We start from the raw sequence: 144179 nt of genomic DNA on the forward strand, positions 1-144179 counted from the left end.
AACTGTTGGGCCTTGCCTACCACAGCATGTATAGCGTTCTACTGCGAAGGCAGCAGTCACTGCCAAAAGGATGTGGGAGTACCTAACAGTCATGTTACTCTATCTGCTACAAGCCACTAAAGAGTCTGCGGAGACAGGGCTCAAAACCACGACTGTGTTCCTCTGGTTACCATTCATCAGGTGACTCTCACTGGCTCTTAATGAACTCTTAGTCTATGAAACAAACAAAGGCACTTCACCCCATGTTTGCCTGGCCACCTGCTGTTACACAGCTGATGTTGTTGAGCCATGGCACTCCATCGTGCTGCTCAGCAGTTTATGAGCAGACTCCTTCATACAGACTTGAATTATGCCTTACAAAACTATTTCTGTCTGCTCAGGTGCAGGTCAACACCGGGGGTTTCTTAAGCACCATAATGACATCTAGGTTACATGACTACTTTTCCCATCTCTCCAGCCAACAGAGTTGTCCTGGTAAAATACACTGTTGTGTGGGCCCAGTGTGAAACAAGCATTTGGGTGGAAAATTTCAGCTGATATTTGACAGCCATAAGCGTCTGTAAACACAACCTTTATACTGGAAAATGTCAGGCATCCTCGCAATTGCCCATGCCATCACCTCTGCATTTAATCTAAGCAGAGTGAATATAAACGTCAATGAACTTGGCCTCACTGCATCCCTATGAAATACCTTACAGTTTTTCAAAGGGAAAAGCACCTTCAGAGGGTTGCTCAGCCTTACTGGGAGGAAGCCTGGACAGAAACCAGCATGATCGGGCCACACTCTTCCTACAGAAACTTGCTTTAGAGTGGTATAGTAAAAAACAGTAAAGAAAATTCAAAATCGATTCCCCTTGCATAAGGTTTAGTAGTGGAAGAGCTTGCTCATGCTTGTATTGCCTGTTGTGGGCTCTCACACGGGACAACACCAGTCCCGCTCCTACCCAGGCTGGGGCCTGACCGGCTGCCCGCTGCGGCAGGCGCTGCCCCTGCCGTCACCTGGGAGGTGGTAGGGCGGCGAGGGGCGGCGGGGTGGTCCCTGCTGCTCCCGAGCCCGGCGGGGGCCGGTGGGGTCGGGCGAGGCGCTGACAGACCGTGATCCCGCCAAGCAAGTGTGCCGCGCCTGCTCGCCCTGCCCGCCCGCCTGCCTCCGGTTACAGCCCTGGCAGGGGACCGCGATTCCCGGCGTCGCTTTCCAGGGTTATTTTTGTCCGGGGCCGCCGCTCGCCGCTGGCAGCGGGCTGGCAAGACCCGGCCCTTCTCGCGGGCGGCGAGGCGCCGCCGGGGGCCCCGCGGGGCGGTGCAGAGGCGGCGCGCACCCCGCACCCACCCGGCTCCGCCGCGGCGCCGGGGGCCCGTCGGCGGGCCCGCCTCCGGCAGCGAGCCCGGCCCCACGCCGGGACACTCCTGTCCGCTCTCCGCAGCTTGCGTGAGGGGCCGCCGCTGCCGAGCGGGGCCACAGCGGGCGGGTGGAGCGCCGCCATGGAGCGGACCCCCATCCCCGTGCTCACCGTGCAGACGGCGCCCTACGAGGACCAGCGGCCGACGGGCGGCGGGGGGCTGCGGCGGCCCACGGCACTCTTCGAGAGCCAGCGCAACTACCTGCCCAACTTCGTGCAGAGCCTCCTCTCCTCTGTCGACCTCCGCGACCGCCAGGGCTGCACCATGGTGGTGGGCAGCGACGGCAGGTACTTCAGCAGGACGGCCATCGAGATCGTCGTCCAGATGGCCGCGGCCAACGGGGTAAGCTGGCCGCTCGCCCTCCCGCCGTCCCCTCGGGGCCGCCTGCTTCTGCCAGCACGGGCTCCTGCTCGCTGTGGGGAAGCGCGGAGCCGTCCAGCGGGAACGGGGCACGGGGGTTTAGTGTCATAACCCGGGCAGCGCTGAGTACACAGATCAGACCGGTGCCACCTTCGGGCGTGGAGCACCCGGTGTGTCTCTGTGCATCACCCGGGCAGGCTGCTGCAGGCTGCCGCGCACGCCGTCCCGGGTTGGTTTAGACTGAGGCAGGAGCGGGAGTTGAAACCAAGGTTGGCTGTGCAGAATCAAATGCAGCAGAATTAAAAATGCGGGAGGCGAAGGAATCAGATGTAGATATCTACTGCTCAGGATCTTTTAAAAGTGCTCAGGGAAAACGGTATTATTGAAGCAAGAGGAATTCAGCAATTTGGCTGCATCTTAAGAGCAAATTATGAAATGCAAGAAGACAACCGTGGCAAATACCTCTGCAATCAAACGGGTTATAGCTTTTCTTGTGCAGTATTGAAAATAGGAAAGAGCTCAGGAAGAAAAGGGGTGTCTTCTGGTAAATGCATGCACATTCAGGTGTCAGTGTGTATATACAGAAAGGTGGAAATGCCGAATGGTGCAGACTTTAAGTCTCTCCTTCAAAGCAGAGTTGAAGCTGCTGTGTCTCGTGATGGCTAAATTGATTCTTCAGATCTGGTGATAGAAGTGATACATACATACATACGTACATATACATACATATATATATTTTTTTTGGTAGTGAATTTACTTTTTCTTAATTGTTTTGAAAAGCTTAATTCTTTAAATGCAGGCCTGTTTTATAACCAGGAGATCTTTCAACTTTGAAATGAATCTCTGTATGTGTCTAAATTTCCCCTGTTTATTTATTGTCACCTACAAGCTGTAAGGATTAGCCAGCCTGGTATCAATAATAAGTATTTTAAACTTATTTCTAAAGCATGTTTTCACTGGTACAGTCAAGCAGACACTGGGTGATACCTGAGATTTCGGAGAGGCTGGCTGTATTACATACTGGATAGTTTTTGCAAACTTGCTGCTCACAGGGGTTTGGTATAGTCTGGGGCTTACATGGCCTTGGGTGTGAGGAGGGCTGCTGGGGGGCACACCTGTGAAGGTGGGGACACTGGCCAGGGCAGCGTGGTGGTGGTGGTTTGTCCACAGCGGCGGGGAGAGGGCATGCAGGGAGCGAGTGCAAAGCAGGGGAACCTGGCTGGTGTGAGGGGTATTGTGAGGGGCGTGGGGTGGGTCTGGAGGAGTGCTGTTCCCTACCCTGTGTAGCTCAGTCAAGCTGGTGGAATTGTACCTGTTGACCAGGTGGGATAAAGTGCAGCAACAGCTAATGCGAGGCCCTGCATCGAGAGCTGTCCTGCTGAGGCTGAGGTCCTTGCCTGCCCTTGCAACACCGGTAGGAGCTATGAAGTAGGTTACAGCCACAAGGTGACCACAAGGACTGAGGTGCTGAAGAGGACAAGAAGTTTAGGGTCTAGGAGATTGTCAGCCAGATTACGCTGTATTCCAGACTCCTTTCTGATTAATTTTTCCTGTCACCTTGCCTCCTTAACTGCTGCTTGTTCTGTTCCCTATTTTCATCTGTTTCAGGTCTTAGCAGATCCGTAGTAGTGCTGTCGTAGTGCTTCCACTTTCTTAAGTTGCTGCAAGTTTCTTGGAAACAGTTTCTTTTTTGTGTTTTTTGAAGCTGTGACCCAAGCTTTTCTGCTCACAGTTCCCACAAATATCTGAATTCAATCATAATACTCTTACAAGTGTCAGAGTTCTCACAATTTCAGCAGGCCAGCTGGGGGGTGTGCTGTTGACACTGAAGAGGCTTCCCACTTCCATATGCTAGTGATTCATCCTCTCTTTACCATCCTTACCCTGCCCACTCTCACCCCTCTTTCAATCAAGCACACTGTAAATGCAGAAGCCTCATATTTACTCAGTGAATACTGTTTGTATGTTTTATTCTTTGGCTGTTAAAATACATCTGCTGGGAAAATACCTAAACCTGCGTGAAGGCATTGTTTAGTGCTGTGCTATGTAAGTGGAGGGAAAGGAGAGGAATACTCCTGGTGGCAAAGATCTCTCCGTTTGGATGAGGTTAATGTCATTAGAAGACATGTAGCCAGTATCACAAGGAAAGAAGTGAGCTGGTGTAGACAGGATTGAGTGAAACGTGTGGAAGCTTTGAAGCTGCATTCAAAACCTTTAGCCACCCCAGAGTGTCAGGAGCGGGATAGCCACATACTGCTGATAAACTGAACTTGAATCTCCTTCCTGGAAAACACATACCAGGTGTTATGGTTAATTGTGCCTGCTGAGTACAAAAATAAAAGGGATTTTCTATTATCAACTGTAAATGTATTGCCCTTTAGAGTTGCTAGGTTCCCCTTGTTCTAATTTGGTGACTCACCCCACATTCCCCCTGTGTTAACAGCCTAGCACAGTTGGCATAGGCCCCGGTACAAGGAATGAGATGAGGTCCCCTGCCCAGTCAGCTGCCGGTGCTTGGGCTGCCTTCTTCTCACCTTCAGTCCTTCAGGCTTGTGCCCTCCAGTTTGCGGTTGCAGGTACACACCCCACAGCTGTAGCCTTTATTGGCTTCCTCTGATGGCAACACCTATGGGTTGGTCCATGATAAGCAACCATAACCAGCCCATGCTCCACCACATCTTTCTGTTCAGAGCTGGAGGAGGCTAACCAGGGTCACCCTCCAATGGATCACACCGCTGGGGCTGCAGCAAGCACATTTGGGTAAGTGATTGCCTGTCACGGGAGGATGCAGGAGCATGAAGAATGTCAGACAGAGGTCCTGTCCTGGTTGCAACAAGCAAAGTGGGGTGTTAGGAGGGTATCTGAGGCTGTGTTTCCCTTTTCACCTGAGTCCTGTCACGAGTAGTGTGACCTTAATGTCTGGAAGAACTGGGTAAAAGGTTCCATGTTTATAACACAGTTATGCTACAAATTAAATGCAAGTATTCATTAGACCCATCAACTGGTTGTGGTGTCTCATTCTTTGATACAAAGTTTAAGATAGATTTAAATGAGAAGCTGCTGTGTTTGTGTCTCGGTGGTGGATAGGAAGATGCTGATCGTATTCTGAATATTGAAAAGTCAAAGCAACATACTAGAGAGATCACGGAGTATTGCTAGTAATGCTGTAAAAGCCTGAGATGGCAAAGAGTTTTCCAGTTGTCTTCTTTATAATACCATGTTAGTTTTATTTCCATGTTCTTCCATGCAAATCTTGCCCTCCTTACCTGGACCTGTATGATACATCTGTTTATTTCTACACTGAGTGTGGCACTCAGTCGTCTTTGGGTTACAGCAGCAAAAGATGGGAAGTCACAGCCCCGTGCTGTCCAGGATATATCTGCTTGCTTCACGTTCTTTCAAGTTTAATTGACTGAGGCATGTGAGAGATTACTGGGGAAAATAATTAAAAAAAACATTAAGTGACTCAATGATAATCAACTAAATTGTCTGAAAATGCACAGCTGCAAGTGGCAATATTGCATAAAAATGTCCTTGTAAAGCAGTGAGGTTGACTATTCCTCCAGCTGTAACAGTTTGTTGGGGATCGTAGTCTTTGTTTCTGCTTGTAGCTGCTAAAAGCAGAGTGATAAAATAGAACATGGCGTAGGGGCACAGTATTAGAAGAGACATTACATGCCTGTGATCTCTTAGCCTTGCAAGTTTTTGAATTCCAAAGATAATCTTTCCATGCTATGAAGCTGTCCAAGATTTTCAGAAGGGTATTACTGGAACTTTAATTGTGAGACAGTACATGGACAGGATTTCATTGCTTGCTAGAAGTCTGTAAATCTGAGTGTCCCTTACTTACAATTAATTAAATGTCAGTTTAGTATTTGCTTTAGAGACAAAATGAACAGCTTCTGGGTCAAGGGAGGATGAGGTTGTGCATTCTTTCCACAGAAATAAAGAGAGCAGAGAAAGATGGGTAATGTGTGTACATTTCTAAGGTCTGCATAGCCCTCAGGGAGTTCTGTAAAAGCACTGACGACCTTCACATAAGGTGAAGCTCTTTGCAGTGGTCACTGCATGTGTATCATGCAAGTAATTTCACTTTCAGCATCCTTAATATGCTAAATATTGCACTATTGCTATAGCATGGAAATTAGTATAATAACCAATATTTCTAAGTAGTATAGAAATAATAGCCTTGTGAAAAATGCAGAACGCAAAGCATGTTACTGCTGTTCATATAATATTGGCACTGAAAAAAATGGGAGACTGGTTCATGCAACACATGTTGAACAGGAAAAAAAAGAAAATGTGAAGAGGTAGTGCCAGGTAATTTGTGGTTCTGAATAATAGAAGTATTCTTGCTTTAAAAGAACATTTAGGTGTTCATGGGGGCAAAAATCTAAACCTTACTAGTTTAGATTAAGAAGTACAGAGAACATGAGCTCATGATAAGCCTGTATGCAAGTATAAGGTGTTTATACTTGAGTACTTCTAGACAGATTCAGTGGTGGTTTTTTTTACGCATTTTGCAAAATGTAATTCCTGTCATCTTCCTTTTGTTTACCCATATACAATACTGTTTTAAGAGCTGGCACCCATTTCTGACAGCTGTATTTGAAAGATTGAGTCACTGCTCTAGCTTTCTGCATGCTTCATAGTTTAAAAAAGGGAGAGACCATATTCAAAACATATATTTTCAGTAGTTATTTTCATCATGCTTTTGTTTCCATAATAAAGGTACGTGAGTACTGTTGTATAGGCTGAAAGAGAGTTTGTTAAAAGTCCATTTCCTAACATTCTGTTTTTTTTCTAGTGCTTCAGAACAATTGGCAGTAGTGGTTAAATCATAGCATAAATACAACAGTCTTAAGAGCCATGATATGAATAGGAAACAGAATTGTTTAATACACTGATTTCAACAGAAATCAGTTTCAGCTGTGTGATATTTGTGTTAACTGTACATATGCTCCACTCTCACCGACTGATCATGTCAGTGGAAGCACTGCTTTAAACAGACATGTGAATTTTGTGGAACAGAAAACGTGGATTTTGCTGATTTATCTTTTTCTCTCCTGAAAAGAATATTGTTTTCCCTGGAAAATGTTTTCATTATAATAGAACAAGATTATTTGTTTCTTAACCTTTTCTTTTTCTCCTTTCATTTTCTTTCATTTCTATAAGAATTGCTCTAATCTGGGAGAAAAAAAGACTGTGAATCATGAAATGTTTTCCCATTAGTAACAAGAGCAAGTCAAACGAACCTTGAAAGATTTTCCATGAACTGTACTTCCAATTTTTATTGCTTTCCTGGTGTCTAGTAATACGTAGGCTTCAAAATTGTCTGCAAAAGCTGTGAAAAGTGAACAAGGTGGACAAACACTCATCATCATATCTTGAGACAGAAATCTCAGCTAATGGAGTCTGTTGTTCTGTGCATTATTTTTAATTTGAAAGCAAAAAAGCAGATCTTGTAATTCTGAGTGAAGGAGAAATGTCTAACCTTAGTTCGTACTTTGTGAGGGTTAGCAAGAAAGTAACTTGTGCTTACTTTAGAAACTGATAATTTCAGTGTAGAAATATTTATTAAAATAGTTTTCAAACCCAGGCTAAATAAATTATCTATTAATCCTTTGCTTTTCTGAAATTATTTGAAACTTTTAAATAGCTGGACCCAGAAGAATTAGTCTATATATGAAGAAACAGCTTTTTATAGAAAGCTGGCAGGTAGCAAGACCTCCTGAACTGTTGCTTTGCCACACACACAGTAGATCTATCAAATCTTTCTCAAACTAGACGAGGAAATCTGAGGTTGAGTTCCCAGTCTGCTTTTAGATGAGTGAGAAGGATTCAGTATTCTGCACCACCACCCTAAACTATTAATAGTGTGTGTGTGTGTTTGTTGGTTTTGTTGTTTTTTTTTAAGTGAAGATATAAATCCCCCTCCCCCCACAACTTTGTCAGTATCCTTTTAAGCTCCATGTGCAGCTGCCTCAGTTCTGATCCGTGACACTAACTTCCCCTTCTCCCCTCTTTAATTTGTATCTGCCTGTATCCTAGAATCTGTAACTCTTCTGTATTTCTTTGTAAATACATTTCTGTCTGGAACCTAGATTTTTTTATGTTGAGGTGAAACTGTAGTATCTGTGTAGAGGATGAAGGCAAGGTTTTGAAATTGGAACCTTGCAGCATAATGCCAAATGCATTGAGCCAGTGTTTAATAACGTCACCTGAAAACATTTGTTCCCTTTAAGAATGGTGGGAACTTCACCTGCTCAGCTGTGACCTGGGGAAACACCCTTTTCATCTGGAGTGGCCAAGCAGTCACTGATGGCTGAAGGAAGAGCAGTACTTTCCTTAGGGAAGGACATCCAAGGGTGTCTTGGTAACAGAGATGTGACTTACAGAGACTACAGGTTCTAGTATGTAGTGAAATTTATGATTGGACTGAAAAGGCTGCTCCATGAAAGGCGACTTGTTTGATGTTCTCTTTTATGCTAGTTAAAGCCCTGCAAACTGTATCCGCACGGTCAGGCCTAAACTATATTGATATGTGAGGGGATTTGCTGTTTTGTGGGGATACGTGAAAGGGTTTCATAGCAAGATCATAGCCCAGTGCTATGCCTGGGAGCTTTGCAAATCACTGCCATGGCTGTGCTCTTGCTTTACCTTATGCTAGTATACTATACTACACTAGTATACTATATATATACGCTATACTATACATATACATACTATACTAGTATACTATGCTAGTATACTATACTATGCTGTTTACTGTGACTATGCAAGTCACAGTCCACTGGAATGAAATGTGCCAGGATACAACATTTTTTTGTCAGTGCTCCAGATTAGCATGCAGCCAACTCATGTATGTGTATTTCTCTGCAAAAGAATAACTTCCATACTAGGACTTTACAGTCTCTATCCTATTCATGTATGCCTATGTATGTATGTGTCTGTGTTTACTTACTAGTTTTCAAGAGTCTAGTACCATTCACAGTACTTTGACTTCCTTTTCCACCTAGATTGGCAGATTGGTTATTGGACAGAACGGTATTTTATCCACACCTGCTGTTTCATGTATCATCCGAAAGATCAAAGCAGCTGGTGGAATTATTTTAACAGCTAGCCACAGTCCTGGGGGACCCGGAGGAGAGTTTGGAGTCAAGTTCGAGGTTGCCAATGGAGGTAGGGCTGTTTGGTTTTTAATTACACATTGTAACATTGAATCTTGGTATGGTGATGTTGTGGTTTAAACAAGGACAGATGAAAATATGCTGACAAGGGTAACTGCTGACTTCAGCTGTGTGTTTTTCTTTTGTTCTGGTAAAACAATGAAGAATGCATATAAATTCTTATTTTTATTTTCAGTAATAGGAGTGTATTTTTTTACATAGGTCTGTACAATAAGAATTCAATGTTCATTGAAATCCTCGTGGTAGCTGTAAGATTTCTATAAACAAGAAGTTCACCATCCCATTTTTATAGCATTTCTTGTAGTGTGCCAAGTTATTTTAACAGTCTGATACTTTATAGATGCCTCTGAGGGAGCTCTGTTGCTCATATTTCTGTGTTGCTTTTGTTGGCATTTACTTTAAAGCTTATGATTTCAGAAGTGCTGTAAGCAGTATAAGTCATTGTCTTGTATGGAAGAAAGCATTTCTTGGATTTACCCAGGAAATAACTGCTCTTATTGAGGGAGAAGGTTGTTCCATTTTAGCTATTGCAATTACACTGTTGAATAATGGGAGTTTTATATATAGCTAATGTCTTGTTTTCCAAAACTGGCGAACTAACACATGTAGATATGTTATACATTAAGCATGTTTTATGTTACAGATCTGTGTACACCCATAAAACATCTTGTATGCTTCATACATACATAGAGTGGTTTCCATCTGAAAAAACTGAAAGTGCTTCTAAAATAATGCTTCCTTCCCCATTTCGAAGTTGGGAGAACTTGAGAAGGGGATGTTCTCTTGTGTTTCTTGTTTAATTGAAAAACATGCATGGTTAAACCAGTGTGATTTTATAAACTGGATAGGCTTGAATCCCAGAGAGATTAAAGGGACTGTGTAAGGTCAGACAGTGGGAAAGCCAGGGTCACAACACTGTCATACCAGAGCCAAACTGTTAGATGCATTAGCACTCTATAAACTTTAAAATACCATATACACCTAGAATGTGATTAATGGTTAGCAGTTGGTGGGGCGTTCTTTTTAGTGGGCTTTACCTTTTTAAAGAACATTCAAACAGGCTATTGAGCTTTAAATATGAAACACTCCTCAAGCACAGGTTACAACGTTCAGTTACGTGTGACGATCAGGAGGGATGTAATGAAAGTTTGGTTTAAGTTGCAGCTGAGAAAATGAAAGCTCATTATTAGGCAAGGTTTTTGAGAGAATGGCTAGGCATCCTGACAAGCTCCTAGGGAGGGGCTTTTTTGCTGTTCTCAGTCTATTTTGCAGATCTAGTCCAGGCAGAAGTGGTTTGTTTCTGTAGATGTAGGAGATAATGCGGAGCAATGCTGTGGGATCTCTTTAGCTGGCAATATTATTACATCCATCTATCAAGAATGATCTGGAACTAATGAGATCCACCACTTTCATGGGTTTGGATTAGAAGAGTAAGAAGTCATTTTCTAAGCCAAATGAAGAGTTGAGTGAGCTGTGGACCATCTGGTACAATGTATCTGAGATGGAACACACTAATAGACGTAGCAAAACTGCGTTGATTATAGTAGCGCTATAGAGGAGTGGGAAGTTGACATTGGAAAGACACACAGAGGCTTTGGAATAGGGGAGAGATCGTGTAAGAGGTAAACATATATTTCATTAAGTCATTGGAGGAAAGCTGCAATAGAACACCACTGTCAAAATGCTAAGACTTTTAAAAGTGATAATTATATCTAATGAAATAACATGAAACACAAAGCTGTCTCACCTTCACAAGTGTGCATATGGCTTTTGCAGGAAGACCTGTGAAACACCAGAAACTGCTGCTGAGGACAGGTTTTCCTTTAATATGTATGTTGAGATTCCATGTAGAATAAAAAATGGTAGTCTTTGAGCAGTAAACCCAAAGAAGGATGACTGTGGGGTTTTTGGTTCCCTCACTGCCCTGCTCTGGATAGTTAAATACTCTTTGTGAATCAAAATGTTCCGAGTAACACACTGTATTTCCATATTACATTTTTTCCAACAAATGTTTTAAAGCTGTGTTACACTGAAAGAATAGACCTTATTTTCCGTAGTTCTTTGTCTGGGTTTATTCCTGAAATATATTTCAGAATGTATTTCTGCAATACATTCAGAAAACTGTTTATTATAGCACTCACTTTTTGTGTAGGGAACCTTCGTTTAATAAAAATGACCCACAACATTTTTTGCTTCTTTTACAGGACCTGCTCCAGATACAGTTTCGGATAAAATCTATCAGATCAGCAAAACCTTGGAGGAATATGCCATTTGTCCTGATCTCAGAGTTGATTTATCACGCCTAGGAAGACAAGAATTTGATCTGGAGAACAAATTCAAACCTTTCCGAGGTATCAACACATGCTGTTATGCATGCTATATCCATTGATTCTGATGCAGAATGATAATGGGTAATTATTTAAACATAACTCTACTTCCTCAAGATGCCTGACTACAGGTTATCAAAATATTAGGTACATAGGTAAGTGTTGCGTTTGTTTTGCACATAAAGAAGCTGAGTTACAGACTTATAAGTGCGTGAGTCCTCATCATTTAGCCAGTTCCCACCGTTCTTTTGCCATTCATTTTTGCCAAATATTTGTGCTTAGGCTTGCTAGTAGTTAAACACCAAACACAAACTTTTTTGGACTAGGACTGGTTTGCTCATGGAAGTCTAATTAACAAAAGTGTTTGCAAGAGTCTCAGTTTATTCATTCTTTGCTCACACTTTCTGAAAAGTTGTGAGATGTGTAAGGCAATGTACTTCTAATGACTCCTAGTGTAAAGGAAGTGCTTAAACACGTTTCATTTTAAAGATGTGGATACTTTTATGCCTACACTTGGGTTGAAGTGAGCCAGTTTTTTAACACAGCCATTTTTTTCTGAAGGAGTCAAAAGCAAAGGAAGGGGTCCAGACAGTATTTCACATACTATAAAACTCCATGTGGTCTCAAGAACTCTTCCTCATTCCTGATATCCTGGAATTAAGGCTAGTTTCTTTTCCACCAAAACTTTATATTTTGAGATGAAGTACATTCTAATAAATAACGTTTTTGATTAAAAAAACCTTAAATTATGATTTTTTTTCCTAATTATTATTGTTATTGCAAATAACATGATCGGCTTTTTAGGCAAACAAAAAGGAAAGAAAATTCAGCTTCAGCACCACTCTGAAACTGTATGATTGCCACAGTTTAAAATTTTGCTTTTTCAACTTTTCAATCTCGGCAAATTATATTTTTCTAAATGAAATTGGAGTACCCCCTCTGCCTTAAAGGTAGTATGAAAACAGATTTAAAACAATTGCAATTTGTGTGAATGTTTTTCAAGGAAAAATCATTTCCCAATCATCTCTTCCCAGAATACATCATCCTGGCACAGTAGAGCTGCCAGGGATCCCTACTGAAGCAATGTGATTGGCTTATAAGTACATGAATAATTATACTTTATACAGCTCTGAATGCAGAACGGAAGTGCAGAAAGAATGAAAATAATTCTGATGTATTTAAAACTTCTACTTTTTCAGTTGTATGAACTAAAAATCAGTTTTTCAGTTGTATGAATCAAGGCTACAGTGGTATTGAAGCAACTGAGAGTAAACCAGTTGGGTTTGGCAGGACCTAAAATAAGTTTCAGACTTTAATCCCACATGCAGCATATCTTAACACGGGTGAGCAGCTTTACTGAAGTTGAGGCATTTGTTCATACGTGGAAAGCTTATAGCCTACTTAAACATCATTGGGAGCAAGGCATGGAAGATATATAGTCGTGTAATTTTAGTGAATCCTTGGCACTTCCAGCATATACCATAGAATTAACTGATTTCCAAATAGGTTTTGCAGGTTGCTTTTTAGCCTTGAGAACCAATGTTTGTTTGTCCAGTCAAGTGTATCATTGCGATCTATTCTAAGTGTTCTTCTCAGGCTCAAAACATGCCTGTGTCATTTTCATGTTATCCTGAAGAAGAGTATTAGCATGAGGTCAGTGTTTCTGAGCAAAACTGGCTGATTTTCTAAGTTACAATTTAACTTGTAACTGTAATATTTCAAGATACTTGTTTAACCAGATAAAAAGACATTTGTATAACATATGCTTTTTAATTTAATCAGGAAAAGTAATACATTCCAAGGTGACTGAGGAGCATGGCTTGTAACATTTGTAACATTATGACAGACTCACTTTCATTTTAATGCAAGGTTTTACATTCAAGAGAACTGAAAAGATTGTAGCTCTCTGCTTTTATGATTTTAAAATTCATATTATCAAGACCTTAGCAAAAAACAGATGTTGTATCTGAGCCTAAATTTTCTAAAGCAGTGACATATAAAATGCAGACGTATAATGGCAGATTGACAACAAACTGGAGACAGATATTCCTGCTGCCAGCACTGTAAAGAATAGGCTGTATGCTCCTCCTGATGGATTGGTGCAGATACATACTGCTGTCAGGTGGAAGAATAGAACATACGGCTTCAACTTTGCATAGACATCTTTCATCCTTTGAGAATACATTTTTTTTTTTAGCTTGAAAAGATGTTCAGTGACTTAATGAATGACAAATGGAATTTACTTTGATATACTGTATTCTCGTGAATGTTTTCAGTGAAATAGGAAGTGTCAACTTACATTATCGCTGCATTCCTTTAGCAGGCAAAACTGTTGATCTTTGCAAGGCTTAAAGTTTGATGGTAGTCACACTGAAACCAGTCTTTGACTTTGCCTCTATGGGCTCCATGTTACGTGAAGGTCGCATGCTCTGATTTTAATTGAGTTGCGTGGCTGGTAGAAGCGTGCTGAGAGAGATATTTTCCCATGTGCAAACTGTACTGATTTTTTCCTGTCTAATTTTTCTAGTGGAAATTGTGGATTCTGTGGATATCTACCTCAGTCTCCTTCGAAATATCTTTGACTTCAGTGCTATCAGAAATTTGCTGACCGGACCCAACCAGATCAAAATAAGGATTGATGCCATGAATGGAGGTATGAAGTTAAGCTGTTATCAGGACAAAATTGTAGGTACATTGCAATAGCTTTCCAATAAAGACTGTACACCACAATAGTTGCTCAATAAAAGTACAGGGTATAGTGGTCAGAGTTTTTAAGGTTAAGAATAGTAAGAAAGGATTTGAATATATGCTAGTAACAAGAGCAAATTTAACAACTGGTTAGGTCCCTTATTAGGCAAAGAGGTTTATCTTTCTTGGTAAAGAAGTGAAGGCCTATGGGTAACAGTGAATAACCACTGGAGCAATCTATCAAAGATAGCTGGGGGGTGTCCTTTGTTGTAGCATCACATCTAAAGGCTTTCTGGATGAGATATAGTGAACTCTAAAGAGGACCACATGTACGTGGACAAACTGTCTTCCAAAGTTGGTTTTAGCTCTGCATCTCTGGAATATGCTTTTATGCCTGTAAGTGTTGATAGTTTAACACTGACTTAGAAAAGAGTGATATGTCAGGAGTGTATTTTTGGTAAGAACCTGAATTATTTTTTACAGTAATTTTACAGAATTAGCAGCTACATTTTCTTGAACATGTTTGTTGTCTAGTTTTACCTCACATTATAGTTGCTCCAGTTAGCAAGATTTTGGAGTAAGGTAGGAGAAAGAGAGAACACCAGGGTGTGATTCCTTTTTACTCTGAGTGACCTGTTCACACCTGCCTCAGGGATGGAGAGAACTCAGTCAGTCGTTAACAGTCCCATCAGCCACCAAATGCAATACTAGTTATGCTATATAACAGCATGAGCTGGGGTTTTGGTTGCCCATATCTTTAACAAAATAAAGTTGTTTTGAAGTTAGTCTTGAGGAAGTTTTTATTTATTGTCTACATGGTAGTAACTGAAATGTGGCGAAATTCTTTGGTGGACAAACCTGTTGCAATTTTAACATGAATTGGAATGCTGAGGTAAGTATATTTCCCATTTGTATTTCCTTACTGTTTACTTTCCTTGCTATTACGTGTTAAATTGTTGTTTGCATTCCAGGGCACATAGAGTAGCATCTTATTTTTATTCTAGTGAGAAAAACCCTCTATGTATGATAACTTCTTTACTTAGTGATGGGTGAATAAAACTTGCGTCTTTCACCATGCAGTGATTACTTTTGCACTTCCACTAGTGGGGAACCAGTTTCTCAATGCTGAATTGCCAATTGATGTTTACTGGGGGGACAGTCACACACTCCTCTGTGAAATGGTAGTTTGGGTTTTGTTGCTAGGACAGATGTATAGAATTGCTCCAAGTACATTTTGTATCAAGTCTCCATGGTGCTGTGAAAACTTTGAGAGTCAAGCATAGGCTTTTGTGACTGCATGGCAGATTTCTGATTTTGCAGTTATGGGACCTTATGTGAGAAAAATCCTGTGTGATGAATTGGGAGCCCCTGCAAATTCTGCCATAAACTGTACTCCTTTGGAGGACTTTGGTGGACAGCCTCCTGATCCCAATTTAACATATGCAACTGCCTTGCTAGAGGCTATGAGAGGTGGCGAGTATGGATTTGGAGCTGCTTTTGATGCTGATGGAGTAAGTATTTTGAGCTGTCTGGAGGTTTCACTGTAGCTGTTTTGTCTGGGGTCAGATATGGGACATGTAGGTATAATTTATTTGCTTTTCAGTAAGCCCTTGAAGCTGAAAATGGTATTACTTTCAGGTACAGATAATAGCATTTGCAACCCATAAATCAGACACATATGTTGTCATTTGTCTCTGCAGATGACTGCAAATCAAGCAGGATTTGAATGATGAATGATAATTCTTTAAATATTAGGCTGGTTTTATCTTGCATTGTTGTAACATTTTTATTTCTTGGTTAGGAAGACACAGGATATATAGGTAATACAGACTTGTCACAGTAAGTAATAACTAAGTTAAGTTCTTTTTGGTTGACATTATAAATTGAGGGATTTTTTAGCTAAATAAAGCACTGAATCATAATCACCGTTTGGTTTAGAGGTTTTTTATGTTTTATTATCAGCATTATAAATAGCAAAGTCTTACAGAAATAACTTTTTGTCCTGACATGGTGGGAGAAAGATGAAAAGGTTCTGAAGAACAGAAGTGTTTTCTGTTGTCAGTAAACACAAAACACCCTCCTACTTCCTATATAGTGCGTGTCATTGGCAAAAACATTCTCCTACGTAAGCATTCCCTGGCAGGAGCAGACCTACTGAAATGTCACGTAGGAGGCTGAAGCTAGGGACTGCTCTGGGAGCTTTGATTTGCAAGGCTGGAGGGAGTGGTGGTGTGACAGTGAGATTATAAACCTGCCAGGATGATGCCAGTAAATTAACCTGCTTGAAGAGGGATGTGAGTAACCCAAAGACTGTTCTTTATTCCCCTGCCTACAGTGGGTCTAATAAAAGAAATTACCACTCTCCAAAACATGGAATGTAAGATGCTTATTTGAATTTGTTTTCTTCTCCAGGACCGCTACATGATCCTTGGCCAAAATGGTTTCTTTGTTAATGCGTCAGATTCATTGGCTATAATTGCTGCCCATCTGTCTTGCATTCCATACTTTTGTCATATGGGTGTCCGAGGATTTGGCAGGAGCATGCCTACCAGCACAGCCCTGGACAAGTAAGATGAAATACTTATTTGTATCACCTTGGTCATTATCTTAGATATCTCTCTGTTTTGTACTATGTAGCAGTTCCAAAATTGTGAAGTCTTTTGATAAGAGTTTCCAATTTTCACATTCTTTATGTGCTTTATTGTTTTAACAAGTTCTGACCATATTTTGGTCTTACCTAAACTAATTTTACCAATGTTTACTTGGATGAAAATAGGTTCGTACAGCCTGGAAAAGAAATAAATAGAATAAATCTTTCTGAGCCTTCAAATACTTGACTTGAAATTCCTTTTCCAAATAACTTTACTCTTTTTCTTAGTAAGTAATTGTTTACAGCCGGATGTAGCAGCTCTTGAAATTCATGGAAGTTTTAAACAGATAAGGTACTAATTCAGTACTAAACAAGCTTTAAAAAAACTAAACAAGCTTTAAAAAAAACAAGCCAACAGCAAAACAAAAACAAACAACCCTCTCTCCCCTCCCCCCACCCCTTATTTTAAACCAATTGAAATATGTCATCTATTATGATACAAAATGTCCCACAAGAGACTGCAGGCAGTCATGAAATCCATTCCCAGTTTCAGGGCAGGTTAAGAGTATGCCTAAAGCTATTTCTGACAAGTCTAATCTGCTCTTAGAAGATTTGCTGGATATACATCTTGTGTTAGCAGATGAATTTTGAGCAAGTCTGATCCAGGCCTCCATTTTCTCAGAAGATTGGCATAAGAGGATTAAGCTGAGTATTATTGTTGTACATATTCTGTGTGGAAGAACATTCACTGTGTCGGTTGTATCCAAGTGTTGGTCTGGTTTCATAGCTTAACTAATACAAGAATGACCTATTGTCCTGTTCAGTGTGTTTAATCAGGAAACGGTAATTTCAAAGCGAAATGTAGCTTGTATGAAAAGGATTATTGCTCTTGGAAAACCAAGGGTATTAGGGTGCTTCCCTAATTGGGAAATTTCTGAAAGTTACTAAATTCAGAGGTAGCAGCTTCCTTTAATACTTGACAGAGTCTTCAGAGAACTATTACTTACTTGTAGGTAGATGGTCTAGTTTAAGATTAGGCCTGGGTTTCCAGTAGTTTATTTATTCTGTTCCGAGATCCAAAATCTAATTGTTTAAGTGAGAGCTATCATTATATTGAAATACTATATAAAAAAATAGAGGCTAATTCTTGGATATAAACCCTAAGATATCTGTATTCCTGTATGACTTGAAGAAACCATGACATTAAATATATTTGTCTGTCTTTTTTCTTAAAGTTCAGTAAGTATTTCTGAATGTATGAATGTTTTCCAGTAACGCTGTGACTGTTTGAATTATGTTCTTGACAATGTTTGCTTGACCGTCTGAAGCATAGATCACCTCATGGTGATGACTGCCTTATTTAGTTCTGTGGAGCTAAGTCTGATGATTAAATAAAACTGAGCAATTGATAATGATGGAAGGATATAAATATTTTCCCAGCCATTCTTACAAATATTTATTGTTATGAACTTTGCAGAGTGTATCCAGGACACTTGAATTTTTTTTTTTCTTCTATTTCATAGTTGTATTTTTTTTTTCCTGAAGATTTAAAAGTTACATGTTTTCAAAGTTGGTCACTGTTGTGACTCATTTACACACACAGCAGTCCAAAATATCTGAATTACGCTTTTCTGTAAAAATGCCATAATGTTGTCCAGTGATTTTCAGGCTTTTGTGGCCAAAATCATATAATCTGCTTAATTTATAAGTGCCAGTGCTGAACTCACTCATTGAAGAGCCCAGCTTAGTTCTGAAATCACAGTTAGTAGTTCTTAAGCAAGTCACTTTTAATCATCGAATAATAGAATGGTTTGGGTTGGGAAGGACCTTAGAGATCGTCTAGTTCCAACCCCCTGCCATGGGCAGGGACACCTTCCACTAGAGCAGGTTGCTAAAAACCCAGTCCAACCTGGCCTTGGACACTGTCAGGGATGGGGCAGCCACAGCTTCTCTGGGCAACCTGTGCCAGCACCTCACTACCCTCTCAGTGAAGAATTTTTATCTTGTATCTAATCTAAATCTAGCCTTTTTCAGTTAAACCCACTCCCCCTTGTCCTGTCACTACATATGTATCAAAGCTAGAGGCTGCATGGAGACCTCATAACAGCCTTCCAGTATCTGAAGGGAGCCTCTAAGGATGCTGGGGAGGGACTTTTCATTAGAGACTGTAGTGGTAGGACAGGGGGTAGCGAGTTAAAACTTAAACAAGGGAAGTTTAGATTGGATATAAGGAGGAAGTTCTTTACTGTAAGGGTGGTGAGGCACTGGAATGGGTTGCCCAAGGAAGCTGTCACTGCTCCATCCCTGGTGGTGTTCAAGACTAAATTGGACAGAGCCCTGGGTGACATGGTTTAGTGTGAGGTGTCCCTTGCCAGGACAGAGGGGTTGGAACTGTATGATCTTAAGATCCTTTACAACCAAAACCAGTCTGTGGGTCTCTAGATTTCTTGTAGGCCCCTTTAGGTACCAGGAAGCTGCTGTAAGGCCTCCCCTGAGCCTTCTCTTCTCCAGGCTGAACAAGCCCAACTCTCTCAGCCTGTCTCCAAAGCAGAGGTGCTCCAGCCCTCTGATCATCTTCATGGCCTCCTCTGTACTCACTCGAACAGGTCCATGTCCCTCTCATGTTGGGGACCCCATAGCTGGATGCAGAACTGCAGGTGGGGTCTCACCAGCACAAAGTAGAGGGGCAGGATCACCTCCCTCAAACTCCTGGTCGCGCTCCTTTTGATGCAGCCCAGCATACGGTTGTTTTCTGGGTGTGAGCACACACTGTGGGGTCATGTTGAGCTTTCTGTCAACAAACACCCCCAAAGTGCTTCTCAGGGCTGCTCTCAACCCATTCTCCTCCCAGCCTGTAGCTGTTCTTGGGATTGCCCTGACTCAGGTGCTGTTGAGTGACAATATTCCTGTCCTGGGTTCAGCAGTAGCAGTCATTTTTCTCCTTCTTAGTAGCTGGTGCAGCGCTGTATTTTTGACTTTCGGCCTGGGAACAGCACTGATAACACCGATGTTTTTAGTTACTGCTCAAATGTTTAGTCTGATCAAGGACTTCTTCAGTCTCATGCTCTGCCACGGAGGAGGGGAAGCCGGGAGGAAGCAGAGACAGGACACCTGACCCAAACTAGCCAAAGAGGTATTCCGTACCACAGCACGTCATGCCTGGGATGTAACTGGGAGTTACTCAGAAGGGCTGGTTCACTGCTCGATCGGGCTACGTGTCGACGGGTGGTATTGTATTCTCTTCCTTTGTTATTTCCCTTATCATTATTATCATTGGTGGTAACAGCAGTGGTTTGTGTTATACCTTAGTTACTGGACTGTTCTTATCTTAACCCGTGGGAGTTACATTCTTCCGATTCTCCTCCCTGTCCCTATGGGAGCCGGGGGGGGCAGGGGGGAAAGAAGCTGGGGGAGTGAGCGAGAGGGCTGTGTGGTTCTGATTTACAGCCTGGGCTTAAACCACAACAATTCCTTATTTCTGTATTTTGTTGTTCTAACACTAGAACTAGAGAAATCCTGTTAAAATAAAGATGACTGAAAAAGACATATTAACATTTGTAATAGGATAGCAAAAATAGTGCCTAGGAAAAGAAACTTAGGTCCTAAAGACTAATGTCTCCGGAGGTCATGGGCCTCTCTCCTGAAGTCTGTGTTAGAGAGCAAATGAAAAACACCTCTTCTTATGGTCAGTCTATATTGTGTGGCCACAGTTTAGCCTGAATCATTGAACTAGAGCTTTTCCTTAGCTGTATAAATAAACTCATACATAGTATTTGAGAGAAAGGATTTAAAAAATGTTATGCTTTTTCCTTTGAGTGCATGATGATGTGTTGTTTAACAGCTCTTCAAAGAGCATTACTGAACTTAAACAGGGGGAAACAATAATCCATAGGACTCTAAATGTTGCTTAGGAATACAGCACTAACAAACAGAGCAGTGGATTACAAGCAAATTTACTCGAGATCTTTAACATTTACATGTGTTTGCTTGAAGTGGCTGGTGGAATATACTAACTAGTATGTACAGTAGGGAGAGGTAACACTTGACAGGAAACATCTGCTTTAATATGCTCCAACATCAACAGGATTGTGGCAGTATGTCTCAAGATTTAAATTCTTTAGTGATATGTACTTTTTGGTTGGTGTTCTTTTTCTTTAGGGGAATGTGAAGCTATGTACCCTGTTCAACAAACTATTCTTTTTTTCATATCATTGTATTGTGATTTATCTGATGTCTGCATAACAGGAAGGGAAATGAAATACTGAGATGTTATCTAATGGTCTACAAAATGAGAATCACAAGGGTGAGCAGAATTTATTTCTGTAGGAATTATGAAGCTGAGTGGGTGTGGAAAACAGTAGTCAAGTTTGTATGGGAAGAGAGTTGTTGAGAGAATACCATGGTATCTAGCGTTATCTGGTACCTTGTTTATGTGGCCAGGTCATTTCAATAGCATGCAGGTGCTTTGATTATCTTCATCTTGAGAAAAATCTAAGCACCTTACCCTGCAGCACTCTGCCAATTTATGTCTGGTAGCCTATCTTTTCGTGCAACTTCAACATATGAGTGTTCTGTCTCTGATAGTCCATTTACTATATGGTCAGCTAGACTCAGGTTTTAGGGAAGACTCCAGGGGCAGTGACTCTTCTGACTTATTTAAAGAAATGTCTTCATGCAGAAGGCCAGAGATGTGATGAGCTCTAAACAAGCTGCCTTGAGTGCAGGAAAGAGACTGAACCTTGGAGCAAGCAACTGTTAAAATCATAGTGCTAGTTATATTGGTGTCCATTTTGTTTGAAGCACAGCAAGAAGCTTTGCTTAAATTATAGAACCATAGAATCATTTAGGTTGGAAAAGACCCCCGAGATCATTGAATACAACTACTTCTCCTAGTCTTCCTGTTCTTCCACCTGTTCATTCTGCTACTGCTTTTCCCCCTTTTTCTCCTCTTTTTCTTCCAGCTTTTATTTCTTCTATTCTTTTCCTAAACACTTCCTCCTGAATTTGTTCATCTTCATTCTTTTCATCTATCACCTTCCTGTGTTCTTCCCTCTCTTCCTCTTTTCTAATCTCTTACTGATCCAGTTCCTCCTCCTTTTCTTCAAACTCTTCCTCTTCCTCTTGCCTCCAGATGCCTTCTCATCTTGCTTGCCTCCTGTTGGCTTCTCTTGCTGTCTTCTCCTTTCTTTTCCTTCGTGTTGTCTTGTCCTCCCCTTTTGCTTCCCATTTTCTGCTATCTCACCCTTCTCCCCTGTTGCCCCCTTCCAGTTCCTTCCTTTTGCCTCCTCTTCAGCTTCCCGTCCCTTCCTATTGCTTGCTCTTTTTTACTTTCTATGTGCCTCTGTATGCTTGTTTCTTTAATGCAGGAGCCTCAAATATTATAAGCATCAATGAATGTCACAAAGACAGGCTGGAAAATATTAATTCAAGCAACTGTCTTCTTACAATTATTTTGTCCAAGGTACCTAACAAAGTTTGCTCAGTTATGGCAAAGGCAAAGGATACAGTTCTGCTTACTCATTATTAGTAGGTGGGTTGCTGTCTCTTAACTGCTTAGAGAGGAGCAACACTGCTCCAGTTTTTACTTCATTGTAAGAAACAGGAAATAAAGAGTTGGCTGTTTAGTAGAGATTGTCCAGAAGAGGTCCTTTCTTCGTCCTCAGCTTAGGTCAATTTGCTTTTGTCTCTCACTCCTACCTGGAAGAACTAGAGAAGCAAATTAAGGAATTTTTCCAACATAAAAACTTCTCCAAGTTATAAATACATCTTCCTACGTGGAGGATACTGCATTCACTCTGTGACTGTGATTTGTTCAAGTTCTGCCAGTTGTGACCTCAGTGTTCTTATCTTTCTTCAGTAAGATAAGTCAGTCTCACTTTCTCTTATCTGGAATAGGCTTGCTGTGAATTTTTTAAGACACCTCTGTCAAACTGAGTCCCTGTCATGTACAAGCAGTTTTTAAATTAGATAGAGCCTGAAGGACAAGTGCTGTTCTGGAATGCTGCAGAAGGACAACTGCATAAAACCTTCATTAGTGTTATTTAAGATGTCTGAAGCATAATACAAGGTTTTTGAGAACTGTGATGGGAAATTTGGATTTGTAACTTTAAAGATAACATTGCAATACGAAAAATAGCCATGTATGTCCTCCATGTACCTGTATATCTAATGAAAAACAGCAGTTTTTTACAGAGAGGTGTACTGAAAGCTCTTTTCATTCAAAAGAGAAGTTGAGTTAGAAACTATGCAGTGCTCTATTTCTAGCTTAACTTTTTGCTGTAGTTGAGGTCAATTTATCTATCAAAGTTAGAGAGCAAGATGTGGTGCTTCGTGGGACATAAATATATCCTGTAAACTTGATTGCTCTTGTTAAGAAACATGTTTAATCATAGTTCTCACAAACAGACTTTTATCCAGGCTTAATATGCCAAATGTGAAAAAATACCTGAGAAAAAGAAACTTTTTCCAAAACATCCTGAGTAGGCCCTGCACTGTGCAATAGATGTTGGGTAACAGGAAGTCTGCAGTTTTCTTAGTGTTGCATCTGTCTTATGTCTCAAAAAGTGCACAGCTATGGATAAACAACAGGAGTTCCTAGAATGTCCTGAAAAAAAAAGCCAAAAAGCATTTTAATTCAATCAATCTGAGGATTCCCACATGGATTAGTGTGTCTGAACATGCTTGTTATCAGTCCAAGAGCAACCTCTCCTATCACAGGATTTTATTTAAATGATTGACCCTCCTGAAGAAGGCTTCCCGCTGATTTTAAAGAAAACTTATGGCACAGAATTTCAAAACAGTGTGTTTAAAATTCTACTTCTTATGTGTATTAGAATATAATCTTTGCTAAATTAGTGTGATTGTTTACAGATCAGGAAAACCGGAAATTCTGGGTGTTTGAAAATCTTTGTAAGCGTCTGACAGAGCCAGGGTCACATTGTTTGAAGATGTTTGAGAGTTGATCTTACTTGAAGTTGTAGTCATTTTCTCTGTTTCTATGAACATTATCATAAAGTTGTGAAGCTGCTTTCTTCCTTAGCCTCCCCAGCCATGTATCACAGCCACACAGAGAGCTTGCCAGTTCTCACTCTTAAAATCCACACAACAGTTTGCAAAAGAGAAAAAGCAGAACTAGTGTAAGGAAGAAAATCTGAATCTAAATGGCATTGTTAGGGAGCTTCTAGTATAAATCATGTCTAACCAACCTGATTGCCTGGGTGATAAAACAATTATCAATAAGGTTAGGGCAGCAGATGTCTTCTACTGCCATTTTAGCAAAGGTTTTGATACTGTGTCCCACTTTATTCTTGTATCCAACACAAGACTTAATGATTTAGATGAGTGGACAACTAGGTAGGTAAAAATCTATTTTGGTGATCAGGCTCAAGGGCTGTTGATTAATGAGCTGGTAAAGGAGTATTGTAGGGGTCTGGTCTGTGACCTGTCCTCTTTAACATCTTTATCAGTGGTCTGGAGGAGGGGATGGAGGGCACTCTAACTAAGTTTGCAGATGACACTCCCCCAAACTGGGAGGGGTACCAGCTGATGTGCTGGAGGGCAGAGCTGGCAGTCAGGGGAACCTGGACAGCTGGATGGACTTCACAGATACACATGGTGGAAGGACAAGGGACAATGATAATAACTTGAAGCAAGGAAGTTGTTCAGTGTCCAGCTGGATAAAGTCATAAGCAACTTTGACTTACCTCATAGCTGACTCTTCTTTGATGAGGAGCTCGGACTAGAGACTTGCCATGATCACTTCCAGTCTGAATTGTTTTATAATGCTGTGGCCCTAGAAAGAGACCTTTGCTGGGAAGTCCTCGTGCTACCAAGATTAAGACTGCCTGTACTCTTTCAGTTCTGTAGTCACCGTGATTAACTGCAAGTTGCTGTACAGAAAACCTTGAATGTTGCCTTAAATTATTTACTTCATTTTCTTCGAAACCAAGGATTTATCCAACTGGAGAAATTACACTTCTGATACATACCTAAAGCTATTGTTTCTCAATATTGAGACAATTCAAGAGTACTGAAACCCCAGTTTGAATCACAGTCAGTACAGTTTTGTACCGCATGCTGTGGTTATATTCACATCTGTTTTGCATCTTTGTCAATGAGCGTAGGCACAGTGCCTTCTGAACCAGCTGACCTCATTGTAATAAGCCTAAAAAGGCTAATGATTATGGGCCACCTGTACTCCTGAGTTAATGGAGGGTCTTTTCCTTGTGGTTAGTTCATGGGATTATTGAATTTCCTGTAACAGACCACAGGTCTTGCCAGTCATTAGTGATGACATTACTGAGGCTCACTTCAGTAAGTTGCTGTAGAAGGATGTAAGGGTAATACCTTTCCCTTTTCTCCATTTATGACATCCCTTCTATTTTTTTTTGGTATAATTGCATCTTCCTGACATTTTCTGCAGAATAAAAAAACTTATTCCCTCTTGCCTTCACAGACCATTTTTGCTGCTGAAAACTCAGGTTTTGTGAGTAGCAGTGATCATGCAAGACTTGGAGCTAGATCAGAAAATGTCCCTGTTTGAGGGTGGGGAGGTGTGGAAGCTTTGAGTGTTGGTAGTTCCTGGTTCAAGCTTTGTTTTCTTTCCTCATAGTTACAGAGAAACATGTTACAGACCCTTCTGACATTCCATTGTTGCACTAAATAGAAAGTTTTTCCTAAATCCTTAATGGGACAAAGCCTGCTACTGAAATTAATTTGTGTCATTTTGTTCTCAATTGTGTCTTCTATTGGTTGGTGAAATTCCTCTTCCAGGGATAGGCTTGCTTTAAACAGTCTGAGTCTTTTTGTTTGTTTCTGTTCTTTCCATGTGTTAAGAAGGTTGTCCTCGCATCTGCATTACTCAGAAAGCCAGTAGAAAGGCAGGCTGTTAACATGGCATACTACAGCATAGCAGTGACAGCTGTTTTTCTGGATGTATATACTAAAACCCCTGCCTTTGCTTGGAGAGCTTAACTGGTCACAGGCCATAGACTTGGGAGTGGGACAGACACTCCTTATACAGCTGCCTTATACAGTCATCTGCAGTCATAGAATGGACAGTATCTTTCCTAGGACAAGGCATAATCTTTCTGCTACTGAGCCACGGCAGAATTTGGAGGCTAAAATAAGCTTGGAATCTTTAAAGGAGTTACATTTGTTACACCAAAGTTCACTGAAAATGCTAGAAGTCAGCATACTGTATTGCCATCCATTCACTTCGTCCTTTACTGACAAGAAGGAGTTAACTTACTCTATAGGCATATGAATACTGAAATAGTAATGAAAAGTGATTCTTGTGTCTTAGGCCGGAAGGGCATGAATAACCTTGGGGATTACTGCAGTACATCTGGAGAGCATGGCCACATGCTTGCCATATGGTTGGACTTGAACTCTGCAGTCAAACCTCAGGTTCTGTGTGGATCTAGAGTACATGTGTGTGTAATCTGTCACTGTGACAGGCTCCCCAGGGAAGTGGTCACGGCTTCCCATCAGGATTCAAGGACCGCCCGGGTGATGTTCTTAGTCATATGGTTTAGTTTTAGGTAGTCCTGCAGGGAGCAGAGAGTGGGACGCGATGATCCTTATGGGTCCCTTTCAACTTGAGGTATTCTATGATTCTAATTTCACCTCACAGGGACTCTGAGCATTGTGCCAACTGGTTTTATTATGTGAAAGACAAAATTCTTTTGGGGTATGTTACTGCCAAAGCACATCTCTCCCTCATTGTATACTCATAGAACACTTGTGTTTATTAGTTGTCTTTAGCAAAGCAGCTTTTGTCTCTTGCTTTTAGCACAGCCATGTCTAGATAATTTATGTGTCAACAGCTGTTTCTAGTCATTCTATTAGAGTGTGTGTGGAGGGGACAATGAAGTTTTCATAAGGCAGGGAGTCAGAGGGGCTGGGGCTCTGTCCTGAAGATTATACTTCCTTTGAGAGCTGACTTTCAAACATTTATAAAAGTGGGTGCAAGGTTATGCCTTTTGGATTTGAATCTCGAACTGCTGACTAAAGCAACATGAGAACAGCATGTGGTGTGGAACATCATGGTAAGTACACCTGTTAGCATCCCACACACTGAAGAAAACAGTCCCATAATAAGAAAGAGTTAACACAGGCTGCAGCTTGTGCAAGCTTTCCAATACATTTGTAACCAAGAGAAACAGTTGAAAACAACATCAGTTACTGTAATATTTTTTGTTAGAAGCTTTCAAACATGAGTTTGAGGAAATGCACAGTTCAAAAGGCAGTGGTGGCATTTTCATGATCATGCATGTTACGCACAAGATGTGTCTGTGTTATTTGTATTAAAAAGAACAGTAATTTCCCATATATATATAGCTTGTGACTGTAACGCAGAAGTATTTTTTCATCCTAGCTGATTTGGCTGGGAGACCTGTGAGAATTTTCATGGTTTTATCACTCATTTGAGTTTCTGAGAAGTATGGGCTTTGCTGTTCTTGAAACTCATTAGGGTTTTGCTGTTAAAGTATACTACTAAAGTAACATCATGAGGTTGCCAAAATGTTACAGTGTGGACTACGCCACAGCCTGTAAACTTCCATAAAGGATTGTTCTTTTTTGTTTATTTCATTTGGTAGTACAGATCGCAGGTGTGATATGTGTAGGACTACTGCAACACCAGGGAAACCTGTGCTCCGTGTATTTGTTTCCATCACTAACTACCAAGGTTCAGCAATATCATACATGACTATGTCCTTTTATTTAAATATCATAAACATTACTAATCATTATAGGTAGTACAGGTTAAAATTCATCCATAGTCACTGTAATTCATATTGCTTAAGGGATTTTAAGTGCCCTGACCGTTGTTTGCTCCTTGTTCAGGCTTTTTAATTTTCTCCTTTAATTTTTACTGTGTACTTTCCATCTAGGAAAAGTGAAAGACGAATGACACATTTGGCTATTTTCTACATCTAAACACCACAGTACTGTGGCAGAATTTGCTTTTCCCCTGCTTGAGACTGACAGAGCTCTATGGAAGAACTTGCAGATGTCATGCTGAAGGTGCCGCTCCCTATCTCTTTTTCCACAGTAACTCTTGGTGTTCTTCTGATGGGTAGACTCACAGCATTCTGTGATTCTCCTGTAGTATGCTAGGGAGCTTCCTTAACTTAATGCCACTGTGCAGGCATTATAGGTGGTTTGACTGGCCTGCAAAGTATTTCTGTGATTTCAGCGAGGTATCAAAAATGTTTCTGTACACTGAATGCTTGGGTTGTTAGAAAGTTATCTTAGTCATAAATCTATTTGTAAATTGGAGAATTAAGTTCTTTAGCAGCTGCTCCTGACTGGCTGATGGCTCAGTGCTGGGGTAGTATGCTGGATTGTTTGACCTCTGCAGTCATCCAGTGTCATATTTTTCTTGGTATATTTCTACCCCTGTGAAGACTGATTTCTCAGGGAAGGCCAGGCACAATGTGATCATAAGGAGAGCGCTTTTGTGGGCCAGGGAGCATTGGTTGGCAGCCCTTCTGCAGTAGTCCAACCAGCTCTTGGTTCTTGAATCTTCCAGAATCAACACCTACACCCCTCCTAGTTACCCAAATCTTGCCAAAATAGTTCTTCAGAAACATAAGAAATTGTGGTCTGAGATCATGAACCTCTGTGTTCTCAGGAGTGTTCCTGTGAGCTGATAGATCTGTAAGATTACTTCCTTTTGTTCAAATGAATCAGTTCCCCATCAGGTACACCTAAAGCTCTCTTAGCTTATTTTTGTCAAAACTCTGTAGAAGCATGGTTTGTTTTGCTCTTTCTCCCATCATTTAGAAATGCATAATAGGCCTGATACGTGTTGGTTTTGCCAATTACAGATTTTTACTGACATTATTACCAGTCTATGAGCTGCGTGCTTCCTATCCATTTAAAATTGGTTTGTTGTTTTTTTTTTTTTTGGTTGCTTTGCAGACATTGTCTTTGTGGTGCATATCACGGAGCCTGCATAACCACAGAGTGAATTTAGGTTCTTGTACCTCACTAAAAGGAAGTATTAGTATAATGTCCTGCTAAGTTTATCGTAATAGTATGTAACTACAGCTTAAACTAACCTATCAGACCCTTGCTTTTCTATCATTATAGACACCATCACATGCAGAATGAATCAAGATCCACATGTCATATGTTTTCAGAGCACTTTGTTATTTGTACCAGATAAGTATATTCTTTGTTTCACTAGAAAGAGTTGTGGAAAGCCTGGCAGTGTCTTTTTGGAAATTCTTCAAACAGATCATTCAGCACATTAAAATTTGTTACTAATGAATGGATGAGAGTCTTGGCAATGCTTTAACATGCCTGAAAGTATTTCCATACCTGAGATAAAATGGGCAAAGTGTCTACTGAGTTCCTCCTGGCTGTTGCTCATGCCCCAATTTAAGGAGAGCTGTTTTACATGCTTCTTACTTAACCAGCTATCTTTAGGATCTTTTAAACATCACTATATGCTTGAGAGATAGCTGGGAAGTCACCATAAGTGACTTGAATACATATGGGCAGAGAATCATAAAAGAAAAATAGCTTTCTAACATTCAGTAACTGTTCGCTCTAGGTTTTCTTCTCCAATGTGGATCTGACAAACTGGCCTCCCTCCCACAAGCTTTGGAGTTCATCTCAGCTACAATTCATTGATTTGTCATCATCTATTTGATGAGCCTTGAGTACAAGGTTAAATAAAGTCATATAAGGGACAGAATTTTCCTACTGGTGCTTCTGGTTAAAGGCAAAGGAGGGGTCTGCAAGAGCTAGGCAGGAGGAATACATGCTATCTATAGTCTCAGCTTAAACATTTCATCAGTTCACTAAAGAATCATTTGGCTTCCTTATGCTGTGTGTCCGCGGCATCCTGGTTTTCTATATAGATGTACACAATGAGGAGAAACCACAAGCAAGAGTATGAACATACCCATTTTTGCACACTGAAATTACTTCTTCCCTCCCTTTGAAACAATAAACCTTTCATCTTATCTTTATTTACACAGACCTATCCACCTTGGCATCATTTTTTGTCTCTTCCTAAGGGCACTATTTCTGCTTGCAAGGTACTAGATTTGTTAGCAGATTTCTTGGAAACGGGTCTTAGAGTACACATAACCAGTCTTGCTTCATAATAGGGGTGCTTAATATAATAAAGCAAAATAGTTGACTTTTGCTTCTTGGCACCAGGTCAGAAAAAACTCAAGCACACTTAACTTTTGGGCTCATGAGAACCCCAGAGATTTGACTGGAAATATGAAAGCCTTTGTAAAAGTTTATTTAAAAAAAAAAAAAATGTTGTATGTAGAAAAAAGAAATTTAACACAAATTTTTCCATGTTTTTTCCTAGTTTTTCCATGACTTTGATGTTTTCTCTTTTCCCCCATTTTATTATGCACTATCCTCATTACTTTTTGGCAGTGATCCCTTGTGTAAAACACTTGTCCTGTAAAGGAGAAATAGAAGTTGTGCTGTGACTGAGTCAGCATCCCTTAGCATGAACCTCCTAGGTTGCTTCTCTTCATAAATCTCAGCGTGGGTGGCATGCTGGAGCAGGGCTGAAAAGACATAAGAAGACATGGAAGTGGAAGGGGTCGGAGGAACACAACTCAGAAGACTGGTTTGCATGTCCACAGACAGTGCTGTAGTTTGAAATTGTATAAAGCTTGTGAACATTCTGAACACTGCTCCAGCTAAGGAAAATACAGCGCAATAACACAGTAAAGCCTGAACCATGGCTATTTCACTCGGTACAGTGTTTTTCATAGAAGCATGGATAAGCCCACGTGTCTACATGGTGCAGTGCACAGCGATGCAGAGATATTATCTACAGTCCCACTGCCTGTGTGTTGGCAAAGCACCAAACCTGGCTTGTGAAGGAGACCAACTATGGGGAGCACAGGGCCACACTGATGGGACCAGACTGCTTCCTGCTTAACAGATAGCTTCTTTGGTGTGAGGTTGTAGATGCCTGAACCATGCTCAGTTGCACAGTATTGATGCATGCTTTATTGTCATTTGCACCTTCATAGCTGTGGAAGGTTGTTGAGCATCCAGCAGGACTTACCCTAGTCCTCTCCTCACACAAAACTTTGGGCTATGAATTTTGTGGAGCTGCACCTGAGAAGTCCTGCAGATTTGTTCCTGGTCTCTTATTGTTTCTTTTTATCCCATCATGTCAGTGTTTTTCCTCACACACAGCAGAAAAGGACACTAGTATAAATACTGTACTTAGAATAAAACCTTGCTCTTTGCAAACTCAGTCCAGGTACAAGCATTCAGTTTGTCAATCTAGGTTAGTTTTAAACAGTGAATTAATTCTGATTTGTGTCATTCAATGGAAGAGGAAAAAAAAAAAAAAGGGACATCATGGCCATGTGAGGAGTTCAAAAGGGTAAAATTATTAATAGTTTAGAAACAGAATTTTACATGCAACTAATTCCTAGTAGAAAGAGCTGAGAATAATTTCTAGCAGTTAGTAGTGAATTCATGTAAGACCTGGTTCCTCTGCCAGTAATAAAAGCACAATGTTTCTTATGGAATTAAAGGTTTCTCATAATGATTAAATTAATTTTTAAAAAAGATGGGAAGAATTACTTTTCTCTTGAGCTACTAATGTACTTTATTACAGGTGAATTCCTACACTGGAAGCAATTTCAAGACAGTACTTATTAATACCCCTACTCATAGCAAACACCAAGTCAGTGTTTCTTCAATTTAATTACTTTATTATTGTGCAAAAGTCTAGCTTCTAGCTGTTGTGCCCATTTCTGATTCTTTTCTGAACATATGCTCTATGCTAAACTCTGTCAAAGTGCTGAGATTTTAGGGGATTTTCTTTTCTTTTTGTGGTGACTGCAAATAATTTTGTGTTTTATAGTCTGAGCCACAGCACTTTTCATGCTGACAGCACTGTCCATATCATGATAGTCTGGCTGAGCAGAACCAGATGTTGTAGGCTCAATGGCTGGTTTCCTGCGTGAAGCAGAGGCTTCTGATAAAGTCCAGTTTTTCATAGCAGGAATTCTTTAATGCTGTATTTCCTTGGAAAGAAAGAAAATTCGTAGTTTCCATGTGCACAAACTTCAATTAAATTGAATTAAGCACTTAGCTCTTCAGAGAGTTTTTTCTCTCAAGGAATCTCATTGCTAGGACTCTGTGTTATCATCCAGAATTCAGACAGGAACTTACAAGCCAAAGCTGTAGTCAAGGCCTTAAAACCTAAGCCTGTGTATGAGGTCACTTCCAGTGCAAATTCTTAAAAGTAATTCAACTTCTTTAATGCCTCAAATTGGGGATGGTAACAATCTGACTGTGATAATACATATGTAACTTGTATGCTATTGATAGTTTTAACATTGGCAGTAATTTTATATCTTGGTCACTATGATGGTAACTTACTTGAAGCACCTGCAAATATGGGGTGAAGAATTCCAGCTTTGCATTGCCATCCACTTGGTGTATTTGTTAAATGTGCATTTACTGTTGCTGTTAGCTGGTGAGTTCTGCATCAGTGGCAGTTCAGTCCCCAGTAAATTAGGGAACTAGACTAAAGCACAGTATCCATAAAAAAGTATCCGTGCACCTCCTTCCCATAGCGGACAGGATTATCACATTAGTTTTGAAGGCAAAGGCAGATTCAGCAAGAAGCTGTGCTGGCTATTTTTACTTTGACCACTTACTCCCTGAAGAGCAACGAAGAGGCAGAGGCATTCTGCAGCCCTTTCTCAGAGATCCGAAGCAGAATGAGCAGCTGTTGGCCTAGTTACAAGTGCATTTCAGTTCTGTAGTGCTCCCATGGCTCCATAGCTGGCAATGAAGTTAGGCATGTGAATTTACTTTTTTACACCCTGGGACTGAATCAGAAAGTTGCCTGTTGGGACTAGGTCAAAAATTACCTTGCCATTATTTTGTAGTGTCTCAAGTACTTTAAAAGCTACTGTCTTTTTGGTATGGTGCACAAGATGCTGGTAACATTTGACCGAGGTATTACAGAGTCTGTGTGACAGAAAACTTAATGGTATGAAGGATTGAGATGTATGTTCACACCATGACCTATAGGTGGCAGCGAGGAGTGTAAATAACTGCAGGGGCACAGTGTGTCCGTGTTAGAGTTCCCTGGTAAGTGTTTGCACCATCCTTGTGATTGTGTAGCCTTTTCGAGCCTGCTCCACCAGGAGACAGAAAAAGTCGAGTGAACTTGAATGACCCAAAGGGAGATACTAAATTTGGTTTAGAAAGTTAAAGGCCAGGTGCTGATCTTCCACACAACAGTTCATGTCCTTGGAGTGTTGTGGTTGCTCTGAACATTAATGTGTTCCGTGTAGCTCAAATAATATGTATAGTTGCTGTGTGTTGCAAGGCATGAGCAAGGTAGGTTGTGTTTATAGAACCTGAACTTTCTGCTGGGGTAATTTTCAAGTTTTGCTGTTGAAATGTTTCAAACATGGGGAAAGGCTGATGTGAGATTGAGAGACAGAAGAGAATATTGGAACTTGGCACCTGGCACCACAGTGACATAGTGTTAATGCAGAGGAGGCTCCATTGATTGAAAGGGAATGAAAATTGTGCTGATTAGAATTGAACAAGGAGATGATTTCTGCAGTTATTAGAATCTATAACTGTCCTCAGAACTATAGTCAGACAAAAAAAAAAATCCACCTGAAGTTATCAGTTCTCAAGACAAAAACTGCCCCTGAACAGCAGACCTTGATTCATTGTACTTTTACTTCTACACTTGCAGAAGGATTTTAGAGTTAAAAACTGGGGAGGAAGGAAAATAAATTTTTTTTTGTTTGTTTTAGGTTTTTTGCAGCTTAAAGTGTCTTCAAATGTTTTTTTTTGTGTATTGATTTCTGTTACTATGGTATTTCTCAGTGAGATGTAGCATACTAGAAAACAGAAAGACAAGGAGCTTGCCTAACTGTTCTTTTTTTGTGCCTCGTGCTCCTGATAGCCTGTCTGCCAGCCGTGGCAGTTTACATCTTATCTTACTGATTTGTCTTGTTATCTGTGCTGTGTATGAGGCGTTAGCATTCCACTGCTTTTTGGTTAATAAATTGAAGACTGGGAAGAAGAAACACTGTTAATACTTGACCATATAAGGGGGGTGACTCTTGTTTTAGTTCTGCTGCTCATACAATATGCAGTTGAAACCTTTTAAGGGAAGGCGGTGCAGACAGAGTGAAAACATCCAGGAGCAGAACATCCATTTCACATAATGGTGCCAGCGCTGGTGCTGTCATTGCTACTGCTGTGAATTTCTCACAGGTTGTTGGAGCTGCATAGTTAAAAAGGAGAGACTTACAGGTGGGACGGAAGAAAAAAGTTAAAACCATTTAGTTCGTGGCTCCTGCAACTTGAGAAACCGTGAGAATGAAGAGGGAACTGTCCAAAGGTGAGCTGAATTAGACTTCCGAAGTTGAGAAATGGAGTAGCAAAGATGTCTTCAACATCAACAAGAAGAGACCACACACAGCAAGAACAAGTTGAAACATCATACAGTGTGAATGGAATAGTGACTTTGTGACTTAAAAGGCATTGAATATTGTGTCTAAATTTTCAATAAAGTTTTTAAAATAATTTCTTTGCAAATAGATTTGATTGATGTAGAGGGAATGAGATAACTGTAAATTACTGGATGGAAAAGAAACTATGGAAGCATGATAGGAGTTCAATCCTAGATCTCATCTTGCTGCTGCAAAAGAATGAACCCATGGAATCTTAGAACTGGTTGCAGGTATGCTGAAGTAGTCTGTCAAGGTGAAGACTGTACAATATGGTTGGGGAATGGCAAAGGCAAGATTTCTAATAAAGGGATGGAAAATGGATGTAGGCAATCATAAATCAGTTATTTTGATCTCAGAAGTGTTCAGAGTGTTATATCCTTCAGGCCTTATGCACCTTTTTAAGTGGAGACCCAGTGTGAAACGGTTTTTCTTTAGCTAGTAACTCTGAAAGTTCAGGTTGATCTCTTGTGAAATGCTGGTACCACACACTGTCCTTCAGTGGCCCACATGTCTGTCCCACAGATTGCTTCAGTTCCTGTTTGTTAGGGTCTGAAAATGCATATCCTTTTGCAGAATCAGGCTCTCTGCGGTCTAAATTACAGCACCTTGTCTACCTCAGAACTGGCTCCACAGAGAGGAGTAGGATTATTAAAAAGGTGTATATTGGAACACTATCCTGTGTTTTGAAGTGGGCTCACTCAGGTGTCTGTGCATCTTTCACACGTGCAGCTGACACCTACAAGTGGTAGAAGATTGGAGACAGGGGCATGCGATAGCCACTTCTTAGTGATTCTTTCATTAATACCTCTTTCTTCCTCCAGTTTAAGACTCCAGGCTGAATGTGATGCTGCAGTTGACCCTAGCCAGCATTTCACCTACAGTGCAAAATTCCAGCCGATCTTTTACAACGGTTCATGAGACCTGTCAAAGAAAGTCCTTCCCCCAGTGTTGTGACCTTTATCTTTGTGGCAAACAGGCGTCATGACTGTGGCAGGGTAATGTTGTTTGATTGACTGGTCTATGCTCAGAAGTTATAAAAGTTTCACTAGGCACAAGAAAGTCAATTTGCCACAGGCCATTTGTTACATCTGACTGATGTGTATTCATCAGGACGTTTTGTGGCATTGTAGAGATTAGGTTGGAGCAAGCTTCCCTCTTTAATTAATGTAAGTCAGGATAATTCTGCTGAAGTGAGTGATGTTTTGCTAGTGCAAAACCACATTGACCTGGAGATACCTTCAAGGACCATTTTGCTTTATTATCCCATGTATGAAAAACAGTGTGTTGTCTTCTCTGAAAAGTGAAAAGAAAGCTACACTAGGATATTCCTTTAACCTTTTTAAAATAAAAGAACATTCTGGTTTTTCCCCCAGTGGAAAGTTATCTTTTTTACACAGTTTAAGCAGGGTAATATTTTTACTGTAATTCCAAGGAAAATTATCTGGGCTTTTAAGGTGCTGTATCCTCTTGTTTCTTAGTTAGGTGACATGCATATGGCTATGACGTACAAGGAAGAAGATCTGTGATATTCAGATGTGTAGCTGTGCTTAGTAGTAGTACAGCTGCCTGGTGCAGAACAGATAAGTTTTCCACATTAGTCTCTTAAAGCTTTCAAGATCAATTTTAGAATTACCTGATAATTTCTTTTTCCTGTCAGGAAATTTTCAAAAACCCTAATCTTCACAGTGAAGATTTTTGTTATGTTCATTCTTACCTTTGTTATGAACTGGCCAGCTCATGCTTTGATAAGACTTACAGATTTCAAGAACTGGCTTAACAATTCTGTGATGGTATTAAATAATTACGCTTTCTAGTTAAGAGATAGCTCAAACAGCTTGTCATGGCTTCATTGTATGTGTTGTAATGTTTTAATAAAAATTGGTTGGTCAGTACAGGTAGCGTGGGATTAGCTCTTCAAAATAAGAAAAAAACAAACGTGAAATTGTACAGTAGGAGGGTAAACTTAAGTATATAACATTACAAGAATTTGTCTTCCTATTGTGACTCACTAATACCTCCCAATTTAAAAACAGCTGCTCTTGCTTTTTTTAAATTTACTATATATAGTTTTAAATGTGTGTAATTGCAAAAAGTACAGTCCACTCTTCTTTGATTTTTTTCTTTTTTTTCTTCCTAAAGTGGTATTTTGGCATACTGGGAACAGAAATACTCTTAGCTCTGGTATGGACAGAATAACTAAGGTGATTGTCCTTCAGTTTAGGTCCAAGCGTAAATACTCCATTTCCCAGTCTGGCAAGAGCTTATTAGTGCTACACACAGACAGAAGAAACTTCATTGTGTAATCTCATTGATGTAGTGAGCACTTACGCTGAAAGAAGGCAAGCAAGAATAGTATTTGAAGTCAATCCCATTAAACGTCTGAGGTGACAAGAACCAGAATGTCCATGGTTTTGTTGTATTCCTTCTATGTAGTTCATACTCAGGGAACATATAAACACAGGTATATCAACTATGTGGTTAAACATAAATAGAATGCCTTTACTTCAAACAGACTAGCAAAATGAACGTATCATGTGGCTTCTTTTTTTTTTTTTTTTTTTGCAATTTTTATTTTGAATTTCCCTGGAAGTATGTTCCATTCACCAAGTTGGGCCTTTTGACAGCTAATACCTCCACCTAGAGAACTCAGAGACTGAGGTATTGCCCTTACAGGAACACTGCTGCATCAGTGTCTTGATGATGACAAGGAGTAACTGGTTAAAACTTAAACAGGGGAAGTTTAGATTGGATGTAAGGAAGAAATTCTTTACTGTAAGGGTGGTGAGGCACTGGAATGGGTTTCCCAGGGAGGTTGTGAATGCTTTAATCCTTGGCAGTGTTCAAGGGCGGGTTGGACAGAGCCTTGGGTGGCATGGTTTAGTGTGAGGTGTCCCTGCCCATGGCAGGGGGGTTGGAACTAGATGATCTTAAGGTCCTTTCCAACCCAAACTATTCTATGATTCTATGATTCTATGATGTGGTTTTTACATATATGTATATACACACACATATAAAAATATAAATATATATAAATATATATATAAGACATATAAAATTTACTTTGATGAGACCTCTGCAAGATACAGACTGTTTGCAGCACCAGTTCCAAAACTCACTTTCTGAGAGAAGTAGTATCATGTCTGCACAAAAGGTCTCATATAGATAACACAATCTTTATGGTAACATTTTTACTGCTCCAAATGTAGGAACACCAGTGTAAACATACAGAGAGAAAAGAAACTTAAAGAGCTGTATATATATATAGACTTGTTTGAACTGTCCTGTGAAGATACATTGCTAAACCCGTCATAGGTTGTAATTAATGAATCTGTGATTTGTTAGGGATAATAACCTTTACCGTGACCCACCAAGCAATTGTTCTGGCAGAATTACAAGTTCCAGAAACCCTGATCCCGAGCATTTAGTTGCCTAGCAAAATAAAATATTTCCTTAGCAACTTTCAAGCTTGTCACAAAGTCATATGCTGCATTGGGTAGTGCTGGAAATCTTCAGTGGTACATAGAAACTAATTTCCAAATTTTGGTCCACGAGGGATGCTACCCTTTTGTCTCAGATTTTTTAAAAATCCGGCTACTTGGTGTAGCAGTGGCTGAAAGCTCTGATTTTGTCATTTTGTCTACAAGAAAGCAGATTGGTGAATGTAAAGTGAAAAAAAAAAGTTTCATAAATGAAGTTTGTGGGTTGTTTTTTACTGAAAACCTGTTGTTTAGAAAGATGTGAATGTAGAAGCATTAAAAGTCCCTCGCCCTTCCTGCATTTAATTTCTATTTTCCCTGGCTTTGAAGACCTAGTAATTTGCCAGTTACAGATTATTAGTTTCCTTCCTCTGAGGGTATTTTCCTGTAGTTTGCATTGTTATTTCTTTGATCTGTTGCAGCACATAATCTCTCTTACCCTGCAGCTTTGAGAATTTTTTCTTAAAGAGAAGGCATCTTCTTGTGGGAACCCCTGTCATGTTTCTGGGGGTAATCATTTGCCTTAATGTCTATAGGCTGCTGAAAGGCACATTCTGAATTTTTTGATACTTCCAGTGATGATTCTTTATTTCAGTAAAATGGCAATTAAAATTGAGTATGATTATTTTTCAGTTTTCTCCTATTTACTCTGTTAAAGTCTTAAGAATCAAGAACAAAACAAAAAAAATTGCAAGGAACAATCTGTCATATTTCACTGTAAACTTTGTATATATTTATATGTCTATGTTTATTTGTTTGAAAAGCTTAGTTTAATGTAGGCCTGTGCCAACAGAATTAATACCTATATTTATAGTTTCTAGAGCTAGCCTAGTGCATAGAAATCTTTGGAAACCATGACAGACCCTGAAAGCATTTGGTGCTGGTCACAATAGATCTCTCCAAGGCTGTTTGTCTGCAGACCAGAGGAATACAGGAAAGTGAAAGGGAAAGGATTTCCTTCTCCAAAACCAGTACCAGGATATAGGAACATTTCTGCAAGCAGATATATTCCTGCTGTGTTGTTAGGCTATCTCAAGAGAATTGGTTTTGCTCTCCCAGCATGTTAGCCATTGTTTTCTGGTTGATTGTTTTCTACTTTTTGGCAGTAGGGTTGTGTTCCCAGCCTGTAGTTACTGTCACTCAGAGATTAAGTCCTTTTATGTTCTTGACTTTTGCAGAGCCAGGCAGAAACCTGTTCAGCTGTGCACTGCATAACCTCCCTTATGCAGCAACATTTCTAAGGGCCAGTAATATAGCTACTGCTAGCTAACACTAAGAGGTATACGTTTGCCTCTACCTCTAAACTGGGCTTGGCGGCAGTTAAAATTATGTAAATCATCTCACATCAGGTATTCTTCTGTAGAGGTGGAATTTAGGAAATATTTATTAGTTGTGATTGTTGCAGCAGTCCTAGGTAGACTGTAAGATCCTTTTTACTCAGCCATGTTGCTGGGCTGTATCTCAAGTCTTATTTTTCATATTAAAAATAAACAGCTGGCTCCAAAAATCCTAGGCACACAATGTAAAGAAGCAAATAGAATTAGAAACAAGAACAATGGTAATATTCCTTCTGTGTAAAACCCAACTCAGTAGTGGGTTCCTTCGAGGATTTTCTCTTGTCTTCCTTCTCATTTTTTTAGTCCAAGAAAGGATTTTTACACTATGGTATATAACAGGAATAATTACCAGTTCACAAACTGGGAAAGAAAAAGTACATCTGGCTTATACAGCAGTTTGTTTTGCTTCTTGCAAACACTGACAGGTCAGCCAGCTAGTAGGAGCATGTCATCTAGGTGTGTCAGAGGAGACAGGAAAACTAAGTCCAGACTCAGGTTGTGACTGGGAAAGCATTTTTAGAGGAGGTGTCTCATCTTGGAAGCATTCGTGTCTTGTCTTGCCTTTGAACACATGAACATAAACAAAAGTGTCTTTCAAGCATATCAGTGTTAGCCACCCTGTATTTTGTAAAGGAAGGTACTTCAATATGATGCTTTAACTGTCACTAGGATATTAGTATAACAGAACTGTGTATCTCTAGATAGAACTGTTTCTTGCTCAGTAAGAAGAGAAAGATACTGGTAAAGCCTATTGAGCTGACTATTTTCCAAAATACTAGTTAGTATATAAACTGCCTGGGCTCCTGTTGAAGTCAGGTGTTGAGACAAGGATCAGATGCTGTTGATCTGTTCTGGTTTTTTTTTGGTTTGTTTGGTTTTTTTTTGTTTGTTTATTTTATTTCTAGCCCACCTGTAAGGAGATGAAGCAAGACCTTGATTATTTATCAACTGATCTCTTGACATATTTTAAAAACAGTGTCATCTTAATCGTGTGATGTTTTGTTGTGTATTTTCTAGAGTGGCAAAAGTAATGAAGGTTCCTGTGTATGAGACACCAACAGGATGGAGATATTTTTCCAATCTCATGGACTCTGGACGTTGCTCGCTTTGTGGAGAGGAAAGCTTTGGCACTGGTGAGTAATGCATAATCAAAAACTTCCACAGACTTTTAATGACAATTTTTAATTTTCCTGGGTGCTCAAGTCAAAGCCAAAAGAATCAGCAAAGTAACTGTCCTGTGCTGAAACAGTGAACTGTTAGTTGTTCACAGCTTGACACCTTCTTGCAGGTGCAGTCCAGTATCTTGGGGTATGAAAAATGTGGAGGATCAACATTCAGAATCCATAGGGAATCCTGTCACTGTACAGACAGTTTTTGCAGGTGCCTGGCACTCTTTTGCTTTGAACATAATCCAGAAATGTCACACTAGTTCCACTGTAATAGTCTCTTCGCAGTCTGCAACTTTGTTTGGAGGGATTTTGCCTGTATGGAAAAAACACATGGTGTTTCCTAAGGGGTGCAGTGTACAAAATATGAGGATTGGTATGTCTAATAGTATGTCTAATCAAACTCAGATAAAATAATCATTATAAGAAATTCAATTGCATGTCAGCATCTGTGTTTTCCCTATGCATTTTTTCCTTGCCTGTCCCAAGAACCAAACAATAGAATGCAGAATGAAAGACATATCTGAGCTCTCATGACTGTTTTGAGTCAGTACAGCTCTCAGTACTGACAGGAAACATTAGAGCAAGCAATTGAAGTATGTAGTCTATTTATCCGCACAAGTGTGGTCTTGCTTCATGGGAAAAACTAAATAAATTTCACAGTGTTTCTTCTTTTTTTTTTTTCCCCTGCATTTTAGCACAGAAATTAGTTCTTTGTATTTCTTAGTAGGATTATATTACAAGTATTTTTGAATTTGCACGTATCAGAATAACTTAAACATTTGCCTGGCTAATAGTTTAGTCTATGTTTTAGTGTGAGTTCCATGGAATTCTTTATTTTGATGTAGAGTTCTTTGGCTACAGCTTTTCATAGGAAATAAGTTATCATGCATTGAAACTTGGTTATAAATTTCATTTTGCTTTGGTTGAGTTAAGTCTAGTATTAAGTTTGTTAGTTGAGGTAAGTTGGAACAGAATACTATTTATTTTAAAATGGGAATATCTTTAAGCCATGAACATGACACTTTGTTAGTCTGTCATTACCTGTGAGTATCAGAATGGACTATGAAAGAAGAACCAAAATTGTGTTAGATTTCTTCAGATATCTATCTATATAAAGTAAGAGAATTTAAATTAATAATGAAAGTTTATTTTCTCTTTGTTGTAAATGGGAACCAGTGTCCCATGATTAGCATGCCTTGGCTTAATTATGACTGGCACAGATTTGTATTGCCTTGAATGTGTATTTTAAATATGTATTTTCAAAGGGTGCTCTACAAGGTTACTGAGTGAGTTGTAACTTGGAGAGAGGGACAGGAACATCTTGTATCTTTCAGAATGCCCTGACATTTATTGTGGTGTGTTGTTAGACAGCATCTCCATTTGCCCGTAGGAGGTCTGGAATAGGGAGTTTCCAGCTCTAACGGCTTTTTGCTGCTTTTTCACCAGGCCAGTTCCTGGTGAAATCCCTTCCTTCTAAATATAGAAGCTCCTCCTGCTCATCTAAATGCAGATATTTCCATGAAATTTGGGTGGTCTTGAGACATCAGTATGACCTCCTTAGCTCCCAGATTATTTGGAAAAATCTCCTGCCTTTATTGTCATGCTGAAGAAAGGGAAGTGTGGGTTTTGACTGGAAGGACCTTGTAAAAGGTCGATGGTGAGTTCCCATCGTCTGAAGTACATCTGGGTACCTTAGTCCACAGAGTGCAGCATCACCTGCTGCACGCAGTTTTATCTGTCGAGGTATGTAAAGTGAGGAGGGGTGGCCTCTGTTCGTCACTGCCTCAGGCCCGTTTCAGCTTGGGAAGAAGCAAGAGCGGCTCCTAGACCATACTGCTCTGGTGATATGAGTACAGCTCTTCCAGATGCTTTCTGTCTCAGGGAGAAGGGAGTAATCTTTGGTTGCTTAATAGAAGCCTTGTCTCCTTTGAGAAGACTTGCTATTAAAACTTTATGGTTCAGTTATAAAAAAAGCCAAATATCAAATTTCACATGCATATATTCCCATGCACAGTGAAAAGGCATATTCAGGTCTTGCTAAGCAGGTTGTCCCAAGCATTGGTGAACTTTAGCCCTGCAGATCAGTAATCAAGAGAGGTGGTTTCAGGGGCTGATCTACTGAAACACTGAGAGCATTGTGGTCTGTGTTGGCCTAATTTTATTAGCCTCAGTATTGATTGGGTGGTTACTGAAGTTGGAAAAGAGGGACAAGCGTCTCATAAAGGTCAAACAAAGGCCTCTGGAGTTTATCTGTTCTAGGTAGGTAAGATAATTTCTCTAATTTATCTCTGTTCATGACTTCTTCCCTTTGCTTGTGTCCTTCTGTAGGGCCCTAAAACAATTGCATTTTTTACTATAGCCTCTCTATTGATTTTTTGAGGTCTCCTGAACTCAGACAAGTCTCTGCATTCTTAGTGATCTCTGTTTCTGTCTTAGTCTGGTTCTCCGAGCCTATCATTAATTCTTCAGAGTCCTAATAAATGCTAAGGGTGCTTGAACAACATACTGCTGGCCAGCATGGAGAGCAGCTCTACACCAATACCTGATCTGTGAATCCTGGTACTTTCTGGTCAGATGAGCTTTGTTGCATGCACTCAAGTGCAGAAAGCCTCCTAACCTGCCATTTAAACTAGTGCCATTTAAAGGCTAATCTGAGGCCTCAAGGTTCAATACCATGGCATCCAGATAACTTGAGCACTTGTTTAAACTGGATCCTCAGTGCATGTGTAGTTGCTGTGTAGATGAATCATGACAGTGCCTACAGGGCAGTTATGCAACCATTATGATGCCTAAAGTTTGTTTCTCTTCCTGCCTTAGTTTCCTTATCATCTTTCAATTCAATGCAGCTGTCTATTTGTGTAATGCAGTCCGGTCTGTAGATGACCAATACTTTAGCAATGTGAGCTGGTTTTAGCAATAAATATTTACCTTTTTGCAAATCTTTATGAATGTCCTCAGCTGCATGACACCTCGCAAGTTTCTGCCAGTATTGGGCATTTGAATCAATTTTACAGCTTTACCCTTAATAATATCTATTTAGGGAACTGAAACTTGGCAAGTCTTTATATTTTAGCTGTTCTGTGCAAGAGAAGGGGGCTTTACAGATCCATAGTCTATCATCAAACTAACGAAACAGCACTGCAGACCAATTGCCTGTGTACCCAGGTAATCCAGGCCAGCTGGAATTTCTGAATAATACAGAGCCCTGGTTTTGTAGCATAAGGGATTTTGCTCTAGCAAGTAAATAAATCAAATTTTCTGCTATAAAAGGACAAAAGGTTTTGAAAACATCCCGTACGGCTGTGTTTCCCAGACTTGTTTTCTGGCAGCTGATCTTGGAGCTCAACCAATACTTTAAAAACTTCTTCCATTTTTGTAGCAGTGTGAGGAGCTTGTCAGATGAGGTTAGTAGCTTTCTGATTATATGACTAATGTCCAAGACACAGTTCAGGGAAGGGCGTCAGCAACAGCAGTTAGTTTCTAAATTTCATCAGCAAACTATTAATCAGGATTAGGAGAGTTGTGTGTCTGATTTATCTTTCTGCAGTTTAAGCCACTTCAGTAATTGCTACATATTTCATAACTTGCATGCTTCATCTCCAAATTTCCTGATTCTATTAACATCAGATGCCTTCTCCTGCAAGATTATGTGGAAGAAGGACTAGTGGAGAATATAAAAATGTGCTGCTGCTGAAATGAATGAAAGCCTTATCTATTACAGTAACACAAATCTAAAATAATCTCATTAACTTGAATAAAGGGACAGAGCAGAATGCCTGTAAATCTCCACTTGCCTAAAGTATCATCAAGTTTTAGATTGCTGGATGATAATTTTGTAAGCCTCAAATTGTGTGCAAACAAAATGATTTATCATGAGTTTATATCTTCTTTTCAGTGAGGTTTTTATTTTAAAATCACACTTACAAAATGCAATATGCTAGACAGAGATGACTAATTTAGGTAAAAGCAATTACATTTTCTTAATGCATATGACCCTTAGAGTTCACTATTTCTATCAGATTGGAAATATCAGATACAGAAGAAGTTAGACATATAAAAACCAGCCTGCATGTCCAACATCTTTCCAGTATCAGAAAACCATAATAAGAACATTTTTTGCATGATCTTACTTTGCTTCTCAGGCTACTGCCTTGCAAGACTTTACTTCAAGCCTGTTTAAGCTGAGTACTACTTTGTGGATAGGAACATACTCAGAGTTTTTCCCAGACTATTTATTCTGAGTCTGGCCGTAGCAATTCACTATTACAGTAGTGAATATAACTTTTTGCTACTGTTACATGGAAGGATGTGTGACAATTAACTTAAAAATAAGTTGTTGAAGAAGTTGCAGTTACTATAATTATCCTTACTGATAATGTAATGGAATAATCAGAAAAATATTTGTTGACTCCTGCTCTGTTGTCTCTGTTAGCTCCAGCTCCTTAAACAGAGTCCAGAATTTATTATTACATTGGGTGGTTCAGTTAAACGTATCACTGAGAATTATCCTGAAATTGCTGAGAGCCCTTAGAAAGCTGGAAGGACTATTAATATTGCAGTCTTATGAATACATAGTTTCAAGGCACATTTTACTTGATCCCTCTGCACAAGAGAGTTCTGCCTTTGCAGATCCACAGCAGCAGATGCTGGATCAGCTGGGAGAAAGCAGCCCTCAGGAGAAGGACTTTGGGGGTGTTGGTTGATGAGAAGCTCAGCATGACCCAGCAGTGTGCACTCACAGCTCAGAAACCAGCCATGTGCTGGGCTGCATCAAAAGGAGCGTGACCAGCAGGTCGAAGGAGGTGATCCTGCCCCTCTACCCTGCTCTTGTGAGACCCCACCTGCAGTGCTGCATCCAGCTCTGGGGCCCCAGCACAAGAGGGACGTGGATGTGCTTGAAGGAGTCCAGAGCAGGCCACAAATATGATCTAAGTGCTGGAGCACCTCTGCTCTGGAGAGAGGCTGAGAGAGTTGGGCCTGTTCAGCATGGAGAAAAGGCTTCAGGGTTACCTTCTAACAGTCTTCCAATACCTAAGGGAGGCCTACAAAAAATCTGGAGAGGGACTTTTTACAAAGACATATAGTGACAGGACAAGGGGGGATGGATTTAAACTGAAAGAGGGGAGATTTAGATTGGACATCAGGGAAAAACTCTCTTCTGTGATGGTGCTGAGACACTGGCACAGGTTGCCCAGAGAAGATGTGGCTGCCACATCCCTGGAAGTATTCAAGTGAAATACATCCCTGTGCATGGCAGGGGTGTTGGAACCGGATGATCTTTAAGGTCCCTTCCAACCCAAACCGTTCTATGATTCTATGATTCTGTGATTTATAAAGTGAAGCAGAATGGTGTTAGTGTGAGGCAGCAAAATGAGCTCCTTCCCTCCTGTGTGCGCTGGGCAGTAGAAGTAAGTGAGAGAGAGAGAGGGCAAAGACATCTACAGACGACAGTACCTGAGGTGAAAACAAGAGCTGACTAACAGAGTTGCAGTTAGAGATTTTAATTTTCCAAAAGAAAGACGGGCAATAAACAGAATAATGTATGTGCATGCAGTAACCCAGTTGACCAATGTGCTGCTGGAATAGAAGAGAGTGAATAAACAATTTCTGAGAAATTGCAGTTGTCAGTTTTCCTCCTCCTAAGAATAAGAAACTGAGACACTTGTGGGCACACATGATTATTGTTCTATACTCACATCAGGCTAGTTTTTTTAATCTGTGACTTTTGATTCTGGAACAGTTGTGTTGTTTCCAGCTTTTCTGCGCAGATTTTTGCCTCTGAATTGGTTTCTTCCAATGCTTTCTCTTTCCAGAGAAGCAGCAATCTGTATGTCTTCCTGAAGGACACACAAGGATGCAGCACATGCCAAAGCTGCTAAATGTATCAGAAGAATGATAGGTTTATGCAGTTACCCTCTTCGTACAGGTTTATGAGCTTAAGCCATGCCAGAGCAAGGCTCAGTGCACAACAAAAAGCTTTACAAAAAATTTTCCATCCATGTTTCGCTGCACGATTTTGGTTCAATGAAACATACTCAAAGTGTTTGTTAAAACACATCTCTTCTTTGCTGTTCCGTTCAGACCATCATACAGTTGTCGTGATGTATAGACCATTTTACTGAGTGGATGTTGTGCCTTTCACTTCATAATTTGTTGGCCTGCAGTCTGCAGAGTGTTACACAACAGGAGAATAAACTATCATTTTACACTGGCACAAATTGCTGAGGTGTTTAGCTCAATACCATGTCTCAACACTTGCTGGTGTCTGTTGAGACACTTGAGCTGCTTACATTGCTGGTAATGTCAGCCACAGAGATGACTTCTTAGGTGAAGCTGAATTTTCCAGTGTTAAGGATGAATAGCTGAAAGGAGAAGCAGGTGTGTTAGGAAGGAGAGGAGCAGCCATGGCAGTCCTTATGAGCGAGCATGCTTCTACCAGGTTCCTGCCCAGCCCCAGGGGCTCCCCCAGCCTGCCCAGGACCCTGGGGGTCAGCCCCTGCCCCAGTGATGCTGCAGCAGAGCCAGTCTCCGTCTTCCCATACCCCATCCTGCCTGGCCAGTGGCCCCCCAAGACAGGCCTACCCATGGTCCCACATCCTGGCCCGGCCTCCACCCATCCCCGTCCCGAAGGAGGTGCCCAGTACCCAGGGTGGGGCTGCCCTTGGCCCCCCAGCTGCCCTGCTTCTGGCTGGAGCACTGGGGTGGGCCTGGCTGCTGGACCCTGCCCTGCCACCCCAGGTGGGCACCAGTGTTACCAGTCCCAGGGGCTCCACAGATGCTGTGGTGACCTGGGGACTTTTCCTGCTGCCACCAAAGGAACGATGCTTGGAAGGGACAACTCTATTCTAGGTCTCTCTTTTGGTGACAGTGGCAGAAGCCTGCACCATTATCTGGGAACATAATCTTGGCTAGAGTAAAAATTACCGTGACCATGCTGTCTGCTTTACCTATGAGTAAGCTGACTTGGTTATCCTTAGGACATACTGCTGGTGTTTCTATAAAAGGCACCCTTCAGTTCATTTAACATGTTACCACAGTGAGGGAGTAGAAAAGGTGAAGACGTGATTGTTCAAAGGACTGACTTCCTGTGGAGGGACATTTGTTTTGCTTCCTTATCTGAAGCTATTAAGAAAGCTATGAGAGCTCACAAATAACACTTCCCTTTTTCCTCTGATTAGTTGGCACCCCATGCTTTTACAGTGCCCAGTGCTCTGGACCTGGGAACAGAATGAGCTGTTCCTCTTTCTGCGGCAGCCCTTCGCAGACCATCCCATAGCTGTAGCTGTTGTAGTAGGAGACTGCCCTTGTTGCAGAAAGCTCAGAGATCAAGGCAGATAAAAAGTGGCAGAAAGTCCCTCCAAGAAGAGGGACTGCCAAGTCCGAGGCAGCAGCAGTGACTGGAGGGTGGACATCGAGACTGAACCTTAGGAATCACTGTGGCTCTCTGCATATCTTTTCCTTATATGTCTTTAATTTTCTGTTGACAGTTTTTCACATGATTAACAGCTTCAGTGCATCAATTTTATTATGAGAACTGTGTCTTCTGCCAGTAGCAAAACACAGGTGACTGTAGACCATGCAGGCTATTATGTAAAATCACAGCACTGCAAAGCAGTCTTGCTGCCACAGGATTTTTGTGTTTGAGGAAGAAGGGTATTTCATAAGACAGGTTTTCAAACAAAGACCTTTTAGATTCCTCTAAGTGTCTTCTAGCAGCATGGGCAGTTCAATTACCTGATCAGTAGGTAATTTGTGGAGGAAACAGAACTTCTGAATTACTGCACTTCCTTTGTACTCAGGGTTTTAATAACATGTGACCAGATAGAAAATTGTAAGGTTGCAGCTAACAAACTTTAAAAAAATCTAGTGTTAATATGCCAGAGCAATGACCACATGTTTAATCTCTCTTCAAGTCTTTTAACTCTATTAGCTCATGTAGTCATCATCAGTATCAGAGTGTCAGGTTTCTTGCATTTTACTTTGTGTTAATTCTCATGTGTGCTTCCTCTTGATTTTTTGATAATCTGTTTTAGGTACATATTGCCACAAAAGCTTGTTCAAAATTACCTAAAAACAGAGGGCACTTGCTGAGCTGACCAGCAACCTTTCCATGAAGGTCTTCTGTTAGAGGATACTGATTTTATTGAAACTTTTTGCTGATTAATACATTTCAGTTTTAACAGGAACAGCTTAGCTTCATAGAAATATATCTGGTTAAAATACATTACATGCCTATTGCAGAATAGCCTATTATTCTGAGTTGACATTTTGGCTTTGGGCATGGGAAGTGCAAGTTCAAGTCTGTGCCCCTTTGAATTCAGATAGTAGACCTGACTTCGTGCCTCCCATATCTTAGACTATGTGCTAAATAAATCCTCTGGGGTATTCCAAAATTGTTTCTACTTTCCATTTTTGGATCAATTTCTCTCTTCTTAAATATAAACCTAGTAAGGTATTTATATCTGAGCATGCAAACAGCTTTACCGATGGAAAGTATGGAGAAATGTGGAAAGGAGAAAAATGTGGGTTTTGTTTTGGTTTTTGTTGTGTTTTTGTTTGTTTGTTTTGGGGGGGGTGGGGGGTGGGGGGGGTTGTTGTTTTTGTGTGTGTGTGTGTGTTTTGTGTTGAGGATTTGTTCATGTGTCTGTTCCCTCCCCCCTCCCACCCCCAAAACACTTTTTCAGGCTCTTGTTTTTTCTTCTGATGGGAGATCATCAACCTTCTGGAAATGTTCGTTTTTAATGAAACATCTGCAGAGATAGGAAGATGCTGTGAAACTTGACTCACATAATTCAGAACATTCTGGTTCATGGCCAGGGGTTTTCATATCTAGCCCAGTTCTGAGAAACAGTACTAGAGATGTGAAAACACGCTGTATGTCAGTGAGTGGGAATCATGACTGAAAATGTTTTCCTACTAATGCCATTTCTATTCAAGCACTTGTATGTTTTTTATTTAACTTCAGGAGCATGGACTTTGTCATACATAAATAAATTACATTTCAAACATTAGTTCTGATTTTCCATCTGGAAGGTATCAGAGTTGCTGATACTGTACTACTGATTATTATTATGTGACATAAAAAGTTAAATGAGACATTTTCCCTTACTTTGTTTTCTGATTTGCAGTGATACCAAGTAACACGCTTTATGTATGTCTCTTCAGGGTCTGATCACCTTCGAGAGAAAGATGGGCTATGGGCTGTGCTAGTTTGGCTTTCAATCCTAGCAGCTCGGAAGCAGAGTGTGGAGGAGATTGTTAGGGATCACTGGGCAAAATTTGGCCGACACTACTACTGCAGGTGAGCAAAGTGAGGAAAAGGCACAGGAACTTACACGCTTGATAGGATAATTCTGCTACAACTGTGACTTGTTTAGCTGTGGTTAACTGCATTTAGTTGTGTGTTCGCTGTATGCACAGAATGAAAATCTGATGCAGATTACCACTTTTCTATAGGCAGGTTTTTTCTGATGAGTGTCAGCAGAAGTTATTCACTTACATATACATCACTCTTACCATATGAGTAATAGAATTTTCTGATATCAAATGGCAGAAAGATTTGAAGTATTTACTTGTGGAATCTGTAGACATAGTTTGTTACATGGTGTTGAAAAAAAATCAAAATCTCAGGAAGATTTAATTCTGCATTTGTTTCTGTATGTGCTTCTGTGTGACAGTGGTTTAGTGAGAACTGGAAATATGCCTACTTCTAACTCAGTAGAACTCCTCCAAAGGTCTGAATATTTACTCATTTTTATTAAGTTCTCAAAAGGGTGAATTCTAACTGTCATTTATATCTTATACATCTCCCTTTCTCTCAGAATAGACTTAATCCAGAGGAGTTTACATGTCTGTGGCTGTTCCTCAAACTTGTAATAAAGTTTTCTTTATTTTCCTTGGCTGTTGAGTACTGTACTGATTGTGTCCTTGATCTTGGAGAGCTTCTTGTGTATCAAAGCCATTTTCTATTCTACTTTAGAAACTGTGGATTTTCTAAATTTCTGTTGACTCAGAGTCAGGTGCTCAGTGTAGAGCTATGGTACACATGCGTGATGGTCAGGTTGCACAGGGCGTGCATGTGTAGCTTGTTTAATTTGCAGTCAGTACTTCAATGGTCCACCTCTGATTTTTGAAGCAGTAAATTGCTGATTGTGAGTATATTGAGTTCTCAGTTTTCTCAGCTGTAGGGGACTTACTTCTTGGTTCTATTTTTTTTATTTATGTGCAAGGTTTGATTATGAAGCACTGGAACCCAGAACAGCATATTTCATAATGAGAGACCTGGAAGCTTTAATCACTGACAAATCATTCAGCCATCAGCAGTTTGCTGTGGGTAACAATATTTACAGTGTGGAAAGAACGGACAGCTTTGAGTACGTAGATCCTGTGGATGGCACTGTGACCAAAAGACAGGTATGGCTGTACTGATGGAGTAGCAAAGTTTTGCAACTGTCATTTTCTGTAACAGTGTTGTTTCTAACATTCAGCTGACAAGCCTCGTATTTATAGGATGATGTTTCCTTTGCTTTGATAAATACCATGTTTCCTACTTAAGATTAACTCAGTCTGGGTACGAAAATTCACTTCTGGTTTAGCTTGCACTTGCTGTGCATAACTGGAGGCAGTAGTGCCGCAGAGAGTATAGAAGGGGTGGACTCTCTGTTGACATCAGTGTACATATATGGAGGGTTCCCTTTCCTGAACAATGCAAAATGTCATGTAGAAAGACGGTCTTCTATTTTCTGTCTGAAATCTCTTATTGCTACAAAAGAAATCTCGCTGTTGGTGACCTACAGGGTGTTTAAGGCACAATGTCTGTTGCAGCCAATAGCATGCAGAAGGCTTTAGTAGATTGTACCATATGTAGGCACGTTTGACTTCTCTAACCTAAATGACCAATTCTTCCTTCCAATTGTTCCTTCTGGGCTATGTCCATGATGAGTCAGCTCTCAAGAACTGCAGTTCAGACTGAGCCTTCAGTGTTCTGAAATTCACAATGTGCTCAAAACTAACAATGTATTTTTTTTGCCACGTATAAATATATATCCAAGCATCTTTAGTAAGAGCTAAAACTCATTGTGTTCTGATTTTATGTTGTTTATTTTTATTGTCCTAGTTTCTCTGGTTTGTGAATTACTTGACCTGACCAGACCTTAGCAAGTGATATTACAAGTCATTAAAACTACTGTCATGCCATTCTGGTCAGAGTCTTTATAGTTTCCATTCATCATTGCATCCAGAAAATATAAGCAGCCCACCTGACACTGAACTATTCTCTTAGTGCATATCAGTGCTGAAACAAAATACAAGGATATTGTCATATCCAAGCCCACTGGAAAATTACAGGCATGGCAGACTTGTGGCTCTTTTATAAAACAGCTTTTGAATTTTCAGTGCACCTTTCCTTCCTTAATTTTCATCCAAAGCCCTTGCCCTAAATTGGAATATAATTGCTAATCATATCACCGCTTAACACAAACGGAGAAACATGACTTGGCCTGTTTTGAGGTGGACTCTGAAAGTGAGCCCATAAAACCAGAAACCATGTCTTTTCATAGGGACAAGCACGTATTTTTTGAGTACAGTTCAACCAGTTTGTCTTCCAGCAACACACATTCCTAGCTCCATGTATCTACAGTCTTAGTAGAATTCTCTAAACACAATAAAATAAGAAAGGACATTGATCCATGCAAACGAAACAACAGTTCATTGCTGCCATTTTCCTCAGCTAACTTGCTCTTTATTTAAATGGAGATGCCTCTTTCTAACTCTCATGAGCTTCATGCATGTTTTCCAGATATGTTTTAGGAACCTGTTCAAGGTTTTTCTCCCCAGTAGGTAGCGGGGACAGAGCTTTATATTCAGTGTAGCTGCACTGTATGTCATGAATGAGAAGCTGGCTACATGAAAATTAACCATCAGGTTCAGAAAACAGACACAACAACAACAAAATAGGCAGCAAACAATATACCCAGACTGTAGCTTCCAATTAATTCTGAGTATTGAAATCCATGAATATTGTTTATCATAGTGCAGTAATAAGGCATAAAATTAGATGTTGTGCTCTTCATGAAGACTTTTTAATTTTTGAAGCCCTATAGTGCTAGCCTTTGCGCACATGAGCACGTAACAGTGCTGCTCCTGAGGATCCTCTAAGACAGGAATGGGACCAATTGCATTTTTTGTGTGAAATTTGAATTGGAAGGATGAGAAGTACAAGTTGTCCATTATAGTGGTTAACTTCGAGCCCTTTAATGAAGCATTCTTACATTCTGAGATTCACAGAATAAAGCTCTGGAGCTTTTTCATTAGAAGTTAATTAATATTTTCTGATTCCATTGATAGATTTGGGATGGAAAGGGGTCTGCATGTGTTCTTAGTGGAGTTGTTTTTTTTATTTCAGTTTGAGCAATGGTCAGGAAACAGGCATTGGAAAAGTTGGAAAAAAGTTATTTCAGATAGTATAAAAGTAAAAAATTCTTCTGTTTAGAATATTCCAATTGCGTAGTAGCAATAAGGTATTTCCTGTCAGAGTAATGACTTGGGTCTGATATGCCTAGGAGGACTCTCAAGAGTCCGTAGAGGACCAAATAAAAATTGTGATAATCACAGTATTTTGAGGTGAAAGTATAGCCATTTTATGTGCTCCTAATTTATATATACATTTCTGTGTCTGATATATTGCTGCTAGGTTAGATTTTTCTACTGGTGTTGCTCCCTGGTGTTATATTTCAAAAAATGTGTTTCAAAATCCTAAGGTACTTTGCTTGAAGTTTGCTGCTTGGTCTTGTTCATTCTAACATATTATATGAATTGAATATTATGTATTTAATAATGAAATTGGTAATTAAAAAAATAAACCAAAACAAACTACTGGAAACCAAACCATACTGTACCATACAGTACAATATGCAGTAGGTTTAGTTTTCTGAGTGCTTCGTAAATACATCAGTAGGCTGTTTAACTGAATTGTAATGTGAAAGAGAAATCCCTGTGAAGCTCATCTTCATCACATCAGCTTCCAAGTCAGTGGGTTAACCATGGTACACGATTTTGGTTCAGAGTTTCTGTGATTACCCATTAGCAGGCCCAGTTTGCCTAAAATCATAGAATCATAGAATAGTTAGGGTTGGAAAGGACCTTAAGATCATCTAGTTCCAGCCCCCTGCCATGGGCAGGGACACCTCCCACTAAACTACTAAACAATGTCGCCCAAGGCCCTGTCCAACCTGGCCTTGAATGCCGTCAGGTATGCAGCATTCACAACTTCCCTGGACAACCCATTCCAGTACCTCACCACCCTAACAATAAAGAAATTCTGTTTTAAGAAATAAGTTTTAACCCGTTACTCCTTGTCCTATCACTACAGTCCCTAATGCATAGTCCCCCCCCCCAGTAAATATCTGCAGATGTTCAGAGCTGTACTGAGCCTTTCAATTTGCTTCCTCCTAGGAAAAAAAAAAAAAAAAAGTCTGTTTCCATAAGAAAACAATATTCTTGTTAGTGACAAATAGTGTGTCCTGTTTTATTAAAATTGGAAATTATTCTATCCGGTGGGCTTTTCAGTGTTTTACTCTTCTTTTCTTTACTCGTTTTGTTTGTAAGTTCTGCATATAAAATTTTATGTTTCATGGAGCTAACACCTTTGATACAGCAAATAGCAAATATGTGACTTTAAATTAATGGAACTTAGGTGAAAAAATACTGTCATGACAAACAGTAACTGGGCTGCTTTCAATTTTGACAGCGTGCTTTGACCTTGCTGATGTCAAAAGCTCAAAAGTGTTAAAAAGGGAAGTGTCTATATGTTAGAGTTTTTGCAACAAGCGGGCAAAACCTGTTTGCTTTAGTCTTTGCACAAGATGCTGAGTCACAGGTTATTCTCCAGGCAGTGCTTTCTCATGTTTATTTGGTGACAGTGATTTTTTTTGGCTGGGTTTTTTGACTTTAAAAATGTTTGCAACTCACAGTTTTTAGATCTAGTCGCCAGAAAACAATGAGGAATATAAAAATTTAATAACTCTTATTACTTTCTGTGGTGTTCCTGAGTGAAAAGCTTTGCTAGTGCTTAAATCGCTGTTTCTAAGGAAGAGTTGAAAGTCAGCTTTTTGCTGTATGCTCTCTTAAAAATGAGTTTAATCTCTAAGTGAATATTATGACTTTAAAAGTTGACTTTCACAGTCCAGCTCTAAAGGCCATTGTTTTCCTAGCATATGATTTCTTCCTGGCACATAGGATTGTTTTTTTTTAAGATAATATATTATTATATATTTTAAGGAGTACAGCCACTGTGTCTCTGTAATTCCCTTTTACAGAGTATTTTCAGCTGTATGTCAGGAATTCTAGTCTGAGACAAACATTAACTGTCATCATGCATGTGTAAAAATAAGTACTGTCAGTCATATGTCCCTGAGAAATGCAAAATGAATAAAATAATAAGGTCAGAAATAGTAGAGTGAACTGTCTGAATGCTGGTCATGTGTACGTATACATTACATAAACATCCCAAGTGAAAATAACTGTGACATCAAACTGGTTACAGATTCTTGTGGTTTGATGGAGCATTTTGTGACAAGTTATGGAAGAGTTAGGGGGAGTGTTTGTAAATTCTTTTTATTTTGAAGCCCGTAATTTAATGAGTGGTGGGACTTAAGGTGTGCTAAACCAATTAACAATGCCTTATTGTCATTATTGACAGATAAACATGGAGTGTGTGAAAGGGTATTCAAGTGGTCTTGCTATTCATGTCGTTGTGGGAATTGCTAGGCCGGGCAGGAGCATTTTAAACGGCAGTATAGTCTTTGAAGAGGAAGATACTCACATGGTCTGATGTTCATGCTTTCATTTTGTGCAGCCTCCCTTACTTCTGTCTTAAAGCTGATTGACATTAATGTTCCGTACTTTGACCTGCTGGTCCTGGTTTTGACAACCATTTGAAACAAACTGTACCCAGAACCGAGAAACTCTTCAGTTTATCTTTTTCCATTTCACTGTTACAAAATGTAATGAGCAATCAGCAGTAAGCAACCCCTTTCTCACTGGATCAGATCTTAGCAAACTGCCTGTATAATTGCAGTCATCAAAGATGAAATCCTGATTCCTTGAAATCAGTGGCAAAGCTCCCATCAGCATCAATTGAACCATCTCATTATAGAGTTGGTTTAATAGAAAATAGTAGAAAAGCAGGCTCTACAGCTCAGTCTTCTGAATGTAAACTATTTCTGTTTGTCACTTTTGCTGTACGTGTTGAGTCTACTAGGTAAATTTATTTATCTATGTTGCCAATGCATGTTAAAATTATACTAGCAGCTTAAAAGAAGTTTCATGATATCACCAAAATTAGAGATGGGGAATATCTCTTAGGCCATCTAATCCAACCCTTTGTCCATGTGGGCTATTTTCCTGGTTTATACTGAAGAGTGGGGTTGATAGAAGAATAGGGTGGATTGAAGAATGGGGTCAATTGTGGAATAGGGTTGATTGGAGAATAGGGTTATAAATAAGTAACCTCAAGAACCTTGTGCTTTGTTAGCAACTATAGAGAAAACAAAAATTACTAAGATAAGCTTTGCCAGAACCACCTAGTGGTTACTGATATGACAATGATCCTAAAACAGTGATGAAGAAATAACCACCGGGGGTCCCGAAAGCCCAGTACCGCATCTTTGTATGCGTACAGGAGGCATTGTCTAAGAAGTATGATGTAATGTATGTGATCTAATGAATATGTTTGTTTAAGGACAATATAATCCAGCCTGGTTGATGCCTGAGGGAGACACACTTGGAGGAGCTATCCCCCGTGTCTCCCGGCGCCGCAATAACGAATACCTGTTAGTCAACTTAAAACTTTGTTGCCGAGTTCCTGGAGTTTTCTCCGAATCAATACTTTCTAGTGTTAGTTGACATTACACAGGAAAGATACGGAGTGGATGCAGAAGAGAGCCACAAAAATGATCAGAGGGCTGAAGCACCTCTCTTGTGGGGAAAGGCTGAGAGTTTCAGTTGTTCAGCCTGTACAAGAGAGGACTCCAGGGAGACCTTATTGTGGCCTTTCAATACTTAAAGGGGGGTTGATAAGGAAGATGAGTACAGATTTTGTAGTAGGGTCTGTTGTGATAGGACAAGTGATAATGGTTTTACACTAAAAAAGGGTAGATTCTGACTAGATGCAAGGAAGAAATTTTTTACAATTAGGGTGGTGAAACACTAGAACAGGTTGTCCAGGGAGGTCATAGATGAAATATTCAAGGTCGGGTTGGACTGGGCTTTGAGCAACCTGATCTGGTTGAAGAAAGATGTCCCTTCTCATCAGTAGATGACCTTTAAAGGTCCCCTCCAACCAGAACTATTTTATGATTCTGTGATTACCAAGCAAACAATGCTTTACATGGTGCTGGAGATGTTTTGGCATGCAGCAGAGGAAACAGAGGTTTCTACTTATTAGAATATTGGAGCACTGTGTTGCTAACATCAGTGTCTTCTTCAGCTGCTGATAAAAATGGAAGAAAATAAAGCTTCTCTTTAAATTCTCTTCTGTCATTTTTTCATGGTCCCTTAAACAAAAGTAGCAAGGACTTCAGTTTATGCGCTAGGTGTTTAACAACAGCATGTTTAAAAGAGGAAATAAAGTTCAGTGGCATGTGAGAGGTGGCACCTAGTCTAAGGGTACTTATTACAGAAAGGGAACTAGGCTGCGTGTTGGTGCAGAATTGGCACAGTATTGAAATACTACAACTATTTAACAGTGCAATATAGTCCTTTGGACTTAATGACCTTCCTGAACAGAAAGTCTGTCTACTGTGGATCCAGGTATATTGTCTGTGGTCTTTAGAAGAGTGTGTTCATATATACAGTATAAAAGGGGGGAGGAGGAAAGAAAATGAGAAAAGGGGAGCAAAGAGCAAATTCACAGTGAATACTTTTTTTTTATTCTACACACAGTTAACGTACATTACTTAATGTACTTGAAATTAATTAACACTTCATGTTAAGTTTCCCAAGTTTACTACAAGCTCTTGTTGAAACTCTTTGTAATCTGATATTGATGCATGGTCTTTGAGGGGTAGCAACTGATCCTATCTTTTATATTCACTACTGACAACTGATTTTTGATCCTGAGATTCTGTAGCTGTGTTTTAGTCCACTGAGCCTTGCTTATCTTATGAGAGTTTCTCAGGCCATTAATTTTTTGCTCTGCCATACAGAAAAAAACAAAGCAGCTGAAGAAAAAAAAAACAAAGAAACCCAGCACTAAGAGAGTTCTTGTAATGAGGAGCAGGCAGAAATACACAAGATATTTCTAGACTTTAGAGGGGGGAAAAAGAATGATGAGAGAGTTGTCCAAAGTTACAGGGAAAGAGGAATTGTATCCAAATGACTCTTCCTTTCATTCTTTATTTTAAATAGTGAACTGTGATTTGTAAAGGTACTGCCGCCTTATGTACATGTTGCTCCTTCTTCTCCCATAGGGGCTGCGGATTATTTTTTCAGATGCTTCGAGGCTTATCTTCAGAATGAGTGCTTCCAGCCATGTGAGAGCTACTCTCCGGATCTATGCAGAGAGTTATGAAAAGGATCCTAGCCAACACAATAAGGAGCCACAAGTAATGCAGTAGTATTATGAGTCAATAAGTAATGCACTTCCTTTGTATTAGTAATGGCTACAGGTTTTCTCCTTTAATCAGAAGGAACACTCAGCAACTTGACCCCTGTTTGCTGTGTTTGTGGATGATTTTACTAATCATGTGACTGTGCATGTTTTGAAGCAGGACCAACAGTTTCAATATATGTGTAGTATCTAGCACAACAGGAATGTCAGGGGCTGAGATGCCTGGTGATAAATGCTGAGCAATGATTTTTAATCTAGTAAGAGAAGCCACGCTCATTTATTTTTTTTCACTCATTATTTTGCAAGTGTTGTAGAACAAACCTGAGTTATTGAACAATATAAAAAAAATATTTTTCAAGCAGGTTATCTGGGGATCACTTAATTATTGCACACCAGGGATGCCTCATGATGAAAGTACACTTAGGAAATACGGCTGCCAGAGTCTAAATGATGTAGGGATTCCTTATTAAGGGAAAGACTCGTAGCTGTCTAAAGAATTATCTCATAGCATAACCAGACTCTTTCCTAAGAAGAGTGAATGTTGAGAGCAAGTTGCAGTGTAATCCATCAGATGCCTAAAATAATTCGTAATATAAACCACATTTTGAACTCTCAGATTTTTCCTAGTAAAACAACTTCATGCTGTGATGTACAACGAGAGAACTAAGGATGTTTCATGGGAGAGGTTAAGCAGTTACCTTGTAGTAAATCAAAACCCTATAGTTTGAAGTCCCATGCAGTTGCTTATTCATGCGAGGTGCAAATGCGTAAAAGCTGTCAAACGATGGGTAAAAACCACTGTGCAGCAGTAGCAGGGAGGGCAGGGGAGAATATGTGAGAGAAACAGACACCAAGGTCAGTGAGGAATGGAGGAAGTGATAGAGCAGCATGGTGGGCAACTGGTGGGCAGCCAAGGTCAATGCACCACAGCCATGTAAAGTTTTATTACAGCATGAATTGTTTATCAGTTGGAGTTAAGATGATCATTTCAAATGTGGTTCTTCATGCTATGCAGGCAAGGCATAGATGATAACAAGTCATGGAAAGAGACAGACTAAGAGTTTGTTTTAGAGGTTTGCAGTGGACTTACAGTCCACTAGAAAGTCTAGTCATGTTACCAGCAACACAAGAGTGTGCCTGGGGAGCAGCAAAAATGGGACTGCTGCAAAAGGTGGTAGGAGCACCAAGCAGTTCTTCAGGGAGAGAAGCTAGCTATTGCACAGGTCTGAGGTTCATCCATGCAGCAGAGCTAGAGATGAGTCTGGAGACACGCACTCCGATGGCATAGCTCAGAGAGAGACTAACACCCCTAGGATGGCTTGAAATGGGCTGTGTGAACCCATGGGCAGGGTGCAGTGATGGGGAGTCCTCATGGGAGACTTGGCAGGAACAGTAAGACTTACCACTGCCCTCAGGGCTTTCATAGTCTCATACTCCTAGGGTCAGAAAAATGACTGGAAGGGTTTAGGGTTTTTTTTCTATTTATGTACTAGAACCTGTCAGATTATGACACTTTTGGCTGTTTATCCAGGATATTCACTAGTGAACAGATAATCCCAAGGGCAGAAATGTCATTCATTGCCTTGAAACTTGTTGCAGGGACTTTCCTGCATTTATGCAGTGCAGGCAGATATTTTAACATCCAGACTGACTCAGGAAACACATGACAAACAGCAGTTTCATTTCATTTAATGCAGTAAATTCTTTCTCTGGTTTCTTGTTGTATAGCATTGTACAGTTCCTACTGCTCTTCTTTCCTTGCCCTGGCTGGATACGTTGCCAATGACAGCATTAAGATCTGCAAAGCGATATTGTATCTGACAGGCAGATGGTGGATTTCAAGGCAGTACATAAAACTGACTTCAGGAGATCTTCATGCTAATACAAAAATAACTAAAAATTTGTCAGGAAAGCATTTGATAATCTTCAGTGGAATATGTGGAATAGAGTGAATAGCAAAGAGCAGAAAACAGCATTGAGGGGAGAGGTGGCATAGTTTTCCTGATAATTGTAATTCCTTTATTGTTTAGTTTCCCTTGAGATTCATACTGTCATGTATGCATCTAGACAAGTTGTGATAGATTTGAAGTTTTAAGTGCTTTGTTTCCTCTTTACCTTCAGTAATAGAGGCATAGCCAACATATTCCTAATTGACCAGTTACTCAAAGAACACTGATGTAAAGGGTACGTAAAGCGTATTCCTTATATGTAGTACTTAAGGAAATTATTACATTTGAGATAAATGCTTGTTTTTCTTCAAGTGTAGTTGATGTTTGCAGTTCGGCAGGTAACTACATGTGGCTTCTGTATCATTGCACTCTGCCTGGAACAGCTGATCGTGAAAAAGTGTCTTCTTTTTATATCATAAACCAAGACATAAAATTATTTGATGATTGGCTGCTTAAGTAAATACTTGGTTGCTTCTGCTTATTGGACCACCTCCTTCCAGTACCTTCTTTCCACTGATTATCTAGACAAGTTGAAGATGAATGCTTTGCATTGGTGACAGTTCCAGTCAATACCTGCACTGAAAGGCAAAAATGCCTTTTTGGCTCTTTTCCACAAGAAATATGTTACCCTGACTTGATAGGCAACTCAATTATATTGGAAGTTACATGGCATTTTGTGGAATCATTGTGGTAACTGGCTTGAGTTTGCCTCATGCCAGCATCCTGTTTTTCCACCTTCCTTTCAAACGAAGTCATACCTAAAATTGATAAACCAACTTTTTGGCAGTTTTCAAGTTTTTCTAGTTTGCTTCTGTTGTCTTTCACAGTGTAACTGCTGATAGAGAATTTTCTGCAGATAAGCAGAAATCTAAACCACTCCTTCCAGTATGCATGCTGAGACATGCGTATTGTCCTGAAACACCAGTATGAAATCACGGCACTTTCTGAGTGAAGTGTTAACATATGGTAAAGGTAATATATACATGGTTCTTTTAAACCAACGGTTCAATTGAGGTGGACAGAATTAATCATTCACATTAGAGGTGCTGTATGTCTCTGGATGGCCATAACTCCTTTCCCACAACAGGCTGGATCTGATGATCTTTCAAGATCCCTTTCAACCTGAGCTCCTTCTATGATGAACTCTTGCCCAGAATGAAATTTGGACAAAGATCTATAACAGTGCTCAATATCACTCAGGTTCAAGTAACTGACAGTGCTAGCTGCTGGCCCAACTTTGGTTCAGTACCCAGCAGAAAGCCTAACATACTTCGAAATGTAACTGGGGCTGCTCAGACCTGTGCCTTTTGATTTTGGCCCCAGGGAGTCATGCAAGTGAGCAGTGCTCGAGTAAAGCTCTCTTCATGCTTTGTCGTGCTTCAGTACTGTGTAACTCTCTGTGAGTCTTACAGGAAGAGCTGATTTTCAGGCCTTATTGCCTTTAAGTGCCTTTACAGCATTCTTGTAACCAGACCAAAGTAAGGCTCATAGGGACCTTTTGTTCCAATTTATATGTGTGCTAAACAGTAGCCATTAATGATTATAAGGGTCACCCAAATCTTCTTTTAATAACATCTTTCATACAATTAATTATTAATACTTTCCACCTAGAATTAAGCATAGCCAGCTCCTGATTAATAAAGTAAGAGTCCAAGGTAAAGCAGTAAAATATGCTAATAATTACAAGTCTGAGGTTGCAGGTAAATGTGAATAGCAGAGGATTCTGGCTGTTGAACAATCCGTTGAAGGAAATTGGCTAAAGCAGCTTCATGGTCACCTGAAAGATAAGGAGTGGCAACCTTTTGTCCAGGAGTAATACAGTTCTTTCTGTAAGTCAGTATCAACAGGAGTGAAAATCAAAAGCAAAAAAAAAAAAAAGGGAACCGTCATGCTCTGGGCAAAGTATATTAAAACCAATCCCATGTAAACTTTTTAAAATTATGTAATTTATAGTGGTGATGCAATCTAGTTCTAAAACAAAGTCTTGAAAACAATGTTTTCATGGGTTCAGCAGTAGCAGTCATTTTTCTACTTCTTAGTAGCTGGTGCAGTGCTGTGGTTTTGACTTTCAGCCTGGGAACAGCGCTGATAACACCGATGTTTTTAGTTATTGCTCAAATGTTTACTCTGACCAAGGACTTTGTGAGCCTCATGCTCTGCCCGGGAGGAGGGGAAACCGGGAGGAAGCAGAGACAGGACACCTGACCCAAACTGACCAAAGGGGTATTCCATACCACAGCACGTCATGCCCAGTATATGAAGTGGGGGCAGTTACCCGGAAGGGCGAGATCACTGCTTGGGTAAGGCTGGATATCAGTCGGCAAGTGGTGAGCGGTTGTGTCTCCTCCCTTGTTATTTCCCTTATCATTATTATTATTGATGGCAGCAGCAGTGATTTGTGTTATACCTTAGTTACTGGACTGTTCTTATCTCAACCCATGGGAGTTACACTCTTCCGATTCTCCTCCCCATCCCTCTGGGAGCGGGGGGAGGAGGTGGGGGAGAGGGGGAGTGAGCGAGTGGCTGCATGGTTCTGTGTTGCTGGCTGGGCTTAAACCATGACAAATGTCCAAAGTTTTTCTAAAATGTTCCCCTGGAACAGAAGAGCACTCCATTAATGCTCCTTGTCACTGATCATGCCCCTCATTGCTGCACATTACTGAGAAAGTTACTTTCCGGTTAGCTGGAAGATTTCCTTAAAAAGATGATTTTTTGGGTTTAACTAGTCAAACAGGCATACAAATAGCAATTTCAGGAAGTTCAGTTCATTATAACAAACAACAGTTTTGTCTGAAGCCTTGAATGTTTATGCATTGGCATTTATCTTTTTCTAAAGTTAAGAGAGTTATTAGCTGTGCTAAGTTTAATGCAGGTGGAAAATCTAGAGATACATTCAATGGGCATGGAATATTAAAACAAGGGTTTATTGACCTTTAGGCTCATTTATAGCTTTATTTTATGGATCAACTCATTATTCATTCTTTGCAGACCCTAACACATGCTTAGTATCTTCTTGTCCTTTGTCTAGCCATCTGGATATATTACTGAATTGGGATAAGATTCAAACAGGAAGTTTCATATATGAAGACCAAGAAAGAAATGACCCATTATGCGGAGTTGTTTTGAGTTGTTTGCCCTGGGAACAGTGTAGTGAATAATCTGAATTGTTCTGAATAACTAGCTCTGTTTGCAGAATTTTATTATTCACTATGTGAATTGCAACAGCAGTAAATAAGTGTTGTCACAGACCTACGCAGACTGTATCAGTTACTCTTTAAACAGGCTGCAGTAAATAACAAACGCTGCAGTTACTTTTGCCAAAAGCTAGTGAAATATGTGCTAATTAGCTTCAGAATCATTAGATCAGCAGCAACCAAGGAAAGGTTTTGGGGCAGGAGTTGTTTCTTTGCATTTTTCTCCAAAAAAGCAAGCCAAGTAAAAGAAAAATAATTGGGATGAAAAATGTCTTGATCAAAAGACTGTCATCAAAGACTGAATTTTTGAGACAATTTTTTAATGGCAAGTAACACAGGAAAAAACAAACTGATACTCAGGTCAGTATATGAAAGGATTATGATTTATATATGATTGTGTATATGTGTGTATATATATATATTAAAAATTATTATATAAAGCAGTTGTTTATGATGTGAAGTTTGTCCAAGAGCAGGGCAAACTTCAGAAATCAGTAACCTAGAAGTCCTTGTGTCCAGTACCTTATCCCTAATTTTATTAGGGATAAAATTAAAGGTTTCTGCATGCTTCTGTCATGACACTCTTGCAACCCTAAACATAAGTGTACTTTGCTAGAGAATTATTACCTCTTTTCATCATTGGGTCTTTTAGCATGGCTGTGGTTGACTGTTAAAACGTAGAGTATTGTCCAGAGAAATCATATAAAGTTTTGCTTTTACTATAAAAATTAATAAGATTTTCTTTGAGGCGGACATGGGATACGGAGATTTCCATCTGTTTGATCACACTCAAGTTGCACAGCATATTTATGTGATTCAGGTAATTTAGCTTCTGATTCTGCCAAAAGCCATACAGTTGATAAATTTTACATCAGCTGGAACTGAAAAGGAATGTAAGAAAAATTAATTCATGTGACAGTGATTATAAAATACCTCATGAATCAAGAAAATTAATTAATTTAAACTAATCTTCACTTAAAGCTCATTGGGTATACTAGAAAAGAACTAATGTGTTGGGAACATAGATGTTTCTGTGCGGCACAGCATTTATATTTTCCTCCTGTTTCAGCTCTCATGCCTGCCCTCTGCTGTTGTGAGCTGCAGAACAGCTGGCCTCCTGACCTTTATTGTAATTTGATTTGAGTTAGCAGGCAGACTATGCGCAAGAGTAGAGAGGTCAGTTCCCTTTGGTGACTGTGTTGCTTCATTATAATAAAAGTGCCCAAGTCCATGGGTCCTGATGAAATCCATCGGCGGGTCCTGAAGGAGCTGACGAATGAAGTTGCAAAGCCGCTGGCCATTCTATTTGAGTAATCATGGCAGTCGGGTGAAGTTCCCGATGACTGGAAAAAGGGAAATATAACCCCCATTTTCAAGAAGGGGAAAATGGATGACCCAGGGAATTACAGACCAGTCAGTCTCACCTCTGTGCCTGGCAAAATCTTGGAGCAGATTCTCCTGGAAGGCATGCTAAGGCACATGAAAAACAACAAGGTGCTTGGTGACAGCCAGCATGGCTTCACTAAGGGGAAATCCTGCCTGACCAACTTGGTGGCCTTCTATGATGGGGCTGCAGAACTGATGGACAGGGGTAGAGCAGTTGATGTCATCTACCTGGACTTGTGCAAAGTGTTTGACACTGTCCCACACGACATCCTTGTCTCTGAATTGGAGAGACATCAATTTGATGGATGGACCACTCGGTGGATAAAGAACTGGCTGGATGGCCGCACACAAAGAGTTGTGGTCAATGGCTCAATGTCCGTCTGGAGACCAGTAACGAGTGGTGTCCCTCAGGGATCGGTGTTGGGACCGGTCTTGTTCAACATCTTTGTCAGTGACATGGACAGTGGGATTGAGTGTGCCCTCAGCAAGTTTGCCGATGACACCAAGCTGTGTGGTTCGGTTGATACGCTGGAGGGAAGAAATGCCATCCAGGGGGACCTCAGCACACTTGTGAAGTGGGCTGATGCCAACCTCATGAAGTTTAACCATGCCAACTACAAGGTCCTACACCTGGGTTGGAGCAATCCCAGACACAGCTACAGGTTGGGCAGAGAAGAGATTCAGAGCAGCCCTGTGGAGAAGGATTTGGGGGTATTGGTTGATGAGAAAATGAACATGAGCCGGCTGCAGTGTGCGCTTGCAGCCCAGAAAGCCAACCGTATCCTGGGCTGCATCAAAAGGAGGGTGACCAGCAGGTCGAAGGAGGTGACCCTGCCCCTCTACTCTGCTCTTGTGAGACCTCACCTGGAGTATTGTGTGCAGTTCTGGTGTCCTCAACATAAAAAGGACATGGAACTCTTGGAACAAGTCCAGAGGAGGGCCACGAGGATGATCAGGGGACTGGAGCACCTCCCGTATGAAGACAGGCTGAGAAAGTTGGGGCTGTTCAGCCTGGAGAAGAGAAGGCTGTGTGGAGACCTCATAGCAGCCTTCCAGTATCTGAAGGGGACCTATAGGGATGCTGGGGAGGGATTCTTCATTAGGGACTGTAGTGACAGGACAAGGGGTAACGGGTTAAAACTTAAACAGGGGAAGTTTAGATTGGATATAAGGAGGAAATTCTTTCCTGTTAGGGTGGTGAGGCGCTAGAATGGGTTGCCCAGGGAGGTTGTGAATGCTCCATCCCTGGCAGTGTTCAAGACCAGGTTGGACAAGGCCTTGGGTGATATGATTTAGCGTGAGGTGTCCCTGCCCATGGCAGGGGGGTTGGAACTAGATGATCTTAAGGTCCTTTCCAACCTTTCCATTCTATGATTCTATGATTCTGTAATAAACACCACCAGTGCCGTGGGTGTTACAGAGATGGTCCAGTTTGTTCCATGATGAACGAGGCTATCCAGATTGCATAGAACTTGTAGGATGGGTGCCTGTATCGCAAACCTTTCTAAAGACATCTGGTTTTTGGAATACAAAACCTAGTATTTTTAAATCTTAAAGATCTCTTTAAGATACAGAAGTCTTTCTAGAGTCATGTTAACTATAAATGGTTGCTGGCTGGGATTTATCTTTTGCAGCTAAAATATAAACGCTGTATCTAAGCTCTGTAAATGTAAACTATTCATTGCAGAGATAAAGGAGTTTTTAAAAGGCATACACAGCTGTATTTCCTTGTTATTTTGACCTGCTCTTGCCATTCTGAAGAGAATCCACTTTTGGGTTGTTTTTTTTTTTTTACATCTGAGAGAGGAAGAAAGTGTATTATGAGAGATAAATTGAAGTGTGAGAAGACAGAACTAAACCAGACCTTTCTCTGTTGAGAAGTGTGATTGTAAGCAGCAGAGTATTTAGTAGTAATTGGAATGACTTGGGGAAAGAGCAGCAGCTAAATTGTTTATGTAAATGGGTATCATATAAACTCATTTGATTTTGTGTCATACTCAGAGTGTTGTGTAGAGTTTTGTTTGCTTTTGTTTCTGTTTTCTCCTTGTTTTCTTTAGAGTGCATTTGTTGCTGAAGAAAGCAGGGTCAAGTAAAGCTGGTCAGTAGGGTGGCTTTTTAGATTTGCCTGTACTTTTAAAATTGAATAAGGAAGAGGTTTCTTATAGGAGTGCTGGAGGGACTTCAAAAGCTTTGGTCTTCTTTCAGTTCTCCTTAATCCATTTTGCTGGAGGGGACAAGTGATATGGTCCAGACCTATTAAATTGGCACATTTTAATATTTACTTTTGCAGCATTTGCCCACAGATGTGAATTTGTGCTTCATACATTAATCTTCTGTAAGCATGTTTGACTTTAATGGACTTGTATTCTGCTTCAGTGACTATTCAGTAGATAAGTATCTGCCAATATGGAGGTTTTTGAACAAAACAGCATGTCAGACTGCTCACACTTGTGCATAACCAAGTTGATCATAAACTCATTTGACACCAGTGGCATTCACGGTGTTATTCCTTGACTCTGCTTGCTCAGTTAGTCTCCTCACTCTTGTTTTAACTGTCTGACCATTTGTATATAAAAATCAAACACCTCATACTGTCAGAAACTCTTAGGTGGCTGAAGCAGATTCAAAGGATTGATTATATTAAGCTTATAAAAAAGATTCCTTCAAATTTAAGCTCTCCAGAATTACTGGTTTGTTTGATTTTATTTTTAAACCTGACGGGCTTAAAGTCAGAATGTAGTTCATTTGAAAGAGGCAGCAGTGGGGAACTTCTGAGGTAATTACCTAGTTTAGTAATCAGTACATGTTTCTCTGAAATTAAAGTTTTCACTTAAAACTCTGCTCTATTTATCTTTGCATATCATTTAATTAACTAAGAGAAGATTCAGTTGGCACGTGAAAAAATGTATTTCACTTGGTTTTCATGTACTATCATAATTGCTATATGCACTCACCTATCTGGGCAGTTTTATACATGTGGCCAGTAAATAAATCCGTAGCCTGAAACTTGAGAGTTCATGCTGCTAATAATTGTATTATCTTATTTAATACAATTACAAATATTACTCAGCACATACTTTTGTGATTTCTATTAAGGTAATTGTTACATTACCTTCTGACTCTAAACTTCACAGAAAAAAAATCTCATCTACATCGCTTCCACTCATCAGAATAGAAATAATACTACTTTTTTTGATTTATAGGTTGCTTTGTACAGCAGATTTCACAAGAGCTACACAGTTCTTGTTACATAGACAATTTATCAATGTAGTCTATTTGCTGTTTTTTCTGCATAGCTTAGGTATACTCAATATAACATTTTATAAAGCACATGCTCAGCATGATACTCATTGTATCAAGTATGACAATACAGACACTCTGGCTGTGTTAGTGCTGCTTCTTACTGAATTATTTTTAAATTATTTATCTACAATTAAAGGAGAATTTATAAATCTGTTGATATTTCTGCTTTATCTAATTCAATGTATTTGTTTTCTTTAGGCTGTGCTGAGTCCTCTTATAGCAATCGCACTGAAAATATCTCAGATTCATGAGAGGACAGGTCGAAAGGGACCCACTGTCATCACCTGAAGCCACGGAAGATTGTTAAACCAGGGCCAAAAGCGAAGCAGCAAGGAAGAGACGGGATCTTGCTGAAACATGTTAGCCATTTGTGCCTTGTATGATTATAAGTTTTCTTGGGGATTGAGGTAGGGAGGGAAGAAAAATTCAGTATAATATTAAGCATATTCATCTGCATTGATCTCCAAATACAGTAGTGTATCGATTTTGTTTTACCTTCAATATCTTAATTTCAGATAACAATATAACCAAAGAAAGAGGCCTTAACCTTCAACTGTTCTCAGCAATGTGACAGAGAAGGAAAACTGCTTGATTTTGAATGCTGTGATAAAAGTTGGAGAGATTTCAGTTAGAAAGAGGGGGGAGAAGTCGCAAAGCAAAGACATGCTTGGTAAATATTGTTTGGGATCCTTGTCACCTTCTTGCTGGTTTACAAAGAGGTATACAGAGCATGTCGGAGGCATAAGGGCTGTATACTACACTTTGCAAAGGGTGTATTTCCATACCTGACACCACTCTTCCTCTCCTGTCTCTCCCATTGCTCACACATGCACGCTGGTAGCAGTGTTGTATGCACACTTACACAGGCTCCCAAAGAAGTGGTTATCCCGTATTTTTTTTTACCCCTGCTTTTAAAGCATATCAATGTGACTTACGTATTTAGATTTTCCTGATTTTTTGACTGTGGGTTTTTTTTTCTCTCCGAAGAAAGGCATTTGTGCCATAGAAGCTGATTGTGACCTTCCAGCAATATGTCAGGTGTGGAATCTGGCTGGCTTTTGCATATTCTCCATGTCAGGAGGTGATATTGGTGCTTACTGTGTTAGAGGGGTAATCACTGCAAGTTCAGCAATTTTTCATGAAAGAGTTCTGTAAGTCTTTGGAATACTTATGCGCCACTTACCTCAAAGTGGTAAGTGAAGTGTGTAGTGAAGAGGAAATGAAAACAAATGCTGATGAATTAATAAATAGAGATACTTGTCTGATTCACCATCTGGACACGGTTTGCGTTAGATTCTGCGTAACAGTGGATCATGGAAAAAAAATCTGGGGAGTGCAAGGGGAGAATAGACATCCCGGCATAGATCTGAGAGGGATATTGGGGATATGGACATCAGCATTTTTCTGCTTGTGAAATGATACTTCAGTTCTAGCTACAATACTGTGCTCTGAAGAAGAAAACAAACACTTTATGCATGTGGCTTGTTTGAAAGCTTTGCTTCCTCGGGAACAGTGCGGTCACTTGTATCATTCATCAAAGTGGCAAGGTGCAACTTGCCTCTTTGCAGTGTGTTTCAATTCGTTGTGGTTGTCAAAGTTTAGTGCAATTTATATAATATTTCAGCAAAGGAGAATGTTTTGATTCAACGCTTCTGTCAAAAAATTGCTACGGCACTTAGTACACAATAAAGAGTAATGCTGTATTTCTGTCTTAATACATAATTGTGGACAAGACACTGCACTTTCAAGCATCCTAATAAAAATGCCTTTAATACAATTACATAATGTACTTAATTGACTCTAAACAAATCAGGTACTAATGTTGTCACATAGTATTCTACCTTACCAGTGGTAGTCCCATAAAACAAAGGAGACTTGAAGTTGTTAGTTTCTTATAAAGATTTTTGTGGAGCCCTCCAGGGCATTCTCACACAGTCTGGACATCTACTTTTGATTGTAAGAATATTAATCTTTATAGAAATCTTGTTTAACTAATCTTTCATTTTCCTTATGGATCAACTTCCTCTAGGTGCAGGATAGTAAGCTCTTAACTATTGGATCAGGCGTGGTCGAACATACTCTGGATTATGACACTTAGTTCAAATTACTGGGCCACAGGAAAGAACATTCTGAAAGGCGGTCCAAGAACTTCTAAAATCTTTTACACATTCTCTGACAATGAAATAATTTCTGATCACATGATGAACTAGCTATACTGGAAAGTGTCCTGTTTGCCAAACTTCTGGGACTACGATTTGCACTTTGAAAAGGAAGATACTGAAGCCAGGTGTCTTTCAAGAGGCAGTGGGAAGACTCATGAGGAATAAATCAGGACTGTGACGAAGCATATTGGTGCTTTTATCAGAAAGTCACTAGAGCACCAGCTGCAGTAGATGGCAGTTTGCTTTCATGAAGACAGTCTTTGTGAACAAAGGATATGTTTTAAAATCTCAGTACTGACCTTCGTCCTGGGCTTCAGAAACAACAGTTGTGCCCCTGCACTGAAATGTAAAAAATGGCTGTGTGCAGTTTTGAATAGCTGTCAAACAAAACTAGCCTAACCCCACATCCATTCACCATCCCTTTTTAATGAATGGATATTGGTAATATGTAACAACTGGTATTTTGCACCAGTTGATTGCTTTTCTATACAAGAAGACAAAACTTTGTAAGGCTGAAGTACAGTGTATATCTTTATATCTGGTACATTTGGGGAAGAACCATAGCCATAATCTCATAAAGCGTACAGCTTTTCCTGAGGTCTTTTACTTATTAACATGAGAAATGAATGCTTGGAAAAGAGCAACATAGGTAAGCTTACACAAAGATGCAAGGCCACTAAAACCAGACAATACATCTAGCAAAGTGAAAACCATTACTAATGCTGTTTGTATTAATATCACAGTATCTGGGTGCTATGACAGAAACCGAGACCCTTCTGTGGCTATTGTTGGATTAGCAGTCTCATGAAGTCTGGAAATTGCAAGATTGATGCATTGTTCAGCTATGATTGCACTAACATTTACTTGGACAGTATTTCTGTTTCCCAAAACCTCAGCTTTTTCTGTACCCAGCAATACAAAGATAAACTCCCAGCATGCTAGAGGAAGAGGAAAGAAAGGAATTCAGAAAGACTAGTGAGAGAGAGAATTATCTCAAGGTACATTAGCAGAGGGCTGACCCAGGACAGAGAAAGAGGCAGCAAGTGGTGAAGAGGATTAGGAGAGGGCAAATTGCTGGATTCAGCTGGAAAGAGATAGATTTGATAAAAGAATACTAATAACACAACAATGGGTTTTAGAGAGGGAAACGGGGAAAAAGGAAGTAAAGGGGAGAAGGGAACATAGTCTAAGAATATTCAATATCACCATCATGGCTTACATTTCTGATGTATATGTAGCCATAATGCTAAAGTTGTTGCCTTGGTGTATGTGGGCATCTGGAAACCCTAGTAATTTTTATGTCTCACTCGTTCTGCAACAAAGACACGAAAAGTTTGCCCAGGGAGGTAGTATATGTTCTGTTCCTGGAAACATTCAAGGTCAGCCTGGACAGGCCTCTGAGCAACCTACTCCAGTTGAAGATGTCCCTGCTCATTTCAGGGGGGTTGGACTAGATGACCTTTAAAAGTCCCTTCCAACCCAAACCATGATAGGGTTCTAAGAAAAAACACACCACCTATAGTCAGTGTTGTAGGTCCAAATCTGAATGAACCCCCATCGAATTTTTACTGTCATCTGCAATTATAGATGCCAGTGGCCTGGATGCAAATTTGCCTCAGTGATTTTGTGGAAGAAAGGAAGGAAACCTGTAACAGAAAAAGGTTGAGTCTAAGCCTGACCTCTTTCTAGTACTTGTTCTTTAACCTCAATGCCACTTGTGTCAGAAACAGGACACAGGAGCCCTTTTCCACAGTCTCCAATAAGCTGCAGTGGAAACAAGTGCTTTTAGAGACAGCTCAGAGGACTCAGAGAAGGTTTTTCCTCCTGCAATTGGTAATTCCCTCCTAGGAGCTATGAGCATGACAAGGGTTGTCTCTTCGGTAGCCAGGAAACATAAAACATACTAAGTATATTGTATTGTGTGCTTATACTGAATCATGAACACGTCGTATCGTACAAGCAAAAGCAAGGCATGTTTTAAATACAAAATTTATTCATTAATTCAGTGGTAAAATACTGGCTATTATTACTCCAAAATAAACCAGGTAACTTGGAAGGCATATGATACAAAAATAATCAGTTAAAAAGTATAATTTACAATTTCCAAATAAAAGCTGAGTTAGTAGGTTTCCCAAGTCAGCTAATGTTACAAAACCACAAAGACTTTCAGACAAAACTCCATTTGAGGCACAAGACATTTAAGATTAATTATAGCATGATGCTTTTATCTTGCAGCATAGGAAATTCCTATTGTCAGTGATGTTGACTATTACAAGATACAGCCTGATCATATCTATCTCTATGGAGATTCATTCTGCTTTGAAATACTGAACACATTTATATATATCCCCTCCACCTCCACTCAAACACACAAACAGTCAATGGTTTTCCTGGGCAATTTTAGCCTACGTGGTGCACTGTTTAGGGATCACTGATACATGTCTTCTTCCAGTTTTCTTTGTTTCACAGCTGCAGGACTTTGCCCTGTGCCTGTCTCAAGTGTTTTGACAGGTGCTGCTCTTTCTGAGGTCCCCTGTCTGTCTGCATCCTGTTGGTAACTGTTTTCTTGTGTGGATGGATGAGTATTCGACTCCCCTTCAGCTTTTGGCTTTTGGTCAGCTGTTTGCTGCTGCTGTAGCTGCTGTGCAAGCAATTCATATGGTGGTGGCTGTTCCTGCTCATTGGTTTCACTGATTAACTCTGCGCTGCTTTCACTATACAGAGGTGGAGGGATACTGAAGACTTCTTGCTGTTTTAGTGCAGAGGCAACTGGCAATGGGTTGGTCTGTTTTTCAGGATCTGTGCTGTATTCGTAGGAGGGTGGATAGAAGTCAGGCCTAAGAAAAAGCGAACCAGAAAGAAACACATGGTGAAATGTGATTTATTTCAGAGAGCTAGGTTGGATGCTTTGTCTGTTAGGTTTCCAAAGTTTCAGTGAGTCTTAAACTGTAAATAAAAACCTAAGTAAGTTTAGATCAATGGAATACATTACTATAAAACAGCAGCATAGTTGGAACAATTACTTGTGTCTTTCTACAAAATGTGCTATTAAACCACAGAATTCTAAAAAAAAAAAAACCTTTCCCACAAAGAGCTCCCACCCATGGCATACAAACATTCATGTTTGTGTGTATTTCAACAAGTGACCAAGAAAAGTTTGATTTGAAGAAGAAAGAGATCATTGTCCAAAGTAGGTTAAATTAGTGATTTATAAATTATTACAATAATCATGGTTTTCCAGTTTCAGAATTCATTTTGCATGTTTCTGCTTATCTAACCAAAATTTTCTGGATGCCATTTCTGTAGTGTCTTTAGAGCGCCTGTTGTCAGTATTTCTGATGCAGATTCCACGGCAGCCCAAGAAAAATTATGCATCCAGTCAGCATGTTAAAGACTTTTGTCAGGCCTAGTGCCAATCAGTTTAAGAAACTCTCTTTCTCAAAGTCTCAGTCTTTTGACAAGAGCACTTCGGTAAAAAGCATGTAGAGAGCTGAAGCTCCCTGCATACCTCATTGTTCATAAGTAATATGAGCACCTATCCCACAGCAGCACATCTGGGATTGTCTGCTGAGATGGAGCTAAGGATGCTCCTGCAGAAGCTCCATCAAGTCAGTGTAGCTGCACCTGCTGCCTCCACGCATGGCTTTGGACTACCCTCTGCAGCCTGCTAAGTTTCCTGTAGAACACCTTACCTTATGTCTTGCTCGCACAAACTGCTGTTTGTTCACATTGCTACTTTCTCTAGCAAATCAAATTTCAGACCACGGCTGTCTCCAGAGAAATACGATAAAATGGCTATATATTTTTTATTTAACAAGCACCTTGTATTGCTTCATCCATCTCACAGTATGTTTGCAAAACAGCATACCTTCCTCTCAATTCAGCAGCAGCAGTTTGCAACACATACCTGTCTATGGTGCTGACACGTAGCTCTCTAAGGCTGGGATTTAGTATGAGGATGCTGCTGAGGCCCCTGTATTTCAAGACTTCATGGAAAGTGCTCCAGAAAATGCCGGCCACAAGGAGAAAGAACCCCAAAGCCAACAGGCAATAAAACACCAGTTCATTATTTCCACATCTGCAGGTAGAGGAATTCGTTGAAATGCACAAGACCCCCAGACACATAGTGGAGAAACTGAGTAAGAACACTAAAAGACGAATGAAGGTAAAAGCACCTTTTGGCATCCTTCCCGGCAGACACAGTACTTGGTTTCTGCCTGCTGTTTACTTGCTGGGTCTCTCAGCTGTGTTTCTCATCTTCATGCGTTGGTATTTTATACGCTTCAGAATCAATTGGCCTTTGGACAATTAAGAGAAGCATGACTATCTTTTAAGATACTCATTAACTCTTTGAGGTACTCATAAGCTCTTTGAGATTAGTTTGCAATCTTAAACCTATTTTAAGGAAGGAAACAGAAACATCTTGCACCATCCCTTTGCTTCTGTAAATTTCTGAAGTGCATACTGAGCAGCTGCATTCATTGCATGTAACAATTTGCAATGGTTTACACACTTAGCTGGTTTATGAATGAGACCTATATTTGTTTTGAACAACCCCCTTCTCCAAACCCCCCCAACAAGAAAGGCAGTGTTCATAACTCCCTGTTTAAAGTTGGAAGGGAAAATATACTTCTTTCTTAATCTCGTTTTCATCCACTGAAGTGGATTTTGGTCTCCGTCTGTCCTTAACACATTATTCAACTGCCTTGATGCTTTTAATTGTTCTTTGAAAAAGGATAAATTCTACCTTACAATGTGATACAATCAATGACTTTAGTAAATACAAGAAATCAGCATTGCATAATGTCATAAAAGGTTATAGGCATACAAGACATCTTGTCTCCAGGTTCAATTGTACCCCAATTCCTTTAGCATCATTCTCTTTTCTCTTCCAGCAGTTTGTATTGAGTGATTTTCAAAAAGGTAAGTGCTCAAAGCTATGCAGGAGCACCTATACCCTGTTTCCAGTTTTTCTTACTTCTGGCTTACTTTTGATGTTTCAGATCATACAGATTGCACACACACATAAATACTGAGTTATTCATGACTGGTATCCAAAGTTCAAGGAGTTACTGTAATTTGTATCTTCTGTAGTACTTGTCCTTCTGCTACCACACAGTACTTACTGAAATAATTGTTTTAATGGAAACACATTTTTGTTCCTGTTTTCTGTTTATTGGTCTGTACTCACTCATCTGCATGCTTTGATTTTATAGCTGGAACATGACAGCATCATGTCTGTGGTGATGTAGGCTAAGTTAATAGTCACAGAAAAAGCTAGGCAGGAAGTTACATTATGGCTATGTGAAAACATTTGAGAATTCAGATACATTCTCGTTCTATTCTAGGAAAAGAGATAAAAAGAAATATTAGGAAAAACTGCTAATGAAGAAGTTACAATAATAAAATGACTCTTAGAAGAATCAAAAGCTAATGAGGCTACACCTCACATGGTGAGAAGAACTGGTTTGTATGATAAACTTCAGCTTCAGAAAAACAAATTAATTTCCTATCCCAGCCAGTTCCCTTATAACTACAAAATTCAAGAGAAGCAAGCGAGACCTGTCAGTGGCAGCTGCTGGCTCTGCAGCATTGTGAAGGCAGAATCAGCCCACCACAGGAGGATTGGCCTTGCAGTGCAATTGCAAGGTGCAGTGAACTGGGGACTGCTCAACAGTGACCCCAGCTGTGGATGGAGGGGTGGCCAAGGAATGAGGTGTTGGTCCCTTGTGGTGCTGTGGGACAAGAAGAAATAAAAGACCTTTTTTTATGGGGAGGCTGTATGTCTGCCAATTGTTTCACATTTGCGCATCTTCCTATTTTTGCAAGCTGCAGAAGATCAATGCTCTCTGCATGAGGCCAGTTAAGTCCCTGACAACAGGCTATGGGTATCTTGTCCTTTAAGAAAACACTTGATTTCAAATTACTGAATCTCATGTAGGATGTATTTGAGAAAAAGGAAGACAAACTGAGGAGCTGAAATAGCCCCATAATGCTGTTTAATTTTCAGTATGCCATTATCTTTCCTATTTTCTGTCACTTAAGATTTTCTGTAATGTTGTTCTTGGCCTTTTTCAACTACCCTGACATTTTGCAGCTTGACTGTTTTACTGGCAGTGAGTGTCTTGGACTGCATCAGGCTGGATGAGCAGATTTCCAATTTCTTGTAGAAAACAGGAAGAAAGCTGCTTCTAATGAGGGTCAGGTGGGAAAAGGGAATGGCTAACATGGTGTAAAGGTTGCCGAGTAGAACTGGCTTCAGACCAAGGTCAAAAGGTAGCAGTCCAGATGCACAAAAAAGCAATTCTTAGGAAGTGTGATTGAAAATTAACTTAATGGATGTTCCACTGGGCGATTTGACAACTGCGACTGTTTTGCAATTTGTATGCCACTTGGAAAGGTCATTGCTTACCCTGTATCCTGTTGAAACCTGTAAGGCAGTTTTCTCAGGAACTAGTTGCTGGAGTTATGAAGCTTAAAAAGAAATCAGTGATATCAGACACATTTTAATGAAATTTTTCAAACAAATCCACATTTTTAAAAATGCTAATAAAATGGAAAACATAGAACTCAGAAAATTTAAAAATAGACGAAATAGATATTTTAATGAAAATATGTGGGATATAGCAGTACCAGCTGCATATCATATTATAGCATATGATATATCACATTACGGGTCCCTTGTGCTACTGCCACTAAAAGATCGTATTTCACCAGAAATTTCAAGATTGTATGTTTTGCTCTAGTCTGAAATGTGTTCTTTTTAATGAACTGAAAACCAGCCTTCTTTTTCTCTTCTTTATATTTAGCACCCTAAATGATTCAAAGGGTATTTTACATTCCTGTCAATAATTCAGTGCAGTTTTACCAATGGGTCTCTCTTTAGCAATTCTAGTATTCATTAAAAATTTGTGCTTGATAGCATGTAAAATTATTTTAAGCTCTGCAGACATAGTCTTTTCTCTGTATCATACCTGAATTAATCACAATGGTTTTTGAGAGCCCTGTAGCCTTTGAGAATGCGTAAGAGTAGAAGCAATGCAAGCATCAAAACTGTATTTCACAGGCTAGTTCCCAGCTTATGAATTTTCTGATATCTATGCAAATCTAGATGTGTGAGCACAGCCAAGGACAGTCTTTGTCTTTGGAGACACTTTGGTGTTACGAGGTTTGGATGCTATCTGTGAATGAATGATTGAACTATATAAAGAAAACAGTTCAGTTTATTAAATAAATACTTAAAAGGATGAGGGCTGAAATAGTTTGTAAAGAGTAAGCTATAGCATTTTTACTGAGAAATTTCCCCAATTAGTTGAGAATGGTCTACCCCAGAAGTGGGTAGAACAAATAAGCAATAAATACTTACAATAAGGAAAATATAGATACTCATCTTTAAAATCACTGGGAAATCTGAGTTTTAACAAATAATATTGAGATGAAGCTGAGGGGTTCTCAGCAGATGTGATGGTTTCTGTTCTAATTTCTTATTCTCAGAAAGAGAATGCTAGCTTCCTGTGTCAAAAATATACCACTAGACATCATTCTGTCTGCAAGAATTTATAAAGGAATCATCTACCATTGAAAATAAAAGCATACTGTATTTGTCTTATACTCACATCTTTTAAAATATCACATCTTACATGATATCCAAGAACCTATGAAAGAGCTGAATAGCATATGCATTCCTATCAACTTACAGGTAAAATACTATTTTGTGCAAGAAATCAAAGCAGGACATATAGCTTCTACGCATACTTCCAAACAGGGCTCAGATAAGCATGCAAACATATGACATGCGGCATTGACCATATGAACTGTTCTGCCCTCCTCTAGGAAAGGTGAGAACTACTCTTGGCATTTGTTTGATCTACCTTTAGTTTTTACATTGAGGAAGGCACTGAAGCGCAGTCCTGTTGGCACTGATGCCATGGCATAAGGAGCGAAGTCAGGTCTTCAGGCATGGCTGTAAGACTTCATCAGTTTTGTCAAAAGCAGATTAAAAGTGAACTTTGAAGGAACTGCTGATAGCTCATGTTCTAACAAAGCACAAAAACCTTACAGTTAGCTCTTTGGTGGTACTGGAAGGTTTAATATTAAAGCAGGAGTTTGTATTTGCTTTCAAATTTGGTTAAATATTATAATATAATTAGATTGAATCTCCTGAAACTCTTATTTGACCTCCACCATTCCAGGAGGTTGGCTAAGCTGTACAATCAAGAATCAGATTCTAACAGATAGTTAGAGTTTAATTGTTACAGGTGTAACTTTTCAGAGTTTTAAGTAGGAAAGACGCAAAAGCTCTGCTATAGTTTCAAGGAAATATCCTGTAACACAGTTTTATGTGAAACCAACAAATAGTCCCAAGTAACAAAGCCTTGACATAACTTTTAGCAATTATTTTTAAGAGAATCTGGTGTCAGAAATTACAAATTGCTGGTTTGTTTTTTTTTTTTTTAACTGCAGTGCATTCTTTGGTATGTGCTTTCATTTGCAGTGGTTTACCCACCTCTGATTTGGACCAAGAAAGTTGTCCAGAACTTGAGGTAGCCTCAACAGTCCATCATTCATGCAGTCAGGTTTCTGAAGAATCAGGTTCTCAGCACTTCTTACAGTATATCCGAGTTGCTCAAACAAATGAGGGGTTGGAAATCACAAGAAAATACAAAATCAAAATAAATTAAATAAAAAAATAAAGGGGTCAGTGCAGCTGCCTAGGCAGTAGTTAGCACAATCGCACAATAGCTGGTGAAACACATGGAAGAAATCATTAGTCGCTAGCTCACAAAAAGGTTTCACTGTGTAAAATGTTCAGTTTTGTGCAAACGAACAGCCATGGCTGAGGGAGAATGGGTCAGCCATACTCGTTAAAAAAAAACAAACCAGAGAGCAGATATGGAAATTCACAGTAGAAGGTGGAAGTCAGAGATGAAGGTCTGCATTTTGGTGAGTGGACCTAGGAACATCAGCAGAGTACCAGCAGACTCCTAGTGCTCTTCAATTTTCAGTTCAGAAACCTGATACTGGCAGGAAGTACATACACAACACCGCTCATTAATGCACGAAGCAAGAAGACCTATGTCTAGATGGCTGCTGTAAGGGAAAATGGAGTGCAGGATACTGATACCTCCCTGGTGATTCAAAGAGGAACATGTTCGGACTGAGGATCTGAATTGCACCACCAGCAGTTGACAATCCAGTTGCAAAAGCTCACTAACTTCACAGCTCTGAGAGGATCTCTGTTCTCCTTGCAGGCTGATACAGAATACTGTACTGGCATTGCTTGTCATGATTTGAAGGTCCCTCCCATATATGATATAGGAACATGTCACGCTCTACAGAATGCACATGCCAATTCTGCCTCCTTTGTATTCACCAGCCTTACCCCTAGGGTTAATGGGCACTTCCACCTCAGAAGATGAATTGGTTAGGATGGTCACCAGTTATCTGCAGGAAAGGAGTGGGCCTCTTTTGAAGTCGTCCACTGAGCCCTTCCATCAGCTGTGGAGAAGTAGAGTGAGCACTGTTTCTGGTCAAGGAGGTGATACAGACTGATCTATACATACCTAAGATACAACCTGGTCTGCAACAGCATGGAGGTTCAAATGCATCAACAACTCCAGCTGCTTTATAGAGGAGGTAAAAGCTGTGCTCCTGGTCCAGCACTCTACTGCTTACCTCTTGCTGGGATATATAGCCACACTGGGAAAAGGTAGAAAACCCGCCTTTATTCTTTGGGGTATAAAGTTTAGGAAGATTTTAAGCAGTACAGCTGATGGGGTTGGAACTAGAAACCCTAAGTAGAAACAGAGCTGATGGTGATGCTGGAGGCAGAGTCAACATTAGTGACACTATACTGTGTAACATAGATTTTTGTTTTGGATAGATCCTTAAGGTATTTGCTGCTGAGCTGGTGGATGATATGATGACACTCAAAAAGAAGCTAAGAAAACCACAGCTTTTGACTGAAAACCCAAGGAAGGGAAGGCAAAAGAAAAAAAGTATAGAGGTAGCAGAAAAGTGGAAAAAGAAAAGGGGAATAAGAGGCAGGGAATGTGTGCTGTACCAGGCTGACTCAGGTCCCTAGGAACCAACAGAGCAATGCAGAAAAAGATAAACATTTCACAGACAGGTGGCCCCACAAGAGGCATAAAAATTAAATCTGCAGTACTGCTGATGACACTCATGGCTTGATGACACAGCAGTAATGCAGGCAGATACAACAGTAGGAGGCATCAAAAAAGATCTCTTCTGCAGGAATGTAGAAGCATTAATATCCCTACTCAAAAGCAGTGCTGCCATGCATGGCTTATGTTACCTTGGTCAAGGTTCCATTGAGCCTGCAGCTGATGCAAAGAAGCATTATAAAGTAAACAGGTGAATCAAGAGCCTGCTGTACAGGAAGCAACTGCAAGTGCTGGACGTGTTGTACTTGGCAAAGTGAAAGCTGAGAGGCAATATGGTTATTGTCTACAAACACATCAACATGTGAACACCAAGAGGGGAAGAAAAAGAAATATTAAAACTATTGCTGACAGAAGCACAAGGAAAAAAAAAATATGCAAAATAGCCAGGAAGAAACTTAGACTGGAAATTAGTAGGCTTAGAAGAGGGAAATTCTTGGTTCACTTCACAATCATGAGGAAAAAAATATAATAGCTATTAAAATAGCTTAATAGCAACGGACTAAATGCCAGTGAGTTCACACCACAGTGACTAGTTTCCTTGACTCGTATTCCCGAGACACTTCACTTAATCAGGCTTCAGTAAAAGAAGGATATAAACCCTGTAAGAATTATAAAGTTCACTTATTGATATTAACAGATGAACCTGAATGACAGTTTATTGTCTTATGAATCAATATAACATACTCTAACTAAAACAACACTGTTGTCTTTGAGAGAAATAATGTCTGTCTTCCTCTTTCCTTCCTAGCATATTGCCTCCAAAGCAGGAAAGCATAAAAGGCATTTTACCTGCAAAGTTGAAGGTGAAACCTTGTCCCCAATTCATTGTATCAGCAATTTAATATACTTCTGCTGTTGATCATTTGTTTTCTGGAGGAAGAAGAAATGTGAGCCTGCAGCCATACACCTGCAGGACACCTCACACTAGCTTGATGGCTAATGCTTTATTTTCCCAGGTAATTTGTTAGAAGCTGCCACCCCATCTCCCTCGTCCCAGAAGACAATCCCTGAAAGCATGCGTGTCCATCACTGATATCTGTTTCTATCCACCTGATCCACACTAGATCTCGTAAGTAGGATGTCCCACAGTCTTGATTCTGTTTTTTTATTATCCTAGTTATCTTTATTATATTTAATACCCTAATCATTGAATCCATTTGTCTGAAGCACAGAAAAAAAACTATTAAAAGGTACAACTTCAGAAGTTTCTCCTCTAAAAATGCAGCTGCTGATCACTGTCTTTATATCTGTGTTACTGCACATAGCCAGAACTACATTTCTGTCCAGGCTCAGCCCCTGGATTTCACAGGTATATGCATCCTTCAAAACTGTCAATAATCTGACCTTGAAGATAAGCAGAATTCAAGCCCCATGCGTTTACTCTTCAGCTCCTACTAAACATTGTGATGAGTAGTTTAGCTTCTGATATAGTGTTTTCCAGTCAGCATAAACCACTACCCAAGGGAATATGTGCCTGCCTCCCAGCTCACAGTGACTGCCCTGTGTCCTTTCCAGCCCCCTTTTCCCTCCCTTCTTATTCAATTCAGCACTCAAATTCAAATGGCCACAGTGTGAATAGAGAAGGGAACTGTTTTTTTCCTGCTGATCTGGTTCATCTTGCAGCTGCTCAGCTCCTGGACCCAAGTGGAGGAGCAGGTAGAAATGGGCAGCTGGGGTACGGAAAGGGGCAGAAATTCACCTTTTGTCGTCTGTGTACTGATTGCATACCCACATTACTGATTGCACACCCACAGGAGAAATAGTTAATAGCTACATTCTGTGTAAGGTTTTTTATTTCTCAGACAGAAGTGCTCCTCTCTAGCTGTCATTCACACTCACTTTCTCTTTCCCCCCTGTTCTTTGTTTCCATCTTCTCCCAGCTTTACGTATTACCCAATTGCCTTTGCAAAGCCAAATTTCTTTATTGCTGCTGCATTGTCATTTGAAACCAGCGAAGTTTCAAGTTTAACAGCAATAAAGTGTTGAATTTTTGCTCTCCATTATAAAACAGGTGTCAATAAGTTGAATAGGTAAGAGGAGCTCAAACAGCTGTAGCTGGAGCACATGGTGTATGAGAAAAAGCTGGGGGAGGAGTGCTTGCTCAGCCCCATAGGAACAGGAAGGGAGCTTATTTTGAGGAGAAAGCCAGAATTTTCTCTGAAGTGAAACACCAGAAGTTAAAAAAGCAGACAGGTGAAAGCTGCAATAAGGAAGCAGGGAGCGGTGCAGTTCCGGCACAGAAACTACAATCTCAAACCTTTCAGGTTTTCAGAATTGGGCAACTTGACCTAGCTTTACAGTTAGCCCTGCCTGGAGCAGAAGCCTGGATTAGGTGACTTCCATAGGTGTTTTCTGATCTAAGTTTTTCCTTCGTTTGGCATTACCTAAAAGGCAGCAACCTACTAGCTAGTATTTTGAATATAACCGCCATTATTTCCTATGACAACCATGAGATACAAAAATGTAATTAATTCATATTCCTTCCTAACAGCAAGCTCTTCTTTAACAGCACGCTACTTTTTAGCATAAAAATTTTGTCATGAGGACTGATGATTATTGGTGCAGAAATGTAGCTGGCAATATTTTTCCATAAAATTGAAATGAAATAATGTAAAAGACTGCTGTCCACCTTCGTTGGCTGAATCATTTAAACAAATCCTAAACATGTTGCTATATATTGTGTAACCTTTCAATTATTATTAAGCAGTATGTGCGAGTAGGTTTATTATTTTTAGGCTGAACAGCAAATTTGTTGTAAGACGCCTCACTTTGGAAACATTGCAGACTACCTCTTCTCTATATTATGTTATTTGCTTAATGAAGATAGACACATTCTAGAGGGGAGAGTATCCAATACTTGTGTTTTTTTCAACATTTTTCACTGTTTTCCACTTTCCTAGTGGACCCCATCCTGTCTGCTTGCAATCCACTTTTCTGAACCTTACAGATCCTGTTCTTGCTTACTGCAAAAGGAAATCCTGCTTCCCTTTATCACTAGGCATTGAACCTGAATATTGCCAAAAGTTGATACAGTCTCCCGTTCTTGAGTTATTCTTTAGTACCTCCTTCCTTTGCAATTTGCCTTGCCTTCAGACATTATGTCTCTCAAAATGATCATCTAATCTCTGTTAAAGACTAGTTTAAGGGATGGTTCTTCAAAAATCATCACAATCCACTTGCTGAAAAACAGAGCTTTGAATTAGTTTTTTAAACGTGGAGAAAGCGCATTAGTTTCTATGTTACTCTCTATAGAATTACAGAAAGGGTTGTGCTACGAATATGGGATGATTAATGAGTGAGCCACTTTTAAACATCTGCCGAACAGGGCCTGGATTTGGATCCTCAAAGTCATCTCACAAAGGCTACTTGCTCATTTGGTTAGGAAAACATATTAACTTCTGATTCTCGCAGAGATATCCATGAATGTTACTTTCATTAAAAACCAGCCTTGAACTCATCATGGTTTGAAATGCAGTTCAAGTTTGCACTAAGATGAGTCTCTCTAGATGCTTCTCTTTGTAAGGCAACTCCCTGAATGAAAGTATTCAAAAACTTTTGCAAGTGCAAATCCCAGAAGCCACAGAAGTGAGCAGGTGAGCTAGATCAGTAAGAGAAAGGGATTCACCATGAATACAGTATTACATGCTGCCAATAACTCCCTCTCTTTTAAATGTTTATGGTTATCATAATAACTCATTCCTGTAAGTCCAATATTAACTAAGAGTAAGAAAAACTGTGATATCAGCACATTGCCTTGGGTTTGGCAGCATTTCTAGTGCGTAATAAAAGTGCAGAGCTGGCAAGATGAACATACCAGGTGTCCTGAGCTAACCTGCAGGAATTCACTGCTGCAGTCGGCACTGACATGCATCCACCCTGTGGCTTTCTGACACCTCCAGTTCGAACTGCTCTGCAAGCGTGTTATACACCCAAACTCAAAGGAAAAGACCCTAGATTGCAAGCCAGTTGGTGTGTGCTTCATTGAAGGCTGTAAAGATCTGCTGTAAAAAAGTATTACTTGTATGGGTTGAGACTGTTTCCTACATATTTTGTGAGACAGAGGCATGAATGAGATGCCTTTCTCCTTACATGCTTTGCTGATTCAGGCCCTTTTCCCCTTCATTTTGCCTCGCACTCTTGCAGGTCTTCCTTTGTTCTCTTTCCTCTCATTTTTCTGAGTTTCATCTGCTTTCCTCACACAGCAGTGACCCGTTATGGAGACAGCTGTGCTTCTGCCTCCTTGTTTGCACTGGTTCAAAGGGCTTAGGGGCAGCTGCCACACCAGACCTGCCTTACTCTCACAATAAAACAGCCCTAATGCACCTGAAAGGTGTGTTTCTGAACCCAGATCAGAGCTGGGAACTGCCCAGCTTTTTGCAACTCTGACAAGCCTACCACTTCCCTATATCTCCTGACAGGAGGAAGGCTGTATTTCTGTACTTCTCCAAGTTGGTTATGTATCAACCAAGTGACAGGGACGGAGCTGTTCCAGTACAGACACACTCAGCATGGGTCCCCAAATCCAATAAGTTTTCATTTTCACACCTCAATTTTAATTCTGCTATATCCTGTCATTCACACATTACTGCTGAACGAAACATACTCTGTTTAAAGAACATTTGTTGCTATTCAGTTCTTTTTCACTGGGAGAAATTCAGACTAGAAGAGATATAATGAATTTTTTTCTTGTTACTTGCCTGTAATGCAACTTTAATGATTTCCCCTCACCTCCCCAACTGTGCAACAACAAAGCCAAGCTTTGGACTGAGCAATTCATAATCATCTCACTGTGGGAGCTATTTCCTTAGGTGTAACTCAAAACATGTTGAACTGTTAGTGACAACTTTAATGTTAAGGCTCCGTCTGCGTATTTCCTTGTTGAAAGTTAATTCACCTTGCACTGGTAAAGACATAAAAGCAAACCATCATATTTAGTAGTCTAATTACCCATCTGTATGGAGAATACAGTCTTGTGAACCAAGTCCTCCCCCCTAACAGATTTCTCTATTAATTAATCTTACCAAGGTGGAAATGAAACTAAATGCTCCAGGTAAAAAAAAAAAAAAAAAAAATAAAAGAAGAAAAGACTGTTTTAGTGTGCCTTAATCCATGACTTTGGAAAAACATGAACATGTGAACGCTTTATCGCCTGCAGTGAGTGAAATAAATTGAGAGTTAAATTGTTTCATAATGTTCCATAAATGGAAGTTTATATCTGTTTTAAAGGTTTCAGTTCACAGTCCTAGTCCTCACCTTTAACTAGCACTCTGAAAAGATGTTAATATTCTTAACAAAAAAAAAAGAAAAAAAAAAAGCTGATAATTTTTCAATCTATACATCTTTCCCGCTAACCTGAAGTCCTAATTTCTCAACCCCTATTTCCATACAGTGCTGGCACCTTTTCGCCCCATGCAGTTTCCCACCTGGTAACTCTGACCTCACATGAACAATGTGAGACACTGAACAAACATGAGTTGAAAAAATATCCTTGAACAGAAGAGATTACAGACCAAATACAGGGTAAAAGACCTTATCTGCATCTACTATATGACTGAGGGTACAACGATCACAGTGAGAGAGTTGTGCTTATAACCAATAGTCCTAAATACAGGTTATCTAAGTTGGAGTTCTCTTCCACCCTCTAACTATGATTGCAGAAAAACACATGCCACACACAGAAAGCAAAGCTGACACTGTTATATCCTACTGCCCAAGAAGAGTTTCTCTAACCTGAGACTAAATCCATGGTACTGGGTTATTTGCACCAAAAATGCATCCATGTTCATTAGCTTGAAGGAGAATGTATACTGAAGTCTCATAGAGCAAGCAGGTAGGAAGGAAGATGAAAAACAAACGGTTAGCCTTAAGAATGATTTATAAAGCAAGAAATAAAGAAGTCCCAAGAAAAGTACTAAAAGAGAAATTCTGTGTGCTATTAAAATAAAATGGACAAGTGTAGGATATAAAAGGTCTGAATTTTGTTTTCCTTTTTTTTTTCACAATAATCAGGCAGATGATGTCTGGAACATGTAAATTGTACGTAGTTGGTTGAGAAATCTTTGTAGATGACTACTACAAAGAGTGTCCATGTCCAAGCTTTTGGGCTGCATGGTAGAGTACTACTCCTGTTCTGTTCTGTTCTGTTCTGTTCTATTCTATTCTATTCTATGGAAGTTGTGGACTGGGTGGCATGAAACTATTCACCGCAGCATCATCAGTTGTGTCAGCAGCCAGGAAAATTTGCTTCTATAACAACAGTTTTAGCCATCATTACAATAAGAACCCTTTTAACTTCACTTGTATGTTAACTTTAACTTGTATGTTGGCCCCATGATGAGGAGCAAACACCAGCAAAACTGTACTGCCCAGCTGTACTGCCCAACAGCCTTCTGCAATGCTGCAGAAGAGTGCTGCAGGCCGCACCATCTTGGAATCATAGCACCAATCAATCATAGAGTAGTTTAGGTTGGAAGGGACATCTAAAGGCCATCAAGTCCAATCTGTCTGCGATGACCAGGGACATCTTTAACTATATCAGGTTTCTCAGAGCTCTGTTCAGCCTGACCTCAAATGTTTCCAGAGATGGGGCATCCACCACCTCTCTGGGCAATCTGTTCCAGAGTTTCACCACCCTCCCTGTAAAGAATTTCTTCTTTATATCTAGTCTGAATCTACCTTCCTTCAGTTTAAAACCATTACCTCTTGTCTTATTACAACAGACCCCACTAAAAAGTTTGTCCCCATAGGCCCCCTTTAAGTACTGAAGGCCACAATAAGGTGTCCCAAGTCTCCAACCCCCAGCTATCTCATATGGACATATCTCCTATGTCCATAGGAATAGCTACAGGACACTTTCAGAAAAAAAGAGATGAACACTTTTGTGAATTCCTATGAACAAACATCTCCATTAATAAACTGGCAACAGTAATTTTTATTGTTCCCTTTGCTATTTCAGTACCATGAAGTATTATGCTTTCAGAGTTCTGAAATGTACTTCAATTGCTTTCAAAAACAACAAAAAGCCTCCATCTGGTACATAAATGCCAGACACTTTGCATATTTCCGGGAGGGGGTAATAATTATTATTGCATTTACGGAAGACTGCTAAAGGAAGCATCTGAGCAGTACTACTGTAGCAAATTTACCTCTGTGCTTTTGTCTCTGAGCATGCATATCAACACTGGTGTGCAGCAGCTCAAGGCAAACCCATTGTGTATGATCTCTTCTGACAGCCATCCACAGACGTACATCAATAAAACTATTGCCTTCAAATAACCATATAATTTGGGAAAAAAGAAGTGCCAGAAGCTAAGCACAGCAGAAAATTACTTGAACTTGGTTTCTTTTGCACCCCAAAGCATAAGTACATAATATGTAGAATGCAGTTGACATGCATGTATTAACAATTTTCCAAGACATTAATGCAAAATAAATGATACTGTATTTTCACAAACTAATTTATTTTGCTCATATGCTTCCTGTATACACAGAGGTGACATTTGCCTGCTGTGGGAGTGGCTTATATTCATGATTGCAAATGGAAGCAGTAGCTGACAGATACTCCACTATTTCTTTCTCCTCTGTACAGACAACCCATAAACCCTAACTCAGTCCTGACTTCTAAAGAAACCTTGTCTGATTAAGTGCAGAGTCCAGAGACCTCTTGAAGTAAAGCATAAAAATACTGTCTTCTTTCAACAAGTGAGGCTCACAGTATTTGCCAGCTCCTGCAGAACTCAGGGTAGCTTTCTCTTCAAGACTGGCTGTACAGAAATCTTGCTAAAACAACAACAAAATTATCCAGTTATAACTCCTTAAATACCTATCACTTAGGTAAAGCACGTAATAAGTTGCTCAGATAGCATCAAGCACAGCAGCTGCAAAGGCAGTCTGCAGCAGAAGCAGTACTGACTGTGTTTTCCAATGCCCCCTGCCCCACATGAACTAGTAAAGTTTTTTACTCCTCCCGGAGGTAGGAGATCAGAAATAGTGCCTTGTTGTCTCTCTCTTGTAAGCTTCTCCCACCCCAGGTTTTGCTGCTTGGCTGCCAAGGATGCAAGTCCCAGCTCTGGTACGACCCAGCTAAATAGCTGTGGCTCAGACAGCCAGTAAAACTATTGCCTTGTGCTGCTTCATTGTGTGCAGTTGCCTGTGGAGTCTCCTTGTACCTGACAAACCAAACCGTAAGAGGAGCTGCAACATCTCCTGCCATAGCATCTCTGCCATAAAACGTTGCTAGTAAAATGGCTGGAGCAGCCACGGAGCTGCCTCCCAGCTTGATCTGTGGCTCTGTTCTGACAAGGGAGGGTGATTCAGCGCCACAGCATGTTCCCTGTCAGACAGGATTTTACACAGGGAAGCTGTGATGAGAACTGCATGCACACCACTTGGGAAGGGGTGCATGACATGAGGTTTTTTTTTTGCATAGATGAATAATCAGTAGACGTTTGCTCACACAACTGGGCTGATACAGAGCAGTGATCTCCTTGGGAAAGACTATTTGTCTCTTTATCCCTCGCAGGGGGGAGTTGCTTTACATCTGTAGCTGCTGTGTAGGAGCTGTGTATCAGGATACAGCTGTATCTCCAAATGGCCCCAGGGCATTCCTGTGAGGGGATGCTTTATCCTGCAGCTGTTTCCAGAGGAGCACCCTGCCTGGACGGAGATCACAAAGATCCAAATGCCACAACATTATGCACACACAGACCCCATGGAGAGAGCAGCAGTTCAGCTGATCGCATGTCCTGAGGACAGCTGCAAGCATGACCCTCTCTCTGCTGCAAACAGTCGTCCTGAAGATTTGCCTTGTCTTGGTGCCACCAAGGGGTAAGTGTGTGCTTCTTATCTAAGGTGCTTCTCATCTCATACATGAGCTCTCCTCTCCCTCACCTTTTCAGTAACGCTCAGAGTAGCAATAACAGTTTGGGAGGCCTTAATTAGAAGGGTTGCTGAAGGTACTCTGTATCTTTTTAATTGAGTAGAAGCTTTATGGGTTTGGTATGGAAAAACCAAAAATGAGGCAGAAGTTATCCAGTGCTGACAGAAGTTGAGCTTGGACCTGCAGCGTTCAGTGGAAGGAAGGGACAATACACTGGGAATTTATTGTGTGATGGGACTCACGGGATGGGGAAGCTGGAGGTGTCTGGCCTGAGGAATAAAAAGAAACCAGGCAGGGTTTCATTGCACAAAGGAAAGGCTTAGGTCGTTGTGGAAGGGACTTGCCCTTGCTCATCTGTCCTCATTTCAGGAATTGCCTTTCCTGAGCTTGCCAGAAACTGTGTTTTTCTGAAACCTTTTTTCAATCCATGCTTTCCAGGTGATGGGCTGAAGCTCTGGGGTTCAGCTGTGTTAAACTTCCGTGTCTCAATCCAACGCTGGGTATGTTTTTGGGGTTTTGGTTTTTGTTGTTTTTTTTTCTTGGGGGTGGGAAGTGTTGCTGTGCAGGAAACTCCGAAGTGGCGGTCTTTTACTGACACCTGTGGGTACAAGGCAGAATTGCACGCTGGTTCTTGGCGTGGAAAGTCAGGAATTTTAGCTCCCAGAATGGCTGGATGACAGCATCCTTCCTCTCAAAGACTTTTGCCTGAGAAGGGCTCAGTTCTATGCAAGGTTCATGACACTGCAGTGATGAAGGCAATGTGCACATGTTGGCCTCTAAGATTGATGTTTGTCTTTCACTGAAGACTGAGAAGGGGAGAATTCTCTGTGCAAAGTGATTTAGGGATTTTGCTTTTTCCAGGCGCCCACCTAGCCGTGTGTTTTACAAGAGCAAAAGCAGAACAAAGCAGTGTGCCTTCTAGTTGGAGCAGAAAAGCATGAGACACTGATACCCATAAACAAGCTGTCTTTGGCCTATCTGTGGCTTTGACTGCTGAGCAGGACAGAGGGATGGGATGAGGAGACAGCACTTGGTTCCCTTTTTTGTCAGTTGCTAGGGGATTTATCAGTACATGGATGGTGTCTTCATGTTCCCACACCTGCAGAGAGAAATCCAGAGCCCAGCTGCAGTGTCTTCACTCCACTCTCCATTCAGGTTCTCACAGCAGATGCAAAGGTCTCAGGTTGCCTGGGGAACTGTCATAGCATAGATTCTGTGCATGTTACCTGCATTCCACCTGCATTTTTCTCTAGAACTTCTTTAATACTGTAACATAACTTTGAGGATTTGGGATGCTGGTGGTGGTCTCCAGGGTCCCCCATCACTCCACAGTAGCATAACAGAATCATAAATGAGTTAAAAGAAAAGAAAGAGCCAGCTGTCACATCCTGTCTCTCCCACCAATGAGGGCCACTCCTGGCCATGGAATTCCATGGAATCAAATGAATGAGTGAGCAGGCGCATTAGTCACCAATGTGAAGTATCAGCGCTTACGGTTTACTGTGTTTTAATATAAAGCATGTGCTTATTAGGAAACATTTCTCATTTGCTTCCTGTGTCATCTGCAGTTATCTTGATTGTCTTGATAAAACAACAGCTCTAAGATCAGGTTTGCCCCTGACACAAAGATCTGCTCCAACATTAGCTCCAGCTGAAGCCAAACCTAGGAAGAGGGTCATTTGGCAATCATTTGGGGTCAAATTGGTTAGCTGCAGTAATACCTTTCCCTGTCTCAGAAGTGTGTTCTTCCTGTCCTTCTTGCAGAGTGAACTGTGTGCTTTGTTGAAGGTTTGATTTGTAGTCTCTTTATTGCAGATTTGCATAGTGCAGTGAGTTTGGAATGAGCTGGTTCCTATCCCTATGGCCTATGGTGGGTGTTCTGCTACATGGCTGGACAAACAAGCTCTTCTAAATCATTTCCTAAGTGTTGAAGCAACCTCTGTGGTCTTTTGGAAATAAGTAGTGCCTGACCTAGCAGGGATAAGAGGAACAGAAAGCCACAGTTCTTTTGCATTACTGTGGGATCTTCTTGGGACCACAACATTTTGAACAAAAAGGTTTGCTTAATGGTGCAGCCTCACTACTGTATCAGTAGAAAGCCATGCACTCTCGTGGCTTTCTATAGAATTGGGTTTGTGAGACAACTCATGTTTCCTGTGTCAGGGAGAGCTTGGGAGAGGGAAAATCTCTTGGTGGTAGGACTCTGCTTGCAGTAGACCCTGACCGTACACTTACTTAGTTGCTAGGTTTTTTTCTTTTAAACTTTCTTTGAGACTCTAAAACAGACAGAGATCTTTCTCACAGGAACTATTCCTACCTGGCAATGTTGGCACCCTTTTCTGCATGCTATTTCAGTGCTATATCAGCAATTTCCACTGAATGGCAGCAGTAGCCTGCTCATACAATTCTGCCATGACATACTTAAAATGTCAGGTACTAAGTGTTCAGAATAAAGGTATTCAAATGTTGCCCTGCTCTGAACTAATTTGGACACCTCCCCAGTACTTTATAAATACATGCTGTGTTTACATTTTTGTGATTACATTGAAGCAACCTATTATCATAATGACAGTAATCACTCTGACTTCTGAATATATTAGAAACAACAATAAAAGGCACAGTCAGAGCAAAAAGGGACATCTTTGTCCTTAAATAAAGGCTCTTACTTGTGGGTTTACAAAGTTATGCTGTGGAGACTGGAATAAATCTTCCTCAGTGCCTGTGATTTATATACAAGATCTTTGTACATGGATGGTGTAGTCCTAATACACATTTCTTACAGTTCTTCTGGAGTGCAAAGAGTAATACATAATGAGGGGCACAGCAAATGGAGCGGTAATTCTCTTTGACTAAGGATTCAAAAGAATGTCAATAGACATATGCGTTGATGGTTTACATCTTAAAAAGAAGGCATTCCCCAGTCCTTTCTGTGGTCTGTATGCACACATTGCTGATTGAACCAAAATTTAACATTTTGTGCTCCTGTAATCAACTGTGCTCAATATGGAAAAATGCCTTTGTCTTTCCAACATTTCTTTGTGGGAAGTGGTCCACAGAAATTAAAGGCCAGGGTTTACCACCTCTGGTTATCATAGAATCATAGAATGGCTTGGGTTGGAAGGGATCTTGAAGATCATTTAGTTACCACCCCCCCTAGACTAGGTTTCTCAAAGGCTCATTCATCCTGGTGTGGTTATACTAAAGAATTTTTGAACAGTACTCTCTGATATCACTGGTGCCTTTCTATCCCATATGACTTTCTCATTTAACTTGGATAAATAATACTGTGAGGTTGGATAGCTTTCCACTGCAGTACTGAGATACACTTTTATGCCCTTTATGTAACAGAGGTGCCACATTCAGCATCTCAGGAGCCTTATTTGGTCTCCGCGACACATTTCAGATCATAAACCAATCTCGAATTGATTTTGTGTCTGACAAATTCTGGCACTGAAGTTACACAACTAAATTCAAAGGAAACCTTAAGTCTGGTTTGTATGGAATCACACTGAAACTGCAGCTCATCACTGCAAGAATATGCCCAAATAAGCAGTGCTACCATTTTATAAGTAGCTGGCTTGCATGTTAGAGTTAGTTGTTGGTAAAGGGATAGCTAGAACAGCACACAGGCCTATTGAACCTAACAGTTCACTGTATATAAAAATGTAACATACGTTTTGGCCCTTTTAAGCCACTTCAGAATGCCTCCTTGATATTGTGACTACCTGACTATGTTTTCCGAAGTAGCAATTGCAAACTGCATGGTTGCTAGAAGCATATAATGCATAGAAGCCTTACTGATATGCAGTTGATACACATTAGGACAAAATGAGGTTGCAGATATTTCTGTTGTCACTAAATTAAGTAACAACAAATGTTTCTGGAGCTGCTAAAGCTCCTTTGCAAAATTTGATGGTTTGGGTATCCATTTATTTTTTTCTTTTTGCTTTTAAATCTTAGCGCAGTTAAGCAATGCAGTTTTAATGATGATTGTTCAATGAAGCCTGCAGAAGAAAGGAACTAGGTATTTCAAAGCAAGCTGGTTTTTCCTCTTTTCCAGGACTTGACTGATGATTAGAAAAACTAAGCAAACATCATGATAAGCCCCAATTACTTTAATCCACAAAGAGCTGTCACAGTTAATTACTATGCATTTCTCATACACCTGGAATATAATTACAGTTTTCTGACCTAAGCATCATCGTGGGTAGCTCACTGAAACATGTGTTCTATGAGTTTTCTATGAGTTTTAGTTGTCCAAAGCATGCAGGAGATGGTAAGGTGATGTTTTTTTCCCATGAAGATCACTGTTCAGGAGACATTAGTTCTGGAAGAGGATTAGGTGGCACAATTTCAGGTCAAGCACTATTTCCACTTCTTGTGGTGACTTGTGAAAGGATTGGAGACTGGAAAATTAAGACCAATAGGAATAACCAGAGTTATTGGCACGTGAGGCTAAAAAGAAAAGTTCCTTGAGCTTTACAGAGTTAAAACACAGCATGTAGCGGTATTGTAGGAGACAGGGTCTGAGGTAGGTCGTGGAATAGGGTGAAATGGGGGAGTCATGGTGGAGAGCATTATTAAAGGAGGGCTTGAAAGAAAAAAAGTCAGATTGGTTGGGCAGGAAAGCGGTGTTTGGTGACTTGAACAGTTTCAGCAATGTGCATGCAAGAGCACCTGAAAATGAACATGGGTAAAAAAGGAGAAGCACAGCCAGAAAGCCATGGAGATGGGGGAGCTCCCTGCCCTCAGCCCCAGACTAAGCTCTGACTACGAAGACAGCAAGAGGCAAGTTTAGCTCTTGCATTCTTACAGTTTGAAGATGGTATTTTGCTTCCTTGGAATCTAGTAGCTGACAAATTCAGTTAGAAAGACAACATTTTTTTTTCTTAAAAAACAAACAACCACTCCTAAACTAAAAAAAGAAAACAAAACAAAAAAAGTGTTGTCTTACCCCTGCCCACCAGCCCTGTAGTTTGTCCTGTGGATGTTGACCAAGGAGCTGACAACAGAGAAACCCTGCCATCTCCAGATGCTGCTGACGTTCCTTTGCCACAAAGAGGTTGGTCATGTGTTGGTGGGACATCACACCAAAGCACAGGTAATGTGTGTCAGGGGAGACCATAGAAGGTGGATTTGGAATCAAGTCAGAAAAATGCCCTGGAGCAATGTGGGCAACAAGAAGGTGGTGCTGCAGCCGCAGCAGATGCAGGGTGGAGGACACCAGATGTCTGTGATCAAACCCCTGCTCAAGGCACCTCTGTGTATTGCTTCAGACCTCCTCACAGGTGGGCATTTCACAGCATCTTTAGGCAACCTGCTCTGGTGTTTGACCAAATTACTGTAATAACAGCTAGCCAGAGGAGAAGTAGAGATTTCAACTGCTGCAGAGCTTAGGCTACGGACCAAGTTCAAGTGCAAACTAAGGCCAAATCCCAAAGTGACTTAATTCTGCAGGGTTCTGAGACCAGTGTTTTGAATGTGGACTAATTCTTGTTTTGATCTTTCTCAAGAAATCTGCATGCCTTAAGAAAAAAACAAAACAAAACCCCGACCCACTGCATGTCTGTGTGTTACTTAACTGAGCATGTGCGCTACAATGATTAGGTGGTGACATTGGAAAGTTAAATGTTGCCTAGTATATTGTCTGTGCTGCACTGATGTGTAGAGGGCACCATTGATACCCACCTGTGCTTTTGATGAAACTAAAGTAGAAAAAGTGCTACATTTTGAGAATCTTGCTGGTATTTAATATTTCCTATCATGTGCCAATTAGGGCATTGATGTGTATTACCATCATTCCAAGGTCCTTCACAAAGGAAAATGTAATTAATTATTCAGAATGTGAGGATAGGAAGGTCCTGATGTAGGAATGTGGCTGTTCCTCATGTCTCCCAGGAGTGTGTTGGCCCATGAAGCCAGCCTGGCTCCATGCAAATAGGAGCAGGAGGCAAAGGCTCCCCGTACTTGGTGATTCTCAAAGGGCTCAACCACTTGTGTGATCAGCAAAGGGCACAGAGAATGCAAACAGAACAGATTTGGGTCAGATCTGTCCCAGAAGTGGTTTAGTCAGCTTTTTCATCTCTTAAAAATGGTGATCACTCATAACACTGGTAGGTATTCTTTACCTTTTTTTCTTCAAGGAATCATGATGGTGACATCTGAAAAAGTGGGAGGATCTGATCCCTACAGCATTTGCAATATAGGCAGCAGTGTGCAGAGCTCATGCAAAGAAGGCTTATCTGTTCTAAGCTGAACACAGGAAAAGGCCCATGCTCATAACCTAATGTTAAAGTTATTGGGATCTCTTTTGAGAGGGGTGCTGAACCATTAAGGGCCCTGAGTGAAAGATTTTTTTTTCATGTGTGGTTTTTTATATGTATCTAGTAATACCACTACCTCTTTCTGAATCCTGTCTGAATCAGGTCTGACAGCCTGCTTGGTACTGCATGGAAGCGCAAGAAAGGCAGTTCTTTCTCCAAAAGGTTTATAAATTAAGCGATAAGGTTTTTCTTCTTTGTGTGTTTTCCGACTGAGGAAAGCAAAAGCAGGACTAGGGCAGTACTTGTGTAGAAAAAGCACAAGCTGTGCTGAAAAAACACAGGGTATGGAAGAGTCTGTTTTTCCATCCGCAACCACATCTCCTTGGCCTGGCTGCCTCATGGGTGGCCTAGTCCCTAGAGAAACTCACAGCTTCCTGGGTTTTGCTGAGGTGGAAACAGCACAAATCATGGTGTTTTCTGCTCTGTCTGTGTTGTTGCTCCTGATGGGGAGCCTGAGTAGGAATCGTGGCTAGACAGGAAAATAGTTTACTTGAAAATCAAAATTCCTGAAAGTGATTAGAAATTGGGGTTGAAAATTCAGGTTTAAATGAATGAAACACAAGTGATTTTCAAAGTCTCAGAGATGATCTTACTTTTTAGAGGTGAAAAGAAATTAGGCACGTATTATAGAAAAAGGAAAGTATGTCTGATCAGACTCCTCTCACGCAAAGGCTTAAGGGAATCATGTTTTATTGTTAGCACATCCCCTCCCTAAATATACTTCTTAAGTCAAACTCTTGTAAATAAAGCAGTATGTGTATTTGTGAGGCGACTACTCTGACAGTGTATATGTTTAATGGTACACAATATGCCATCATATATTGTAATTATCTATCCTAAACAAATATAGGTGAGCTCTGTAATAAGAATTGATGGTGAATATATTGCTTGATTATATGCATTTTTATGTGAAGATACACATCATAGAATAGCTAGAGTTGTGGGACCTTAGGATCATCAAGGTCCAACCCCCTGCCCCCCTGCCATGGGCAGGGACACCTCACACTAAACCATGTCACCCAAGGCTCTGTCCAACCTGGCCTTGAACACCACCAGGGATGGAGCATTCACAACCTCCCTGGGCAACCCATTCCAGTGCCTCACCACCCTAACAGGAAAGAATTTCCTTCTTATATCCAACCTAAACTTCCCCTGTTTAAGTTTTAACCCGTTACCCCTTGTCCTGTCACTACAGTCTCTAATGAACAGACCCTCTCCAGCATCCCTATAGGCCCCCTTCAGATACTGGAAGGCTGCTATGAGGTCTCCACGCAGCCTTCTCTTCTCCAGGCTGAACAGCCCCAACTTCCTCAGCCTGTCTTCATACGGGAGGTGCTCCAGTCCCCTGATCATCCTCGTGACCCTCCTCTGGACTTGTTCCAACAGTTCCATGTTCTTTTTATGTTGAGGACACCAGAACTGCACACAATACTCCAGATGAGGTCTCACGAGAGCAGAGTAGAGGGGCAGGATCACCTCCTTTGACCTGCTGGTCACGCTCCTCTTGATGCAGCCCAGGATACGGTTGGCTTTCTGGGCTGCAAGCGCACACTGCAGCTGACTCATGTTCATTTTCTCATCGACCAACACCCCCAAGTCCTTCTCCACAGGGCTGCTCTGAATCTCTTCTCTGCCCAACCTGTAGCTGTGCCTGGGATTGCTCTGACCCAGGTGTAGGACCTTGCACTTGGTATGGTTAAACTTCATGAGGTTGGCATCAGCCCACCTCACAAGCATGTCGAGGTCCCTCTGGCTGGCATTCCTTCCCTCCAGCATTATTAACTGAAACACGCAGCTTGGTGTCATCAGCAAACTTGATGAGGGTGCGCTCAATCCCATCCCTGGTAAGTCAATCAAGAAACCAAGAAATCTTGCATTTAATATTATCTCCTATGGACAAACCCCTTGTTACCATGCTTCCGTGCCACTTCTGAAAGCACCTATGATATTGGAGGTGGTTTGACAGCAGTAGACCCTTCCTAATGGGACTGTCAGTGGCACTTTAGCATCCTGTTGCAATGGTGACCTCTTAGGTTCCTTTTTTTCATTTGGATTTCATTCTATGTGCCAAATGAAGCTGTAATCACAGTGTACACTTCCGCCGGTAATACAGTGATCTAGCCTAACTATGTATGCGTTGCAGTCTCTAAGGGTTGGGAATCAGTATTCATTTTCCTTTCAGGCTATGGTAAACCTGAAGGAATATGACTCCCTTCATGTTGGTCATGCCTGGTGTTTTTTGTCTGAGCAGGATGAACAGGGCTTGTCCCAAGGCTATGAAACAGCAGCCCCAAGTACCCCAGGACAAGGCAGGTAAGAAGTAAAAGAAGTGAAGGTGTTGGCTTCCCCTCTTAATGTCCTTCCAGGGACAGCCCATGTGGGCTTAAGTGATTGAATATCATCTCCTTATGGAGAAATGGTGAGGCTTGGGAAAGCCATTGTTGCTGCATGACAGACAGCTGTGTCACTTGGTAGGCACAGGCAGCAACGTAAACAAGGGGTCAGGCTAAGTGCATTGACTTAGAATCTTAACTTCAACATGTAATTAACATTTCCAAAGTTTCTTGGATCCTTACAAGACTTCTCCCTTTCTGTTGAGCATCAGCCAGTATTGTTACTGGGCAGATGCCAGAGTCCCTGGCTTTAAAGTTTGTAAGTCTGACCCACATTAGCTTTTCCCTAAGTTTTATGTCTTGTTCTCTGATAACAAATATCCTATTCACTTCTGAGATGGAAATAGCAAGTCTTTACAGAACTCCTCAGATTTTATCCATGCAACTGTGAGTGTGTGTACATAATCTGCAGCCAATCTGGTTGAAGCTCAACTCCAAAAACTGCATCATGATTTGAAATCAGTGCTTGCAATACCTTCTAGCATTTTTTAATTAAAAAAAAAAAGTAGTTGTCAGAGGAGGTTAAATAAAACATCTGTGGCTGATTGCTGGAAAGGGTGGCTTACAGCTACAGCAAGTGTGACAAATGTGAAAAAGAAAATGATGGTGTGAATGTAAGTAGAATAAAGGAATAAAAAAAAAAAACCTAGTAAAGAGGAGTTTGGTACTAAGCAGCAAGACTTTAGAAAAGCTTGGGGTGAATGCCACTAGAAAGCTCCCTAATGAGCACAACATGTGGGGCTGGATAGAAAAGGCTACAGGGCAGAAAGCCAAATAGAGTGCTTGAAAGGGCTACCCCAGTGGCTTAATGGTACATCTGACATCAGGCAAGATGGAGTCTTGCACTGCTGGTTAGAGGAGTGAGAAACACCAGGGAGATAACACACATGCTTAGAGATCCTTGCTTAAAGGATACTGCTTAAGGGAAAAGTCACAGGTATTCTGTATTGCCATACTGGTATATTCTGTATGCCAAATATGGCATATTTCTTATGGTAAGACAAGTACAGTTTCACTGCCTCCTCTGATTTTTCTTGGGAGACAATATTTGTTGATTTGTTGATCATGCTTTCTAAAGCATGATTTAGAAAAGACAAGTGTCTGAAAGAACAATGAAATGCAGATACTTTGTAAAGTACATTTTATGGTATAAATTTAATTTTGCTATTATTCTTCTCATTCCTGCTCTGTTTTTTAATTCAGACACTGAAACCCTGTAAATGGACCAACTCACATGTGCAGCGGTGCATGGTCTTGTCTGTTCCTGCTTTCTCAAGCTACTGCTTGTTTTGTCTCAGGTGACACCAGAGGACATGTGGCCCTGCTCTTCTCATGCTCATCGCAGCAGGGAATATTACTGAGAAGTGATCAGGAAAACTTTATTCAGGTTCTTGCATTCCTGCCCAGCCTTTGTCAGGAGATGTCTGTTAAGGGCTTACTTTAAAAGCATCATGAAAAACCAACCCTTTCCCAAGTAAGAGCGCACCTTACCAAAGCAGCCATCCTGCAGCTAGCAACAGCATCTCGGTGAGGTGTTTAGCCTGCATCAACAGAGGGCACAATTCCCACTGAAATCACCCTACTTAAAAGGTGTCCAGGCCTGCTAATGCTCTGAGCCTTCAGGTCCAGAAACAGAAAAGAGCAGAACTGTTCCTTCAGGAACAGAAAAGCATCTGCTGCTGCTGCTCCCCGACCCGGGTGTCCAGGTGATTTTGGGTGGGCATTCTGAATTTCGCAAGGGGATTTGTGCATGTATTAGCATAAATGACCATTATCCAGCCTAATTTTCCACAAGCTGGAAGTAATAGGTCAGGTTTTTAACTGGTTGTTGGAACCTGGCACCAAAAATCTATTTAAATGCAGCCCATGGAAACTACCCAGCCACCTCTTTCTTTCCTGATGATTGCTTGGCCTGTGTTCCTCATGGAAACACTGCTTTTATAAACTTCACCCTTAGTGAGTATGTTGCTTGATTTTAGACAGATCATTCTGTTTCAGTAGTTACTCTATAGGAGTCTGGGCTCATGGTTTGTTGTTACATCCTTGTGGTTATCTCCCACCTCAGCAGATCTCACCATCTGCTTTAGCTCTGCTGCCTGGAGCACTGAAATTCCTTCTCTCTCTTTCTCTCTTTTTAAAACTTGCATTGTCTCCTTCATTTCTCCAGTCAAGGAGGAGAAGCTAGCTGATTTCAGAAGCAGGATGGTCCTTGCCAGCCTTTGTAGCTTCAACTTGCAGGAGAGAATCTTCAGCCTTGCTGTCACCACGGGAGAAAGACCCCAGGCCAGTGGGCTCTAGGGTCTCTGGGGGATTCAGCTCTGGCTTTGAGCTCTTTGACTTAGGTCTGTCTCCCATTGTAAGACAACAGTCATGCTGTGGGCAGACCAAGAAGCAGCTGAGTGCCACCCAGCTGTTACTGAGCTTGAGACAGGTATGGATCTACTGCAGAGATGGGGAGGAGGGCAGGTTTCTTTTCCCTCTCCCCATCCAATTGCTCAGGGTGGATGCTGAACATAGAGGGATGTAGGGGCAGCTGAGCCCTGCTGCCTGTGTTCTGGAGAAGATACAGAGAAACTCTTGGCGCTGGTCAGCAGCTGGAAATATGCAAGATGCTACAAGAAAAGCGTTGCCTGTACCAGCTCCTGGCAAACAGTATGCTTTATAAGAGGATCATTGGAGTAGAGTCCTTGTTTAATGCTTCTGAGTATGATCCAAAAGGACATGGTGGTTCTGTGTATGGGCAGTGGCAAAGCATGACAGACTGGCAAACTCTGAAGAGCAGTTAGCCAAAGAGAGTCAGCTGGGTAATAAGTACTGGAGACCAACTGTGTCTTTCAGCAATTGCTGTTCGCTTGGCCATCTGGTGATGGCCACTGCTGATGCAAAACTGAGACCAGTGGAAGCTATGTTTCACCAAGATGTGGCATGAAGGAGGTCTGAGAGAAGATTCTCCTTCTGAAATGTACATCAAAACCTAAAGGAACAATCCTGTAAATGCTTCCTCATGTTTTACTTTCTTTTGTTCTTTTTGGACAACGTATGGGGGTTCTCCATCTTAGAGTTCATGACTCAAAACTCTAAGTGGAACATAATAGCTCAAAAGACAGTCATCAAGTACAAGAACTGTGTATCCAGTGTTACAGACTGCTCTGTACCTGGGTGGGAAGCAGCTGTGTCTCACAGTGGGCTCCCAGTTCCTGGCTTAGGAATTACTAAAATAGATATATCCTGAAGCATAATGTTTATACACTGAAGAACTCAGTGTTTTAAACCTTGCACTTACTTCCCTTTTCAGCCCTTACACTGCAGCTTTCCTTGAACAGGCAGATGTGATGGAGAATGTCACATTCGGATCTAATTAATGTCTCCTTCAGAGGATTTAGAAGGCAGATACTCAGCTGGCATAGGTCAGCATGGCTTGCAGGAGCTGACATTTTGAGATTCACTGTCTGCTGAGCCTAATTAGAGAGTGTGTGGGAGTAAGTTCCTATGTTTTATTGTATAAAGTGAGGTCTGTGCTGCTTTCAGTAAGAGGAAACTGGGGAAGAAGCTGATGGCTGGGAACAGCAGGCTGTTCCCAGTGAGAGTGGAAGCCCTTTTGGCTTCTTCAGGGTCTTCAGAAATGAAGCTCCCCAGGTAATGCAAACCAGCCTGTGAGAGGAAGGATAAACCACATGCTCTGCACAAGTCCCCTCTCTCCTTGGTCTCTCCACATGCTCTGCACAAGTCCCCTCTCTCCTTGGTCTCTCCTGCTTTGCCAAGATGGCCAGAGAAGGGGAGGGTTAAAATTCTCTTGCTCCCTGGATGCCATCTGAAATCAGGAAGGAGCTGAAACCTCTGAGCTGGAGATTTCACAAGGTAGTTGACAGGCTGACCCAACACAGGCTCAATTGAAGCCTGCACATTAAGAAACTCTCAGAGACAGAAATCTTGGGCTGTCGGGAATAATACATTGTGAAAATCAAGCACTAATACAGTTATCTATTTTAATCTTACTGTTTGTAGGAAGAAAGAAAGAGTAGCATCTGAGATAATAAAGTGTTCATAGCTGTTCTTATTTTAACTGCTGCAACAGCTGGTGATGGATGATGCCATTTTAATGAAGAATATCCTTCTGCAGAAAAGTGGTGGTTTTCTTTGATGTTTATTGTCCTTTGGGCTTTGAGTTACTTGAGGTTTACTCTGTGTTGCTTATTATATTCTTTTCTGGTCTGATTGTCATTTTGCCGAGTCACAGCTTTGTTTTTAATTTCCCAGTGACTCAGGAGCTGGCAGCAGTTGTGTGGGCATATGCACTGCAGTGCCGGGCAGTAATGCAGCTCAAAATACAGGGGGCACAGCAGCTACAAAAGAACAGCTTGCGCTTGGCTGGAGTGTTTGAATTTGGCTACAACAAGCTTCTCATTACTGAGTTGTAGGGAATAAAAACAGAGGAGAAAAGCCCCAACATCAAAGTTCCTCCTTCCCTTGCTCCAGAAAGAGATATTTTACCTGTAAAAATTCAATTTTGAATTAGGTGTAACAGAAACCTCAGGGGAAAACAAATGGATCTATTGATATACTGCCAGGGAAGGAACATCTTTTCTAAAATGCCACTACATCTAAAGCAGAAAAGGAAGGTCTGAATTTCTGCTTTAGCTTTAGGGAAAGCACATAAGGCAACGGCTACATCAGCTGCAGTCTTTGCCAAGCTGTTTGCTGATAAGTGAGGGGAGATGTCCTAGTGTCATGATTAAGTAACTCAAACATCACACTGTCCATGACTTTGCTTTAAGTGAAGAAGTTGGTAGGAACATGGTCATTACAGACTTGCTGACTCAAGTCCTCTATGTTCCAGGGTCAAAAGTGAGTTGCTGAATTCAATTCTGATTAAGCTGTTTGAAGATGTCCCCTTCAGGGACACATTTTGAAAATTCAGTCTGGGAAAATGATGAGTGACTGTGGCTGTGATTGCGGTGGCAGTGAGCATCACTGCTGGCCACTGGAAGCAGTCTCATGGAGAATGGGGGGAAAAGTCTGTCATAGTAAAGTCTGCATAGGAAAATGTCCCTATGTCTATAAAATTCATAAATGAATTAACTATACCTGCTGGCAGTAAGCAGTGTTGTATCAGAAAGAGCTCTGTGACCTGCACATCTGCTGTGCAACTCTCTTGCAAGCTTCTGCCTGATTTTGACCATGAGTGCACAGTTTTGCACTTGGAAAGATTACAGTTAAAGAAAAATCTGTGGAAACACTTAAGAAGTAATGGTTGCAGATGGTAAAATCTTATAGATTCTCCCATCTGGGAGAAAGATTGAGGTGCTGGCTGACCCAAAGCCCGCAGGCCAGATCCTCATCTGTAATTTAGAGTCAATTGAGCTTTCTCTGAGGTAAGCACAAGGCAATATTTACTACCAGTCCTAGTTTTCAGGACCCAGTAATTGCCCGATAGAGTGCCTTCAGCTGCTGCTGATGTGTTCTAGTGCAGTATCTTCTGTTTCAAAGAGATCTTCTGTTTCACAGGGTTTAGAAGGAAATTTGGAACTTGCCACCTGAGCATAACTAATGCAGTAAAGGTCTGTATGGACTTGGAGATGCTCCAAGACAACAGTCTGCAGTTATCTCACCTATCCCAGGCTTCCAGCAGGGTGTTAATGGAAGAAGAGATATGGGAAACATTCATGGCTGAAGGAGCATGCTGTTGGTGGAGCCTATGGGTTGCAATCTGCCTTGGGGAGGAAAGGCCATGTCCCCCAGCTGTAGAAAAGGGGTACCTAATGCGTCTGGGTGAAGGAATCACGACCTTACCCCTTCTCTTTGGAGAGCAGATTTCAAGTTCCTGCTGTGGACTGATCAAATTTGGACTATGTCTGCCCTGAGTGGCCATAAGGTGGGTGATACAGGATCAGAGAAGAGGATAGTTTGTCAGATACCCATCCCTTGTTGAATGTGATGGGATGAATGCATGTATTTTATGTGTCATTGGTTCTAAGGTGAATTTTAATTCTTGCTTGCTGTCTGTTCCAAGGCACATCTCGCCAACGTAACTCTCTGCTGTTCAAAATGAAAGTTCAGTGATTGTAATTTTCAGGTTATTATTTAAAATAGTGCTTCAATGGAGTAAAAATGGTACAAAGGTCTTAAAAGCTGCATGCACAAACAGTGGTATGCTTCTCAACCTACAATATCATTGATATTGAAAAAATGCTATCTAGACTGCCAGTCAAATTGAGACTTTGAATTGCCAACGTAATTTTCTGCAAAATAAAGAATTAGAGAAAATAGAGCAAGGTTAACCTGTTTCAATTGCTAATTCAATCTTGTAATCTGCAATCAGACCTGAGTTCAAATATATGATGGAATGGAATCACTTTCTAATTCCCTGCTTAAGAATAAAGTTTCCAGACAAATACTTCCTTGACTGTAGAACAAATCATATCATATGCCGAAGGAAATGCATTTTTTGTATACGTTAGTGCATGTAAGATCAGATGTTTCTAACTGACCTGATGTTCAGAAGTAAATTATAATACCTGGCAAATATGTTTTGCCTTTCAGCAGCAGGATGTAGACATAACTGTCTTGTGAGAGGATGCTTTGGTATTTGTGCATGTTCACATCTGACAAAATCCATCTCTTGTAGTTTTGAAGCTCTTTTGTTAAAGTGATTCAGAATTTGTTATAGTCTTTAGCATCAAATTACTATTATCTATGGTGTATTTTGCTGCATAATTTAATATATGAACTGAACAGTTACCTAGAAGCAAATTTCACCCCACTTTGCTATTAATCTGTAATGGAAAGTATTTCTTCATGCTGTGTTCCAAATTGTCTGCATGTTGTCAAAGTTCAAACTCTTTGGCTGTTCAAACTGTTTGGCTGTAGCATTCTTTCTGCAGATACAAAAATTCATAATGCAGTTCTCCTGTCTCAAAAAAAAACCAAACCCTTGGACTACCTGAAAACACTTGGCTACTTCCAGAGTATCAGACAACTGTGACCACAGAGACTATTATGTGCACCTGAGCTATGTCTCTAGTTTTATGCTCAGCTGAAAGTGGGAGTACTAAATTACAGGCAATATGTAAAAAAACCTTATATTATAAAAATGTATCACACAGCTATATGCAAATCTTGGAAAAAATATATTTAATTGACCACCACAGGAATGACTGAATAGAATTATAATCCACTCTTTCTGCTTTAGTCACTTTGTCATCTTCTGCATTTTCACATTTCTTAGAAGGAACCCATTCACAAGCTTTGCTAGAAGCTAGGCTGGAATGTATTTTATAATCTGCTCCATTTCCATAGTGCTTTGTAGTTGAGAAGTTACTGTAAAGCCTTGTGGTGGTTATTGTTATCTTCACAGATCTGTGCAGAACCACTTTTCTGCTCCTTCCAGAAAATGTGGTATCTCCTTTAAAGGTGTTAGTTTAAACTGCTATGGCATATTAATGACTGCCACATTCAAGATGTGCACACAGATTAATTTAGTCACTCGATAATATATAAATAGAGCTTTTATTTAACCATAGGTCATTCTCACTCTGTTTGATCTCTATGTCCAGCATATCGAGCTACTACTAGCTTAATGCAACCAGTATTTAAGTTCAGGATAAAGTATGGGATAAAATTAGCCTGAGATGTCAAAAGGTGGAATTATATAGGTTAGTCCTCATGGATTTATTTTAAGCAAGCAAGCAGGAACTATTTGGAAAATTCTTTTCAGTTGTTGGGTGTTTTTGGAGACTGAAGTTATTCCTGTGCAAAGTATGCCCACAGTTGCTTGTGACCCCAGCATCATCCTTGGCTGAACCTCACCAGAGACCTCTGCACAAACTGGAAGCTCACCCCTGCTCCGCCAGTTTGTCTTTGCAGCCCAGCACTATGACAGCGGTGTAACAGGACAACAGTGAGTGCCTGTGGCTCCAGCTCTCCTCTGCTCCTGGGCTTCTGCTCCTGGACAAGCATTTGCACCAGCCTCTGGAAAGGCCTCTCTCCAGAAGCTTGCAAGCCTGCTGGAAGCAGCTGGCTTCAGCAGAGTTCACAGTCCTGTCTGGCACCCTTCTCTCCGAGTCATTTAAATGGTGTGCCCCTATCCACAAGGCCCTATTACTCACATTGCCACTAGTGACCCATCCCAGAAGTTTTCTTCGCTGCATACCTTTTCATTATGAGCATCACATGTGCAAAAGCAGTTTTTATAGCCAAAATCTGAAACACGAAGTTTTCATTTCAGATGTGCAATTAAGTTCTGCTCTGGGAATTAATTTCTTATCACTGAAGATTTTTTTGTCCTAAGAAACAAATCCAAGAAGTAGGAGACAATTGCTCAAGACAAAGGGAGTACTTATTTGCGAATTGAAGCCTAGGGTTTGCCACCAGCATACTTTAAACTGACCCTTTTAAAGCTGATGGCAAATATATCCCGGTTTCCAAACTTTCCAAACACTGCTGTCGGTGCTGCTGTAGAAAACAATCTGCCTTTCTGTCTCCCGTATGTTGATATCACATAAAACTTATAATGAAGTTATAACCATGTGCAAGGAGAGCAAAGGTTTAAACTTCTGATGACCGAGTTGTAAAGACAGTTACAACTTATACACAGCAAATAACAAAATGCAGTGCACCCCAAAAATCCCTGCTGCTGTATTGCAATAGTGCACATAAAGGTTCGTATTTTTTTTAAAACTATCTAAAATTACTTCAGGTCAAGAAGAATATAAACTGAGAAAAATTGTATATTTTAAATATAATATTATTGTACTTAAATGGCTTTTGGAGTGTTTTACTTTATGAAATTTAAAGCAGCTGTCCTAAGCATGTAGTAAAATAAGCAGTATTTTCTGAGATAAGTATGTCTGTACAGAAATAGCACTCTGTAAAAGCTAACAGGTCTTCTAAATATTTGACATATGCTAGAACACTAATTAAATGGTTTGTGTAGAAGTAATGAATGAAACACTAGGAATTGTTTACGAAGGCTTTACACAGAGGTTTTATACAGAGGACTAAATATTCAGCTTAAGCGTTTCTGTGTGATTGGATACATCAATAAAGGCATTCTGTTCTGGGTGAATTCATCTGATCATTACCCATTTTTGCCAGAGTTTCATGGGTTCAGTGTTAAATTCTCAAGTATCAAAGAAAGTGTGATTTTTATTTTTACACATTTTTCAAATTCCTGCAGAACTGAAGATTGAAGCACAATGAAAGCTCTCACACATTCCCTGTCATTCACATTACCAAGACAAGCACCTTGTAACAACTGCATCACTAACAACATGAGCTGCCATACAATTAGCTAGTTAAGCTAAATAGATGTTTCAGTGTTGACGAGTATCTTGGAAGTAACCTTCTTGTTAGGGAACCACATGTTGGGATGGTTAAACTACCAGGACAAAGGAAGGTGAATTTATTGGCTATGATTCTATGATTCTATATAGTTACTATTATGAAACAGTTAAATAAGTCAAACAAAATCAGTTTCTTTAAGCAGAATCTTGGTTGGATTTACATTTCTTTTTAATGTAGAGCCATAGAATTATAGAATAGTTAGGGTTGGAAAGGACCTTAAGATCATCTAGTTCTACCCTCTCTGCCATGGGCAGGGGCACCTCACACTAAACCATGTCACTCAAGGCTCTGTCCAACCCGGTCTTGAACACCACCAGGGATGCAGCGTTCAAAACTTCCCTGGGCAATCCATTCCAGTGCCTCACCACCCTTACAGTAAAGAACTTCCTCCTTAAATCCAATCTAAACTTCCCCTGTTTAAGTTTTAACCCATTACCCCTTGTCCTATCACTGCAGTCCCTAATGAAGAGTCCCTCCCCAGCAACCCTATAGGCCCCCTTCAGATACTGGAAGGCTGCTATGAGGTCTCCATGCAGCCTTCTCTTCTCCAGCTCCAACTTCCTCAGCCTGTCTTCATATGGGAGGTGCTCCAGTCCCCTGATCATCCTCGTGGCCCTTCTCTGGACTTGTTCCAACAGTTCCATGTCCTTTTTATGCTGAGGACACCAGAACTGCACACAATACTCCAGGTGAGGTCTCACGAGAGCAGAGTAGAGGGGCAGGATCACCTCCTTCGACCTGCTGGTCACGCTCCTCTTGATGCAGCCCAGGATACGGTTGGCTTTCTGGGCTGCGAGCACACACTGCAGCCAGCTCATGTTCATTTTCTCATCAACCAACACCCCCAAGTCCTTCTCCACAGGGCTGCTCTGAATCTCTTCTCTGCCCAACCTGTAGCTGTGCCTGGGATTGCTCTGACCCAGGTGTAGGACCTTGCACTTGGCATGGTTAAACTTCATAAGGTTGGCATCAGCCCACCTCACAAGCATGTTGAGGTCCCTCTGGATGGCATTCCTTCCCTCCAGCATTATTAACTGAAACACACAGCTTGGTGTCATCAGCAAACTTGATGAGGGTGCGCTCAATTAAGCATTAAAACTGCTTAATGAGCTTCATGAGTGAAACTGCGCTTAGGAAATGGTTTCACAATTTAAAGTATGCCATTCTTCATATAAGCATATGTGGGAATAAGCAGAAAATCTTATCCTGCCTTCTTTTAGTCTTCCTTTCTTATAACTGATCACTTGTTTTCAATTATTTTTCTTGAGCTTTTCATTGTAATTGTCTGTAAAACATAGAGAGTGAAATTACTGCCAAAGGCACCTGTAAAGTATTAGAGCTCATGTGTTACCACCGTGTTTGGGTCCCTCTTGTGGATGATCCTGCTTTGTGTTCGGTCGTCTAAGGCCATGTAGGTGGAGCAGTGTCTCACTGTTTCTCAATCTGGTACTGAGACACCCTAGAGCCCTAAACCATGGGTATGACAAGTGTCTCCTGAGCTGAGCTTTGGCCTTTCCTTCTTGTTTGGTGACAGCTGGATGACCCATGGCAACGCCATCTTCCCTCTACTCAGGCACAGCAGTCTTGATGGTCCACTAAGTGGAGGTCCCCAAGGTGGGGGGAAGTGATAGCCAGGTTGGGTGGCTTTGAGATGGGCTGCCATGGCTTCTCCCTGGTGGTCACAGCAGCACTGTTTGATTCTGAAAACAGAGGTTATGCTCTGCATTGCAGTGTGCAGGGATTATGCCACTGTATTGCAACAGTGCTGGGAAACCTGTTTTGACATTAGGTGCGTGAGTTTGCTCCAGCAATCTGAGTCTAAGCCCTGCTATGACCAAAGCACTGATTTGGACTCATTAGCCAGGTGAAACACAGAAAAAACTATTTTGACTACTCGGCAGTTGGTACAAACTCTGTGAGAACAAAGGTCGTTTGCAGAGATTACTTCATGATTTTTTTCTGAATAACACATATTTTAGATGAGACCTGCTCTTCTTGTTGACAGCATTAAAAAAAGGTAGTATATGTGAAGACAAGGACATCATGCCTGATTACGCAGCAATAGGTGTTCTTTCTTTTCCCTACCAGTGTCTTGAAGGAGGAGTGCAAGTCTGTGCACCAAAATAACAATAATAAGAGCATGAGACTGATTTCCCATTAATATTAGTTGTGAATTAGACAGCCTATGAACCAAAGAGGCAGTGCTGCAGGGAGAAATCCCATGAGGAATCAGTGCTCTGCCATTATAGCAATCAGATGGTTAACTTCTATTATATTTCACTGTGAGACAACTCTGCTCCAGCACTGTAATTCTGATTTAACGTCTAGTATCTAATGCTTTCTTCACTTTGAGTTTTTTCACTTGTTTTAGTGTAAATGGCCAGCTATCACTTGGGAAACATAGAAAATTCTTTCTGTTGCCTCACACATTTCATTAACCTTCTCTCTGCCCTTTGACACTTCTGCCTTCAGGAAATTTCTTTCTCAGGTTTCGTTGCCATGTCAGGCAATTTTTTATTTATTTTCTTCCTTTTCTGTAGACGATGGCGTCTTTAAAATCTGGCACTTCCAAAGGGCATGTGCTCAAGCATGTCCAGCCAACAGATGCTAGTCACTGCAGCCCCACAGCACAACACAGTTTGGGAAACCATTTAGACATAGTAGTCAGGCCTAAATCAAGCAATTATATGCAACGTAGCCTTGTGTGTGAGTACCAGAAACTACTTCTGTATGTGAGCCTCAACACAGGAACTCTGCAATGGGCCAGATTTGAGAAAGACAGTCTTTTCCTCCTTTCCTTTTTCTTTATCCTTGGGAAAGGCAATTCTTAAGAACAGGGATAAAGGGAAGAAAAGTGGGCCAGGTACAATAGTGCCTTCTGAGATGAAGGCCTAATCATATTGTTTCTGTCTATCTAACTGTCCTCATTATCAATCTGTTGTTGAAGGCAGCACACGCAGAGGGAAATAAGTAGATGACTGACTTGTATGAAGTCATGCATGTCCTTTGACAGGACAAAAATACAGTAACTTTGCATCAGTGGAAGTAATAACACAGCACAGCAAACTTGCTGGTGAAAACTTCCGTCCCTGCCTGCCCTGGGAAGCCTGTGTGTTGCTGCTCTGGGAAGTTTGTCCAAAACACAGTGGAGTGCATCAATAGTTGATGGTCCTGGGTATGATTCCATGGCTTCCTCCCCCTGTGGAAGAGGCCTGTGGAGGAGGCTAGGTATCTGGCTTTCTTGTTGGCCCAGGATGAAGAGATTTTTTATGTGGCAGTGTGGAACTGCAAAGTTGTGAAAACAAGCTTTGATTTGGGAAAATAGTAATATCATTTTTCATATAGCTAATGCATAAACTGCTCCCCATGGCTCTGCAGTGATGAGCTAACTTCATTCCGCAGCTGCTGGTTGAACATCCTTGAGATAAGAGCCTCTTGTGTCATTCCCTGCCCCCTTCATATGCCAGTCCCAACATTATTCCTGGTGAGACCACGTGGACCATCACTGCCCCTGATCTGCTGCTGCTGCCAGTGCTCCAGCAAGGGTCTGCCTCAGAGGCCACACGTCAGGGTCCTTAAATAGGCAGAGAAGCTGTGAGAATAGAGCGGGACCAGAGAGAGCCTTTGCTTTTTCAGCAAAAGTGCTGCTAAAAGCTAATGGAAATAGGGGTGGAGAAGTTATTTTTGCAGATGATAAAGAAAGAATATTCCTCTACCGTAAGTGTCTGCCCACAGTCCTGGGCAGTCTTTGACCTCATGGGTGTGCATGAGTGGACAGCAGATCTCTTTCAGTTTTGCTCTTATCTCATGGTGAGTCCTCTGGTCCTCCATTTCAGTTAGAACAGGCCAAAGATGGGAAATTCTATGATTGGGCACCACCCTTGGCACTACCATGGTCCACCCAAAACTCAGTGCTCATTCTAAATGAAGCAGATATTAAAATTTCATGGGGGATAGACAAAAGAACACTTGTGTTGAGATGTGTGAGGCAATGAGTAACACTCTCTTCCTCCTATGGAAAGGCAGCTCTTATCCTCTGCTCTGTCCTTTCTCAGCAACCTCCTAGTCTACTTCTGACCACCCTCTTTATGTCGTCCGGGTGTCAATACACCTTCAATTTTACTTCCTAGTGAGGAACAGTGCCAAGCATTACAAACTTTTGCTGGAGCTGTGTATAGATGTGAGGGTATGATGGACATTTATGGAAGTAGGAGATTATATAGCTAAATAGCAACGACATATTAGTCTCCAAGACCAAGCTGAGGGTGCCTTTGTCTGTTTGTACATAATTCATCTTGGCTGCTGTTAATGAAAGAGATGCAAATTTTACTTTCTCAGCTGTCACTGAGCATGAGACATCACTGCTCCTGTGCCACAGGGTAAGACATCGCTACCCTGTCTCATGGGGAATACTGAATCATAATGCAAGGGACGCAAAATCTGAAATTGTAAGTACCTTGATTTCCCTGGATGCTTCTGTACTGTTTTTGTCTACTGCTATTTTCTTCCTTAGATAAGCAACCTGTGTAACACAGGTTGGAATATGGCTCTAAAAGAAGGGTCGCTGATGACATTTCCCTATGAAATATCCATCGGGAAAGGGATGTTTACAGCCTTGAGTTCCCTCCTTCACCCTAATGTGATCCAAATGCACAGTGCCATCTTGATCAAGTGTTATGTCTGGAGCAGGGAAGATCTTTCATTTTGATTAAACCATTCTTACAAAAGATTGCTGCTTACTGTGTTGTCTTCACTGTTTAGCTCATGTTTTCTGCTGCTCAGTTACACAATCCCACTCTCATCGGTCACTGACCTTTTTAGCGTCTGCAGGGGAAAAGCTTTAGCGCTAATGGAAAGACCCCAGTGCCTCTTGTCAGTTGAATTCTGAACATTTTGGAGCAGCTGGAACATTTGACCTGTTTGGGGTTACAGGTATTGCATGGTGCTTGGGAATGGGGTAGGGAAGGCAGTACCGGAAGCTTGCACATGTAAGTTACATTGAGGGGTTATTAACTTTGTGGGAAGCAAACTGTAATATAGCTGAGGGACATGAATATTTGATTTCTTGACTAGGGAAGGGCTTTCTGCCTTCCAGTAATTCACTGTTTCAACAGAGGAACCTACTTGCGAGCATTAAGCATGAAAGTGAAAGTGTGTGGTGATGCAGAGTTACAGCTGAGGCACCCTCAGGTTTGTTTCTGAACACATTGACTCTGAGGCTTTTTAGAAAGTTTGAGCTGGGTTTGTTTCAGTGCAAACTGACTTTTACAGGATTTCTCTCCTGGGGCTGAGCATCCGAGCAAGCAGGAAGTGCTCATGGGCTGGGACCTGCTTCCCCAGAAACTTCCTTGCACTTCAGCTGCTCTGTGGTCTGCGCTCCCTTCTAGTGTAGCACTTGGCAAAACAAGCCCTTGGTGAAGCCTGGTGGTGAAAAAGCACAGTATACGGTGTGTTTGCCTTGGGAACTTGTGGGGAGTTGCACGTGGGCCCACAGTTAAAAGCACAGGCTACAGGTGAGAGGCCTCTCCAGTAACTAGCAGGGAGCTGTGGAAGCTCCAGCCTCCAGGCACGTCTTCCAGTCCAGCTTTAATTGACTGCAACGTGAATTTGAATTCTCTGACATTCCTTACGTGGGTAATAGGTGCACATACAGCCTGGCCTCGTGCAGCAGAGCTGGTGCAGAGCTAATTTACAAGGACTTGTGAAACTCCAAGGTCAGTGGTCTTATTAAAAAAATAAAGCCCCAAACTGCTGGGTATAGTTTGCTTTGATTATTGCTGAGATTTACCCACCTTATCACAAGCTGGCTTTTGCCTTCTTCTTCAACATATAGCTTTCTGCAAGTAAAATACTGCCATAGCATTTTTTATGAGTACTTTCCAAAAGCTTAGTCTACACAAAAAAGACGTGTATTGTATTTCAGGTTTTAACCTTCCCTGTCATATAGTGGTCTTTTCAGTCTTTGTGTTTATTTTTTTCCCATGGCAGCATATTTGTTTTATTCTGTTTTGTTTTGTTTTGCTTTGTTTAGTTTTCTTCCAGCAGCTAGGCTCTTTGTGCTTCTGTTTTTAATTGCAAAATTCAATACAGTAGGCCAAATCCAGATTTGGTGTAACTTTATTGAATTAAATCCATTTATTTATGTGCAGCATTGCTACATTTTTTTACTGCCTTTCAATATTAAATATTAATGCATGTACCCAGCACATTGATTTAAAGGGCCCTGCAGCAGTTGAATGCTCATCTATAAGATTAAAACCATTACTGGCTACACCGGGTGGCATTGCAGAAGCATTACTGCAGCTCTTACCAGAATCCTTGGCAATTGCAATACTGTTTGTCAAACACTGGGACAAAAGACCTGCAAAACAAACAAACCAAACTCAGCAAACAGCAGTGTGAATAAACGCAGCTTTCCACAAGCTCTGGCTCTTGTTATGTATGTGTAATTACCAATAGCAATGGGGCAAGAAATCAAAACCGTGAGACACATATGGACAGAAATTTATGCTTTCATACACAGAATGCATTTCTTCATCATACCATTTAAATTTGGTTGTAGTTCTCATTGTCCCTACCTGATTTTATGATCTTCAGAAAAAGAATTGCATAGATGGTCTTCTACAATTTGGAAAGCCATGTGTGAGAATCCTTCATGAGAAGGTTTTTCCCCCACTGTGTGTTTCATGAAGAGCTACATGTGAGATGCTTGAGCCCATCCCCTTTCTTTACTGCATCTTTACTGGGTGCTCAGAAAGCCCCACTCCCCCAGGGAGCACATGCGTCTGAGTCTAGCCTTTCTGAGAGCTGTTCTGCAAGGCCTTGTATTTGTTCTCTCCGTCTGGGTGGCAGACACTGAGAGCTGATGATTGCATTGCCTGAAAGCGAAAAAGGCGTTAATTCCTCAGTGAAACACTGCAGCAGTGTTGGCAGCTCTTGGCACAGCCACCGTGGGGGAGCAATGTCCCCATCTCCTGTGCCAGCTCTGAGCTCCTGAAATACTTCCTCTAACAGACTGTGGCAATGAGAGCAAATTGTCATCAGCATGAATTATTTCTGAGATGCTCAGTGACTTTCTGCTGCTGGCACTTGTATTAGTGACAGCGAAGTCATTAGCATTAGAAATCAATATTATTGTGGGCTGATTATGTTTATCAGTAAAGTGTCTGGGTTTGTCTCAAGTACTAAGGCTTAGCCCAGCAGTATCAACGCAGTGCTCCTCAGGGGCTGCTGGACTGAGGCCATATGCTACAAATGAAATGAAATTGCAGGTATATTTTTATGTTTCTAGGCCTAGTAAGTCAGTGGAATAAACAGCTGTTCAAAACAGTCCTTTAATGGTATTGTCAGAACATCATTTAGAACTTCACTGATACCTATTCTGGAAAAAGAAAAAAAAAAAAAGACATTTGTCAAAAAAAGCTGATTTTTCTCCTGAGTTGCCCAAGTTATAAAGCTCCTTTACATAGCTCTGCTGTATGGGAGTGAGCTGCCAGGGCTCTGCAGCCTGTATTGTAACATGTGCAGAGCTCAATCCTGTTCTCATGAGTGGCAACACCTGGGTCTTGAGCCATTAAATCTGCATCTGATGTCTTGTGATGGGTGATATTGAAAAAGTCACTTTGGCAGATCAGAAAGCCAAGTGGTAAGCTGGTGTATAACTCTGTGGAGTTTCTCTCTAGTAATTTCTCCCCAGGGTTTTTTATGTGAAATGTATTTGTGCTGTTGAGAGAATATAAAGATGTGGAATGACCTCTGGTTATGGGCTGTATGAGATGGTAGGAGATTTTTTTCCTCCCTCACTCAAACTTAGTACTATTGCTGTGCTTTTCCCTTCTCTGCATTGCCTTATTTTGTCCCTATCCTGTTTCCAAAAAGAAAAAGTATATTTGTATTTTCTTCCCTGATTAATAAAAAGAAAAAAAGAGAAAAAATTTCCCTTCACATAGTCTCTAATTTGTACCAGATGGATAGATTTACAGGAAGACAGGAGGTTTACTATGCATAAAATATGGTACTGTCACAGCTTGCACTTCATCTGAAAGGAACTGGTCTACAGATGACATGCTAGTTAAAGAACAGAAAGTGTTTTTAAAGTTTTGTGCGGGTGGTGACCAATTAAACCACTTTTGTTGCTCTCTGAAATGCTGCGCAGCAGACCGCAGCATGTTTTACTGGCCAAACTGCTCAGGGTTCTTTAATGCTTTTTCCCTTTTCCCTATATACCTGCATATTGTGTGTATAATTTGGTATCTGACCTGTGCTGAATGCTGTGCGTGCATTTGCCTTGTTGCACTCGTGTGCATTTGTACATAAATAACACACATGTGCACACATGTACATTCCTCTGTGTAGATATAGGGCAATAATTCACTTTACACTGTCACTATAGCCTCAATGCATTGATTAATTCACCAGAGCAAGGTACAAATTGAATAAACTTTCAGTTATGTTTTCTGAGCAGGAGCGTACAGAAGGAAACCTTAGTCAGACTGTTAGGTAGGTCTTCACTGTTTATAGGATTACTTTTGTTTCAGCAATTTTTAGAGTGGCAATAACAGCTTTGCTTGCTGTTAGTGGCTTCATCCAAGAGGCTCTGAGCTCTTTAAAATCAATAACATTTATAAACAATGCATCGATTACAATACTTGCACTTCACTACAGGGCACAAAACGGCTTGAAGAGGTCAGGCTCTTGTCCGCAGTCTCAGATCAATGCAGTGACCGAGGGCTGAACTGAGCTGGATTTTTCTGACCCTTAGGCTATTTTTTCAGCCATTAAATCTCTCGGTCACCATGAACTGGGACTTACCAGCTATCAGCTGGTAAAACTGAGGCACTTTGGAAAGAACAGAGAAAGTGGTATCCTGCAGGTGTCATGAATGACATTCTACATCACTGTGAGCTAGGCACTGACGGCATCAGTTTGAAAAAGCATCCATTTTCCAAAGAGCTGGGTTCCAATGAGACAAAGGCCTGTTTATAAAGGAAGTAACTGTGTATTTTAATTTGCTGTCTAAAGTTGAAGCTTGATATTCCCTTGTAACTGAGGGTTTTCAATACCTCAGTTCCTCTGGTTGTAGAAGAGAACTAAACGATGGCAGTAGTATTGGGAGTGTCATCAGATGCCACAGTGATAGTGACTGTGAACGCATCTTAGGATGGTAAAAGAAAATTCTGTGGTCTTTAGGAGACAGGTAGTTCACACTGTTCTTTGTATTACATTGGCTGAGGTGAACCTTCTTGATGAGAATTCCTATTCTTTTGACCTACAGATGATACAAAGCGAATTGGTATGGTTTGAGCAAAATAGTTTCCCACGCAGTAGCGTAACAGGCTGCAGATTCACCAAAGCACCAGCATTATTCAAAGGAACAACCCTCTCTAATGTGCTTACTCTGGTAAATGTGGAGCTTGATTTCCCACATTCCCATATATGACAAGCAACAGCTACTGAAGAAGCCCTTGCTTTGGCCCTCATCTTCACCTCAAAGAGATAAGGCTTGCATTCTGCCTATACCTTGGTCTGCTTTACTGGTCTAGTAGTACAGTGACAGTTGCACCTCAGCCCTTCCTGAACCACTCCAAAATCAATGTGACCTTAATGCCCTTTGCTGCTGCTGCACTGCACAGAATGTCTTCTTCAGGACATAGCAAGTTTTGAATGATCATAGACTCATAGAATCATAGAATAGTCAGGGTTGCAAAGGTCCTTAAGATCATCAAGTTCCAACCCCCTGCCATGGGCAGGGACACCTCACACTAAACCATGTCACCATGTACAGCAGTTTTGAAGCTTTGTAGCTGGTGAAAAAGATGTTCAAAGCAGAGCCTGTACCTGTTTGTCTTCCAGAGCTTCCCACTGTGAGTTTGGCAGTTTCCTGATCAGATACTTAAGAAAAAAATGTAGTCTTTGGATTTCACTCATTTTCAAAAGTTCAGTGTCCTTTATTACATTGTCTGAGTCTCTGTAGATTGATAAAATGGCAGCAATTGATTTCAAGGTCCATAAAGTGAATTTTGCTGCTGCATCCTGTCTTTGGATGAGTTGTTTCAATGTCAGGAAAGCCACAGTCATCTTGAAGAGTTAAGAGGGAGGGATGGAGTTTATGCTGCAGTTTCTCACTGTAAATAATTCACAAAATATCAGCTGGTGTCAAGAAATGGAAACCTTTTGAACACAAGTGAGATGATCAGTCATGTATTTGCTTCCAAAGCAAGGCTGGAATTAAGCAGGAACAATGCAAGGTACATTAAATATGCAGACATTATAAACTGCTCGTTCTCAGACATAAAATTAAAGAACACTGCCTCCCTCCTTTTGCCTTCAAGCAAATCCTCTGGCAGAACTTCCTGCTTTGGTATCACACACTGTTGTCAAGATTGTGGTGCTCTAAAATCTGATAATGGAGGAAAAAGAAAAATCAAAGGGCTTAAAACCGCATAATAGTCACTGCTTAAACCTTCTCTCTGTTTTTCAGAGCAGCACTGCCAGCGCTGGCTCCCATCTCTGCCTTTCTCCCAGTCTTTTCACCCAGTCTTTTTCCCTATCTTTTATTTCACTTGGAAAAATAAATAACTCCCTGCTGCCAGGCCTGTGGTTTTTTGGATGCTCCAGATGACTTGGGATTGCAGCAGCAAGAGTCAGTGCAGGGTACTTTCTCACAGCCAGGGTTCAGTGGCTGAAAACCGTGAGGAATGATTCTGCAATTAGCATAAAAGCAGAACTGATCTATATTATAATATTGCCATTTAGGTTTTCAGCATATTTTATTAACCATTTTCACATCAATTACCAATTCTTAAGCTTCACGTTCCCTGCACTCCTCTCCCCCTGGAAACAGTCAGCCATCCAAATGGCTGGTACTGTAGGGGCTGGGCAGCAGATTTTATTCTGCCTCTTGATTCTCTTTAGATGCCAAAGTAAAAATGGTTTAAAAATATGTATTATTTTCTCCCTTTCAGTATCAGCAGGGACTGTAATGTAAGACAATTTTGAAATACTGGAGGAAGAAGGAACGCTTTTAGTGAAGCCCCAGCAATCCCAGTGCAGAGGTGGGTTTTGACAGGTCTTTCTGGTGTGTCTGCACCTGCTAGGATAATCTACTGCTGTACATTACTTATTTACTTAATTTCTGGAAATTCTTCAAAAGACTTTCTTATAACCAGAACTGAGTGCTTATTGCCCATAAGGGCAAATCTTGAACCTGCTCATCAGCCAAGCTCTGTCTCTGCTTCTGCAACATGCTCCATGCCAGCTGCTGTGAGACAAGCCCAGGGCTCAATCAGTGTCCTCTGGTACCTAATTTCACCTGGAACAGAGCACTGCCATTGTCCTCCTCCCCTCAAAGCACAAGCAAGTGGGGGCTTCATGGCCAGGTAGGGAGCCTTTGCCCCATTTTAGCTCTTGCATTGTAAATGATTAACTGTAAATGAGCTACTAGGGAGGAAAGAGAATAACCGACTTGCTGACCCTCTCATACAGTGTTTGCAAACACTTGCCATACAGATGATGATGCATGGAGTAATGCTTTGTCCTGAGAAAATGGGCCAATTCTGGTTGTTTGAAAAATAGAAAATACATTTGATGAGAGGATCCTCTATCTAAACTGTGCCAATAGCACTCAGGAAGCTGTTGCACCCTGAGGAGGTTGTTTCCCTTGTCCAAGTGGGCTGGAGAGGCTGCAGGAAGTACCTGCAGTGTAAGGAGCTGGCTCTGCAGCCTTGGCCACAGGCTCTGTGAGATCGGAGAGCAACTGAGGCAGAAACAAAGTTCTTCTGATGGCTTCTAATGTGACTTGAAAGGTGTTATTTCTCAGAAGGAGCTGATTCCCAATACTCCCTGAAAGACGGGTAACACCTTGTGCTGAAAGAGAGTGAGGATGGTGGCACTGGCAGCCTCAGGAGAAGTCAAGAGGCTGAAGAGTGTACCTAGGGCTTGTAGCATCATTGTCTGCCCCAAATGGGGAGCAGAAGCCACACCTCCCCCATGTGCCCTGATAGCTATTTAAGAAAGCCTTGCCTTTTATGAGAGTGTGTGCACTGCATCTGCAGCAGCAGCTGCAGGGCTAATGGAGTTATTGTACCAGAAGATGTTGCTCAATAATACACAGCATTGTTTACAGGGTTTTTGTAAAGCCTGAAACCACTCTGATCAATGGGTATCAAGCAAAATTGCAGAAATCCCTTAAGGGAAAAGAGAGAAGGATCTGTATAGAAGTGTATAAGTGAGAATGATTGACCTGGCAGTAATTTCAGTGGAATTTCTGAGAAACTAAATGGTATTGCATAAAAGTCCTATGTCTGGTAGGAACTGCCAGAGCCAAAGCTGACTTCAGAAGAAACTTGTGATGGTAAATTTATGTAAGGTTTAATAGTAAAGAAGGAGTAGGGAGACAGGTTTTTATTGTGCCTTTTGTTTCTAGTTAGAAAGGTACCAGATCTCTAAGAGCTACAGTCTGTGTAAAATCAGTTGCATTTCTGTATCTGTATGATACATAATTGGCCATCTGGAAGAAAAATTGCCTGCTATATAAATGCTGTCAAGGTAACTGAACAGAAATTGGCCACATAATTGTTCTGTGGTTTTTTTGCAAATGACCTTTTGATTTCATTTGAAAATTTGGCTCATTATGTTTAAAATGGAAAATATGGAATGATATTAGTTTTGTATTTTTGGTTAAATAGAACAAAATAATAAGTACAAGACAATATCTTTTATGGGCTCTCCCTGGGAAAGGTTTCCTCAGTGTTTCAGAAATGTATCAGAAAATATGCTCAAAACCCTGAATTTGGCACATTGTTACTTTCTTTTATTCAGGGCATAATAATCTTCCATTTGCAGAGATGTGTTAGATCAAAGCAACATTTAGATCACATTCCATTTTTTTGAGGTTTGGGAGGCTAAATTTTGTGATTTGGCATTTGCTTCTAAAATGATTTGCTCTAATATGTTTTTACCTCAAGCTCTACCTGTTAGTTTTTTCATAAACTAGCAAATGATCTGCAGTCTCTAGGCATTATATATCCATTACACATCACTGAGCCTTTTCCACATTTTATATGAGTGTTTGCTAATAAATACTAGTTGTAGACTAAAGGAAGGGTGCTTCACAGTGACTGCAGGAATGAACAAGTTGGTACCAAAAAAAGCCCTGGCATGTTCTTCAGTGCTGTACACTGTCTCACACTTGCACAGGTAGAGGAAAAGCCCTGGAGAACACGCTGCCACCTCATGAGTGGGCTTAGTGCTGGGCAGTTAACTACTTAGTGCTTGATCTTTACTAAAGCCTGAGCTTTTAAGATTCCCCCTTGTCCCAAAGGCTAAAAACCCAAAAAAATGAGGGAATTTTTTGCTGAAATTTGTTCATTTATTCTAACTGAATTCTGTGTGTTAGGTTCATTGACAAGAGCAGCAACAATAATAAACACTGACCTTCAAGATAAATTTTTTCTCCCAGGTTTTCACAGGCTTCTGCCTGATATCCTACTTTGTTGCTCTCCCTTTCAACAACTGGTGCCTGTCTGCTCTGCAACCCAATGGAGAAAACAAGTTATGGATTATCAAGCAGAATGGGGCATATTCATCATCAACACCTATCACCAGCAACATGGGCTAGGGACAAAATCTGCCTCCATTTGACGGGTCACAGGATCATTCCACAAGAATCAGTCTGTCAGAGTTCTGGCTTCCAAAGAGTGATGATGGCAAGGCAGAGCATTACGGGCTTCATAAAATCAGGTAGCCAGTTTAGCAGCCAAACATAAAACACTCACCTACAATCAGTTAAAAACCTTGAGAGACCTGTGATGATGAAGAAGGTTATAAATAAAAGTCAGAAAAACATCTGAGCTTTCCCCCTTCCAATTTATAGTGAGGTATAGGACAGAAAATCCACAAGCAAATGCATGGACATCAAAAATATTTGCAACTAGAGATACTCTAAAATTAGCCTTAGGACTGAAAATTCTTTAGCTTTTTTCTGTATATTGACATATTGCCTCCAGTTCTGGGGCTTGCTCCAAGAGCTAATGTTTTACCAACATTAAGCAACAGAAAAACTCTAGAAGGAAGACTCTGCATTTGCTTGCTGGGACACAAATATCCTTCAACGGTAAGCATCTGACAGATGATGACCATTTATCACTTTCTTGATACTCTAATAGTAGGAAAATCAAACTTTCATTACTTTTTCCAGCCAGTGTCACTGTTTTGAATCCATTACAGTATGGATTGTAGCTGGCTGACCTTTGAGTACTTTTTCTTTCAGTTAAATGCAGAACACAGTTTTTCCATGTGGCTGTGTTGCTTAGCATAGCATAAACCTGGACAAATATAAGAAAAACATGTCTCTCTGTCTGAAGTATATTTTAAATGCACGGAATAAATGCCCTGTAAAGTGAGATTTCTGTGCATTTTCTCCTATAACTAATCCCCTTTAAGAAACAGAGGAGTTTGGAAGGGCTGTGATAGATAGCTTAATGAAAACCTAAACGAAGCTTGTGTTTATGAAGAACACCTTCCATGGAGTTCAAGTCATCTGTCATGGCAAAGCATGACCAGTGATGGTCTGAAATCTTCACCCTAGGATTTTCATTTCTGCTTAGTAAAGCTGTGGTAAAATAGTTTTGTTTTGAATGTCTTTTTTTAAGGGAAGATACTATTTTCAGGCAATAATGGAAATGCACAGCAGTTGATGGTCTATCTTTCATTATCATTTTTGCACCTGTGTGATGTATTGTTATTAGGGTTTATATTAATCTTAAGTTTTATAATTGCAAGAAATGTGTAAAAAAATGAAAACTCTGAATCTAACTTGTATGGGAACTGGATTGATCGCTAGTAATCAATATAATTTCTTTGGTAATCTTAAAGTGGACTCAGTACCTATGTGTATATCAAATTTAGAAATGTGAATAATTCAATTTAGATGACTACTCACACATGTAAAGTTAGTCTTGTGCCAAAGCATCATGTCGAACTGAGGCCATAAATCTAAAACTGTGACCTAGCATTTTTCTCATAAAAAACAAGTATTTTCAAGGGACGTCATTGAACGTTGAAAAGCACTTCTTTATTTTCACCATTTGAACTAAATATAGAAGTTTGAAACAGTATTGTTACTTTTATTTACAAGGCCTTCCTCCAAGGATTTGTGCTCATCTCATCTTGTTAAAACGTAAAGATGCTAGAATGTACCAAGAAAATAAAGCTCCAGTATTTCTGTATTGCCAGTAATTAAGAAAATGAGATACTCAATGAAAAGCCATTTTTTTTGAGCAGTGGCAGAAAGAAGGAGGTTTAGATAAGCATTCAAACTGACCATCAGAGTTTCTGAGACATGCATTTACTAAAACATATCAAACTGCCATTTTATTAATGCAAATTCATTATTTCTCTTTGGCTAGTTTCTAAGTGGATTATAATGAGGGAGCCCATGCCTGGATCCATAGCATGCTGTTCTGTTCGTTCTCTGGATTAGATCCATAATAAATCAAATAATGGTGATGTCAAGTTTTGTCAGATGGGTTATTTTAAATCACAAGAGTCAAATAACAAAAACTAGCATTTTAATAATACATTTCAGTAGCCTGTTCTGAAAATTGACACGTATACTTGCACCCATGAGACTTAAAAATTCATGTTATTCTGCTCATTTTACACAGAAACATTGTGTGCACTTGTAACAGACATATTTATATTTACACATAGGCACAAGGTAAAGAATATTCTGATAATTCATTACTCTGATAGTTTGATAAGCCTGTATTGATGAATTATTCTGAATTAGTGACCATGTGACTATGATCTTTCTCATTAAAAAACGTGCTAACAAAATCTCTGTATTTGAAATATTTCTCCATTATTTGCAGTTCCCGACACCTGTCTTGACCCTGATCTTGAAGCACTCTTTTAAGCTCTTAGTAGTTGAGGAATTGTGTGGGACTGGATATAACCAGATGTATCAAGGACCTGAAATTTCAAAGCTAACGGAGTGACTACCTTTTTTATATCCCTAGAAGAGCTGCAGAAGTACATGTAACAGCTGTGTGACTATAGTTAATACAAAATCTCTGTTCAGCAAGAGCTTACTGTTTTCTTTGACATTTTATTCCCAAGACACCGTAACTTGTATTATTAGTAGCCTGGCCATTTTAAATGCTGCCTTCAATTCTTCCTTGCTTGATTGGTTTTGCTTTGTGTGCTTTCACAAATCCAAACAGTTGTTATTTTACTTTATCCCTTTCCGCTTGTGTTTGCACAAAATTATATGGTACATTGACTTATTTTCCCTCCCTGACATTAACAAGTGAACTCTCAAACACCACCCCTTTGCTTTCTTGAATAAAATGCTAGTATCTCCAGTCACAAGAAGAAAGAGAAATCATATTGCAATCCTGCCTCCATTACCTCCTAGAGAGTGTTTCAGTCACCTGCACAGTGCCCCGGATGTATCTTTGAGAAATTAATGCTCTTTGTGTGCATTGAATTTTCATGGCAAGGTTTTGGTAGCAGAGGGGGCTACAGGCATGATTTCTGTGAGAAGCTACTAGAAGCTTCCCCCATGTCTGACAGAGCCAGTGCCAGCTGGCTCTAAGATGGACCCACCACCACTGGCCAAGACTGAGCCCGTCAGCAACCGTGGTAGTTCCTCTAGGATAATGCATTTAAGAAGGGGACAAAAAACAAAACCAGAGGAACTGCAGCCAAAGAGAGGAGTGTGAGTATGTGAGAACAACAGCTCCTTAGACACCAAGGTCAGTGAAGAAGGAGGGGAGGAGATGCTCCAAGTTCCAGAGCAGAGATTCTCCTGCAGACCGTGGTAAGGTAGGCTATGACCCTGCAGCCCACTGAGGTCCACATCCTCTATGGGTATCCACCTGCAGCTTGTAGAGGACCCCACACCAGAGTGAGTGAATGCCTGAGAAAGGCTGTGACCCCATGGGCAGCCCACATTGGAGTAGTCTGCTCCTGAAGGACATGTGGAAAGGATTCACAATGGAGCAATTTATGAAAAAATGAAGCCCATGAAAGGACCCATGCTGGAGAACTTTGTGTAGAAGTCTCATGTGTCAAGGATCCCACACTGGAGCAGTGGAAGAATGAGAGGAGGAAGGAGCAGCAGAGACAATGTGTGATGAACTGACCACAACTGCCATTCTCCACCCTCCTGTGCCACTCAGTGAAGTTGGGCCCGTGAAGAAGGGAGGGGTTGGGAGAAGGTATTTTAAGATTTGTTTTTATTTCTCATTACCCTACTCTTACTTTTGATTTTCAATATATTAATTTCCACAAGTCAAGTTTGTTTTGCCCTGGTATCCAGCCAGGGTCAACCCGTCATGTTCAATTAAGCATCACCTCCACTGCGCAGGCAGAGGCTGTGGAGATGTCTTGAGTTTTGGGCAGGGGGTGTGCTCCAGAGGGCTATCAGACACCCTTTGGGGAGTGTATCAAGGCACAGGTGTTTCTGGCCTTTCTGCATGGAGGGCACCTACCACCGGTGGTTTTTGCGGCCATAGTCCCAAGCACCATCAGGGGGTTAGCATTCCTTGATGAGATTTTACTTGCTAATATTTTAAAATTTTGGGTCAAGCTTGGGATATCTTGTGCAGTGACATTTATTGGCTGAGTAAGTTTAAAAACAGGATTTGCTGATTACATTTACTGTACAGTAGGAGACTGCAAATTAAACAAATTTGAGTGTCTAAGAAATTGTGTTTCTGCTGAAATACAGATGAAATATAAGATGTTTCACCAATATCTAGTTAGAGGTGGACCAGAAGGCAGAGTCTAGATGGAATCATGTCCAAGAAGTTATCCGAAGTCCAGAGACAGAGATCTGCAACTGCAAAACTCATTGTTTCAGCGAGTGGTGAAAAGAAACCAGAAGGCAGAGTCTGGATCCAAGCATGTCCACGGAGTTATATAAAGTGCAGAGACAGAGATCTGCAACTGCCAAACTCATTGTTTCAGAGTGGTGAAGAGGAACCATATTCAAAATGCTCCATTACAAAAATAATTGGGAGGTATTGAGATTTGGGAGACAGCTATATAACTGATTTTTTTTTTTTTTTAAGTTACTGATAATGCTGCTTTATTCCATGGCAGTATTTACAGTATGTGTCCACTGTATTCTGATGTCAGTGTTTGGTCTCAGATGTCAAACAAAAGCCACAGACAATCCAGTGTGAGGTTACTATCTTTCTTGGTGTGAATCCTGACTTCATGTAGTCCTTTTCAGCTGGCAGTCATTAAAAAGGGAAAAATGTGATGAATGGTTGGTGAATAAAAGAGTGTATTCTTTTCATTTAAAGCAGAAAAACGCACTGCATGCTTTTCCTTGTAAATAACATGATAATCACACAAAGGTAGATAATAACTGTCTTATTATTAGGATCTCACGTTGTGCCCTAGATGTTTTGACGGCAGGAGCCTCCTGTCAGGATCAGCTGCTGCTCCTTTGTCTTCACCACCACCCAGCACCCCCACCCCACAGTCACAGCTCCTGCCAAGCAGCCGTTATCCCAGTGCACAACGGGGCTGAGGCTGCTTCCCACCTGACATCCGTGGAGAGCATCTGGGAACCTTCATCAATGGCTTGGTACATTTATCAGCACTAGGGGGAACTGGCAGAGGAAAGTTTCTTCATCTCCAAAAAGCAGATGAGAATTGATGCCATTGCTCAGTCCTCAGTTGCCCCTTCTAGGCTGGGATGTGCCAGTGAACCAGAGGCACAATGAGTGATGGGAGCGTGTTGCAAGTGCCCACATCCTAGCCCTCGTGTCCATTGCACCATGGGATACCATTGCCTTTGGTAGCAGTAGCAAATCTCAGCAGAGCTTTGGTTTGACACTGGGACCTTCTCTTTTGCTTTTGATATTTGTTCTGATATATTTGATAACCAAGCCAACGACCAGCCATTTTTTTTGCAAGGTTTGTAATGATTGAATGACATTAGATCTTCAAAAAATTCCTGGAAACACATTGTCATTATTGTAACAACTAATGTTTATGCCTCAGTGGATAAGAATTCTACATTTGCTACTTACCAATCAGATGGATTTTAATCTGGTTATTACAGACAACCAGAAACAATATTAATATTTGACACGACAACATCCTTGCTATTTGGTATTACCAGCACGTCATTTACTTTGTCTACAGCATCACTGCGATGTTTTGCCTCTGAGTTACTAATACATACGTAAAGCCTACATGCAAGCAAAGATAAATTTATCTGTAGAAATAATTGCAAAGTAGGGAAAAGAAAGAAGAAGAACATAGTACTTGCAGAAGGAATTGAGCTAAAGGTGGTAAAATATTCCAGTCATCTTTTAGTTCCACAGAAGCTCAGTAGTTGTTTCACTGCTGGTAGAATAGCCAGCCCTGCCAAGAATATTGTAATTGAAGCTTCAGTGTTACAAAACATAAATTCAGTTTGCATTTATTACAGTTTTGCATTCATGTGATGGTCTATTTCTCTCCTATTAAATATCCAGACTGAAGTACTTACTGTAAAAAGTCCCATCTAACGTCATCCACATGCCAGGCTTTCTTGCTTTATCACTTAAATGGACTTCTATTGCCACAGTGGAAATCAGTCCTCCTTTGTTTTTGTATTTTTTTAGGAGTAGTGCCAATCTTCTGCATGAAAGAATCTACGCAGAATAAACAAAAAACTACAGACATTCAGCAATGCAATTGTTACACTGATTAATATTTGAACACATTAATGGTTAATATTTGAACAAATAAAAGAAGAAATACCAAGGAAAGCTGTTAGAATGTGAAGGCATTAAGGCGCCAGTGGCACTCATGAGTAAAATCCAGCTTGCTGGAACTGTAAAATCTGAAAGCTGCCTTCTGCAGAGGTTACCATAGGAAACATCATCTGGGAGTGGCTGAGCTTCTGCCCACATCTCTTATTTCTGTCTGATGCAGATAATCTGGGAGCAAATGAGTCAGCATTAGTGCAAATTCTGACAAATGGCTCTTCAGTTTAGGTGCCTTAAGTTGTCCAACCCCACGTGTTGCAGAGGTCTGATTTTGCATAGGACAGATATGTGATGAGTCCAAAAGACAGATCCTTACAAGTAAGACACCCAAACCAATGTCACCTCCTCAGGTGACTAAGGTCATAAAACCTCCATTTGCTCAGAGAGGTCAGATGTGGATTTGACCATCCCCAAGAGACAAGATCCACTCAACATCAGTGCCACAGATGTTCACATAGCTGGGGAAATGAGGTTCTGCCACCCTTCCAGGCAGCATCACTCTCCGGCAGCACAAGGTGTTACAGCTATTGCAGCATAAGCTGAGTGATGGAAGGCAGATTTCAGAAGACCACAAATGGTGTGGCAGCCATTCTCATGCTGAGCCACAGTGTGTGTATTCACACTCTTATCATGGGAGCTCTATGCACCCATGCGATGAATAGCTGGGTGTTACAGCTGTCACGTACATCACATACACTCCTTCTGTATTGCCATGTAAGATGCAGAGTGACAGGCCTTTGGCACTGGCATATGACCTGCTGCCTTGAGAGCTGCTGAGTCTGACAGACCTGAGTCATGTCTCGTTGTGACCAGTCAGTGATGTGGTGTGCATGGCAGAGCTGCTACATCTGTGGAGGAGGCCAGTGCGTCACCATTGCCATGTCACAGCACCAGCACTGCATTTTCTTGCCCCAGGCTGTGCGCATATATGTAACCATCTGGAGAGCACCATTTTGAAGGTTACTGCCTACAGCAGCTCTTGCTCTGTGCGTTCAGGCAGTGAGATGGAAAACTTCTCCATTAAAGAAAATGTGCTGTGAAGTAGCTCCTCAAGTTGGTGGGGATCCCCTCTAACACAGCATGCTGTCGGCTGCAGGTATGCATGACTATCAGCCTGCGTGTCAGAGTACATAGCTTTCGATGCATGTAGTTCAACTTGTGTGATGTTGGTGTTTCTATATCACCCATTCTTCCTCATACGCGCTCTGTATGGGGATTTTTGTATTTAGCTGCATCCAGCGTTGCCAGAGAGTAGCCTTCTAGTTTTAATGGTCTGATGAATGAGGCACTTGAAATACAGGAGCTCAACTCCAAGTGAGACTGCAAAGAGCTTACATGTCCTTGGGTGAGAGACTCACTCTCCTTTGCCTCACAGCTCTGTTTGCAAAGTGATGCCCAATATGTTTCTATGCCCCAAGAGGATTATGAGGATGCATGTGAGGCACTTGGAAGCTATTTCCTTGGGAACCAGATAATGAAATCTTCCAGCAGTTCACATGAGACTCAGATGCGATCTGTTGCACAGACACATGGGAATGCATTAAAGGTGCAAGGAGTTCCTGGTGGGAACAGTGCCCTGAAGTCTGCCTTCTGCCACAGCAGTGGGAGAGGTGTTTTGGGGCACAAATGTAAACTCCAGGCCTTCCTAGGACACCTTTTACTCCTATGACTCTACAGCCATACCTCTCCCTGGTGAATACATCTGAGAGCAGTCTTGTCCAGATCCATTTGCAGAACTGCAATCTATGTGTTCATCTAAACTATTTCTGACCATGTTTATGCCGTTTGTCCCAGACCGCTGTAGCAGCAAATTACAGAAGTTACTACTTGCTGGGTAAAGAAGGACTACTTTATATGATTTAGTCTTACCTCCTACTGATTTAATCGCATGCCCCTTAACTGTCTGGCTGCAGAATTTAGTGAACAGCAGTTCCCCATTCAGCTTATAGCGTTTCTGTTTTGGAATCATAGATCATATTCCACTCAGTTTTCTCCCTGAAGGGTTGCAGCTTTCCTGGTCTCCTCTCAAAGACAACTGCACATTCCCTTACTTCCTGTATTCATCATTCCCCATACTCTCCTGAAAGCAGAGGTGTGCAGAGCTATTGAGTAGTGGGTGCGCAGCATTTCATGTAGCAGCAAAATTTCACCTTCTCTCTTGGTCTCAGCACACTTCCCTACAATATCCACTGGCTTTGTTGACTATTCTATTCCCCCCCAAACACTGAGCCAATGATTTCAGATGGCTGTCCATGCAGACTCCAAGACCTCTTGCCTAAATTGTAACTATCGGTCCCAGGTTTAGTGTCATGTAGATATTGTTCAGATCTACTACTACACATTTGTTTGAAGTCATTCTGGAGCATCTCACCACCAACACATCCAGTGGCTGACTGAAGGAGTCCAGCTGCCACATGCAAACCTACATATATCATTGTTTAACTCATTCTGTAGGTCACCAATGAAAGTGCTGAATAAAAATTATTCCAGCACCTTCCTCCATGGGTTACCACCACTGACTGTTCTCTATCCCAAGGTGTGACACCTGGTCCTGCTCTTTGTTTCCTATCCTTTAACTGACTTTTAATCCTTAGAAGGACATTTCTTCCCATCACTGGCAACACGATTTCTTTGATACCTTTTGCTGTGAAATCCTGTCAAAGGCTTTATGAAAACCCAGATACAAGGCATCTGCTGGGTTCCCTTTATCCCCAGGCTTACAGCACCCCTGGGAAGCTGCCTGAACACGGCAGGGCCCCCGGAGCTCCTCTTCAGCGAGGGTCTGTGCAGACAGCCTGCCTGGTGCACTGGCTATTCATAAGGAAAGGTCATGCTGCGGAGGAGCCTGCACACCAGAAAACCAGACAGCGATCACCCCCCTGCCAAAACAATCTCTGGCAACATAGCTAAGCTTGAGGTCAGGCTGCCAATAAATCCTCTCTGTCCCTCCTGTGAATGGCCCCAGGCACCCTCTAAGACTCACGGCAGCTACAAGGTCTTCTTAATGCTGCCTTAAGGTGCTTCTGCAAAGGCACATGGGCATCTTCTGAAGATGCCTGAGAAAGCAGAAAGCATAGGATAAGGTTTCCCACGGGTATACCAGCCAGGTTGTCCTGTATCCCATGTGGAGGAACTGAGGTGGTTGGTGAGTGCTCCATGATCAAGACACAGCTAAGAAAAGGTGGAAACAAGGACAGGTGGCTTGGGAAGAGTACAGGGATGTTGTCCGGGAAGCTAGGGACCAGGTTAGGAAAGCTAAGGCCCAGTTAGAATTAAACTTGGCTACAGATGTGAAAGATAACAGGAAGGGATTCTATGGTTACATTGCAAATAAAAGACAGACTAGGGAGAACATGGGCCCTCTCCAGAAGCTCTCAGGAGAACTGGCTACACAGGATTTGGAGAAGGCTGAGGTTCTGAATGACTTCTTTGCCTCGGTCTTCACTGCCAAAGGCTCTGACTGCACCACTCAAGTCTTGGAAGACAGATGCAGGGACTGTGAGAATGAAGACCTTGTGCCCACTGTAGGAGAGGAACTGGTTTGAGACCATCTAAAAATCTGAACATGCACAAGTCCATGGTACCTGATGTGATCCATCCACGGGTCCTGAAGGAGCTGGTGAATGAAGTTGCTAAACCACTGTCCATCATATTTGAAAAATCACAGCAGTCAGGTGAAGTTCCCGATGACTGGAAAAAGGGAAATATAACCCCCATTTTCAAGAAGGGGAAAATGGATGACCCAGGGAATTACAGACCAGTCAGTCTCACCTCTGTGCCGGGCAAAATCTTGGAGCAGATTCTCCTGGAAGGCATGCTAAGGCACATGAAAAACAACAAGGTGCTTGGTGACAGCCAGCATGGCTTCACTAAGGGGAAATCCTGCCTGACCAATTTGGTGGCCTTCTGTGATGCGGCTACAGAACCGATGGACAGGGGTAGAGCAGTTGATGTCATCTACCTGGACTTGTGTAAAGCATTCGACACTGTCCCACACGACATCCCTGTCTCTAAATTGGAGAGACATCAATTTGATAGGTGGACCACTCGGTGGGTAAAGAACTGGCTGGATGGCCACACACAAAGAGTTGTGGTCAATGGCTCAATGTCCAGCTGGAGACCAGTAACAAGTGGTGTCCCTCAGGGATCGGTGTTTGGACCGGTCTTGTTCAACATCTTTGTCGCTGACGTGGACAGTGGGATTGAGTGCGCCCTCAGCAAGTTTGCTGATGACACCAAGCTGTGTGGTTTGGTTGATACACTGGAGGGAAGGAATGCCATCCAGAGGGACCCTGACACACTTGTGAGTTGGCTGATGCCAGCCTCATGAGGTTTAACCATGCCAAGTGCAAGGTCCTACACCTGGGTCGGAGCAATCCCAGGCACAGCTACAGGTTGGGCAGAGAAGAGATTCAGAGCAGCCCTGTGGAGAAGGACTTGGGGGCGCTGGTCGATGAGAAAATGAACATGAGCTGGCTGCAGTGTGCGCTCACAGTCCAGAAAGCCAACCATATCCTGGGCTGCATCAAGAGGAGCATGACCAGCAGGTGGAAGGAGGTGATCCTGCCCCTCTACTCTGCTCTCGTGAGACCTCACTTGGAGTATTGTGTGCAGTTGTGGTGTCCTCAACATAAAAAGGACATGGAACTGTTGGAACAAGTCCAGAGGAGGGCCACGAGGATGATCAGGGGACTGGAGCACCACCTTGCCCAAGGAGGTTGTGAGTGCTACATCCCTGGTGGTGTTCAAGGGCGGGTTGGACAGAGCCTTGGGTGAGATGGTTTAGTGTGAGGTGTCCCTGCTCATGGCAAGGGGGTTGGAACTAGATGATCTTAAGGACCTTTCCCACCCTAACTATTCTATGATTCTATGATTCTAAATCCTAATAAATGCTTTTATTTTCAGGCTTCCATTTTGTATCTTTCTGCTTCATCCAGTCGTGTGGGCACCCCAGTTTAATTTTTCCTTTCTTAGTTTTTCCTTTTTTTTCAGAAGCTTACACTAATTAAAGCATAAATTGGAAGGGCTTTTGCAAGAATTTTTATCTTGCTCAGTGTTTTGGCCAGTACAAGAAACACAGTTTCCTGAAAGCTCCAGAACACCCCTTGGGCATAGATCATAGAATCATAGAATAGTTAGGGTTGGAAAGGACCTTAAGATCATCTAGTTCCAACCCACCTGCCGTGGGCAGGGACACCTCATGCTAAATCATATCACCCAAGGCCTCGTCCAACCTGGTCTTGAACACTGCCAGGGATGGAGCATTCACAACATCCCTGGGCAACCCATTCCAGTGCCTCACCACCCTCACAGGAAAGAATTTCCTTCTTATATCCAGCCTTAACTTCCCCTGTTTAAGTTTTAACCCCTTACCCCTTGTCCTGTCACTTCAGTCTCTAATGATGTCTAAGGTGTCTGAGAGGCTTTTCTTAGATTTTTTTTCTTTCTGCATCATGATATTTTGTTTATTCCTGAAAACACATCCTGTGTCCTAGTTAAACCATTTTCTTACAGTCACTGGTCTCCCCAGTCAGTTAATTCTGTTTATCAGATGATATGATCTGTCCTGGGGATTCAGAGTAGGGAAAATACTTTGCGCATCACTACAACCTGGAAGCCCACCGAATTCAGCATGTTGTAGGTGGAGCAGGTCTGAAACCTGAAAAATACAGCATCGGTGCTCCTAGAGCTCAGCTAGTAGGTACCCGAAGAATCACCAGGTCCCCTCTCTTCTCCGCTCTTTAATCTGAGCAAGCGAAAGGAAACACGAAAACAAATTTGTTGAGGAATGGTGTGGGAGTTCTACCAACTTTGCAGATACTTGCTCTTCCCACCTTGGTTAATTCAGCTAAGGAAAAGCACCTGAACTCAAAAGTGAGGCTTGCCCAATATGTTGGTGTTAGTCCTACTGCTGTGGGGTTTTGCTGACTCCACAGTCCTGGTGACACCAGGGGTTTATTCCTGCAGGCCAAGAGGGATTTCCTTGTGTTATCCCATTGTTTTGTGTTTGGCAAGGTTTAAACATGTACTTATTTGGAACAGATGCTTTTATTCTGCTTTTGCAAAGAAGTCGTAGCTGTGGCCATGGTTTTTGACTCCTCTTTGCTGCTACAGGGGTTTCTGTTTCTTGACATCACCAAATGAGATCAACATGTCCTGTTGATGTCCAATTTGGAACCTGTAATTACCGTGTTGTTTCAGATTGCCCACAGAGCAGCACTGCCCTTGTCATGATTATTTACAATGACCTTGCTATTGGCAACAGAAAGCTGTATTTAAAGTAAGGTAAATGAATGTATACTTCTGCAGTATCAAACTCATTAGAAGTCTGGAGTGAATACCTTGCTACCCTTGTTCGAAAATTCTCATTTGCAAAGGTGATATTTTCTGTTAGGACAAGAAGAAAAATGCCATCATAGAAAAGGTATTCTGGCAACGTATAACGAGATTTGCAAGAGGTTTAGGCTTTTACTAATGGGCTGGTGAGTTGGAGGAGCCATAGGGCTAGTCTCAGCGGGATCCACACCTGAACACAAAGTTCTTCTGGAAACTGTGCTTCTGAGAGCTGTTTTCCTCATGGACATCAATTCTGCATTGTGCCCCATTTTGTAGTGAGTGGTAGCATGTTAGGCACAAGGAGTTGTAGCTTCCGCAAAAGGGGATGTCTAAACTACAGAAGAGGTGGTGATAGATTAAAACCTCTCTAAAACATACTGCCACAATGAGCTCCGCTCCCTCCAGGGAGAATTGAACAGGGAAGCAGAAAAAATTGAAGAGTTTGCTGTTCATCCCCAAAGTGCTCCTGAAAACTTTTATTTTCTTATTTTTCAGGTCTGGCCAGATCTTAAGGGTTTTGTTTTCATTTGGTTTTTTGTTGGGTTTTGGTTCGTTGTTTGTTTTTTAAAAAAAAAATTTATCTATATAGAAACAGTTTATAGGTATTTAGCAGATAGCTTTGTTAGCTGTGTATAGTTTCTGACTGTTCTTAGGGCTGAGGCTGCTTGTATACCCCAAACCTTATGAGTTTAAAGGAAATATCCATCCACTAGCTGGTGTTTCAAAGTGGTTTCCTTTGTTGTGGATTGAATTCTGCATGTGCAAATTCCTTAGTCATGAAAGATCTGTTCATGATCCCTTGCATCCAAGAGTGCAGCAGACCAATGTCTATTAATCAGGCCGATACTTGACTCATGCACAGATGGTCAGTGGACTCTGCAAACTCTGCTTGCTTCTTGTAGAAGTGTGACTGCAGCAGCAGCACCCAGATCACATATTAATAGAAAGCAGCATGCAGAAATCTGATCCCATGGAGGCTACAGTTATTTAGGTTGGATTAAGAAGTGCACGTCTGTGTAATTGCAGAGCAAACTCAATGTTTTAAAAGATACTGAAATGCAGTGGTTTTGTGAAAGGCCTGATACAAAACAGATGACTGAGGCAGTCATAGCAGATGAAGAATGAATGAAACCAGCAGCAGGGCTTTTGTGAAGAGCTACAGCAAGATCTTTTAAACTGCTGTAGCCTGTCTTGTTAAACAAGCAATGGCCCTAAAAGTGTACAAATATAAAATTTGCATAGAAGTTTTCAGCAAGTTGTTCAATAACCATACCATGTTGCAAATAGGCTGCTCCCTCATGTTCAAACTGGTAGCTCTCTCACATAACCCTGAAGGTTACTGGGTGCCCCACACAAGATGCCCCTGCACCCCAGTGTCTCATGGCAGGCCAATGGCAAAAGCCTAGCAAGAGTGTTGGCTGTCAGGGTTACTTTTAGGGGCAGTCAACATCTGATGACATTTGGATAAAGTATATAGGAGCTCTTAGTTGTGGCCACATCTGCACTGACCCATGATGGTGCCAGGGCCGGGGAGCACGTGGAGAGGGCAGATGTGCTTTTGTCTCTGTCACCTCTGAACTTCAGCAAGTCTTAAGCTTTACGCTCCAGCTCAGAAGCAAGTACTGTGCTGTAACACCTCCATCTATGGTGATGGGGGGATGAACCAGGTTGAGATGTCTGATTTCTGTCTATGTGTGTGGAGGGCACTGTACTGTGCCTGGGCTATAGACACACACCTCTCAGTTTTAAATGCTATTGATTGTTCATTCTTTCCCTTCAATCCCTTATTTAAGCAATAAAAGTAATTCAAGCTTGAATCCATCCATAACAGGTGAAATAAGGAAGATGACAGCTGTCCTTCATCAGCCTAAAAAGTCATATCTGAACGAGGACTACAAAATTTTTTGTTGTTGATGTTTTTCATGGGTTTTTTTTTTGTTTGTATGTTTGTTTTTTAGGTTTTATTTTTCTGTTATTGCTGTTGTTGGGGTTTTTTTTTGTGTTTGGTTTTTTTTTTCCAAAGAAACAAAAGCAAGCAAGCAACCAACCAAAACCACTGGTGCTTGTGGCAGTGAAACCAAGTTACAACCACCCCTTTAGTCCCATGTTCAGTCCACATCCCAGGCTCAGCCAAGCATTGAGGCAATACTAATACAGAAAGTGTACCTTCGGCTCTCAGAGAAGCAGGATTTGGTGGGGGCCAGAGGCCAGATATTCCTGCAGGACTGCAGAGCATGAGTGACCTTCACTGGTGCATTTGGGATAGAGCAAGTGAGAGAGACCTTTAGGCTGCTCTCTCCTTTAGAAATGGTGTTTACCATCACTTGAAGATTCAAGTGAAAAAGAATATACGTGTTTTTTTGTTTTGAAACATTCTCCTTTGCACAGCAGTATGAATTGAAATAAAAAGGATAATACATACAGAATGTCTGAAATACAAATGAAAAAGCAGTGCAGTGCTGGGAATGGAACATGTTTCAGTTGACCCAGATCAAAATTATTTCTGGAGTTCCAATTTCTGGAAACTCGTGATATTTTTATTTTTGTTCAAATGTAACAATACCAGTGTGCAGCCAGGTAGCATGCGTTGCCCTTATTTGTTTCCACAGCACCTCAGAGCAGAATCTAAGTAATATGAAGCCTCTTTGCATTTTGATACAAATAAGGGTATATTTAACAGAAAAGAGGCCTATATCTACTTTTTACAAGACGAGAAAATGATTGCAATTCAGCCTTTTTCTTTCTGGTTTACCACAGGTGGAAGATTTGGGCTACGTGGGAACAATGCAAACCGGAGCTGCTCCTTTGTTTGGTAGGTCAACTTCATGTGGGAAGCGGGTTTTGACTGCATTCAGTTTGATATGGGCAGAACAACAGGCTGTTTGTTTAACAAGACTAAAACCATGTTGGTCTTCCTGCCCAAAAATATCTCACAACTTATCTTGTGACTGAGGTCAGCCTCAGATAACTGAGTCCTTGTCTGCTCCCCGGTGTGAGTGAGAAGGCAGGGAGGAAGGTTTGCATTTATTCCGGAGGTTCACACTAGGCTCCCTGTGGCCCATGCTAAACAAGTGTGTTGTGTGTCCCCAAGCCCCACAGTGAAATTCTGCACTACACTTATTTACCTAAGGCCTCATTTCATTTTGAACAGCACCCATGCTGACTTGAACAAAGAACAAATATGGGAAACCTCTTGCTTTTTAACAGTGCTGCAGTACCACAGGAGTATTATAAGCACAGTAGCTAACAGGGCACCAGCAAAACACATGGGCTGCCTTAGCTGATCATTTTCAATGATCATTTCACCTTTGAAATTCTACACAGGCTTTTTTTACAGTTATACTGAATAGCAAATAACTTCTGAGTACATACTGCAGAGAAACATGATTTCCTTTGAAATCACATACATCTAAGCAGAGCATGTATGCAAATACAGCTCCCTTAATAAAATTCCTCCACCAAGCTATAGAAGCCATGGCAATTGTACAGTTATTCAGATACTATAATCTGAATAGAGATTATCTTTTTCATGATGCAATAGCAATAACAGTATAGATAAAGTTGATGTATGGAACTTGGTTCCTGTTTAAAGAAATCACATTGTAGGTCACCATGGCATACTTTGTCTAACATAAAGTTTACAAACTTAGAGCACAATTGTAAATAATTTAGAACAGTACTGTAAGTCTTTGGAAGCTTGAAAATAGCTTGAAAAACTACTGAAGTTTTGGATTTCCATGCATTTCTTACCATTAGTGTCATATCAAGTCATCTAGTTTAATAGCAGTCATGTGTTTCTTATGCCTTTGAGATAGTCATCAAAGACATCGTCTGGTATATTTTAGTTGACCATACATTTTTATTGAAATCTGAATGTAACTGTGGACAAAAGGCATCTTGAAGCTGGATCTATATGGAGTCTCTTTCCATAGTAGGAACTGAAACTTCTCCTAGCAGGTCTTGTCTTGGCATATAGCATAAAGTTTGGTGACTGGATGAGTCTTAGCCTCAATTATTAGCCCTTTCTAGTAGCAGCTGGATATAAAATGGTTGCAACAGAGATGCTCTGATACACCTTAAGCTCCTCTCCTCCTTCACGTCTGCTTGTAGGCAAATGGCCTCTGCATTTTGCTCACTATGAAGAAAATACAATTGCAATCTACTACTGACACAAATCGGCAAGGCTTTCTTGCCTCTTGTGGAGGTAGCGGGAGAATGCTGTCCTTGGGGCCTAGACAGGCTGAATTTTTAGTTGAATGTGATCAAACTGCAACCTGAATTAGTGATTTCAGGTTGTCTGAATCACAAGTACAGTGCTGTGCTCTGTTCAGTACTTGATATCAAAAAATCCATGACAGTTCCTGTTAATAATATAAATGTTAACCTGCTAGCTAGCTATATATGGTCATGCAATATGTTGAACATAATGTATGAATCAGTTTGGTCCAGCTGCTGATGTCCTAATTTCTTTTATGATATAGTAGTGCTCAGCTCACTTGGCCAAGGCTGGCAATATTTCTGAAGAGATGGGGCTTTTCAAAAAGGGCAAGACTATTGCTGGAATTTAAAGGGAGATCTAGAGCTCAGGTCACTCCCTTTCATTTCAGAAAAAAAGCAAGAGTTGAATTTCATGAAGCTATTTCAGGCTGCTTTTTCAACCAATGTTTCTTTTGCCCAGCAGCTATTGAACAAGATACTTTTGATTCTGCACAAGACAAAAATTGCTCTGAGATTTTTTTTGAGACCTCTGCTCCAGAATTTTCTCTGAAAAAAAAACAAACCCAAAAAAACGAAGGCCTCAGGGTTTGGTTCCTGATTTCTTAATGCACTGGAAATAATCAGCAGTGAATCTTTCAGTGAAAGAAAGGGAATGTTTCAAGCCCTCCTCATTACTATTCACAGACACTTTGGAAATAAAAGTTCAGAGTGGCCTGCTGTCCAGAAGGTCACATTCCCTTATTTCTCTTGTAAATTTGCCCAGGGAGCATTTCACACTACACCAGCCTGAATTATACTGTTCCTGACAGTGATGTCAGAATGAGCAAATGCTGAGGTCATTTGCAAGAAATGCTGCCAGCATGGCTCAGCAGTCTTCAGCTTGTAAGCCTATGCTTTCCCTGTCTTAAGAAACACTAAGGACAGCAGAATAACTGAACTTAGTCTTAAGAAACACTAAGGACAGCTGAACTCCTTTCAGCTGCAGTTTGATTTCACGAGCCTTTGTCTCTGGCTGCAAACAGGCAGGGTTCCCTGGGCACCTTACTGGGTTTGGGTCTGCCTTCTCCAGGCACTGCTGAAGGAGCCAACTGCCCATGGGGACAAGTGGCAGGGATGAGTAGGGTCCACAGCTCCCAGCAAGGCTGTCTGCAGCACTGCTGCCTGTGCTGCCGCTCCCAGGCTTTCTTCCTGATTGATGTCTTATGTCTGCAGGAATAAGATTCACTGTGACCCTCTTTGGTATGTTCTATATTTCCCACATATTCCATTGAGAAATGGTCTCTAGATGAAAATTTTTCTTGTAAAAGCTCAGGGTAGACACAACAGTGAAGCAGCTATTTATTAACATTTTTGCAAAAACAGGTGTTCTAGCAAGTAGACACACATAGCAAAGGCAGAACTATGGTTTATATTTTATATTCTATCCACAAGTTACCTCCCTTGTTTCCCCATTGTTGGGTACTCCAAGGCTTACAACCTATTCGACACGTATAATCTACATGCTAACTGTCCCACCTCTGTTTATATCTCCACTTACTCAATTTTGTACACCTCTTGCTTTTATTTATTTATCTCCTTTTATGGTTCAATTTCATAACTCTCTGGCATACAGGTAATACCCCAACTTACTGTTTAACTACAGAACCAGTTTGCACCAGCTTAGTTTCATAGGTTGTACAAAGATACCATTCTTCTTAACCACAGAGTGTGTCTGTTGCCCAAAGATGACATTGTTTTTAACCACAGAGTGTGTCTGTTTAAGTCATGGTATTTCAAACCCTTTGTTCCATTCACTTGGTAACTAGGCCCCAGACCCAATATTGAAAAGTCTTGATATTGCAAAGCCTTAATATTAGAAAACCTTAATATTGCAAAGCCCTATCTCAAATATGCAAAAATAACACTGTTTCTGTCACATTCCAGTTCCCTGAATTTCAGTGAAATACCCCCTTTGATCCTTCTATGACATGGAGTCCCACTCTGTCAGCAGCCACTCATAAATATCAAGTTTGCCATCCAGGCCAGACTATGGTAACTTTTAAATCTCCTCTCCACATCACCATATTCCATAAGGTATAGCAGGGTGCAAACAGCTTACAAGTGCTGTGCATCCATACATAGCTGGGAAGTCTGTTAATCGCAATATTCAAAGCTCAGTAAAGCAAAAGCTAGGTGAGCCTGGGCATCTGGGTGGTCATATACAGTTACAGGGACAGAACTGGACTTAAACTGACTGGCTCCCATTGAGTAATGGCTGTGTTAAAGAGCAGGATGCCTTGGCAGAGAAGTGCATGCTTTCTCTGAAGCAAGACTAGAGAAGAAATGGTGGAGCAGGAGCTCCAGCAGTGCCTTGTCAGCTTTAGTGACAACAGTGTAATGGAGGAGAACTGCCATGCGAGAATAGAGGAAGGAGTTTAACCCTGTCTTTCCCTCCTCCACCTGGTTTCTTTCACCACCAGTGTCGCTTCTGACTCAAGCAGCGCCATGCGGTACTCAATATCGGCACACAGCCGCTGACATGAAGATGAAATGGCAAATCGTTGCCCTCCCGCTGCCTGCCTGCCTGGCTGTACTTCGCTGTTCCTCCCCCCTGTGGCCATGGTGAGGCTCGGTGGGAAGTGCGCCTTCCCTTGCTGTGCAGGGCACTGTGAAGGACAGCCATACTGCAAGCGCATCTTTCTTGCACAGTTGGTCTGCCTGGGAAAGGTGGTGAGTTTCAATGTTTTTTTTCATTATTCCAGAATGGAGAGGAACTCTCATCATAACTGCAAAGCTCACGACTCTACTGATGAAGGGACAGAGAAGGATTGGTTTTCCTTGTGGAAAGTGGGCGGTAAACACTGCTGGCAGCTGCTAACTGCAGTAAAACCACTCAGCATCTCTGACCTGCTTTGCATATCTCAGATTGCATGCCCCAAAACCTGCAACATTCAAGTTTCAACTGTTGATTGCAGTGAACCCCATTATGCTGCTTCCAATATTTTTTTCAGTTACTTTTTACACTGGAGAGATCTTGCCCACCTCCTGCAGTTTACTTTCCAGCCTCTCCAGCATTTCCTTGCTGCTTCCATAGTACCAGGCTAAATTAATCCTTTTTTCATCTCATGCAAACCAGATCCCTGACACCCCTGTGTTCCTCCCTGTTTCTGCTGTGCAGCCCTGGTGATGATATTTTGTTGTAGAGGAAATTTAAAGGCTTTGCCCTCCCTGCTGAGTCTTGCACTGCCTGTTGTGACTTTGTTAACTACCTAGGGTGCTCTGAAGGCAGAACTCTTCATGTATGGCATTTAAAGGTAACAAAAAAATGCCTTTAGGGGAAATAATTACCAAAATTTATAGAAGAAACAAGAGTGGACGCATGTCTAGGTTTGTGTGTAGTGCTGTCAGGGGTGTGAGAGCAACATAGGTTTAGGGACCAAAGCCTGCTCTGGCCTGGTGAGGTTAGGCATCTGTAGCAACAAAGGAGGAGCAGCACTTAGCTCAGGAAACGCTGTCTACAGGACTTTGCAGTCTCTCCAGTTAAGTAAGAATTTTTCTACCTGCCCTAAGCAACACAGTACTGTGATCACTCTGGTAAAAACATACAAGCTAAGCCCTTTATGTATGTCTACATAGGAGCACTCACTATGCAGTGCTGGGACTTGTTTTTCTGGAGCTGGAAACTGCTCTGCCACTGGTTGCACCACTGGTGTCCACTGGCAGAAGCCATTCACTGCCTCCATCCTCAGTTAAACTAATAGGCACAGAATAATCTGCTTTATGTAGGGATTTTTTTTGCTTGCCTTTGACAAGACAACAGCATTACAGTGTTGAATATCCTCTCTAAATTTAGTACAGGGGCCTAGAGTGCTAGTGAATTACAGCTCTTTGAACTGAGACAAGTCATGTAATAGAGGATTCATGCCAAACTGAAGCTGCTGTTGAAATAGAAAAATTGAGCGTGATAAATATCCTCGTATTTTGGAGAAGTCAAAGTCTTTGCCTTCCGTTTTCTATGTTAGGCATAGATACAGAGATTCACAAAGAAAAATATGCTGTCCACGCATATGTAAAGTGCTGTTGAACTGGTATGAATACTGTTTGAATTCATGACTGTAGAAACATGAGACTGGAGGGAGACAAACACTAGTATTTTTTCCTATTGAGAAGATACACCCTCCAGCTCCTTGTTTCTCACAGTCACCTGTGACCTCCAGCCAAGGCCGAGCTTTCTGATTGCTACCTGCAGGACAAACGTGTAGTAAGTAACAACATCTGTTCTGATAAATTTACAATGTAAATAAACAAGTTCAGTAAAGATTTAGAGCCTAGTGTTATGGCTGGCTTTCTGAGGTGCAGAAGAAACAAATTAACTGCCCAAGGTCACATCAGAAGTCTGCTGGAAGGCGAGGACTTGCTGCAGCTCTTGTTATACATCCAGATCATCCTGGGAGAGCTCAAAGAGGGCAACCAGCCTGTCTGGCTACATCTGAGCTCCTTCTGTATTTTGTGATTGCGTGCATGGAAACTGTTTATCAAATCTCATTTTATAAATACTGTCAACGGTTGGTTGTAGGCTGGTTTGGTTTGGTTTTTTGTGGTTTTTTTTTTGTGTTTGTTTTTGTTTTGCATTTTAAACTGTAGTGTTTGCAAACAGAACTCTTGGTTTGCCTTTTAAAGCCCAGGCACCATTAGCAGTGTCAGGTCAGATTTGATTCCTTCACGTAACTGCGGTTATTGCAGTTGCTGGAGTTACGGGAGTTATTGCTGAATCTCAAGGCCTCCTTACAGTCCTGGTGTTCACTGTTACTAGCCCACAGCCAGGACCTTGCAAGTTAGTAGGGGACTGCCCTGTAGAGATGCTGGGTCTCCTAAACCTGCCAAGTGTGCATGGCATTTCACAAGCTGTCCACCCCCTGCTGACATATTTCATAGAATCATAGAATAGTTAGGGTTGGAAAGGACCTTAAGATCATCTAGTTCCAACCTCCCTGCCATGGGCAGGGACACCTCACACTAAACCATCTCACCCAAGGCTCTGTCCAGCCTGGCCTTGAACACTGCCAGGGATGAAGCATTCACAACCTCTCTGGGCAACCCATTCCAGTGCCTTACCACCCTTACAGTAATTGTTCTTTAATTGTTCTTTGTACTTGTTTCCATGACCATTTTGTGCTCTACAGCCAGCACAATTTGACCTCCTTGCCACTTACCAAGCGTGGAGCAGTCTGCATTCAGTTTCCTGGGGACAAATGAAAGCGAGAAAAGTCTAAGTATGCTTCTTCCTACCAAAAATGGTCAGAACTTATGCTGGCAATCACAGAAACAGGTATGAAAACAGAGAGTTTCATCAGAATTGTACTTACCGAGAATGGTATTCCCCCACAACCAATCCATCACATGCTGTGGTACTTCGAAACCAGCTCCCTTCACTCACAATGGCATTTCTCATTCCTATTTTCCTTCTTGCTTGTTGAGCTGCCTGGATGCTAGGACAGGCATTTCTGTTTTGTGCGTTCAGTCTGTTCACTGAACAGACTTCTGTTAATATGTTTATGCCTCTTATTTCTCCCTGGCCTTTCCTAGCAATATTACCTGATGACAGAGATATGAATTGCACATTTAATAATTACCTTTATAAACTCTGCAGGTTTCATTCTTGTACAAACTTCGTATGAAGTCATAATGTGAAATAACTGATGGTGAGTTTGGGTAGCTGCTGCATACATGGCGTCCATCTTAAAGGGAAGCTTTTTCTGGTCACACATGGTTACAAACTTTTTGTGGAAACATTTCTGTTCAGTGTGGAAGACTATTTCTGAAGCATCTCTGAAGCATCTTGACTGCAAATTTTACCTGTGTGGTCAATATCCCTCTCCTTCCTCACCAAGCCTGCAGATCTGATGCCACAAATGAGTCTTTGTAGCAACAGTGCAGCAAAGCTTGGACCCATGATGGCACAGCTTGGTTCTCCAAAATGGCATAAACTCAAAGCCAGCACTACCACATAGCCCCTAAGTTTCTTGGTCTTCTTTGGAGTTGGGTGATTTGCTAGCACAATTGCTTTTCCTATCTCTCTTCTGGTTGACTTCTCTTCAAGAGTAACTGCTTTATTCTAGGTGTTCGGTAAGTGAGGCTGATGATGCCAATCTTTCTTCCTCATGCTTCTGGTTTTGGTTCAGAATCACCATGTCTGTAAGATCAACGCAGATCTTTTAGGTGGTAAAAAAGTGACCACTTCAAAGCCCTTGTTGCAGTTCATCTTAGCTCTGTAGAGGATTATATGACACCTGAGCAAGTTCCTTTGTGTCCAAGATGAAGCTGTCTTTTACAAAAGTGTCTATGTCTCAGGTCCTATTTCAATGCTGACATGCACTGATTTTATTCACCCTCAATGCTTCCCTCTTGCTGCTTTGGCATACCTGATTTCTTGCACTGGTGTATATCATGAAGTATTTTACTTTGCAGTATTTAATCTAGAAACAGTTGGCATTTCCAGACGTCTAGCAGAGACCTAGAGATCTAGAAAAGTTGTGAAGTCAAGGTAAGAAAGTCAGGTCTATGACACCAGGCAAATGATGCCCTCACTCAGAGTCATATATCTAGTGTTTAAGCTGGCACATTTCATGAATGTATTCAGCTATATAGAAATACCTGCATGTGCTGGACAACATATACCCATTGGCATAGGCATAGTGGAAAACACTAGAAAAGTATGCATCTTTCAGTTTTAAAATTCAAAATCAGGGAGATCTTTCTAAAAACTAATCTTGCATTTCAGTCTTAGTAAATTGTCATGGTTTAAACCCAGTCAGGTAACTCGTTCACTCACTTCCCCCCTTGTTTCCCTCCCCCTGCTCCCGGAGGGACGGAGAGGAGAATCGAAAAGAATGCAACTCCCACGGGTTGAGATAAGAACAGTTTAGTAACTAAGGTATAACACAAATCACTACTGCTACCATCAATGATAATAATGATAAAGGAAATAACAAGGGAAGAGAATACATCATCTCACCACCAGCCGACTGATAACTCGCCGCCCCCAGCCCGACCAAGCTCTGACCGATACCTCCTCCAGCCCTGCAGACTCCCAGCCCTTCTGGCTAACTCCCA

At 41.1% G+C, this 144179-nt stretch overlaps 2 protein-coding genes across 2 annotated transcripts; one reads left to right on the top strand and one right to left on the bottom strand.

Moving 5' to 3' along the window:
* The first annotated feature begins 1319 nt into the window (after positions 1-1319).
* Positions 1320-69253, top strand: PGM5 (phosphoglucomutase 5). Its single transcript, XM_061475720.1, has 11 exons — positions 1320-1743; positions 8781-8943; positions 11156-11302; positions 13806-13931; positions 15287-15477; positions 16379-16533; positions 39885-40000; positions 49202-49337; positions 50266-50449; positions 57505-57639; positions 67675-69253. Exons 1-11 carry the CDS (start codon positions 1483-1485, stop codon positions 67762-67764), a joined length of 1704 nt encoding a protein of 567 aa, XP_061331704.1. The 5' UTR covers positions 1320-1482; the 3' UTR covers positions 67765-69253.
* A 2356-nt stretch (positions 69254-71609) lies between these two features.
* Positions 71610-73897, bottom strand: TMEM252 (transmembrane protein 252). Its single transcript, XM_061475721.1, has 2 exons — positions 73546-73897; positions 71610-72475 (listed from the first exon to the last, which is right to left on the bottom strand). Exons 1-2 carry the CDS (start codon positions 73821-73823, stop codon positions 72067-72069), a joined length of 687 nt encoding a protein of 228 aa, XP_061331705.1. The 5' UTR covers positions 73824-73897; the 3' UTR covers positions 71610-72066.
* Between the last annotated feature and the right edge of the window lie 70282 nt (positions 73898-144179).

Source organism: Pezoporus flaviventris, unplaced genomic scaffold (genome assembly GCF_033815535.1).
Source record: "Pezoporus flaviventris isolate CSIRO_AGI_PZ_B2104156 unplaced genomic scaffold, CSIRO_AGI_Pfla_v1 ptg000090l, whole genome shotgun sequence".
In the NCBI taxonomy this organism is placed as follows: domain Eukaryota; kingdom Metazoa; phylum Chordata; class Aves; order Psittaciformes; family Psittacidae; genus Pezoporus; species Pezoporus flaviventris.

Bases quoted from the DNA above. Each gene is read 5' to 3' on its own strand.
- TMEM252 (XM_061475721.1), bottom strand. From the start codon at position 73,823: ATGCCAAAAGGTGCTTTTACCTTCATTCGTCTTTTAGTGTTCTTACTC. The intron at 72,476-73,545 runs GTATGTGTTGCA...GCTTTTTCTTAG, and splicing joins CGTGTCAGCACCATAGACAG to GCCTGACTTCTATCCACCCT.
- PGM5 (XM_061475720.1), top strand. From the start codon at position 1,483: ATGGAGCGGACCCCCATCCCCGTGCTCACCGTGCAGACGGCGCCCTAC. The intron at 11,303-13,805 runs GTATCAACACAT...TAATTTTTCTAG, and splicing joins CAAATTCAAACCTTTCCGAG to TGGAAATTGTGGATTCTGTG. The intron at 49,338-50,265 runs GTGAGCAAAGTG...TTTATGTGCAAG, and splicing joins GGCCGACACTACTACTGCAG to GTTTGATTATGAAGCACTGG.